We start from the raw sequence: 137161 nt of genomic DNA, 5'->3' as shown, positions 1-137161 counted from the left end.
CACCTTGTAGCCCCCAATTGGGATTTGTTCACTAAAAATGATTTAAACCAACCTAGTGTAGTTCCTATAATCCCCAAAACATGTTTCAGTCTCTGTAATAAAATGTGGATGATCAATCATGTCAGCACTGCAGGACAATATCAATACAAGTCCTTTGACTGAGACAAACCTATTTTACCAGCGCTTCTGTCCTGACTGAAAATCTTTCCTGTGCAAATAACCACAGAGCTGATTTGCAGTAGCATGTTGAAGACATTCAGAGATAAAGGAGAGGTTTAATAGCCTATCTGTAGTTCACTATGTCTGGATCAAGAGGAAGCTTTTAAAGTAGAGCTTTAATTACAGCAACCTTAAAAGCCTACAGTGAGTAGTCCCTTGATAATGATAAACTGAGCAGAATTTAAAAGCGTTAATTATGGATGAAACATCCACAAGCAGACTAGTTTGGACAGGACTTAAAGGGTTTAAAGGACTGGATGGTGATTTAGATTAAGAAATTATTTCATTTCAGAAAATTTACAACAAAATTTCACTACAAAAAAATTAAAGAGCCCAAATAATTCAATTTTGTCTTTGGGTCCACTAGAATACATTTGCATGCTTTTCATAAAAAAATAGAAAAAACAAAGAAAGAAACAAAAGAACGTTCTTTTTCTCATGATCTACATTGCTGCAGCACTTCTTCTCACCCTCTGTCTGAAACGTTCCATTTCAGCTCCTGTCTCTTTAAGGTAACTCCCCTTTAAAGCCCGCTTTACTCTGATTGGTCACCCACCAAAATCAAGGAAATATCGATTTGCAGAGATATGGTTTCAGGAGAAGCTGCTCTAAAGAACAATAATGGCAGAATGCAAGAAACGTGTTCATTCTTTGAGTGTGGAGTCAAATTAGCTGATAACCAGGCATTGTGCAAACATGTTGCACTGTGATGTACATGGATACTGTAAGAAAAGCCCAGACTTCAGGCAGGTAAGGAGCAGTGTTTTCTTTGGTAGAGAATAACTCCTTTTTGTGTGAACTTTCAACTTTAGCTTTCAACTTTGTAGGACCTTTTGCATGCACAAAAAAGTTGTAACACATTTAAAGAAGGGGGAAAGAAAAACAAAAAAAAGCATAGTTGGCTCTTTAAATGCCTCTCTATAAAAAGAGATACGTATTTTTTGTGTGTTTTTAGAGTTGCATTTGTATTTATTCTTATGCACCAATTGGCTAATTTTGGGTAAAGTTTATCAAGCCATAAGTGCAGCTAGATTGCAATGTGCTTTGTTAGGCTGCAGTGTGCTGTTGTGCCTTTTTTTTTGTCATGGTTTATTGTTGCGAAGGCTCACAGAACATTTGTGTAGGGACAACACTGTGAATGTTTTTGAAAAAACAACAGTGGCACGAGTTCACAGAGCATCTGATGTAGAGGACATATTTAAACACAGGATCCAGGGAGCCGTTACAAGTATTTATTTGTTACAGATGATGATGGTTAGGTGAATGGATGGATTTCTTCCTATACTTATCAGTAGCAAATGAGTGAAAACTACATAAATACAGCTGCAGGTCAAATTACAATGTCAGCAGCAGCAAATTGCTTCATTAATAAGTAAAGTAGGCTAACAGTACTTAAACTTACTTCATTCATGCCTCCATGAACTATCTTGGTATTTCCATTTCTTAAAGGTATAAACATAGGAATCTAATCCAATACAAATAGAAGACATCCAAAATGAAATGAAATGAATGAAAATACTTCATTTATTATTATTATTATTATTATTATTATTATATAAAACAAGCACAAGGCACCTTTTATTGTGATAAATTACCCAACTAAAATATCAGAATTAGGTTAGAAAGTCCATTTTTTTAAAAATCTCTGTGGTCTTCTCTGGTCCTCTGTGCAGTGCTTTGCAGAGAAAAGTGCTAAAGGTTGGAGTTATATAACTTCTTGTGTCTAGTAGGATGTCAAGTTGTGCAGTTGGGAGTGGTGATTTCAGGTGAGGTGTTTAATCATGTAGCTTTACCAAAACGACATGTACTTGGTTTTATGCACACAGGCTTTTTAAAAAAATAATTTTAATTTTCCTGACGAAAATATTTTGGATTGATATATATTTTTATAGGGCTGCAGAGTGGCGCAATTGGTAGCACTGTTGCCTCGCAGCAAGAAGGTCGCCGGTTCGCGTCCCGGTGGGGGGATAGACTAGTGACCTGTCCAGGGTGTCCCCTGCCTTCACCCTAAGTCAGCTGGGAAAGGCTCCAGCCCCCCGCGACCCTAGTGAGGATTAAGCGGTGTATAGATAATGCATGGATTGATATATATTTTTATCTTCTGTATTGTTGCAAATGCATTGGATAGCACAGAAAGCACTTGTGCAACGATGTCAATGTGTGTTTTTTAACAACTTTGTTGCCATTGTTGGTTGATAAACTGCTAGAAGATAGTCATATGGGCCTTCTACACTGTAAAAACGAATTTGATTTAAAAAAAAGTGGAAAAGTTGTTGAGCTAAGTCGCAAGAAAAAAATCCATTACAAAATGGTGTAATACTGTCACCTCCAAAAACTGTAAAGTGAAAATAACAGCAAATGTAAATAGTAAAAAAAAATAGTATGAGTTTATGGTTCAACATTATCGATATTTACATTATTTCTAGTCTGCTTTGGGGCTTTTTTGCAGGTAGCATTTAAAATCAAATTGAATTAAATTATCATTTTTTTTCTGATTTTTACGAGTTATTATCTTTAATTTAACAACAAACAAATATTTTTTTTTGCAGTGTACACTGTAATATGTGCCTCTATAATCCAGCCTAATGTACTATTTTTCAAAAGTAAAGTTAAAACCCGGTAATTCTTTTTATCCAAAAACATAATTGTTCATTGACAGCAGACAACTGTTAAAACTGATGGTGTCAAATAAACAAAAAATGTTTACAAATCACTGTATAGAGCAGTGACTTCATTACAGTATATTATTATACTATATCATTGCACAAGAATGTAACCTACCTTATATTTCATCCTTCTTTATTTTTAAGGTGTTTTAGTAGTATATGCATTTTCAAATGTTATACAGAGTTAGTAGAACTCAATTCTTGATCATAAAGATTAAAGACACATTGTTATTTACGATATTTGTAATTTACTACAGATTAAAATACTACAAATTAGAATTTACTTTCTACATTTTACAAGAAGTAAATGTTCTAATTTGCAGGCAAGTACAGTTACAGTTAGTGTTGATTATAATGGCAATACTTTATAAATACATTATTATTTACAATATTAACAGTAAAATTAATATTCTACTGTAATCCGTTATAATTTAATCAATCGTTTTGGTAAATTGCAGGTCAAACGCTGTTGAAATACAGTAAACTACTGGTGACCACTGCTACCTGTACTGTCCTGTATCTTTACAGGAGAATGTATCACAGGATACACGTGTCTGTGTACCTGTAGGCTGTAATGATTACTATTCTGTGTGTTTGTGAACTCCCCATGAACTTTCCTCAGCTTCTCGAATAAGTTTCGCCCACAGGGTCAACTAAAAGGGAGAACACGTTTCTGGAAGAAGCAGCTGCGTGGTCGACAGTTGCTGATCGTGCTGCATCTCGACGACTAGAAGCAGCTCGCAAACCTTCACCGACCTTTTTCTTCGCCACTCTGCATCGCTCCTTCTGTCTACTAAAGCGTGAACGGCCTCCGTGTGCTGCTCTCTCCGTCACCACCACCTCCCCGGGGCTAAAATATATAAATAAATAAATAAATGTAAAAAATAAATCTCTGCTATACTGCCTTGGAATAAAGCTGCGCTCTGATTGGACAGACGCCTCGGCTCGTCTCCACTCGGCGCTCTGACGTCACTACGCCTCACACGTCCTCGCCCCGGCTCGTGACGCAGCCCGGCTCTTCCTCCTGGGCGTCCTCCTCCCCTGGGCTGTTCCGGATGAGACGCCTCCCTCCCTCCGCCCCTCTGATCCTCTTATCAGCGAGTAAGCGGCCAAGATGGATGTTGTAAACCAGGTAAGGCTTTGAGGGGGGGAAATCATCTATTTCATTGCTATTTCTGTAAATAGCTGCTGTTTTTATTTGCAATGACTCATCTAATTTTGTCGTGCGCCTTCATTCGGAGATTGTAATATATATATATATTTATTTATTTTATTTTTTATTTTGCAAAAGAGCCACCGACCTTAGTGGATTTTACGCAGCGCTTTCGAGCGCTTGGAGTCGAAATTGTACTAATTTACGCGTTTATGTAACACATAATAATAATAAAATATGTAGCTTTGTGGAGGCACGACAGAACGCCATGTAATTGGACATTTTTCTATTTTTTTTCCCACTACTGGTGCAGTCGATGTGAGAGCGCGGCCCGCTGGCAGTCCAGAAATGTGTAGGATGTCCACAGATTGCTGCAGCAATGACATTTAGCCAAGCAAAGGAGACGGCGTTAGGCCGCCCATCATCCCCCGGAGATCTAATTGATTCATATCGCTCACGTCTCAATTAGCCCGCTGTTGCTACGATAACAAAAGGGGATTCATTTCTAAGGGGCCTCGGTGTTTGCAGATAGCCGCAGTAAAAAAAAAAAAAAAAAAAGGCCGATCGGAGGACGGTCTCCCTGCATCTCTGTGGCCACGATCGGCTCGTCTCCACACACAGCTCTGTTAGTCACAAAAGCCATGCAAGGATTTTTTTTTTTTTTTTTTTTTTTTTACTCAGGGAAATGAGCGACTGTCAGGGGCAGCTCCGAGCAAGAATTCTGTCAGTACATGCGTCATCTGTTTAATATGGATGTTTGGCGTCCACAGCTGTGGAGAAACAATGAGGATGAGAGTGAAACACCATCGCTGGCGCTGATTCCTGTGCGGCCATTTATTGATGCACGCAGGGACACGCCGCCTTCTTTGCGGTGTCGCATTCACCTGCGCACAAACCTCCTCTTGCCTCGTCAACTCAAGAGAAAATATAAAATGAAATAGTAATCAAATAAAAATAAAAAACAAAAAAATCGCTGGATTCGCTCGTCAATAAATTAATAAAATGAGCGCTGTGGAGTGTGCAGCAGAGAGAGAGAGAGAGAGAGAGAGAGAGAGAGAGAGAGAGAGAGAGAGGGGAAACAATTAATCAGCTTTGTCTAATTGTAATGCTGGAAGGACCTCACACGCACACGCGCACACACACCCCAAAGCATTAGAAGCTAATATATATATATTTAAAAGAAAAGAAAAAAAAATGCTGTTCTGCACCTCCTCCAGCAGCTCATAAGTGCACAGAGACACGAGCTGAGGCAGTTCACTCCCTTTTATTCACTGGCAGATTGTTGCCATATAACAAACACCTGCAGGTGCCAGCAGTAGAGCAGCAGATCAGGCCTGTGGGCTGTGAGGCTGAGGTAATTTGGTTTTATGTTTTTAATCAGCATCATCATATCATCACGCCTGGTCCACTGAGAGCCTGGCTCTGAAGTTCACACAGTGAGAGCCAAAGCCAGTATGAAAATTTTTTTTAAAATGTTAAAAAATGGTATTTCTGATTTGTTGTGTTGACAGCTGGTGGCCCAAGGGCAGTTCACGATAATCAAACAACCTTTGGGATTCATCAAAGTTCTACAGTGGGTAAGTCTTCTGTTTTACACTACTATGGGTGATTTTTATTATTATTATTATTCTGTTTTACTGGAAATTTTAATAAAATGTTATTTTTGCATCTAGAATATGTCACAGCTCACATGGTTATTTGGGTTTTCTATATACATATAAAAAATATATATGTATGTTATCATGTCCCTTATTGTCAGATATGTGACCTTCTATGATGCAGAGGTCATGAAGCTGCATGGTGCTTAATAATGGATGTCAGTGTGCATGGTTAGGAAAAAGAAAGGCTCCCAGTTGAACCCTCTCTTGGGAGGGTTCAATGTCAGACGTCTTTTCAAGTCTTTTCTCTAAAGACACCTCCTGAAGTCTCTAAGTTACTGTGTTTAAATATTGTCAGAGGTTTATGACTGAGGAGCCTCTGTGTCCTGATGGCTGTGAGGACTGAGGCCCAGCAGCCTGAGTAGGAGACACCAGCAGGATGTATTACGTCACTGTGGTAGTAGCACTGTGTCAGTCCACTGAGGAATATAATGACAATTTGTTAAATCCTCCTCAGAGGACATGACCTCTGCATGCTAGTGCAGTTCTATATGTTTTTATTTTTTATTTTAATGAGCAGTCTTGACAAGATGATGGAGGAGGCAAGCGTTTCATTTATTGCACTGTAAAAAAAACAAAAAACAAAACGTGTTTAATTTTATACAATTTTCCTTATTTTTTATAGATTTTTTAAAAAATACATAAAAATATCAATAAAATCACAGTGATACACTTTTAATTTACATGTCTAACGTAAAATAGCATTTTAAAAAATCAATGAAATATGCATGATGTTTATGTAAAGTTACACATCAATGCCCATCATGTTTGATGTGGGCGTTGCAATTTGTGCAAGTACAAAGTATTCACTTCATAGCAGTGGTAGGTGGACATGCTTTTTTTAAAAAAACACTTAAAATCCGTCAGATACATTTGTATGTAAAGCTACATGTAAAAACTCATTACACTTGAAATGGTACAAAATTAACAGTAGATTCTTGCAATCTGAAATCAGATAGCTAGTTTTGCAGCAGTATGTAGATAATTTTTCACAAGAATTGTTACACTAAATGTAAAAAATACAAGCTGAAAAATGATGGCACTTGTGATTATTTGTATTATAACATTATTCAACCACATTTTTAGATACTTTTGTTGTTTATACACTCATAAATATCCTTCATTAAAGATTAAAATTAAAAAAAATAAGAACATGTACAATTAAGACTACAAACAGTGTTCAAATTATGGAGAATTATTATATTTTATTGAAGGGGTTATTTTCCCTTTTCAACATAACATAACATAATCAGAAAACGTATATTTTCACTGCAATATTTTAGAGGGCCACATAGGGTTGTAAATATTCTATATTAGTCAGCAGCTATGGGAACTATTCTCAAAGGTGAAGAAGCAAAAACATATATCAGCATCTCAACTTATGGCTTTTCTTTGTCGTATTCGATTGCAGATTCAATATCAAAACAAGCAACATGATGACTTCATTGAATTGTGATGAGCTTTTTTCCCCCCACTATTGCAGCTGATGCACAATTGAAAGACTGACTGATGAAGCAATGGGTACATTTTTGGATAATCGTGAATCTTTCCAGGAGCAGATTTTAGGAGAATACACATTAAGAAGTAGTCACACAGTCTCTGATATTCTTACACAATGTTTGTCCTCCATCAGCAGCAGGATGCTCATAGTGAAGAGGCTGCAGGGTTAACAGCACTGCTGCTCTATTGCTTTTTTTTTTCTGTTTACAGCTGGGACCTTACAGGGGTGGGAGTGGAGGTACTAATTACCCCTGTAAGCCCTGCAGCTGAATCAGGGCCTTATGTTATGTTATGTTATGTTATGTTATGTTATGCTATGCTATGCTATGTTATGTTATGTTATGTTATGTTATGCTATGTTATGTTATGTTATGTTATGTTATGTTATGTTATCACCTCTCATACATTTCTGTGCAATTCAAAGGGCTTAATAAAGTCCAGATGAGGTTATAATAAGACAGAACAAGTAAATGTAAAATAACACTAAATTAAAATAAATAAATAAATAAGATTTCCAAAGACAAAACAGAAAAAAACAGGTGAAACTGACAAAACATTCTAAACTCATATTCAAATAATATAGCAGAAAAATATAATAAAGTAAAAATTCTGGCAGCCAGTTAGTGTTATTGTCAGCAACCAAAATAATTTCTCGAACTGCAAGTAGTTGATTAACTGAAACAAGCAGTACCGAATCTGATGGGTTTGTTATTTTAGTAATTTTTTCAAGCTAGCATTTTATAGTTTCAGCTCCAAAGATGTGAGGATTTTATGCTTTTCTTTGTCATGCATGACAGTAAACTGAAAGTCGTACTTGAGGAGGTCAGCTTGTAAAATATCATGATGTGTATTTTTTACTATCTTCAACAACTGAAAAATCCGTTTATCAGTAATAAAACTGAGAAACTTTTTACATTTCAGTTAGAGGCCAAGTGATCAGAATCAGTTCTAATGCCAAATGAGTTTCTACTTTAGAGGAATTTGACATGGTGATTTGGTGCATAACAGCAAACACTGACAAGTGACAATCCACTGACAATCAAGGAAATTTTAGGTGATATAAAATAATAGAAATAATTATAATGTGCAGAAATGTGCACAATTTACATAGAATATGGTGAACATTAGCTCTGTGTTGATGATAACTGATCATTAAATATGCATACCATACAGTTCAGTATTTACAATGAAAACAGAGAATTCTGTTGGAAAATCTGTCCAAGTAAGAGTTTAAACAATTAGCTTAATAATCAGTTAGCGACTACTGCAATCATTTTGATAAGTGGATTATCCCTTAAGCAGGTTTTAATTAGCACCGTGTTGCTGATAATCGATCATTAAACATTTGCATGTAGTGATATTGTGTGTACTTTTTGGGAGGGAGCGAACAGATGGAATTGAGCAGAGGGTGCCCCTCCTGTGAGCGCTTCCCATAATTCCCTGCTTCTCAGCCTCACGTAACACAGCCCAGATGAAAACGTGTGTGCCAAAGCAGTGTTGACAGAGTTCCACACTGTAATGGGCTCTGCAGAAATGCTGGGGAACAGTCAGAGGCATGAGTGTACTGCATGACTCTGTAGTCCTTCCCTGGAGCTGTGTGAGTGTGCCAACACCTCATCACTGCCTGCCTGGGTCACTGCAAGCCAACCACCAATCAGCAGCCCCGCTCAGGAGGCCAGGGCCCATGAATCATCTGTCAGAGGGCCTGCGTGCCTCAGCGTCAGGCCAGAGGAGGAGCTGCTGGAGCTGCTGCTCTTTCTGGATTAATATGGGCATGCATTAGCAGCAGCACAGTGTTTTTTAGGAGGGCAGAGAGAGGAGCCAGAACTCAGATGCAGTTTTGCACATTCTAGAGCAGGAGAAGATGCTTCTGTAGAGCAGAATCAAACCTCTTCAATGCTTCTACAGAGCGCATTACACAGAGCGAGCAGTTTGTCGGCCTTCTTCATTCTCACATGTTCGAAACCGAACAGATGAGAGTGATTGGAAACGGACCAGATCAAATATGTGGGCCGAGAATGTGTGATGGTGCACAAGCTTCCGAGCACCATTTTGGTTCCATGTGTGAGATGAAAATCGTGTACTGTATGTGTGACTCATGTAGCTTGGCCCACCTCCCCAACCCCACCCTCCGCCTGTCTCTGGGGAATAGCGCTGACAAAGCCCAGATTTGATGGATGTTTGGAGACATTGAGTTCCCAAATTCAGCTGATGTCGAGCTCAGCCGCACAAACGGCCTCCTGTCTCCGCTGCTACAGGACGCCGCTGCTGTGTTGGATTTAATCTGCATTCAAATTTCTGTTCTGACTCATTTTCAGCGAGCATAAAAAGGCTGTTTGTGAGAACATGAAGTAACAGCCGTATTCACTTTGGCGTAGTCCCTAATGTGTATTAAAGGTTGTTGGTTTTGTTGTAGCTCAGGGGGGTTTTTGTGGTTCCGACACTGAGTGGATATTACTCCAGGGCCTCTGGTGAAGGCTTACACAGCTTGTGTTTATTTCTGCGCTTCTGTGCTTTGGGCTTGTATTTATTTTTATATATAATGGGCCAGTTTCTCATATATTATTCTATATGGCTATTATATAAATAGCACAGCAGCTATAAGAGAGGTGTCACCTTCATCGCAGATACATAAAGCCATCTTTCACGCCTGACAGCACCTTTTGTTTGTTGGCATCCGTAGGATAGCTCCAATATCGATCAGGCTAACTATCGGTATAGTCACTGACTTGTGGATCTTTTTTTATTTTTTTTATTGAGACACAGAGACAGATCGTTCGATTGTGTATGTTCTCAGCACAGAAAGAGCTGACAGCCATCCAGCATACCAGGAGGGGTAGAGACCAGCCTCTGCCTCCTCACTGTGTGATGCTGCCAGTCGTGTTACCATGGCACCTAACACTCAGCGTGCCACCATTTCTCTTCTCAGCCTGGCTGTCCTGCTCCTGTTTCTCCATCTATCGCCATAAAAGTACAGCTCCCAATTGTGCTACGGCACCTCACATTTAGATTCCTGACGCTGATTTTTAGCCAAGCCGGTAGTGCTGCTGTCGGTAAGGCAGTGCCAGTCGGTCCGTTGCTCTGGTCCCGACTGAAATATCTCAAGATATTAATTATGCAATGTTCTCGAGAAAGACGCTTGGAAAACTAGGTCTTTTCCTCCATAAGGTTGATATTTATGATCTTAAAATTCAGCACAGACCTTCATATTTCCCCTGTGATGACTTGCAATAACTTTGTTCGTCCCCTTGCTTTTCATACTTATTCAAGTACTTTGTTTTATAGCAAAAATTAATGACACTCCCACACCCTCTCCTCTGTGTTTAGTTCTATTTAGCCAATGTTAGCGTGCTGATGGACTAAACTAAGGTGCTGAACGTGGCAAACATTACACCTGCTGACATTAGCGTTTAGGTCACAGAGCCTCTGTGCCTAAATGCAGTCTCACAGAGCTACTAGTGAGGCGTACACTCTCAGCTGTGTCTCTTTATGTCCATGTCTTGTCATGTTTGCATACACAGACTGGACGGCACGAATAATGGTGGATTTTGAACTTATTTTGTATCATGTATTTTGTGCTGTGATACACCAATGATGTCCAAAAAGCTACATTCCCATCTGGCAGTTCAACCATTTAAGAATGTCTGCAATATTGTGAATAGTGTTTACCTTTAACTACACTGTGGAATATAAATTAAAAAAGAAAATTGTGATGGTGGTGGTGCCAGAAAAAATACTGTAAAAAAAAAAAAAGGTGGAATATTGTAACATTAAAAAACTGTAAAAACAGTAGGAAAGAGCATGTACCTTTAAAATAATTATATCTTTAGCTGATTTAAATACAGTAAATAAAAAGTGGGCTTCTATGGTGACACATTGTAAAAGATTTGTAAAAATATAAATTCTTGATGTGAAAATTATTCACAGGTTTTGATAGTTTGAGTCAACTTGTAAATGAATACTTTTTCAGGTTTTTACTGTCTGTAAATTAATAAAAACAGGGAAAAAAATCTGTAAAATAACAGTTAAAAAAATATTTACCTCTTTTTAATACTTCTAAACATTGGGGAAAAAACAGCAAATATCTGTAAAATAGTCATATTCTTACTAATATGAATACAGTAAAAAAAAAAAAAAAAGAAGTCATATTTACTATGGGACATCAATAAACAAATTACAATTTTTTTACGTGGCTATTATTTACGTATTTGTGTTTTTTTGGGGGTACATCTGTAATTGAATACTTCTTGTGTGATCTTCCGATTATATTATCTATAATTAAAGAAAAAAATAGGAAAAATCTGTAAAATAACAGCAACTTTTTTTTTTTTTTAAATCATCGTTTAGAAAACATCACATTTTTTTGTAGTCTATGTGTAAGCATAGGAAAGCCATTTTCTCTTTATCATATCAGTATGATTCAATTTTGCACGTCCCACTTGGTAAATTCCATTAAAGCAGTAATGAGGCTTGTTGTAGAGATCTTATCTTACTTACAGAATCCAGACTGAGTTTTGATTTTCTCCAAAATATCTCAGAGGAAGAAGAAGACAAAGAAGAAGACTGTTTGGCCCAGTGTACAGCTGAGACGCCACATGTTGTTGGTCTCCATTTCAGTCTTTCTCGTCTCAGAGGGACAGTGAAAGAATAATACTGGGAGCACTAAAACCTTGAAGAGTCTTAATATTAAAAGCAGTTAGTGCTATAAGACAGTTATACCAAACAGGATGAGCTGGATGGTGTATATTTTTAGAAAAGTATACAGCACACTGCTCACTGTGTGAAGGACTGTGCTTACGCTGCAGTTGCGGCACACGCTGTAGATATTGATTAATTGCACAGCTGCTGCAGCATTTGATTCTGGTATTCTGTGGGTTTGGTGTTAGAACTGCAAACACAACGTAAAGCACTTTTTTTAAATGTAATCTTATCGATCTAAATGTTGACTGGTTACTGGGGACGATGCTCTGCCAAGTGTTAAGACTATCTTGACTGAAAGAACAAAATGCAACCAAATTAGTGCATCCCCAGATATTATTTGAGCTGGATTTGGGCAGTCATAGCTCCAGTTGGATTAAAACACAATCATTTGTGGTAGATTTTTTTTGCTCTAAAGCTCCTCTGCAGATCAGAAGCATTTTTCCTTTTTGTGTAAATCTGTAATAAGTGTTGTTTATCAGTGATCTCAGCTCCCCTTTACCTCATAATGCTGCCTCTTTTGTCACATCTACATTCATTTGCATTGATTTGTAAAACCTGTTAATTAGCCTTTTACAAACAACAGGGAGAGAAGGTGTTTGAGATGCTGGGAGAGGACACTAGAAAATTGAAAAACACCCCTGCAGGAACAAAGGAAGATGAGTAAAGTGACCACAATGAGGCTTGATTTAAGCAGCCGCTGAGTGTAAATCCAACAAACGAGCCTCCTACTCACACTGGCTCAAAGATTACTGTAAATAGTTTAGTGTGTTGATGCCTGCGGCAGGTAGACAGTACTACAGGGTTGCAGCTAAGAAAGAAGTGACGTGTATATATGTGTGTGTGTGTGCCTACGAGCTCACGTGTGTGCGTGTGTGTGTTGTGGCTGTTTTACAGTAGCTTGTAGTTGAGTATTCAGTGACAGATGGTAGAGCACCTCAGTCAGATTAATAGCTGGATTTTCCATCCAATCGGATCTGGCCTGCAGCGCAGGGAGGGTGTGGTAAAAATAGTCTGACTTGTCTAATCTGCTGTGTGTGTGTGGGTGTGTGTGTGTGAGAGAGAGTGTGTGTGTTTATCTCCATACATGTTTGTTCGTGCCTGTGGCTGAATGCATCGGAAGTACTAAACAGGCAATCTCTGAACAATTGCACACGAAAGAAATACAATAAAACAAATACAGGGAAGCAACAAGCGCATAAAAAAATAAAGGAACTTTGAAAAAAAAAATGTGCCGGTTACCATGGCAACAGGTGCAGCCCTTGCTGTGTAACCTGGTGATAGCGCTGCATTGATTTGCACTCTGTGTGAATTTATTAGCAGCTCGCCATGATCGGTGGATCTTGGTCGGTCTGCTTGAGACTGTTGCAGGAGGCAAAGCGCAATCTGCAGTGTTCAGCTTTCGCCTAGAGAGCTTTGTTAACGTGGTTGCACCGTCCAAAATGAGCTGAAGTACAGCCACTATAGATATGATGAGACTATTATGGACCAATGTGTGACATGAACACTTCCATTTGTGCATTTTCTATTTTTCACAGTTTGCCCTGGACGAGTTAAAGGTTGCTTAGATGAGTTCTCATATTCTGTGTGTTCTTCTGCTTTCTCCCACAGATCTTTGCAATCTTTGCCTTCTCAACATGTGGCAGTTACTCTGGCACGTTCAAGATGAAAGTGGAGTGTAAAGACCGGCTGGCTAGTGACCTAAACATTGAAGTAGATTTTGAATATCCATTCAGGTATGTATTATGTCATTGCTGTCTCCAACATCGTTGAAAGGAGAAATCAAATTGTAAAACTATACACAAAGTCAGATTGTACATAATTTAAAATGAATCACTAGGACCCTAGTTTTGTTGCCAAGTAGTACATATACTGGATATATATTTATAGAAGCAAAATCTGATTTGGAATTTTTAAGATTTAGTTTATTCTTAGACTCTGTTATATCCGCACAAGGATGACAGTGATCCTTTTAACATTTGTTATATTTTATCTAATTATAGGGAGTGTGTCCCTGAGTTGTGAAATATACACATTTGGTGAATTAAATTAGCATATTGACATTCCTAATTTAGGCAACCATTAGCTTGATTAACAGACTTTACATGGGATGTACAATAATAAGTTCAACGCTTTGAAAATCGCTTTCTTTTGTAAGCGTTACATGACTGTCAAATCTGTCCATAAATATGAAAACATTTAGCTTGACATATGGACTAGAAACAGCTAGCTTGTCTCTGTTCAAAGGTTTTAAAAAAAAATAACAATGAAGAAGAACCTACTGAAGTGTAAAACTGCAAATTAAAGATAATTACTTTTTTACATGTAGAGTTTTAAGGGTACTGGTAAATTTTTGTTATATCTAGAAAGAGTGGGACTAACTGTTTTTACCGTTTCTAGCTAAACTAATTCTGGAAGTTACTACGTATTTACCCAACAACCACGATTAGAGAATCTTCTTATCTGACATTCAAGAAGACATTTCTCAAAATGTCAAGCCACAGTATTCTTTTAAAATATTGTCCTCATTTTTACAGTCGTAAACAATAAATAAAAACTGAGCCTGAAATCCCCAGACGAATGCACAAATTAGCCTTGAAATTCTCAGTTAATTTTCAATTCTGGAGGGGCGTTATCACAACTTGCACAACTAAATGCCTCTGGTTGCGACCTACATGCAATTAGAATAATGAAGTGTGTGTATAATGTGCAGCATATTAAACCTGCCCCATATAAATGATTGTGAATAGCTCGGGAAGGTCGCTGAGTGGAATCTGTTTGAAGCAGAAGGGAAGACCACATGAAACATGAACTATCAGATTTGGCTGGTTCCCAGCTTTAAAAAGTTTTAATATCTAAAATAAACATAAGAGAAGCTGGCTTCCTCTGTAATGAAGCGAAAGCAGTTTTTTACTCAAAATACCTGTGAAACCTGACAGAGTCGTTTTTCAAAGAAGAATGGGGGGTAAAATTGTAGTTTCCAGATGTGCAAGGTTGATTGCCACCTGTCCACACAGGCTCAATGCTGTCATTGAAGCTATAAGAAAAAATCTACTAAATGTTGCCTTAAAAGAGGGGGGCACTTATGTAATCACTTATTTTACATTTAATATATTTGATTGATTGACATTACTTTGCAGACATCCTTTCACTTTGACATGAAAGATTCAGTGTTAAAAGAGTGATAAAAAAGAAACCTTCCAAGGAGGGTGAATCCTTTTTATAGTCACTGCAGCACTACATACTTTACATTGTTACCCCCTTAATGATAACGCAGCATGTTTCACAAATATAACTGTACTACCATCTGCTATGTTTTCTCAGCTCTTCTTACACTTTTCCATCTCTCTCTCTCTTTCTCTTTCTCTTCTCTTTGTGTTGCTGTTTTCAGGCTGCATCAGGTTTACTTTGATGCCCCCACCTGCAAGGAACAAAACAAAGAACGTCTATTCCTGGTCGGAGACTACTCTTCCTCAGCTGAGTTCTTTGTCACCATTGGTGTCTTTTCCTTCCTCTACTCTATGGCAGCCCTCGCTGTATACTGTTTCGTCCTGGAGAAGTACCGTGAAAACAACAAAGGAGCCCAGACTGTGAGTTTCCCTTGCATTTCCTTGGCACACATAGAACTTCCAGTTGTTGATTATTATTTGGCAGTGATTGTAAATTTGATTATCTTGCGTTGCTGATCCCCAGGACTTTGTTGTGACGGCAGTATTTGCCTTCATGTGGCTGGTGTCTTCATGTGCTTGGGCTAAAGGCTTGTCAGATGTGAAAACAGCCACTGATCCAGAGAGGGTCATCACTCTCATCCAAGCCTGTGACGAACCAGAAAATCGCTGCAGTGAGGAATATGATCCCAAAGTCTCCGGCCTCAACACCTCTGTGGTAGGTCCCAAATGCTTCACTGAGCTAAACTATATGAGGAGTTTATCTGGGTAAGTAACTACAGGGACAAACGTTTATCTCCTTTCTGCTCCACAGGCGTTTGGCTTCATCAACCTGATCCTGTGGATAGGAAACCTGTGGTTCGTCTTCAAGGAGACTGGCTGGATGGCTGCCTTCGCTGGAACATACGTCCCATCGCAGGAGAAGCAGCCCGCCCCTGATTCCTTCGGCCAGGGAGGCTACGCACAGCAGGACCCCTATGCTGGCTCCCAGGGAGGCTACCAGCCCGATTACGGCCAGCAGGGAGGCTACAACGAGGAAGGGGGTTATAGCCAGGGCTACGAGCAGCAGCCCACTTCCTATTCTAATCAAATGTGAGCCTGCCCAGCCAAAACACAGCTGAAGGATGGTGAGTGCTAAGTTTGAAAAGAATGCAAAAGAACGTGGAGGCAATTATCTAATGTGATATTCAATTTTAAGCACAAATTAAGGGTTAAATGTATAATGACAGCAATTGTTATTCAACCTCACTCTAATGTCAAGGTTTGTTCCAGTAGTTTCCCTTAAATCAGCAAGTGTGAGCTGAGGTATAACAGCCACTCAAATGACTCTTCAGTGACATTCAAATTGGTTCAACCTTCCTAAAACTTAACTGCTCAAAATCTAAAGATATCCTGATCAACAGTGGCTTATTGATAAACAAAGAAAATCATTTCACCAGGAGGTAAAACTTTTCATCGTCAAATGATCTTTTAAGTCCATTTTGACAGACAAAGTCAGGTTCCTTCCTGGTTATCGTCGTCATGTGTAATCATAAACAAAGTATATTTTGGATTTTTGTTATTTCGACTAGTGAAGATGTTGCTTTGGAATCTGCAAAGTTGCGACTGGCATGTTTTCATTATCTTTTGACATTTTTATACCCAGAATCAAAAACATAATAGGTAGATTAATAAATAATAAAAAAAATAGTCATTGGCTGCACCCCTACTGCCAGAATCTCTGTCATATCAGCTGCAAATTCTGATGTTGTATTTATGAGGCATAAAATAAATGAGATTCTAAGCACCATAAAAACAGCAGTGTGGGCTGTAATAGTTCCTGCTGTCCAAACAGGATAGGAAGAGATCGAATCTAATGTGATTACAATGTAGGGGAATCTAGAGGACAGAGTCAGATGATTCACCAGTGTGAGTTTGCCAAACGCGTTGGGTGTCTTCCAAAGTTACAGACATTTTGAAACAAAATTCCCTCTTTTGTGTTACAATTCCTGGAATTACTGCACTGAAGTAACAAAAAAAAAAGAAAAGATTTTTGTACTACAAGGACAACTATAGAAGATACTCACTTGACTTCTGTTTGTACCAGCTGGAGCTAAAGCAACTACAATCCATGTTTTTATATCAATAAATGTCTATGACAATATATCCAGTGACGATCTAAAAACAATATGACAGTTTTCCCCCACAGTCATGAACTTTCAAAATCTGTAACTCAACTGAGCTTTACTGAGATGTAGAGCAAAATTCAGAACATTGTTTATTTCACTGGTTCATTGCACTCTCAATTTTCTCATAGTGCAGTTTTCAGCAAAAAACACTAAGAAGCTCCTGTACACTACCTCATCAAACAGCCAGCTAGTGTCTCCCTGGGATCACAGTGAAGCTTTGAGCAGCTAAATAACCAAATATTTCCCTCAACAGTCAGTGGAGATCAAAACAAAGCAAAAAAAAAGAGGAGAGAATATTGGACATGCATTATATTCTGTGGGTGACTACAAAAGAATGATAATGTCTTTTTTTTTTTTTTTTTTGTGGTATCTGCAGGATTTGAAATTCCCAGTTTGCCAAAAAATAAGAGCAGCTTAATTGCTTCATATGTCAATGTGGCAGTTACCTGTCAATCATAAGATGGCCTCACCTTAAAAAATACCTGGTATTACTGTTATTTACTGTAAATGGAACCATAATTTACAAAATTACTGCATTAACAAAGGAAAAGTAGCATCATTTTCTTATAGACTTCCATACAATCAGACTTCTTTCTGAAACCAGAGGAGTTGCCCCCTACTGACTGTTAGAAAGAATGCAGGTTTAGGGCACTTGCACATTGGCGTCACTTTTCAGACACAGAGGCTACAGCTGTCTTTAATCTATAGTCTATGGTTCAGAGGGAACAGGAGGAACAATTACAAGGATGAGTACAGCGTCTACAACAAGCATTAACCCCCTTTGGAAGTTTTGTTTTTGTCAAATAATGTCAATGAATTAGAAATATACAAGGTACAAAGCAGTATGTCGAAGTATTCACCCCCTTTAAGGCAGTATGTAGTGGAAGTGGAATCAGCCTTCCACATCTGAACACTGCAACTTTGGTTGCATTGATCATATGAGAAATGTCCTTTTCAAGTGCAGCTACAAATTCTCAGTTGGATTGAGGTCTGAGCTCTGACTCGGTCACTATAGAACATTGACCTTGTTGTCTTTAAACCATTTTTGTGTATCTTTGGCTGTATGCTTAAGGTCATTGTCTTGCTGGAAAACAAATCTTCTCCCAAGCCCCACTTCTCTTGTGGACTGCATCAGGTTGTCCTTCAGAAATTTGCTTTATACATTTTATCTTCTGCCTCTACAAGCCTTCCAGGGCCTGCTGCTGAGAATCAACATGATGCTGCCACCACCATGCTACAAATGCACACGCAGTGGGATTTGTGCATTTGGGATGATGTGCAGTGTTTGGTGTCCACCAAACAGAATTTAGTCCGATGACCAAAAAGCTAAATTTTGGTCTAATCAGACCAAAGAACCTTCTTTTAGTTGATTTTAGAGCGCCCACATACCTTCTGGCAAACTGTAGTTCAGATTTATTATGAGCTTTTTTCAACAATGACTCTCTCTTTGCCACTCCTAAGCTTTGACTGGTGAAGAACCAGCAACAGTTGTTGCATGTAGTTGTTGTTTCTCAGCCACTAAAGTGTGTATCTCCATCAGAGGAGTCATTGGTGTGTTGGTGGCCTCTGTTACTAGTCTCTTCCTTACACAATCATTTGGTTTTCTAACGACGGCCTGCTCTAAGCAGATTTACACGTGTCATATTCCTTCTACTTCATCATGCTGGGTTTAACTGTACTCCAGGGATAATCAGCAACCATATCATGACTTGGACATTTTTTTGTGTACGTCTTGGACTTGGGCTTTTCAAAACTTCTCACAGAGTTGCTTGGAGAGTTGTTTTGTCTTCATGATATAGTTATAACCAGGAGTACTGACCTTCCAGATACAGGTGTCGTTATACTACAATCACTTGAGGCCCATCTATTGCCTTCAGATGATCTCAATTTCACAGTTTGACTTTTGGCACCAATTGGTTGCACCTTTGTTCAATTAGATGAGTCACTTTAAAGCATTTTGAAGGGGGTGAATACTAATGCAAGCATTTATTTCACACTTTATATTTTCAATGGTGCAATACTAAAAAATAAGTGTACATATGCAATTATTCTTTTATATAGATTGTCCTTTTGAAACCATATTTACATTTCCCTTACAGTCAAGCTCTCATCTGCAGTGATGAGTGTCTTCTGTAAAAATAGTGACAGTGGAGGTTGTTCATCGAAACAACGTATTTATGTGACAAAGATGAAAGGACTATGACGTAGTCGTATGATAAGAAAATAGGGGTAGATGGATAGTGTACATAGCATCTGCCTTGCAAAGCAGTTTATGGCACAGCTCCCCGCTAGCTCTTTGATCTCATCCAGCTACAGTGTTCTGTGTATACTCAACCAGTTCTGTTTGCTCTTTGAGTTCCACTGCGCCCCAGAAGTCTTAAAATTACAACAAAAGAGCTTTTTAATGTAGTGCTGGGAGGCTGTAGAACACTCTACCTGACTGCTAAAACTGCGTTCTTGCAGTCCTGAAAGACTTAGAAACGTCTGTCGAGAGCCCTTAGCATCATACTGTATGTCCAGGTACACTACAGAAGCCACTGCCTTGTACTTTTAATCTGCTCTCTATATGTACTGAATACCTGCAGTTTGCCTGAAAATGCATCAGCTTTTTATTTTGACTGATGGGTTATTATTGGGATGGTGAATGACAGGAAAAATTGGATGTCACAAATCAGGCTTTAGCAACACTGGAATCAATATTTGGTGAAGATAGCTATTTATATGTAAATACCTTATTGGCAGCAATGTATTAAAGCAACCACAATAATGGTACATGCATGTTTGTTTTTAAAGAACAGGCGATCTGTCCACGATTGAAATAATCACAACTTGTCCAGTGTTTTCCTCATTCACACTTAAAGTCGCGCATTATTTAGAAAATCTGTAATATATCAGATCAGGGCTGTGCAGAAACATTCACGGTTAAACATTTTGATGAATAAATCTTAAAGTTTTGTGGAGCTAAAAATATAAGCCCCAGGGCAATTAAATATTACTTGAGTAGTAAAGGGTTTTTGCCTCACCTGATAGTAAGCTTAATTTGAATCACTCAAGTGAAATATTCTAAGACACCTGCAGCATAACGACTGGGATTTTCAACTGTCCCTGTGCAACAAGGTGGTAGGATTGATGGATCTCATAACCAAGACCACACTTGGGGCATTTAATGCTGTAAAAAAAATAACCAAGTTGTAACTGTTACTAATTCAGTCACTAATATTAAATTTTTTATTTATTTTTTGTTATACTGTCTTTACACATATACAATTTGACATTTGGTATAATATTACCTAAGAAATATATAAACATTATTGCATACATTGACATTTTCATTTCTTGGCGTTACCGTGATTAAACCGTTTCTGTATCATCTTTTAATCCCATATTTTAATCCCATGTTTTTAAGCCATAAACCCTTTTCAGATATGAGATGTGTAACATTGCTGCTTCATCAATCTCCTAAAGTGACGGCATTGTGGCATTCAGACATCGGACAATTTTGTGAAGCTAGCAGCTTCATTCACCCATACCCACTACAGCGACAGAGTGATATTTGTCATACGTGCAAGAGTGGACAGTACATCAAGTGATGTGTAATACATAATGTTGCACTTACAAACAAAAGACTAAATCTGATGTAATGGCAGCTTACGAAACTGTTAAAAATAATTATCAGCCTAGTTTATTTGTGATTTTCTAAACACTGAAAATTCTATCCATGTGAGATGATAGTCTAACTACAATTTATCCAACAGTTAAATAAAAATATTTCGAGGACTCAACCTGAGGATGGCCATTATTTAACAAATACTTAAACCGTTGTTTATGAGATGTGACCTAAGCGACAGCTCAACCTGTCCGAGGTGAAGAGAAGTGAAGAGTTTGGCTTGTGTTTGATCCTGACCGATCCTGTGTCCTTGTTAGGGATTGTTTATAATTGATTATTAAAGTTCCTGCTCCTGTTCCATGTGTGCAAATGCACACTGCTCTCTTTCTTTGGAGATGCTCATATGGGCTCTGCTGCTGTTTGATTCTGCATGTATTTAATAAACCCCGAGGAAAGACTCCTACAAACTAAACTTCCGCTTTTGTTCACACTGAAAAATGAGTAGAAGTAAGCACTGTGAGAACGTGAAAACTATTCAAAAGAGGCCCATACCAAATTAGACCACATAGTCTTCTTTAACAAAAGTAAAACATATTTTAACACATTTAACATTCAGGTCGAGGACCATTTAAGTAAAACCATCAGTGAAATAGCAGCAATATCAAATGTAGAGACAAAGGCGTTAATGTTAGACAATCATCGGTTTTTCACATCAGCTAAATTTGTTCATCAGACCATATATGAGAAAAACACTAATATCAGCCGATACCGAAGGCAAAATTCACAATAGTCACTGAAATAACTAGAAACTGAAAAAGTAATAATAAATAAAGATTTGCTAAGTTATAATTTAGTGAAATAAGACATTGCTTTTGAATTGTGGGCGAAAAGAATAATTTTAAAAACAAAACAAAACAAAAAAATTATTAGAGCCCTTTGATAATGAGCAGTGGGCCAAAATCAAAATACCTGTCAACAGGTACAGAAGTCTGACTGAGAGTTACAGAAAACACTTGATTGCAGTGATTGGCTCAAAGGGTTGTTCAACAAAATGTTAGTTTATAGGTCCCATTATGCTTGTTTGCTTGTTTTTTTTATTGTTTATATATATATACTTATATATATTTCTGTTGAACCACAATTTAAAAGCAATGTCATGATTTTCATGAAATTTTTATTCATTATTACTTTTGTCAATTTTAACTTATTTCAGTGACAGCTGTTTTTTTTTTTCTTTTTTTAATGGGATGGTATGAATAAATTTGAGGATGTGTTTGATATTCTTGTTCGTGCTGAAATGTCCAAAAAATTCCTTCCTTGAATCGCTTTCCACAACTCAAAATACGTTCCTTGTGCATGTAAGATTGCCATTGCAACTTTAGGGAAAAGATACCAGGGAGCATATTCAGACGTGAAAGCATTCAGATGCCATCAGACTAACAGAAAGGAGTGCATGTCTAAAAAGGTCTGTAGTCATGTTTATAGAAGCTACATGTGATTCTTCTTCTACATTTACTGTTTTTAACATTTCCCTTCACTCTTTCTCCCACTTCTCTGCCTTTTTCTCCCTCTACCTAGGGAGACCTTGTGATTTTGGAGTGTGGCTCTCGACCACCAACTGCATTTCCACACTCCTCTGTTTGTCTGTTTGTGTATCTGTGAGTTGACAGGCGGCGGGAGGGAGGCATGGAGGGCAGACACTGGTGGGGCTGGGGAGGGGGATCACCACTGGGGGAGGCAGGATGAGGGGTGGGGGAGGGAACGTGGGTCTTTGCTGTAACATGATGTTTATTCTCGTGATGTATTTAACTGTAGAAGACAACAGAGGATTGTCTGTTTGGTTATACGAGAAAAACTTGAACACAAATACCAAAACATTCGTTGATGAACATTTAAGAGAAATCTTGTGATGGAAAAGACTTACATTTATGGAAAAAAAAAATATTGTAGTAATATTTAACTTGGGAGAATGTATTTGTCTGTGCTGTGTAAATATCAACATGCTGATATATATGATTATATGTACACAGTTGAATAATTGTGCACTCCATATTAGTTGTTATACAACAAATGTTGAGCACAGAGTTATTCAATTGCATTTACTTTGGTTCTGTTTAGGAGCTCACATAGTTTAGCCTTTGCCCTTCGGTTCCTTTAAACTATTCATACCACAATCACGTTTTAATTTACTCATTTCAGAATCTCAACATCTTTTTTTTTATTTTATTTTTTTTATATTTGATCAGTATTACTAACAGGATTTAAGTTTTGGGGTGAAGGCTGTTGAGAGTGCGATGGTATATGTTAAAAGGAACACAGAAGAGTATTATCTATATAAAAAAAAGTGAGCAGAGAAAGAGTGATATATAGTCATAGTAGTGGTTGTACGGTGGGTTGTACGTAGGTTGTTTCAACATTATGTTTTTATATGTTTTTTTTCCATCAAATATCACTGTCAAGAGAGGATGAATTCTTGTGATACACTGACGTATTAAAAACAAAAATGCATAGGGATAAGAAAATTAGTGAGCATGGTAGCATCTCATATTTGCTGTGCTGTATCAGAAACTGCTGTAGTGCTATCAGTGTGTGAATCGGGGCAGTGAACAGCCGTTTTAGCAACGTGTGTTTGTTTATTCGTTTGGATTTATGTGATGGCATAAAACTAATTTTGTCGATGAACCTCGTCCTGTTTTCGATCGCCTTTTATGTGGTCCAGAAAGTTGTAAGACAGAGTTATATAGTTTTTTAACTGGTGTTTCTATCACACTGTAATCAGTGACGTGCATACTCACATTAACATGAACTATAAGTAAATAAGAATAAAGTCTATTCAGTTTTACAGACCTTGGTAATACCATGGTAACTACATATTATTGAGGCAGTCTGAACAATATGTCTCCATATATACGTTTCCTGCATCCTCAGACCTTCTTTATCTCTTCTATTTCTGACGGCAAGCCAATTTACTGCATGCATTATACTTCTTATATCCCAAAGCATCCATAAACATATTTGAGAGGCCGAGGCTCAAAGCTGCAGGAAAATCTTAGACTACACAGTAAATATCCTAATATGATTGATCCACCGTAGTGCTTAGTGCACAGCACATACCGAACAGCGGCTCTGCTATATTCTATTCAAAGCACAAAGTAAGTACTGCAATAATTACTTCTTTCCAGATATAAATACCCCTTCCTGACTGCCAATCCTCTCTTTGGATATTCAAGATCATGTCTGCCAAACAGCAAAGAGACGTGTCTTGATGAGTAGTTTTGCTTCCACAATCCTCATCAGAATGAGTTGTTGTCCATCTTCAGTATATCGGTCCATTGTACAGGTTTGGATTCATTCATTTTTTTAAAAATCAGGGTTCTTTGATTCAGGCAGTGTAGAAGCACCTGGCTTTCTCTCCTCCTCTAGTTCCTCCCTCCCTTCCAACTCTGTTTTTTCTCTCTATCTTTCTTTCTCTTTCACTGTAGCTCTTATAAATATGCTGAAATGAAATATACTCTGTTGTTAGTGGTGAATGATGTCTTGTGATACTCTCTACGCCTTTGGATAGTGCTGTGTTTATTGTGTATGATGTATTCATATTAGTATTTATGATAATGATAAGTCAGAGAAAAAAAATATCCAAGACTCTCCAAAATTCTGCTGTATTCTTAATCTATGGGATTCATGTGAAACAAAATGAAATAAACTTGAAATTATTCTGTTGAAGGTTAAAAGGTGTTTTTCTGTTCATAAGAGTTTGTCTTTTAATGTACTTTGTTGAACTGCATTTTTTTGTTTGTTTGTTGTTTTTTGAAGTTTCTGAATGTTGATATCAGTGTTATTAAATAGCTGTATCAGAAAATTAAAAGTAAATGCCTCTATTTTACAGTAAAATGTGCTGAAATCTTAAGGTAGTAGCGCTACAGTAGGGTTGGATAGTGAGTTCTGAAATGCCAGATGTGGTATTTCTGTAACTGGCCTATATTTCCACGAACAGCAGGTAGTCAGTCATTTCAGGAAGGCTGTGAGTCAGTTAGCGGTGTAACCCTGAAATGCACAGAACAACTAAACAGGTTGTGGTTAAATGCAGTGTTTTTGATGATGGCTCTATATTTCCTTTCCCTTCAAATAGTGCTAGAAAGACCATCAGTATGACAAAATGTACTGTAAGAGCAGAATTGGTGAAAACAGATTTTAAGTTTGAGCACACAACAATTTAGAATGATTTTATGCTCCTGAATGTACTTCTCCCATGATTTAACCTGTGCACAGACATCACACCTCTGTTATCTCTGCCGTGGTTTTATCAGCTGACCTGTTACCATGGTTGCCAAAGCAAACATTGTTGTCACTCTTAAGTAGGTTTCCTGCTAAAAACTTCCTGCTGTCTATTGAGACAGTTTGAGAACATACAAGGATAGTTCAAAAGGTTCTCAGCCTCATCAGAAAACCTCACTGGAGAAAGATTGTTCTTGCAGTTTTTTGTTTTTTTTTAACATAGTCTCCTTTAACTTCAGTGCACTTTATCCACCAATCGCTTTCGCTTCATAGAAAAAGGTCACATGTTGAGTCCTCAGATTCTTCAAAACAGCATGGATGACTTCATTTTCACTCTGAAAATGGCAACTGCGCAACTGGGATTTCAGTTTGGGAAAAGTCACACAATGCCAGGTATCGACTGCAATGAAATGTTGTTTGAACATGCTTACAAAATGATCTATGAATAGCAGAAACTTCTTCATTTTTGTTATCACTGGAAATCAGAGTTTCTGTGGCTGTCCAGACGGTGGGAAAGGCGCTGCATAACATTAGTCTGTATAGAAGGGGCCCAAGAAAAAAGAACATTGCTTGCTTTACAGCACAAAACTGCAAGATTAAACTTTGCTAAAGAACTTGCATAGTCCTGACAGTGAAAGACAGAGGTGGGATTGTGATGATATGGTGCTGCATGATTGCAAAAGGTGTTGGGGAGATGACATTTACAGATGATACCATGAAAGCCTGTGAATAAACCAAAATTCTAGCTGATAAGATGACTTCCAGTCTGTCGCAGCTTGGCAGAAGAGGAATATTTGAGCGTGATAATGATCCAAAACACTCTGCCAAAATCACACAAGAGCTTCTAAAGATGGACAAAGTAAAATTTGCGATCTGGACAAGTAAATAGCCTGACTTGAATCCAACAGAAGAGAAAGGTAGAACAGCATAACGCCTCCAAAAATATAGTCTTTGAAGAATGGCAGAAGATTTCATTGGAAATGTGTGCAGCTCTGGTCTCCTTGGTTCTGACTTTTGTTACACTGAGGTCCTAACACAGGGCCTTTATTTTAAAATACCACATGCAAATAGTCAGTTTTTAAATTACCATAAGAGGAAATACGCTTTAACAGAACTTACATGTAATGCAGGCACTGTCAGGTGATCATATTTTGAATAATTTCTGATGATTTTTGATGATGTAAAGAGTAAACACTTCTGTAAACAGCTGGCAAGCAAGATTTTAAAAAGTGTAAATGGGAACCAATTGTTAAAATTTAAGCAGTGGATTTTATAACTGAATTTTCTTTTTATTCATTTTAATTCACTTGTAACTGTGGCTGACACCAACGAGTAGTGGAGGAACTCAAAATATCTCTACTGTAGATTGTGGTGTAGTTTGATTGACTGGCAAACAAAATGAATCACAAGGACTATTTTTTCATCTTTGAATATTAAAAGCTGCATTAATATGGTAATACTTGTATGTGCTTTCAACCATTGTTAATACAATGCTTAACATATTTATGAGACCACCTGTCTAATTTGTTAAGCACTGTATGTATACAGAGACCATCCAGCATCATGAAGTGCTTTAACGCACACTGAGCTCTCCACGGCTTACCATTTTTAACAGGAATGAGGAATTTCAAACTGAATTCACCTTTTTGCACCCAAATCCGGGAAGTCAGAAATTAATTAAGCACAGCATTCAGCCACTAAAACTAACTGTTCTGTTCAGGAATGCAAGTAATTAACTACAATTAGACATCTTAAACAAGAAATAATAATGTGCTTTACTATTTAAGAAAAAAAAATAAAAGTAAAACAGCACATTTAAAATTTCATTGGTAACAATAATAATGTTTTAGCATTTTAAAAAAAAAATGGTTAAAGAGCTTCTACATACAGGTGTATTAATCATTACTATTATTATTAGCCACTACTGAGTCGCTTTAACTCCTGGTTCGGTGAGTCGTGGGTTTTCCGAGGAGCACCTGAAGGCAGCAGAGAGCCCCTCGGCCCAGCGGTACCAACGGCAGCTCCCCCTGAGGAAAGTGAAAGCCAACGCCCCGCTGTCAGCTCCTCCGCTCGTCCCTCCCTCCTCACACAGAGAGCAGGGTTTGTGCAGAGTTGGTCGGTGACGGAGTCCAGTCCGGGTATTTCTCGGTGATTTTTTTTCTCTCGGAGAAGTTGATTCATCCGCCTGCGAGTGGAAAATCTTGTCGCTAGCTTGAGCGGGAGTTGGAGTCGACAAAACTTTCTCAACCAGCTTTACTGTTCGGCAAGTTTTTTGTTTTGTTTTGTTTTGGGTTTTTTTTTTTTTTTGCTCTGCTCGTCGCTTGCTGACGATAAGGCTGTATTAAAAACACATTCTGTCGGTTGTGTAGGTTAGTTTTTTGAAGAATGGCTGATACAACTGCCAGCCCCGCTACCAACTGCCTGGAGAAGCTGAAAAGTTACGTGAAGACCCAGAAAGGCTTCATCCTCGCAACAGAAATAGTAAGTTCACGACCGGGACGGTTAGCTTGGAACTTTTAGCTTCTTAACGGTTAACTGCTTACAAAACTATAATGTGTGGTAGCTAATCAATATTTCATAGCTGATAAAGTGGTTTCATGTTGTACAGGTATTGATTTTTGTCAGTAATGGGCTAGAGGAGTGAGAGATGATATCCTTGTTATTATTATTTTCTGTTTTACTTCTGTTTGTCTGGCCTTTTGAAAGTGGTCCTGTCAGGGAATGAAAAGCATGTGGTCTAGGGGTTGAGGGATCATTAGCAGGGGTTAAGGGTTTCCACCTGTCACTTGTGCCCCCTCTGTTTTCTCATTTGACACCGAAGAGCCAAATGCTGAGGGTTAACGGCAGATAAAAGGTCACCTGGGTTAACTCAGACCAGTGGCTCTGTCAACCAGCTCCTTTTGTACTAAATACCACAGGCTGCATACTATTTGTAGGCAGACTAGTAATAGTCCAAGTATGTTGAGGAGAAAATGCATTGCATATCACATTCCTGCTTGTATAAAAGCTCATAAAGGGATTTTTCCCCCTGCATTATATCTTTGCACATGTGGCTCTAGTTAACGGGAATATGTCCACCCACCAAGGCGGAACTCCTAATAATAAAATGTAAAGTACAATCACATCCTGTCGAGGTAGATTTTTTATTTAAATATGCTGTCCTTGACCACCTTTTTCACTTGAATGCCTTTGTTTGCATTTCACAGCGGTGCGTTCTCTTCACACACAAGTCACTTTAACCTCAAATGCTTTGCATAACTTCTTTATTTTCAGTGGGCCAGAGTAACTAAGTACATTTACTCAAGTAGTGCACTTAAGTACAGTTACTTGAGCGTCTCCATTTACTTGTGCTTTACTATTAACTCTACATTTAACAACTGCAGTCACTTGGTGGTTTACAGACCAAGATTTTAGATACAGAACATACAATTGAGGTGTAGACCAATATGTTGGGTTTTTTTTTTTACTTTTTCTGGGCCGATACCAAATATTAGTAACCTAGAAGACAGAACGATGCTATTTGAAACTGATATATTTGTGGGGGGAAAAAAGTCCTGACACAAACTCCAACACAAAACTTTTGTTTTGTTACACGTTTAATCAATAGAGATTTGTCAACATTTATCTGTCAGTGTTGACAGGCTATTACGTCTCACATTTGGCCAATCAGATAGTGCTGTGTACAGGACCATGAAGTGACTACACATAGGCAAAGTAATGCATGAACTTTATTTTACCAGTAATCTGTTTTACACCAATGTTTAGTAAAGTGCTGAACATCACATCCAGGCCAGTAATCAGTTGACACCTCAATGAATCAGCTCATCTTGTCCTGAATTAACCTTGCCAAAACCTTTTAAAATAGTTAAATATATTGTTTCCATCTTGACCAGTTGTGTCAACAAAATGCTATATGCATATTATTACAACAACAATAATGCAATAATATAATGTTGACAGTGGCACTTGCAGAATACAGGACTTTTACTTTGTCATTTATTTTTATAGTGTGGTATATGCTGCTTTTACCCAAGGTAGTGCCTGAATAGTTTAATGCATGTGTCAGCGTCACATCAGATACATGCATTAAAAAATAATTATCATATATTTACCTATTAAATTCAGTTCCCAGTTTCTCTGATGAAAAGGTTCTGCTCCCATAACTCAACAAGTTCATTATAGAACAGGCTCTCAGATGTCGGTGGTCAGTGGTCCACCCACTGTAAAGTTTTTGGTTTTTTTTTCTTTTGCGAGGTAATGGAAATTCCAGACTAGTGTGAAGTTCAGTCCTGGGAACAAAGAATGCATGAACTGCTTAGCACACATCTCTGGTGTGCCATTCAAGGATAGCTTCATGCTTCACTGGATACCCTCGACAGTTTGTTATTTCCTCTCCCACTCACGATTTTACATGATAATCTCTAAAGGAAGTCATCTGTGAAGGTGGATGTCTGTAATAGTTTATAATACAAGGAGAAGGATGTGGGAGTGAAACAGGAAGAGAAATGTAATTACTGCACATTATGGTTATATTCCAGTTCGATAGGAAATATGGTGTTTAACCCGAGCAGCAGGATTAAAAAATGCTCAAAACTGTAAGCTGGTAAACTGTAAATCTAAAGGAGTAAATGTCCTTACACCAATTTTTAAGAGCAAGGTTCTGTGCCACATCAAATTAAATGCAGAGTTACCTATTTTTTGCTCTTATTATGCCTGTCAGAGGGATGACCATGCTTGGACATGTTTGAAGCTGCAGGGCAATATACATGTCACAGTTACACACCCATGTAGCACACATTTCTGTTTGTCATGTGGCACAGTTAAGCCAGTGGTGATGAGTTGAGATGAGTCATGCACTTACTTGCCGTTAAAATTCTGAATAAGGACTTGTGACATTGTCTTATGACTGGAAATCTTTTTTGTTTGTTTTCGTTTATCTATTTTTTGGAATTTGTTCATCAGAATAAAGGGTGGAAGCAAAGCAGGGTGGAGAATGCACGTTATGTAAGAAGTGAAAATGACTAGATAATGTACAAGAGGAGTGATGAAATAAAACTGAACTTTCCGTTTTGCTTTCAACACACATACTATCCACTTTGGTGAGCCACAGCAAGTGCAAAAAAAAAGAAAAAAAAAACGCCCCAAAATGTAAGCGACTTCCCTAGCAACCATTGCTGTTTGGTGTGTCTCTGTGCCACAGACTAGCTCTTGGCTCTCGTGTTGCTACTGACTATAATTAGCCAAACATTCGCAACAATTTCCCTTCAGTCAATTTAAACGAGCAGCCCATTATACTGATGTGAATAGATCGTAGCTGGGATCTTTTAAAACAGCCCCATGCAAACACATCCACCGCTGTGTTGAAAACATTAAGGTGTCAACATCTCAGAGCCTTTCTTGTTCAGAAGGACTTTAGTGTAGTGGGTGTTTCTCTGTGTGACGGCCTCCTCAGTAGCCGCTGCTCTCAGAGCAGCCGGCTCTGGCCTGAATAGAGCCTCTTTTGTGAAGGACCTTGGCCTCTGCCTAGACCTCCTCACTACTCTACAGAGGCAGGCTGTGCCAGTCTCGAGAACACATGAAGTAGTGATGCATCTGACTTGCTGGCTGGTTGTGTGTTTCATGTGAGGGGAGGGGAGGCTGTGGTGACAGATGTAGGACTGGTGTCGTGTAGGTTAGGTCATGTGTGTATCATATAGACTGCAGTGATTTGACACTGTCTCCTGAGTTGTCTGCGTCTGGGAATAAGACGTTACAATGTGCAGGATGTGCTTTTCTTAGATACACGTCATAGAGTCCAATTTATTTAGTCAGCATTGCATAACAAATTATTTGACTTGAAGAAAGCAGAGCACTGACATGTAGCAGAACACCAACAACTGATGATGAGAGAATGATTATGAAGATCCAAGGTTTTCTTTGTCAGTAAAGCTGCAATGATTGTCCAATTAGTTGTCAACATATAATTAATCCTAGAAAACTATTTTCTGTTTTCTTTACTCCTCTATGACAGTAAACTGAATATCTTTAGGTTGTGGATGAAACCGGCATTTTAAGATGTCATCTTGAACTTTAGGAAACACAGATTGACTTTTTCTATCATTTTCTGACTTTTAATGAACTAAACAACTAATCACTTAATAAGGAAAATAATCAACAGATTAATCAACAATGACAATAATGATTAGTTGCCACCCTGTTTGTCATATGCACAATATGTGTGGTGACATGCAGGGTTTCATACTTAAGGCTTTTCCATAAAGACAAGTGTGCAAAAAAGAATGATAACTATTATAAGAACTGGACAACGGGAAAAAAGGTCAAAAAATAAATTACAAATATATATATATATTCTAAATATTAATATACTTAAGTGTGCAATAGTTAGTTGATACATCGATTAACTGATCGACAGAAAATTATTTTTCAAACCAATATGTCACACATTTAATGGGTCTCGCTTGTCAAATAAGAAAATTTGTTGATTGCCCTTCACAGCCTTTTTTATTTTCCAGGTGTTGTAGGTGGGCTGTGCATGTGCAGAGCGAAAGAATTAACAAATCTATGTTGTACAAACTGTTGTAAAAGAATAGAAGTGATTGTAATGTAGTGTCTTTGAGTAAATGAAGTTGTTAGGCAAGAAAGTTATTAAAACTGTTCATGTAAGTTTCCACTACTTCACAGTTGTCACACAGCTTTTCTGGATTGTGTGAAAGCATCTTCCCACACAGTTTGACAGCAGAGACAATAGCGATATTTGAAAAAACGACTGATAGTGAGCTGTAGGCTGCCTGAGTTTATGGTTTCTCCATATTGGCAGCATTTCAGCGGATTGAGAAGAATGCAGGCTGACTTTTTTCCCTCATATGGAAGAATATGACAGAACAAACACCCACTGTAAATCTAAGATGAAGGCAGCATGTGATTGAGTGCATTATGATCTAGTTGGTTGTCTCACTCTAGTTGTATTTTGTGCAAATACATTTTTTCTTTGCAAAAATGGTTGTTATCACGTGAGTGTTGACTTAGAACAAGTCAAGTGTTTGGAACAAACAACAATGATGGCTTTGTCAGGGTCATTTACTGTCCGACTGACCTCAACAGTTCAATGGACAGATTATGTTCTGTTGCTGTGAGATGACCGACATGCAGCTGATCTACACACTGTTTAAATAATGTCATTCAAAGCGCCGTGTCAAGTCTAACACGGGAGGAATTTAGGCAGCATCTGTTAGTTTTCTAGTATAATCGAGAATCTTTTTCAGAATATTAAACATTATTCTCTCTTTTCCCCCGCCTACCCATTCCTTTTATACCACTTGTAGATCCTCAGTTTCATAATAATAATCTGCTACGCTTCATCGCTGTATGGAGGCTACTCTGCTGTGGCCATCTGTGAGATGGTCTTCGCCCTGATCTTCTTCATCATCTTCATGATGGAGCTGGACAAGCAGTTCCACGTGGTCCACTGGGTCTGGAGTGTGAGTCCTCTACAGCACACCCATACATACACACACTGGCACATGTAAGTTGCACAATGTTTCATCTTCTGCTTCCTTCTTTTTGTGCAGGATTTCATCCGTGCTGCCATTGGTGCTGCCCTTTACCTTATCACTTCTCTGATCTGTGTCATTCAAGGAGCTGGAGACGGACCTCGCATCGCAGGCGGGGTCAGTTAAGCCACCGTGACTCAACTGTATTCTGAAACTGTTTATAATCGTGCAAGTTTTTCGTTTGTTTTGACAACCACAACCCTTATGTATGGTTATTTTCTTCGGTAGCTGTACCTGCCAGTTATAAATATTAAAGTGAAACCTGGGTTTTTTATATTCAGTCGCTGTTTGACAGGAGACACATTGAAACTCTATGAGAAGGCACAATAGCCAGTTGAGTAATATTATCTTGAAATCATATCTGCTTCCTTCCCTCCTTTCCTTCCTATGTTTTACACCGACAGCTGGCTGCAGTACTTTCGCAATATATTGTGAAAGAGCCAATGTTACAAATTTCTGACATCTGACACACAAAACATGCAAATTGACAGAATCTATACGTTTTCCTTATGTTTTGTTTTTTTACTTCATGTCTTCGCCCTGTCGCAACCAATAAAACAATTCAGATTTTATCATAACCAAACAGGATGCACTCAAGGTTGGTGCACCTTGAAGATTATTCTTACACAGGAAAATAACAGCATCTAGTGAGAATGCATGGGTAGCCAGAGGCAGAGAGGGAGATGGCACATTATTTAAGTAGGACACCATATAGCTGCTAATTATATTGTTAGCGCTTTAGGAGTCAATAAACAAACTTAAATTAAAAAAGAACAGTATAGCCTAAGACCACCAACAAACTTTGGGTCAAAACATTGCTCAGTGTCACAAGATTACATCACACCCAAATCTGCAAATCTATGATTCCAAAACACAACTATTTACATTTAAACAAGATCTTCAGGAAGGAAAATGGAAAAAGATAAAACCCTAACTTGCTTTAGATTAGCTATTCAGGGTTTTTCCAGCCTCAGAATGGACCTTTGTTGGGTGACTATGCACGATCATAAGCATGATTGCTCAATGTGCAGTAAAGGCAATGAGTCTTTGTTACCTTATCAGTTATTCCCGACTCTTTGGTGCACATTAATGTGTGTTATTCTTTAGTACATGAAAACATTTTTAAAAAAAATCCCGATTCTTGTCATTTTGGTGATATCTCTTTGGCTAAAACTTCTTTGATGGGCACCAAAAATTCTGCTATGCTGGAAACCCCTGCTATAACCTTAAACACTATGCATCTAAATCTACTTGCAGATTCAAGGTAAGAGCATCCAGACAGTGGGAAAAAAATAGTTGAAACCAGAAGTTTACATACACTGTATAAAAAGACACATAACCTTTTTTTTCTCACTATCTGGCATTAAATCAGACGAAACTTTTCCTGTTTTAGATCAGATCGGATTACCAAAATTATTTCTATTTGTGAAATGCCAGAATAATGAGAGACAGATATTTTTAGATAGTTTTTTATTACTTTCTTCAAAGTCAGACGTTTCCGTACATTTCCTTAGTATTTGGTAGCATTGCCTTTAAACTGTATGATTTGGGGTTAAACGTTTTGGGTTTCCTTCCACGAGCCTCTCACAATAGTTTCATGGAATTCTGGCCCATTCGTCCTGACAGAACCGGTGTAACTGACTCAGGTTTATTAGCCGCCTTGTCCCACACATCTTTTCAGCTCTGCCCACAAATTTTCTACAGGATTGAGATCAAGGCTTTGAGATGGCCAAAACATTGACTTTGTTGTCCTTAAGCCACTTTGTAACTAATTTGGTGGTATGTTTAGTGTCATTGTCCATTTGGAAGACACATTTGTGCCCAAGCTTTAACTTCCTGGCTGATGTCGTAAGATGTTACTTCAATGTTTCCACTTAATGTTCTTTACTCATGATACCATCTATTGTGTGAAGTGCACCGGTCCCTTCTGCAGCAAAACACCTCCACAACATGATGCTGCCACCCCCGTACTTCACAGTTGGGGTGGTGTTCTCAGGCTTGCAAGTTTCCCCCTTTTTCCTCCAAATGTAACGACGGTCATCATGACCAAACAGTTCAATTTTAGTGAGACAGTGAGAAAAAAAGGTTATATGTCTTTTTATACAGTGTATGTAAACTTCTGGTTTCAACTGTATTTAAACTCAGTGTATTTAATAACGAAACATAACTTGTTGGGTTCTTTTCTCTAGCAGCAAATTTGCTAGAGTTTTAGTTAAGAATTTTATAACATATTTTAAAATTACGTCAGGTCAGTGTCGCTGACACTTTGTTTAAAGTCTGCTATTTGCTTTCCAATTGACTTTTCTTTTTACTAGGCACAAGTAAAAATGCATATTTTCTGTTGGACTTTTTTAAATCTCACATTGATAATACAGACAAGGTGATTTATTGCAGTTCAAAACTCTCAGTTTTCCTTGAAACCCTATTTAGTTTATTTTTAGCCTTACAGGTGTGGGGATCTGTAACTGACTGACTTAGAATTTTTTAGAAAATTGCCAAAGTTCACATTTGTCTTTTTTTTTTTTTTTTAATCTTTACTGTGGTCATAAAAGGCACTGAATTTAGTGGGACAGTTGCTAGATTATCAACAGTGCAAATAGTGCATTAAAAATATTTAAAATGTACACAAGCAGTCAGTGCAGAAATTTGAAATGAAGAGATGTTAATGCAGCTGATGTTTTACCAGAATAGTGAGATGAATGCAGTTGCAAAATATCAAAGAGTGACACCTCTAGTTATATCAACCTTGAATGAATGCTCAACAAAAAGCCACAAGCCTCTCCCCTCCCAACTTTCCTGTTAGATGTAGACATGAGATAATTATTTTTCGGTAATTGCCTGAGAATGTTTTTACGTGTTTTTTTATTTATTTATTTTTTTTAAATGAATTTTAAATTCATTATGTTTTCTACAATATTAAGGATGGTTTACAGTGTTTTCATGAATGTCCATTAAGCTTGTTTTGCATATGACCGTTGATGATGATGATTATTATTATTATAGTTGTGATCTGATACTGAGTTGTCATTTCTTAGGTGTTTGGTTTGATCGCTGGTCTGCTATTTGCATATGACACCTACACCGTATACTTGCAACTCAAGAGCTCCAGAAATCACACAGCAGCTTCTACTGGTGAGATATTTATTTTTATGGTACCACTCAAAATGTGCTGTCTATGACAACAGTCTGCTTTGTTTCATGTACACAAGTTTTCTCCAATGTGTGGCTATCTTTTGATTTCTCTTTTAACAGGAGTTTAAACACTCCAAGACCAGCATCTGTCAAGAACGCAGAAGAAGAACAAAAGTTAAGAAAACAGTGGGTCAGAGAGGAGGATGGACAGTAAAATGAACACGTCACAGTTTAATCAATGCCACTGTATGGCGGGAACAGATAAGATTTATTTTAAGGCCGTGTCTGAGAGGACGATGACATAGTCAAAGTGAGTGGTGCTGTACACATTGTATGTCATTATTCCAACCTCACTGTATCACAGATTAGAAAGGGAAAACTGTCAATAATAGGCAATGTAACACTTTGGTTGATGTCATCAAGCAATTTGTCTAATACACTTGGCTACTGTTAATGGACTGCTGTAGTAAATGGTTACTGTGTTATTTGGACTTGTAAAGTAACTGACACAAAGATGGGTGCTTTAGAAATTGTTTAACATCATAAGGTTGTCAAGAATTTGTGTTCTATATTTTCAGTGAGATTTCTCAGCTGGTTAAACATTTCCGCTTCTGTGATTTAATCTTTGCAATTCCTGCATGTCATAGTGCCTGAAAGTCTCATTCAAATTAACCAGTTCCTTCATCTGTTATTCCTAAACGTTAAAATGGCCTACTGTCATTGAACAGCAATCTTCTGGCTGTTTTCGTACTTATAGAGTTTAGCGTTTATCATTAAGATCCGTTCATGGCCATTAACCAACCAACCACATGTTCAATACAAGAAATACAGCGTCATCCTCCAGTTTTGCATACTTTCACCTTTGTTGTTGCTCAGGTTGTTGCATTGTTTGTCTTCTTATATTGTAACACATTTTAAAGGTGCAGACTATTCCCGTTGGTGTTTTATACTGCTCAGTAATACAGTCCAGGTTTTTTTTTAAATAATATGTTCTCTTTTGACAAGAAAGGTAAAAAAGAATTTGTTTTTAAAGACAAACATTGCCTAATTTTTTATGTTTTTTAACATGCTTTACAGGAGTCTGCAGTTTGCAATTTCAAAATTTAAGGCAGCCTTGCTTTGGGAAATAAAAGCCATTGTTACCACAAAGAAAATCTGTTTTTGTAGCTTGCACTGTACACTCTTAAAATATACTCCTGATGTTTGAAAACAGGTTTGATCTTCAAGGACTTCATGTATTTCTGGATTATCTGACTCATACTTGTCTTCTATAATAAGGCCACTAGATGGAGGCAGTCTGCCACACATCTCAAAGTGTAACGTTCACCACAGAAAAAAGTTAACAGTGTGAAATCAAATCAACATCTAATATGAACAAAACTGAGCTGGTGTTGTCACAAGTCTCTAGTAAGACTGTCTGTTTTCAGATATAATGTGAAAAATAATTATTTTACACTGTTTCTGCCAGGACCTTTGTTTACCCAGTGCAGCATCACTGATCTTGAATTTTGTCTGATTCATTGTATTTGGGTTTTTTTTTATTTTATTTTATGCATGCTGATTGTACTCTGCATTCTGAGATTACGTTGAGATTTTTAAAATCCTTTCCTGCTCGATTTTGTGCTGTGGTGTTACTGCCTTTCAATTGCAGTCACCTTTTTATGACCCATGTCGTTTTAAAGACCTGCGGTGGAATGATAATCCTTTGTTTGGGCTCGTACTGGCTGCTATCAAACTATATCCCAGAATGTAATAATAACTGCCCCATACAACTGCGTGCATATTTTCCAGAATATTTATTTTTAAGTTAAACCCACAGAGGTCCACTCCTTCATACTCTGTATGTGCAGATAGACATAGACTAAACATTAGGGCTGCACGATATACTGTTTCAGCATCAACATGACCGTGTGCGCTAATTCAGTAATCTTATGCCAGGACCTGCACTGTGAAGTAGGGCCAATTAACTCAAATTATTGCTGCTCAGTATAAAAAGAAAACTGGAAATTAAAGCAAGCAATTTAAATGTGAAAGTGCTATAAAAGTCTTATAAATTAATGAGTAATTTTGATAAATATGCTAATTGATCTCAATACTGAATGATGTCACACAGAAATTACATCAAGCCCACTTTATTAAGATCGCATGTTTGAAACTGCCAGAGTTGACCAAAGTGTTGCACTAGTTATAAGACAGGCAGCAACAATAATACAATAAAAAACAAGACAGGATAAGACTTGTTTGTACAATTAAATAAAATAGTCTAACATACTAAAACAAGGTATAAAAGGATGGCAGCTTGTAAGTTCAAACTATGAAATACTATAAATGTTAAATGCAAAACTATTAAGGGCAACTAAAAGCCATTGAAGACATGTACATCTTGAGATTAAAAATAAATAAATAAATAAATTTTAAAAAAATAAAAAAAATATATATATAAATGGATGATTGAGAGAGGACCAACCCTGAATGGCAGTAATGGCAAAAAATAATTATTGATTGCTATGCCACTGTTACACCATATAAGAAAGTGTCTAATCTGTTCAACTCAGTGAAAAGTAACTTTGCAGCTTTTTTCTGATAATTATTTTTGACTTTCTGTGTGGAGTCACTCTGACACAAAGACTCCTCAATCACTCTGGAATGATGAGTTATTTTCAATTAATCAAGTCATCTGGTGAAAATTCCTGCTTTTTATATAACAATCTGTCCTACAGAAAACCAAATATCACAGCCTTACTAAACATGTATGAGTCCGAATGTGTAAGTAAGATTTATAAAACTGAAAAAAATAAAATCAAGCAAATCTGAAAAAGTTCCCACCTGACACCCCCAGGAATCAGCTCATTTTTAAGTCCAATAACTTTAATATTGTTAATAAAGCTGTGCACAATTTTAACTATCCAGCTATCCTATATTGTGAAATGACCCTTTAAAGGTTACCCAAAATACACTTTATAAAGGTTTCTCTGAATTATTAGAAAATATATGATGCATTCAGGGTGCTGATGCTTGTTTCGATTACTTATACACATTCAACTGGTGCACTTTTGCTATTAAAACTATGATATCGTGTTGTAGAAGATACTAGCATTAGATTATGACCTATGATGATTCCCGTCATTTTCATACCATTTGGTTACAACGTGCCATATGGACGGGGGCATTATCATCGTGGAGGAGACCACTCTCATCAGGACCGAAATAATTCATCATTGGAGTCACTCCATCACAGTCAACCAAATCTAAAAAAAAAAAAAGTCCCCACATGACCCTCACAATAGCTTTAGTATATCTAATGAAGTCATGCAATATTTTACCTTCATACTATGAATATTTTCCTAGTTATAGGCCTTGAAAACCCTACATATTTATGCTTTTCAATTCTAACTAGAAAACTGTTTTGGCACAGAAGGAATTGTGGCTAGAAGATAAGCCTGGTATCAAAATGTTAAAACTTTCATTTGCTGTACTCTGTATTGACCAACCACCCGTCCTACAAGGTGGTATGACTTTGAAAGTTGACCAAAAACATAGTATTTAAAGTTTTCTCACAGTGAAAAATAGAGCTGAATGTTAAAAATAAAGTTCAGTGTGTAAAGTCCTCAGAAGATAAGTCTCCTACAGCATTATTGCAGTGGGCAGGAATAACTTCATGTAGCGGTTCTTACTGCAGGGGAGTTGAACAAGCCTCCAACTCAAATCAGTCCCAGTGGTAGTAGGTCCTGCTGGGGTGTGAAGTTCTGTCTATTACGTTGCACAGCAAAAAATTGATGCTCAAAGTTGGTTATGGTATAAAATGGTGTCAAACACAAACAAAATTTTGACTTTAGATTGTGACTCCTGGAGTGAATGGGAAATGGATTTGGTTGCAGTTTTTAACAGAGCTCAAATTTTATGTGGCTAACTCACTCTTATGTGGCTCAAAAGTGCTACCCACCTCTATGTACTTCAAGGACCGGTAACTCAGATAACATGTAGTGCATGAAGGTAAAGGTTTAGCATTACCTCAATGAATATACAAACCTTAAAAGGTGCATTTTTGGTAAAATGTCAAGGGTCATAGCACCATGTGGGATAGTCGGTTGGTCAAAATTTTAAACAGCTTTACTAAATATACTAAGAACAATTTATTCTTAAACAAAATGAGGGTGTGAGGCGGGAGGCACTGATTGATTTTTCGTGGCATAACTGTGAAGCACAGGGTCAAACTTTGGGTTAAGTTTGCTGTTCAAGTCTGTTGGACTGGAGAGGTGAAGTTTAGTCAAGTTAGCAAGTAGGAAGCAATGCAGCACTGACACATTCAAAATAAAAGCAGGAAATGTGTCAGTTGAAATTAGAACACTTTGTCAGTAAATATATTGACCTGTTGAATAATTAGTTATTTATAAATAAGCCAATTACTTGTTTTAAATATTGGCTTTTATTTGTCACCTGCTCGAGAAAAACCAAGCATCCGGATTAATGGGATTATACTTGTTTTATTCTGTAAACCCAGTCGGAAGCTAGTCTTGAGTGACGCTAGCTGTACAGTTCAGATGCCAAAGTCGTTAGTTAGCCAAGAGGGACGGGAGAGTCCGGGTTGGTGTGAAAGGGGGCAGAATGTAGTTCCACTCAGACCGTGTTCCCTTCGGTATTTACACCTCACTGTTTCGCCAAACTACTTTGTTCCCCTGGAAGCGGTTTTCAACATCCAGCCGACATCATGTTCCTGCGCGGCTCTAAGAAGCGACGGTCGAACCGCTCGGTAAGTCCTTTCTTTTGGCCAACATTTATCCTTTACGAGTCTGAAAACAGTGTCGAGAACAACCTGTTTTAACACAGAGTCCACTTTGGCAGCATTTTAAACACTGTTTTCAAGCTTATGGAAGCCTTGAAGTGAACTTGTTGGGTCTCCAGCACAGAAAACAGCCGGGCTTGGTCCCACCTCCACCTGGCTTTTGTTTCGGTGATTTTTTTTTTTTTTCCCCAGTGAAAAATGCCACTTGTTTTTCTAAAAATAAACAAGGTTCGGTCATTTTGTTATGCCGTGTGTCATAAAGTCCGACATTCTTTGTTTCTTGAGTCATGTCGGGCGCCTCAGGTACAGTCAGGAGGGGTCAGCTACGTCACATGTGTACCTGAGCAGGTTGGATGTGGAGCTGAAACCTGAACATGTTCCACACCGGGGCCAGGCTTTCAGGATAACAAAAACTGCTCTAAATGATCCTACACTTGGAGTTTCCCCCTAGAAAAAACAACAACTTGTACTCTCAAATTAGCCAGGTTAATCTCCATAATTATTGGTCTCAGCTTCAGTATGTGTTACAGTCAAGTAAAGTAGGATTTTTAATCATTACTATGTGATATACTCAGGAACATAGAAACAGATTACAGCCTTTAACAATGGTTGGATGTAGTTAAAGGACTATTTACGATGGAAAAGATGATTTTCTCTCTAAGAAATAGAACTGATCTTTTCAAAAAAGGGGGGGAAATGGATTGCTTTTACTTCAGTGGAAGAGGATGCTACCTCCCTGAGATTATGCAACTGTGGACAATCAATTTAATTTAATTTCATATAAATACAAGTGTAACCTTGCTATGTTCTGTTTGTTCTATATAATGTCAAAAATGTGTTATTAAAAACAAAGAGTTTAAAAAGAAAAAGAAACAGACAACATCTCCAGTGAAGCAGAGTCTGTTTCTATTTCTCTCATGTCAGTAACATTAAGGTAATGCAGTTATGCAATTACAACTAGAGTTGAATTGGTTGTAGAAAAAGTTTGTGCTGAACAAAAATTAACCTGTTGTGGTTACATTTTTTTCTCTCCCCTCAAAACACAACTCTAAAAAGTACTTCAAGGGACCTATTTCACTTTATTAAATGCATAATCGGAAGATAAAAGCCCTAATTGACTCATAAACCTTTTTCGGTGTAAATATTTTTGATGGTTTGGGTTGATAAAATATTGTTTGTAATTACATCAGTTTATTTTTGTGTATAATTCAAACTCAAATTTGTGCATTAGTTGATTTAAGACTAAATTCAAATGTTCTTCACTTTGAGGTCAGAATTTCAAGTCCCTTTTCCTACATAGGTAACATTGGAGCAACTTGATTTTGAAATATGCCAACTTAAAAACTTGTGTTCATAATCATGATAATGAGGTACATAACACTTAAAAACTTTGGACAATAACAAGGACTAATTTGTATTAGTAATAAACTCATGTGTTTGTTTTGATGCTTACAAGCATTAGGTGAGTGGTAATTTATAATATCTTTAAGATTGTAGTGGAACAGTTAATTCTCCTAACTCAGTGTAGTTTGTTGGTTGAACTTAATTTTATTAGAGGTTGTCATAATTAAAACAGATTGATTCAAGCTGTGTTCATTTATTCATTAGTGTTTTGTTGAGCCACAAAAAAAAAGTTATTTAGAGTGTAGAATGCCGGGTTAGTGACCAAGCTGTGTGATCATAAAACATCTGTTTCTGCCACTCACCTGGACTATGGCCAATGACTATGACTCAAACTACCACTAAACTAGACTACTTAATGTTAAATTGACTTGCAAAGTGCACTCGTCTGATAGCAAATCAGACTATATTAGCTTAGTCAGAACTCTCTTAACTTTGTGCTGCTGTTTAGATATAAAATCGTTTGTATTGAATATATAACGTGTGTAATTGCTTTAACAGCTCTTTAACACTCGGGACACCTGTTCCCACCTCACACATAGAATAACTACACTCAAATATTAATGAATATCATCAATATTTGATGCAACACTCCCATTACATCAGCAATAGTCAAGTGGGATTTGAACCATCTTACAACACTGATGTTCGAAGTGTATCATAAACATTTCTCTGAACTGCATAAATATCGATTGGGATTTAAAATATTTTAAAACTGTTCCTTTTCCCAACAGCAGAATAGCAATAAGTGATCAACTGTATAGATTTAATTGTGGAAGCCAAGTTAAATAAGCAACAAATTCCTTGACATAGCCAAATAGTTGTACTCAAATGATATATATAATTTGTTTTTAGTTATTTACAGATTTCCTAATGTAAATACACAAAATGTGACTAGGCTTTATGTGGTATTTGTTCCACCACAGTACATTTATTACAATAATGAACACTAATTTAATTTATGTAGCAAAAAGTTGCTTTATAAATGAAATTACTATTTATTATTTGAGAATAGAGGCCATGTATGCAATTAGGACCAGGACTCAATATGAAGCTCATGATTTTGTCTCTTTCAAGTCCATGCCTGTTTCACAACCTCTAATGTACAATGGCACTGTTACACAGTAATTGTTGCGCCTCATTAGCTTCATGAGATTCAAATATTCACCATGTGAGCAGTAAATAGATGCACAGGTGTAAAGAATGCAAAAATGAGTTTGGTTCAAGATGCCGAAACTTTACTGATGATAAGGTTTGCTCTCTCTCTTTGGAGATGCTCGTATGGATCCTGCTGCTGTCTGACGCTGCAGGTATTTAATAAACTCAAAGTATAGACTCCTTTAAATAGCTGGAAGCAACAAAGGAAAAGGTGACTGTGCGTGACAGCTCACCTGTCTGATGTCAAGTAAAGTACATCGTGTGACTTGCCGTAGATCTTGCTCCCGGCTCTATCCTGTCTCCATGTCACAGGTAATTTGTAATAACAAGACATTAATGAAGTTACCGGAGCTCTGTCCACGTGTGCAAATGTGTGCGTCTTTCTTGTTTTGGAGACCCTCACGTATGTTCTGCTGCTGTCTGATGCTGCGGGTGTTTATTAAACTCGGATGTAAGACTCTCAATGTGTGTTTTTGGACAAATATTGGTGCTGAAAAGTGGAAAATCCATCTCTTAATTAGTTCACACAACTTGAGTGCCGTTGCTTGTGTGTGCCTGCCCGGTAATGTCACAGTTCATATTTGTGACGTGTTAAAAGTGATATAGAAATGGTACTATGTCTGATGCCGTGAGATTGTCATCGTGCTTTTTTGGAAAAGTGACCAGAATGTGCACTGAGACCTAAGGCGAGCACATTTAGTGTCTCTTAGATTACAAGGAAGTAGTACATGTCTGAAAGGAGCCTTAACTAGTATCCAGTGGTCTATTTCTGGATGAATATTGAGTTTGCCTATGTTTTTCTTGCAGTAAAGGCCTTTCAAATATCTAGCAATGGGCCTTTTTATTTTAAGGCACTTTGAAATGTGACAGTAGAAAAAGGGAACTTATGAGTATTAAAATTCATGAAAGCTGAATTCAGTTTAGCTGCTTTGGTCTCATGCTGGCTAATATTAAATAACAACTGTCATTGTATCTCAGTTTCAGTTTATTTACTTTAACATTAATCAATATTTAATTAAATGTGAATCTACACCAGTTAGCGAAAATGGCAAGCTTTCATCAGCAGTTCCTTTGCCTGATATTGTTTGGTATCTGTGAGAATTTGAACTCATCCTATAGTATTGATGTTACTATTAACAGTTGTGCTTTTTCTGCCATGACAAGTGATCTATGCTGCTGCATATAGTCTCCACTCACGACAGTGAAGGCACAGATGGTATTTTTGTTTGACACTAGTACATGTTGAACTCATCCAGCTGTTAAATATTGTTGCTTGAGTTGATCTTAGTAGCAGGAAGTAGTAATTCATAAACCACAAGAGCAACAAGAAGTGTTGTGCCTTGGGGTTGGGGGTGTGGAGACGGACAATCCTGTTCAATGAAGAAAGGAGAATCTACCTGGCATGCCAAGACACCAAAGGCCTCCACCTCTGACCTTTCATGTTAACGTTTAATCCATCCAACACTGCTGCTTTCAGGACCTAATTCATTCTCTTAAGTGGGTAATGAGCTCTTTAAGAGGGCTTTTCTCCCACCTGAGGAGTCCCACTCTCTTAGCATTTAGTACAGGATTCAAATGCCATAAATTAAGTGTAATAATTACTCTTTCCCCCTGTACTATTCTAAGTTATCCCTGTCTTAGCCAGTATTGTGGCATGCTGATGTCAGATAACAAAGCTGGCAGCGTTTCAGTTTGTCCATTACCTGGTTACACCGTTACTTGGTAGCAAGAAAAAGCTTGAGCAAACCAAGGCAGTGACACGTGATAAAACCTTATACCCACTTAGTGAAAACAAAGGCGCTGATATGAAAAGTCTGATGCTGGTCAGTGTGAGCATGTGAGCTGACTTGAACTCGTGAATGTATTATTTACTTTACCCATACTTTGTTTAGAAGAAACTTCCTTCCACCACTCCCATCACATCCTTCATTCACAACACAAAAGGAAAACGTCATTGTCAGGACACAAACTTGACGCATTATCTTTCGTGGAAAACAAAGTAAACTCATAAGAAATCCTCTAGTCTCTGTGTACATGTGCGACATACAGGACACTGCCATCATGATAAGGAAATGTTGAACTTGCTGGCATTGGCTAATGTTCAAGGCCATATGATTGTCCTTGTTTCTTTTATTAAAACTCTTGGTAAGGAGTAAATTGTATGTTATAAATGCTATAATTTTTTTTCCACCTCATAATCTAGTTTGATTTTGTGATCACATGCAAAGTTAATTAGAACCAAGCTGACGCAGTTAATGCATGTTTGGATATGTTTACAGATAAGGCCATCTGTCAGTTATTAGCCTAATATGCGTATGAAATTGTCAAACTCGTGCTGAATGATGTCATAAACTACCTAGGGTGTTTTTCTGTTGTCTCTTAGCACACGATGGCACTAAATATTTCAAGTAAATTTAAGGCTTTTCTCAGGATTTCTAATCCTCCTTCCATCATTATGTCACAATTGAACCCGTCTTAGCTTTTAATTACCATCTGCCCTCCACTGGTGCTATAATGTTGAACCCCTAATCTCTTTTATGTCACACATTTTCAGAATTAGTCTAAATCATTATGCTGAGATTAATTGTGTGTAGGCAGACCTTCATCTCATCAACCAGGCGAAGCACCAGAGACACAGTTGTCTGACATGCTGCATTAAAGAAATAGTGTCAGTGGAATTCAGGAAATCAGGATGTCCAAAGGCCTACCCCTAGTTTTTGAAAAAAAATTAAAAAATTTGCTGGCCTTGAGAGAGATTACTCTCACCTACTGCAAACCCTTATTCAGTTTCAACCTGAAATGACACTGTAACTTTTGAAAGAAAGGAAAAACATCTCTTACAAATGAAAAGTTGCATTTATAAGCAATAAAATTGATTTTTGCTCACTGCTGGGTTTTTCTGCTGCTTAGTGAGAAGCTTGTTGTGGATTATTGTTAACGTAAGCAACTTTTAGATAGATATTGCTGTGTAACAACATTATTTAGTTCGTTCACTGACTGTGTTTCTTATTTTTCTGTGCTGTGTTGTGCCCATATTGTGCCCACAACAGATGTTGTTCACAAGTTACACAATCACCTGGTTGCATTTATTTAAGATGATTGTGATTATTTTGCATAATTGTAAAAAACATTTTTATTCATCTGTTTAAAACAGCTGAATGAAACCAAAACAAATGTTGTATTTCAGTGATAATTGCCACATTATTTTACACAATTTACACCTTCTTCTTATGCATGGTTTAATGGAGACAGCTGTTTATCTCCAGGCACTTAACATCTAATATTCAACCAAATACATTTCAGTGAATGTCTGTTTACATTAAAATTGCGCATTTAGTTGCAAAACACAGCTTTAGGTACATTTTGATTTTAGACCAAATAAAATAATATTGCTCAATAACTTGAATGAGGTGATTGGTCGGGTTTGCAGCATAAATGTGGCAGTCAAAGGTGGTAATACAGCTTGTTGAAAACCAATACTGGCATAAAATGAACTGAAAAAGGTAATTCAATTGTTAATTGCAATTATTTGGATGGCAGTCATCAACTGAAATGTAACGACCATGACAGACATAAACACAGGCTTGTAGACCACAACTGTAGTTGCCCAAAACTGTGGCATTGCCTCTTCACACCTGTGAATTGTACCTAGTGGGGTTGAGATATTTCAGGGATTGTTGCACTTCCAACAAGCTTTCAGCGTCAGTTGCCATCTCATCTGGCAATAAAAGTGAAAACCAGGGAGCAGAATGAAATTATTGTTTGTCATGTTAAGAAGTTAGAGCTGATCCCACTCCACAAAAATGTCAAGTCAAGCAGTTGTGATCTGCTATTTGAATTTTGTGCACTGCCACACAAACTAAAGTTGTGCTTTACTTCAAAAATCAGGTCAAAAAGTGGAGAAAAGTGACAATGAAAGCATGAACATATTAAGTGTCATTTCACGTCTTTGCTCTATGAATGGAAAGACAGTAACACCCTGTAGTATCCTGAAGTGTAATCAACCGAGGTCGGCTACAGTTTCCAAAAGTGCTACTGTCCTGCAGCTATTAACTTTCATTCTCTGTAACCTTAATAAATGTAAAATGTAGAAGTGTAGCTGTACACTGGTGTTAAATGTACAGACATTCTGTAGTGTGTCCCTCCTGGGCCCAGTCACCATGTCAGTGTGACAACTCAGGAGCTCCTTCCAAAGGAAATTACAACTGAAAGGTCCAGTCACCCAGAAATCATCCGTCCGCTTCATTTAATCCGTCTTGTTACCTTTCATACCTGGCTTTGTTAACGACAACTGAAGTGAAAATCAAAGAGATGATTAATAAGGCAGCCTGGAAACCGACTGGTCCAAGTGTGTGTCTGTGTGCTGTCCGATGTGGCAGACGGTGAGGCGTTTAAAAGAGGCATGTATATTGTTTGTGTTCCTTTAAACGGTCATCAGTGTAAATAACCAAACACATCAACCCTGGAATAAGTTTACGCCTGACAATTTCTCACTGAAAATACACATGTATTTGTGGTTTCTGAGTTTAACAGTAATTCACTTTAAACCCAAACAACAACCCTCAGAGATCAGTGAGATAAGCAAAGCAAACTCAGTGTTGCAGTAATCAGCGTAATGCATATCAGCACTTGAAAATGTTCGTGAAAATCTCAGCTTGGGAAAACAGGCTTGGCATGAATACTTATGGTTTAGTGGTTAGCGTGGTTTGAAAGAGAGAGACAGGTGAACAGGTATGCACAGGTAGCTTGCTGTATCACATATTTGTATTTTATTGCTTTGCTCGTTAAACAGCAACAGTTCAGGGTTATTCTGTGTTTATGTGCAAAGTGCATACACAGTCCTTCTGTTTTTGAAATAGTGAAGTGGAAAACAACCAGAAGGAAAAAATACCAAGATAACATTATGTGGCTGCAGCTCTTCACACAGAGGGTAGCTGAGTTGAGGCGTCAGTGAAAAAGAAAGTAGAGACGGAGCGACTGCATAGAGAGGGAAAAGGGTGCAGCTCTCATCCTGTATCTGCTTCCTTCCTCTCATCTCTAAAAAGAGGCCCGTGTCTGGTGCAGGGCTGCAGGAATAGAAGTGAGATATGAGGTAGTTGGTTTAGTGCTAAGCTGTGGAGTTGCCTTTGGCCAAGTACAGTGCACTGCTCAGCACTTTTGGCAAGAGGAATTTGGTGGTTTTTACTTTCTATATCACGTAAAAACACACAATATAGCATTCCTCAAAGTCGGTGTTGAATTTAAAAGCGTGACTGAACTGACTGGTCTCATACAAACAGGTTTACTTCGAAGATAATCATGTTAAATTCAGGATATCACAGTGATTCCTGGTCATTCTTTGTTGCACTGATTAGTGATCACCTAACAGAGGCTTTAAAAAAACTGTCACGTCATAAGCATGAAAACGCATTTTAGTATTCAGACTAATTATCAGTGCTGTGATTTCATATGCTGCTATTCACAAGCTGTGTCAAATAAAACATATCTACACAAACATGCATGTTATGTCCATCCCTGCCAGTTGAAACTCACATCCAATACAATAGGGGGATATTCATTTGCACGTGACGTCATTAAGTAATACATAGAAAGCCCACACTCCACCACAAATGCTGCTAAACTAAAGGCTGAAGCGATTGAGTCTAAGTGCATTCTGCTTGTGGCTTAAGTGGAAACTCGACTCACTCATTCGATATGATGCTGATGTTTCTCCAACCATGTTTAGCAAGCACTGTATGTGTGAACACTATTGTTTTACACTAAGTGTATGAACAGCACTCCTATCAGAAGGTCTGTGAGTTGAAGTGTCTTTGTGTTGTGTTTCCAGCAGGAGGAAGAGGACCCAGACAGAGGCCAGCCCTGTATGCGCTGTGGAGACCAGTGCCCCGGCTTCCGTGTTCATGGCTGGAGGTATGAGCTACAGGAATCTTAAACGTGGCCAGCGCTGCCTGTGAACTTTGCAGGAAATGTTTGTTTCGTGCTTTGGTGCTTTAGTCAACGGTTTCTCCTGCTGCTTTCTGGATAATGACTTCAAAGCAAGGTCTAAGAGTTTTAAGGTTATCTATAAAAACATCCTGCTGCTTGAGCTAAAAGGCTACTTGACTAAATTTTTTTAAATTGCATGTATTGTGTGTCTAAGGCCAGTTATATCCAGACAGTAGACAAACAGGAGCGACAGTCTGACAAAAACGCTACAGCTTTGTGTGCAGAAGCAAAGTTAGCACAGTCTGCAGCATTTTTGATACCAATGAGTTTTGATTTTATGTCATTGTCAAACAGATTTTTACTGTGCATGCGTGCGTGCGTGCGTGCGTGCGTGTGTGTCATGTTCTACAGGACAGCAACATTTCTACCAATGGAAATCAGCTTAGCTTTGATCTGTGTACATGGTGAGGGCAGATATACATTAGAAGACAACAAACATGACCCAGTCAGGGCACCACATGATACTCACGGAGCAGATCAGTGCCACTGATTCTGGCCATAAAGAATCAGCTGTATAGACTAATGAGTGCCATTAAGCCCTGACATCCACAACAACAGCAGCTGCATTTAGTTTGGCTTGACATTATCTGCATGGTGAAACAGAAGCACAGCAGAGCACCAGGATTACCACTAGTCATCCTGCAACATGTGCTGTATGTCCGAGCTGCAGTGATTTCAGCCTAAGACCACTTTCTCTGCCGTGTTTATCATTTATCGTGCTGAAAATAGAATCATATGGTGTATTTGCTCACCCAGCAGCTTATAAGGTGAAAAATTATTTTCTTTAGTGAAGATCAACTCCGTGGTCATCTGGAACAAGTTTTTTATGGGCACAAGGCAAGGTTTACTCAGCAGAATGTTTTTGTACGATGCCCATGTTGTGTTTGAAAGTTTATGTAACTGTAAGAGTCTCTTTCTTGTAATTCCTGCTTCTTAAATTTAGGTGCTTGCTGCATACCTCTTACGTCTATTTATTCAAGAGTTGTTAAACACTGTCAGAGTCTTTCCTCACTAACATTCTCGTCTGCTAAGCCAGTTTTCGTAAGCTTTTCTTTGAGCCCCCCTTTTCTTTTCCCTCTCTCCTTTAGTCCTCCAGTGTATATCCAGCTGGTTGGGTCTCTTGGTTAGTCTAATCCTGTCAATCACGCTAATAAGATTAGTCTTTACTGCTGTGATAGTAACCCTCTTGACCACTTCATACCCCCCTCTGTCTCCCCCTTTCTGCTTTTCAATGCAGCTTTCCCTTTCAGATGTGACTTTTGGGTTTTGTTAAGTTTAAGTGTAGAAGTTTCACTTCTCTCTCATTGTGTGACTTTCAGTGCGTGTAAACCCTTGAATTGTAGAGGACAGCCACCAGGTTTGACAGAAAGCTAAATGAATCAAGAGAGATAGAAGGAGGATTTATTCCTGGTTTTGAAGGCTGAATTCCCACATGGGCACTGCATGGCTAGAACCAGTTGCAGCTTGGTGATGGAGAGAATAAAACAAAGGGTACAGGAATGCGTAATTCATGTAACCAAAAGACTGTAATTGTATCTTTTAGGGCTTTTTTTTCCAGTTCTCATTCCCTCTATTCAGGTCAACACAAAAGCTTAGAAGTTGGGATGTAATTTAAAACACGTGTGCTGCTCTTTACCTCTGGCCACTGTACACATCGATCTGTTTACAGTATGTTTAATCTGTGTAGCATTAACATAACGCTGCGGTTTCTTGTTTTAGGATTTATGTGGCAATCAGATCAAATGTGACTTTGGCTGAGATGACAAGGGCAAATGTCTTGTTTAGAGGTTTCAAGTCTCTTGGCTGATTCAGGAGAAAGGCGAACATGAAAGTGATTAAATGACTGAGATTTATAGGGGTCAGTTCTTAGGACCTCAGAGTCTGGTGCTAATTGCATCTTCCTTAATAACCAATTTAGCGTCACACCTTCGCTAATGGAGAAGATCATCTAAGTGACCACAGGCTCAGCTGCTGATGCTCGCTGAGAGGGAAGTGATCCATCTTCATCCTGAGCTTTTTCAGACAGAGCTTAAACTAAGGTGGGGGGGCAGATGGTGCTTCCGCTGTCCAGCAGCGATCGAATTGAGTTACTTTTGACCCACAGGTCCCCGCCACGCTTCAAAAGTGTTCAAAGTCGCCATTGCTATTTGTCTGGGTGACCATGCGGCAATTACTCAGTCACTAATTAGTGGCAGAGAGTTATGGGACAAGGCCCATCTGTTTCTCAGAACTAGATCTAAGGGAGGTTCCCTGATCCCCGCTGCAGTTGTCCACAGCTATAGATTATCACACCAACACGTCGATATAAAGCAGAAACTCATCATATGGCTGCTACACTGGAGGCTCCATCAGGTTTAGTCTATATACTGACCTGCAATAAACCTGTAGGCCCAAAGAGTAGTCTAGATTGGCAGCTCAGAAGTTAGTCATATTTACTTTCAAGTTAAAGCTGGATACGGTCGTTATTTATGTTTAAGAATGTGGAATGCATTTTTTGTTTGTCACTTATGCTAAAAAAAAAACAAAAAAAAGAAAAAGAAAAGAGAGGGATAGTTACAGATAGTTACAGTCACAGTAGAAATGGACTTTTTGTTGAACCTCCACATTGCAGCAGTCAGAGCTAAGCAGCACTGGTGACGTTATTGCTGAAGTTGCAAAATTGTTAGTTTTTATCGCTTTTGGGATAAAAGCAAAAGAAAACGAATAAATAGTGATGAAAGAACATGAGTAATGAGGTGTCAGGGCATGCTGGGTCTTTTCCAGTAGACATGTCTTTACTGATATTCCTCCTCGGAGAGTGACCAAAGTCAGATGAGCTGCTATGAATTCAAAGATGTGTCATGACTTCACAAAGACTGAAAGTCATGCTGTCTCTTTGATATTTCAACCAGAGACACTTTGTTGTCACGCACGACCATCTTGATCACATAATATGACAAATGGTGCACAGCTCAGCATTGCTCATAGGCTCAAAATCTGCTCCACTTACTTCTATGATTAATAACTGCATCAAAGCTACGATCGACCATCTGTTGTGAATCAGTTACAGCAGGCTGGTCAGAGAAAGACGCAGTGAGTTTACTCTTCGTGATTGTCACTCGCACTCTGATGTTTCATATCTTCAAAGGCAGCGTGAGTAAATTGTGAGGCCTAATTAAAATGTGTAGAAACACTTATCTTCGTGAGTAAATTTAGAAATTGCATGAGCTTGTGTACTTTGAGATCTGTGCTTGTACTTTGTGTGGTGTGTGGTTGCATACAGTGCAGTGAAGCCTTTTGTTTTAGCCCACTATCGGGGCGGAGGAGGGTGGGAGTCGAGGGTGGCGGGGACATTGAAAAGGGCTGCGCACAGAGAAACTATCACATGGAGAGAAGCTGCCACAGAATATCCTGCTCTTAGTGACAGACAGATTGCTAAGAGGACCCTAGTGGATGCAGACCTTTACAGCTTCGGAGGAACAAGAGTCTGGATGGGATAGCGTCAACAGGCCAACCAATTTGTCATGATTACAACAGGTAACGAAGAAACTATATTTAAGTGGCTGACAGGATTACCGGGACTTCAAACTCAAACAGTAATTAAGTTGGGAGATTTGGGAAGACTGAAGGGATTTTTTTTGTGTGTGTTTTGAAGATGATTGTTCTTGTGTGCCATAACCTGACTTTATACTGTTTTATACATAAAAGAAATATCTGAATGGGCTTTAGTTGCAGAATATGACATTATGTGTCGGTAGCGCTGCTGTTCAACTCTCCTTGAGCATCTTATAATGTATCTTACCATTGTAAGCTATGGTAGCTTAATGAACATCTGTATTCAACAAAATGTTAATGATTTAGGCTGTTGGAAACCAAGTGAGTTTATATCAGATCCATGTAGTGTCAATATTTGGTTTCTATTTACCTTTCCATTTAAAAAAATACTCTTTATCTAAATGTCCTCAGTCAGTCTGCTTTATTATTTCAATTTTGTTTTTATTATTTCGTTACCGTAGCCAGGGGCAAAAGATGCAGCACTGATAACAGTAACAGCACCAGCTGCAGTAGCAGTCTCAGTAACAATGTTTTGACCCAGCAAAGCAAATTTAGAGGCAGATTCCTGCCTAAAGCAGCATCTGCCATGTTCACTTGTAATGAGACACATGGCTGGTGGTGTACTCAGTGCAGCCCAGTTGTCTTGTATTAGAAGCACCCTGACGTCTGATATGCACACAGAAACAGCAATGCAGTATTTAATTCTGTTAGTCTGAGTACTTTTTAAAAAAACGTTTTAACATATGTGTATTGTGGTGCAATGAAGTTTGGGGAAACACAATTTATTCTTTCTTTTAAGTAACCATCCGTTTTAGCTGTTAAGTATACGAGGTCAAAATCACTGTCACCCTTTCCCATGGCTAAAGGACGAGTTTTGTGTCTTCATTATCTGAAGCTGGAATCAGCAATCCCTTGACCTAGAATGACTGAAAGATAACTTAAACGATCAGTCTGTTGTCAGTATAGCTGCAGGTTGGTTTTCTGTCTGTGAATTAAATGATTATGTTATGTTGACAGCAGTTTGGTGAATTATACATTTTGCCATTTACAAAATTAGAAGTATGAACTACAATTACAATTTAAAGTAATTATCTGTTTTCAGGTCGTCACATTTGTTCTTGCTGGGCTCAGTCAACTGCAGTGCTGCGATACTTTTCAAAGATGTTGTGGTTTTAAGTTTAGTGAAATCAAGATTAAACCACCAGCTGCAAAAGAGAAATTAAATGGGTATGATTTGGAAAAGTCTTGTCAGGGACTATACCATAAATTACACCGCAAAGTTAAAATCACCTGTCTAATATTTTGTTGTGCCACCAAAACAGCTCTGACAACTCGAACCAAAGATGCAGAACCTCTATGGTGTCTGAGGGGCGTTGGCAGCAGACTTTGGGTCCTGTAGGTTTGTTAAGTGGAACAACAATGAAACAAGCTTGTTCCCGTGCATCTCGCAAAAGCTTGATCTGGCTGATATCTGGAGAGTGTGGAGGCCAGATTAATACCTTGGGCTCTTTGTCGTGATCCTCAAGCCATACCTGAAGAGATTTTGCAGTGTGGCAGAGCACATTGTCCACATGGTGTGGTGGGGGTGCTTGGTCTGCAATAGTGTTTGCATGGGTGGTATATGTCAAGTAACATCCACATGAATGCTAGGACCCAGGGTTTCTCAGCACAACATTGCATTGTAACAAGATACTCAGTTGGTTGATCTGTGTCAAATCAGATTTCAGGAAATATGTTGCTACACTGTCTCAGATTTTGTTCAGTGTTTACTTTTTTTTTATTTGGAACCCAAAACTAAGTTCTGTCTTCTCTGCTGGTGCCATTTAAACATTTGGATCTGCTGGAAACAATTTTGTCTTTTAAATTTAAGATTTAAATTCCAGGAGAAATTAAACTCTGAAAATAATGAAAAACATATGAAATTCTCAAAATTCTGCCAAAATATTTAACAGACGTTTTGCTTAGTTTTGGGTCCCAAAAAACAAACAGGTAAACTCAAAAACATTGCATTTGAAATGGCACAGACTGACTCTAATGATATTACTTTCACCTGTGTGGTTTTAATGTTGTGGCTCCTCAGTGTATGTACCCCTATACTGGGGTTGCTTCATATAACTTTTGTTGTTGTATATGTAGGGAGTTTGTACTACTTATATAGACGAAGTAGTATTTAAATGTTTTCTCAAGCACACAAGCAGACTTTGGTCAAACTCAGCCCTATTGGCAAGACATCTGCAGATAAATCTGCACTTAGAGAGACATGATTTGAGACTTTGTTGCATTCTTTCAAACCCCAAATTCTTTCAAATTGGCACTTCTCTCATTTACTCTAGACTGCCTGCAAGGGTTGGCACCTGCTGGCAATTAAAGCCCTTACGAATGCTTTCATCATGTGGAGGCTGGTACTGGTGGGGTGATTGGGTAAGACGTGGTGCATCTGCCATCTGTCCCGTCATGCCGAGTCTCTGGCTGTGTCCTCCTACCCACTTGCACAGGCGTCGTGGCCCCCCTCCTCTTTTGTTAACACAGGCACACATACAAATACAGCTGGGACCAGATTTGTGCCAATATGGCTTAACCTAAGCCCACTTGCTGTGTTTACTATTATTTATACTGGTACTACCTGCTTGGCAAGCATGGGCATATAAGGTACCAACTCAAGACAGCTGCATATTAAAAGCATATGTTTTGGTCCTGAGAAAAGAAATCCCATAGTTGTGTTTCTGTTTTGTCAACTCTTCAACAATTGCCTTGTGTTGGGTAAAAAGAGATGAGCACATTCGCACTGACATGCAGTGATTACCGGTTGTCTCATTTCAAAGAAGGACGTATTTTTATGAGGTGATTGATTAGAGGAGTAGTACTCCTGCAGTTCACAAGCAGCTGTGTGTGTTGGTCTGCTAGCTTTTTGGTTGTGTGGGGGTTGGGTGCTGGAATAAAGCAGCTTTGTGCCTTGTGAACTTGAGCCACAAGTGCCAGCTGGCAGACCGTTATGCAATCACAACAGAGATGTACACATGCACTACATGCCGCATATGGACACATTGTCGCATCCACTCAAATACATGACACCCACACCTCACTGACAGCCTGGGGCACTTTGTTCTGACTCCACCAGTCCCACACTCAGGCACACCCACCACCACACTCAATGTGGTGGAGAGTCTGGGAACAAGATGGGTTGTAATTCGAGGCTGAGAGAGATTATTGCTCCCATCTTCACCTCCCTCTCTTAACTGCCCTGGATTGACAGCCAGGCTTATGTCAGTGACCTCATTTCCTGCTTGTTTGGTAGAAAAATAGTTGGGATGTGCTGGTCCTGATGCAGACCCTGTGAGGAGGAGATTGATGAGGGCATGAAGTGGTCTGACATTTATTTTAAAGACTCTTCCCAGTAAAAATCCAGTTTTTACTTTGTTAGCATGTCCATGTGGTGTGTTTTATATACTTAAGGACATATTTTGAGCAAACTAGGCAGTCAGCGCGGAGGCTGAACATTTCCGTTTTAAAATTGCACTGTCTCAAAAGTGTGAATCTAGACTTCATGGTTTCATACGTAGCAAACCTATAGAACCAGTTCTGTTGTCTTGTAGGGTGGGGCTTTCTGTATCATTATTCTTCTTCAGTATCGGCTTTCTGTTCAAGCATGTATGGCTGAAATACTCCATCATTACAACTTTCCATTCTGTAGCATACAATAGTTTTATAGTGTCTGAGCAGAGTTGAAGGTGAACTGGTGTGTTTGAGCTGCCAGGTGGAGAGAATCTGAGTTTTCAGTGTCACAAAGGTTTCTTTTTTAACCTACTAGATCACCATGGCAGAGCTAACCTGGTCCTGTACAGGTTCTGTTCAGAGTTTGGGATTTACTTGATCTGGAAGTTGCGTCACTCTTTTACCAATTATTTTCCTTTTGATCCTCTGTGAGCGATACAGATTTCCCAGCTGAGCTACATGTTATATCTGTAAACCTGGTGAACTACATCTTAGTCATCCCACTGAACCAAACCGTGCAGTTACAGTATCACAAACTGTATGTGTTGTGTTTCTGTGGGAAAATAGATTGGCAATAAAGAAAATGCATATGGATGTTTTTATTTTTGGTCCTGATTTACTGAGTGGCAAAATAAATATATTAACTCTCACAATTAACAGTTTTCTACCAGCATTCCTTTTTTGCATGATTTACAGTAACATCGCTTTTTACCGTAATCATTTTTTTAATGTTCTTTGTAGGTCTCCATTATAACAACCTGTTCTTCTTAACTGAAGTAGGCAGCAAACAATCAGGCCATTTTGTGTTGAGGAACAGTCAAATGGCGCATTAAACACCTCTCTTTATGTGAACGTGCACAGAGCCTGAAGAGGAAAACCTGGTTAACAAAGAGAGCTGATAACCACCTTCATGACACCTGTTTTCTCTGATTAAGATCAAGCCGGATTATACAAAGAAAGCCTGGCTATTTTAAATTTGCTTTATAGTACACCCCCATGAGAGAGGCTTTCAATGAGCCTCCAGATTGTGTTTTTGTGTTGTTCCTTATCAGATCACGTCAATTGTTGTATTTGTAATTATGGACTGCCGGGAGTCTAGTTGAGTCAAGCTCAAGAATGTGTGTGGGCTGGTTTGTTACATCATGTCAACACAAAGTGTGTTCATAAATAATATGTTTACAAGCTGAGGGAGTGCCTGTATCAATGTGGTGAAAACTAGAATGATTACTCACAGTCCTACTGTTTGGGTTTGTTGTTTGTGATGGTCTTACTACATTATATAATAGGAGTCTTAATTGTAAGATCATTTGCAAACAAATTTTCACTTGTAATATATGTTCTGTATATTTCAGCTTTGTCAGGAAAAGAATGATGTATCTCATGCAGTGTATTTTTTTACCTAAGTACCTGAAGCACCAGGAGAGCCTACCTGTGATATTTACTTAAATATGTGAAGTCTTTCAGTTTTGGCGTGTGTTGTAAATCAGTTGTAAAGTCCCCAGGGATGACGCCGTCTCTGTCTTCACAGGAAGATCTGTGTACATTGCAAGTGTGTGCGAGAGGAGCATGCTGTGCGCTCAGTGCCGGGGCAGCTGGAAAAGATGATGACAAAGCTGGTATCAGACTTCCAGAGGCACTCCATCTCCGATGACGACTCAGGCTGCGCCTCCGAGGAGTACGCATGGGTCCCACCTGGGCTCAAGCCCGAACAGGTAAAACCAGGGTGCCGAGCAGACGCAGAGTCAAGACATAAATTACTGCCACACAGGCACACACGATGCTGGCTTTCACGTGGACATGTTCATGCATAGACTCAATGTGATAACTTGCAGGTTGGTGGGAAAATATTTAGTTTTTGATTTATGTCAGCAGTTGAATGAATTACTCTATAATTGGATAAATTGCTGCCTGTATTCTATCATTTATGCCATTATGTCAACATACTTGATCTCATCATACAGGTGTACCAGTATTTTAGCTGCTTACCAGAGGACCGGGTGCCTTATGTGAACAGTCCAGGAGAGAGATACCGAATCAAGCAGCTGCTGCACCAACTTCCGGCCCACGACAGCGAGGTAACATCACTGCCAGCCTGGCTTTGAATGCTTCAGGCTTTAAAACTGATGACATGCCACAACATCCCAACTAGACCCAATACAAGTACCTCAATAAACAATGGCTCAATCAACAGAAAAATAATCAGCATCTATCATGATAACCATCCATCCATCCATTATCTATACACCGCTTAATCCTCACGAGGGTCGCGGGGGGGCTGGAGCCTATCCCAGCTGACTTAGGGCGAAGGCTCATGATAACCAGTTAAGTTTTAAAGTTTTTTTTTGTTTTTTTTTAAACAAAAATGCAAAACCTTCTTGATACTGATGATTTCCTGCTTTACCTTCTATTAAGTTTTGTTTAAAAGTTAATAAAAACCAGAAGATGAGGTAAAAATCTTTGCTACCAGATGGTAACACATAAAATCTGGAACACAGAGGATACTGAAAGCATGTGACAGCGTTTCCTCCCCTACAATTGTGAAATGTGAAGAGATTAATGTTAAATGTCAAACAGATATGGTTGAAAGGATAATGTCAGTACACCATTTAAAGGAATATAGTCTCAGATATCAAACAGATAAGAATAAAAATATATAAATACATTAAAAATACACAAGACATGTTTGTTAATTATAAACTTAATATATTTAGCAGTTTGATGGGCCTTTTTTTATTTTTTTGACATTTTCTAATGATTAGTATAATTGGGATATTAGTTGCTAATGATAATCATCATCCGCTGCAGCCCTGATACCACCCACATGTAGTACTTAGATCTAGTTAGCGGCATGCTGATAAGAATGTCTATGTGTTTCCTGCAGCCCCAGTACTGCAACTCTCTGGACGAGGAGGAGAAAAAGGAACTGCGTCTGTTCAGTCAACAAAGAAAAAGAGAAAACTTGGGCCGAGGCATCGTCAGACTTTTCCCAGTAACCATGACTGGAGCCATCTGCCTGCAGGTGCAGAAGAATTTTTATTTCCAAATTAGAAAATGCAGCAGATTAATTCATGAGGCCAGTATATACCAGTATAAAACAGCAATATCTCTTTACGTAACACTGATGCATGGATGTGAAAGCCTAGTAAAATACACTGGAGTCCTGTATACCGGAGAAAGTTAAGGTGCAAGTAGGTGCAAGCATCGCTCCCGGGCCACAGCACACTGAGATTTAATGATTACAGGACTGTAAAAGTAGATTGCTGTGCATCCTGGAGCATTCACCATTTGATAAAGGATAAACCACCTGACTTCCTTCCCTTTGCACCACACCCCCCACTCAACCACATCTATTTTTCCAGTGCGGCAGACAAATCTGCGGTGGAGATATTGCAGTGTTTGCCAGTCGGGCAGGACACAGCAGCTGTTGGCACCCTCAGTGTTTCCAGTGTGCCTCCTGCAGTGAGCTGCTGGTTGATCTCATCTACTTCTACCAGGACGGGCAGATATATTGTGGCCGGCACCACGCTGAGAGGCTCAAGCCCCGCTGCCAGGCCTGCGATGAGGTACTTATCTAACAAAGATGATGTTTTACTCTCATCAACAACAGTGTTTTTGCAGAAACTCTCTACAAGCAAAGTGTAGTGGAAGTCTGAACTGAAGAAACAGTATCCCACTTTTCACATTTCTCTGCAGCAATTCTATGAAATATCATAAGAACACTATATAAGAACCATTGTAAGTCTCTTTTGTAAGCGGTGATAATAACCTCTATGGAAACATTCTTCACTTAAAGTTTTAATTAATCATCAATGTATTGACTGTGTACTATTTGTAGATTTTTCTGTCAGTCTCTTTTTGATTTGAATGGCCTCTCACTGTGACTTAAGGGATTAGCTGAGATAGTTGACTAATGGATCTGCCAGGACTGACATACAAGAGTTCTTTAGGCCCAGAGGATGGCTAAGCCTGCAGCAGGGCACCGATAGCATCATTTTTCTCTATTTCTGTTAACCCAAATCCTCAGTATTTTCACCACCGTAATTTGTTTACTTCTGTACCCGTGAAATGACCTCTCTTTCACTCTCTCCCTCTTTTACTCTCAATCCTAGATTATTCTAGCAGATGAATGTACAGAGGCAGAAGGAAGATACTGGCACATGAAGCACTTCTGCTGTTTTGAGTGTGAGGCCGCGCTGGGCGGTCAGCGTTACATCATGAGGGAGAGTCGACCGTACTGCTGCTCCTGCTACGAGTCCCTGTACGCAGAGTGCTGCGACACCTGTGGAGAACACATAGGTATTGGATTCACTCTAAACAAACAGATTTTCCTGGGGTTTTAGGAAAGCTGATGGGTCATATAAGAAAGTATACATTACTATTTCTATACAGAATGCAAACAATCAATAAACATACCAATGTGTATATGCAATATTAGCAGTTGTATGGGCTTTTTACGGTTTTTCATGTGCAGTACTTGTCTACATTTAGAGCCTCTTTTGAAAACATATTTTACAATATTACCCCCACAGGAGGACTTAAGCCTCCATTACACACAGGCGCCCACAAACATGTTGTTATTATTACATGAGCACTGATTTCAAATTTCAAAATGCCTTACAAGGTATCAGTGACCTGAAATTGAATTTAGAAGTCATGTTTGAAGAGCTTTCTCCTGCCTGCTCGAGGCATTAATGGTAGTTGTAAAATGTTTTTGAATCAGATTACAGGCTGTTGGGAGGCTTTCCATACCAGTAAGCTACAAGTGAGATTAAACTGCATTCTATCAGGTATTAAAAAGTTTTTGGAAAGTCTTAATTTTAATGTGCAGAACCCATGAATGAACTTCACGAATGTGAACTGTGTGCTGTTATAGATGACTTTATTGTGATTTTGTTTGTAAAAAAGGAAAGAAAAGAAAAGCAATTTAATAACATGTCAGCAGTGCAAATTAGCCCATTTTAAGGTCAGAACACTATGAAAATGACTTTATCATTAATAATATTCCAACCAGCCGCCTTGTATTTTACATTTTCTTTCATGCCAGCTAAAGGGATGAAATTATGAATATCCAACAAAACTCCTCAGATGTAGCCTATAAGTAGATATTCCTCTGATCTCATAGGCAGAATTAATCAAATATATGGTGGGACTGATGAAAACACCGTGAACTGTGAGAATGCAGCAATATGGCATATTCTATGTCTGAAAGAGGTTTTAGAAACAGTACGTATTTCTCACATTAGAAGTTTCAAAAGGCAGCTAAACAGCGTGGTTTTAAGTGACATGTTAATATAACATGTTATACTAATGCACTGACATTTAAAGTAAATAGTAGGAAATCACAGTTATGTGTTACAGAAGTACTCTAGTTCAATTCAGGTTTATTTATATAGCACCAACTGACGACACATATCTTCTTAAGGCACTTCACATAGAAGTGAACCCTTACAAAATTATACATACAAATCTTCAGTTTACTTTGGATTCTGTTTGAGCAAATATGACTGAGCAGCAGAATCATTAATATGTGTACTAGAAAACACATACAGATGATGAAGACAGATGTGCAGCTGACACAAATATGTCTAATGATGAAAATATTTCTTCTCAGGTATTGACCAGGGTCAGATGACATATGAGGGTCAGCACTGGCACGCTGTGGAGTCGTGTTTCTGTTGCGCCCGCTGTCGACTGCCACTGCTGGGGCGTCCCTTCCTCCCTCGCGGGGGGCTCATCTTCTGCTCCAGACCCTGCTCGCTGGGCGAGGACCCCAATAACTCAGACTCTTGCGACTCGGCTCTGCAGAGCAGAACGCCTCACAATAGACGAAGTGGAACAGAGAAACGCCAACAGCTCCAGTGTGGTTCTCCCCTGCAGCCACTAGAGGGCATCAACCCCACTGTAACGACTGCAAAAGACTGCATTCATACTGCAGTGGAGAACAGAGGTGATTATGAGACATTGGTTATTGCAATATGTGGTACTGTGTGGGTCCTAGGGATACTATATGCTCTTATTTTTTCTTTATGAAAACACATCTCTGTTTCTCTCAGGTGTCCACTGTACTGCTCCAGTTCAAAATGGACTTCCTTCACCCAGCGGTCATCCTCATCCAAGAGGCTCCTACTCTCCTCTGCCCCACATTCATCTAGGAAATGGCTTAGGTCCATCCTGGCCCAGTGACATCCCACATTACAGTTTATTGCCGGAGGACTGTGGTGTCAAACCTTCAGTCAGTGGTCTTCAGTTGCAGGGAGAGCTCAATGGAAATACTGGACTAATTGGTCTGAATTTAAGAGGAACTTCTGCTGATAAAGACTGTAGGAATTGGGTGGAAAAGACCAATCAAGTAATGCAAGGTATTAGAAACCACTGATACTCAACACACTTGAAGTAGATACAAAAATTGGTGTCAGTATTATGTAACTCTAGGAATCTCATCTCTCTGGCTCTTAACTACATTGTGTCACCTGATTTTCTCTCTTCAGCGTTTCCTCCTAAGAAAAACTCACACATGAACCAGCTCATTTCCCCCGACTCGCCTCCTCTCCCACCAAACAACCCCTCCACCCTCCCACCTCCTCTGCCCCTAAAGTCTCGTGACGTGATTCCCAGAGATTCACCTCCTCCGAACCCCCCGCAGCCAGAGGACGGACCCGACGATTCTCCACCCCCGCTGACTCGCAGCAGCACAGCCAGAGTCAGCTTCAGAGAACCAATCAGCAGCAGCTACTCTGTTGAGGAGGATGAAGATGAGAATCAGGAGGGGCACCAAGTAGAAAACCAGCAAGATGAAGATGAGGAGGAAGAGGAGGAGGAGGAGGAGGGAGGTTTTGGAAGCAGGTTGCATCTGCAGAAAGGCATCCCACCACAGATGGACCTACTGGGTAAGAAGAGTTCTCAACCAGATAGAGGAGTTGAACATGATATTAATAGTAAACTGTATTTATGTAGCACCTTTCAAAAACAACACACAATAAAAACATCCAATAACAAGGTAAAATAATTTAGATAATAGCAACAATTGCCTTATATTATGAAAATGACTAATAAAGGTGAGTTTTAAGAAGAGATTTTAAAGATGATGCTGAGTTTGCCTGTCTGAGATCCTCTACCAGAGAGTTCTGCAGCTGAGGGGCTCGGACAGAAAAAGGCCAGTCGCCTTTGATGACGAGATGAAAATTAGGAATCGTTAGTAGGGCAGTGCCAGAAGATCTCAAGCAATGATCAGGCTCATAGGGATTTCACAGATCAGAGATACAGACAGGAGCCTGAACATTTAAGGCTTTAAAAACTTGCAATAAAATCTTCAAAACAATTCTAAAACTCTTTGTCTTTGGAAGCTGCACCTGCTGGTACCACAGAACAGTGCAATGCAGTAGTCTGGGAACGTTGAAAGCATGAACGACCTTTTCTAATTCTGCAGAAAAACGGAACAACCTGACCTTGTTTAGCTGCCTCAGTTGTGCAAAGCAGGACTGCACTGCTTTGGTCACCTGAGCACCGAAGGACAGATCAGAGTCAAATATAACTTCTACCCTGGAAAGAAAAATCCCAAACACAAACTGGAAATCTGTCAGCATGGGTGCTAGGAATTTTTTTATGATAAAAAAAATAAAAAATAAAAAATAAATAATAATAATAATTATTATTATTATTATTATTATTATTATTATTATGGTCAGGGGGGGATAAATATAATTTCCTCTGATTTGGAGTTATTTAGTTGAAGACATTTTTGGACATCCAGTTTTTAATCTCAGAAAAGCTGAATGTTTTACATTATACATCTGTGTTGCCAGGATTCATTGAGACACTCAGTAAAGTTAATGGTGTTTTACTCACAGTTTCTTTTTTCTGGTCAGATGGGTCTTCGTATCAGCAGCGCAGTCTGAGGCGGGGGTGGAGTCGCTGCCGCATTCCTTCAGACCCTGCTCTCCATCCGGGTTCAGAGCGGCGCTCTCGACGCTTGAGGCCTGACCGGCCTCACCTGGACACCCTGGACTGGAGATGCGAGAAAGAGAGAGACATCTGGGGCTCTTCCAACAGCTCCTCCTTAACTCTCCAGCCGGGCCACTACAAGCACGAGGACTGTTCTACCTGCTCCTCATCCTCAGACTCTGAGGAGGAGGGCTTCTTCCTTGGAAAGCCCATTCCTGTTCCCCCGCAACTTCGAAAGCAGGAGCCTGGGGAGGGCAAAGACCGGGAGGCAGAAGAGGTGAAGGAGGTGCAGAGGGACAAGGGACTGAGAGGCAGCATAAGACGGAGAAGAGCTCACAGTCTGGGTGCAAAGGACAAAGATAAAAACTGTGTTGTCTCCTAACCCCCAGCAGCTAGCAGCATTAAAACATAGCGTGTTATTTTTTAAATTATGGTGCACGAGAAGAACTAATGACCACCATCAATCTGGTGTTTACCAGGTTTCTGATGCTGACGTAATGTTAGATCTAACACTCACATGCAGACTTTTCCAAAGCTGAACCGCAGCCATTGTTCCTGACACACCACTCAGCAAAGGGAAGGGAAATAAACCTCAAGTGTCTGCCTTGTGTTTAAGGTATTGACTTCTCGTTGTTTGACTTTGAGGTGTTGCAGTATAAAAAATAGTGTACTCGGCGTATGAATCATGTCAGTTGTGATGAATGTGGAGTGAGTATTTGTCACAAAGACTGTTTTTGCAGTCAATTTGAACTGTTGTTACCTGGCAGTAAAATGCTATTATCATCAACTATATGCAAACTTGCAGGAGCACGTATGACCCGGGGCCAATTTCACAGAGGAAGGCTTTCACCATGACTTAAACATAATTCAGACAGTTTGAACTGTTCCACTGTGTACAAAGCTATCAAAGTAGGGGGATTTTCTGTTTAAATTTGGACTTTTTTCCACACTACAAACTGTAGCTGACTAAGCAACCATCTCAAACAGCTCAACTCCCTGCAGAGGTAAAGTTTTAATAGAAACAGAGACATTTAAATGGTAAAAACTCTTCTGTTAATTCCACAGTCGAGTTCAAAGTGAAAATAGTCTCACCATTGCTGTTTATTTCCAACACCTTACTGCACTTTCTAAAAACTTCTCACATTGCATCTCAAAACATGTTAAAAACTGCAAATTATGAGCCACGTTTTCCTTTTTTTTATCATGTGGGAACACTGGTCAGCAGGTGTCTTTAGTTGTTACCATGGAAACATGGGCGACAAATTATAGGGGAAAACCTGAATCCTCCTTACTCTTACAGTGAGGGCTTTCCAGTGGCTCTCATGCTGTGGGGACATTTTGTGGTTGTGTCCCTTGAGAGGAAAGTCACTGCAAAGTTGTTCTGAATGACCAACTTCATCCGATTAGTCATTGCATGAAAAAACAATCAGTGCCTCCCAGTGATCCCTCAGAATCAGCAGATTTTTTTTTTTTTTTTACAATAACTTCAGTGTATTTAACATAACCATGCAGTTTTTCCCTTCATGCTATGAATCTTATCCAAGTTCCAGACCTTGAAGCACATGGGGATGGGCAGTCTTCTTTTTTCAGCAATTTGGAGCCCTCAAAACTTTATAAGTACAGCAGACAACTACTTTAAGTTTTTAGGATTGAAAACCACTTTTGAGCTCCGTTCAGTACTGCAACCAAATCAATTTTACATCCACTCCAGGTGCAACAATCTAAGGCTAAAATCTTATTTTTGTTCAGCCCAATAAGTTGTAATTAACTTTGAGCATTGATATATATATATATATATATATCTTGCAATTTTTAAAAAATGGATATTTCTTTGCATCATAGCCTTTTGCTTCTGTAACACTGCAAATTCCCCAGCTCCCCCTTTTATTTATTACTATTACACATTTTCAACAGGTGAACTACACCAGTTGAATGTCTATGATGTTCAATGTCACCTGGATGTGTTTTGTGTTTTCTGATAATTGGCTGTAGTGAAACATGCATTTTAGATTAACTTTTAAGGATCATGTCATCGTGTGGGATAAGTTGTTGGCCAAAGCAAGTTATAGGTTTTTTTTTTATATATAGATATGAAAGGTTTTTTTTTTAGGCCATGGTTCCTTCTGTGCCAAAGCTGTTTTCTGAAACAATGCGAAATTTCCTTCTAGCCCATAACACTAAAATCACCTGCAACTTATATATAAATATTCATAGTATGAAGGTAACATTTTTGCTTCATCAAATGCAATAATTGTTCTAGAAAATCTGCTGATTCTGAGGAGTCAGATACGTTTTTGGGGTTTTTTTGTTTTTTTTTTCAGATTAGATCATTTTTTAAGTGAATGAACCCTATGATGAAACATGTTTGATTGTAGTTGTCTGGACCATGATGATGATGCCCAAATCCACATGTTGTTATTGAATTTTGGATGAGTTTGAATGATGTGATTGATATACTACGGCCTTTAACAGCACCTACGAGAGATTTTGAACTAACCATCCAAACACCAACATCTTTTGGAGAAATAATATTCATCCCTCCAGCGGAGATTTGGAGCACATGGTGACCTTACACCTCACTAATATACTTTATGTTAATTTTTCCCTTTAATTTCATCTGTAACTTTGAGTCACCCTGCAGGTAGCTACACTAACTTATTAGGTCAGATGTTTGTGGAAATAAATTGCATTAAACTGACTAAAGATGAAGATGTAATCTGACCTAAGACTACAAACCATTAAACCTACAACATCTCTATTAAACCGGCCTCAGCACATTCCTGCATCGTGGTTTGTAAAAATAATAGATTTTATTTCCAGCTCTACTGTAACCACTTTTCTGTGCTATGATGTGCAATCTTTGTTTGGCTGTAACATTTTACAGTTATTGATACTAAATGGCCAAATATTGTGGGAGTATGGAGTGTGATGACACAAAGTATAAGTTGGGTGAGGTTTTGTGTCCAAATGAAATTCTGCAAAGCCTGTACACATTCTTCACGTCTGTAGTCACGCCTGATTTAAAGGTCATCTATTTTTGTATACTTGGTGTAGGTCACTGTTCAGTCGTGTTTTATTTGGGGTAAAAGAAAGAGATTGTAAAGCCTTGTGTTTCTCTGATCACATGATGTACATGAGTAAAATTGTCCAACTGGTTTATCTAAATGTGTGTTGTTTTTCACACTTTACGCACACTCGGCGTGGACCTTTTGAAGAGCAGAAGCTGTGTCAGCGTGTAGTATTGAGGACCTATGATCTCAGCAGCGGTTGAATGAAGCAACGTACACGACAGAAAATTCAACCATTTGTAAACAGGGTGGACCATATTGGATTTTTGCCAGAACCCGAGATGGAAATATTTTCCAACTCATTCTGGCCAATTGCAAATATATGCACACATTTTTTCCAACTAATTGCAGAGAACATCGTCTCTCTCTCCTGTACTGGAATTAACATAATCTAATGCCCACTCTCATCCTGATGAATTACTGGCAGGTGCAGATGCACACATTCACCTGGCAAAAGGAGGAAATTATACCATTTTTATCTGTATGTCACATTTTAAAAGAAAACTGTAAACTTTTAGCCTGACAGATGTAATCTGTTTGTTTTAAGTTGATGAATAATAATTCATAAGAAACCATTTATCACTGATACTGATGTTGATGCCATTTTGCAGTTTGGACAAAAGCAAAAAAAACTTGTAAAGCCGTCACGTTGTGTTATGACGACTTGTGGCAGGCAATTTTCATTATTTTACGGATTTTTACACACCACATATCAATAAATTAAATGAGAAAATAATCACTGCTTGTCTAATTCAGACTCCTGCATTGTTTAAATGAGCTCCATTGCAACCAGCTACAAAAGTAAAAAAACAAAAGAAAGAAATAATTAAATAAAGGAGCATCTTAAATTATTTGCTTCAAATGGCAACATGCAATTGTATTAAGTTTATCTAAATTAAACTATCGCGTAAGATAAATGCCACTGGTTTAAGTTAGATCTACTTAAGCCACTCAATTCCTCTTAAATTAGCATTGGTGCTACTCAAATTTTAAGGCAAGTCAACCTGAAGTTTCTATTTTTTCCATTTGCTTTATCCAAATGTATAATGTAGAACATGTTTTTTCCTTGTATTTGCTCAGTCGTGCTACTCAAAGAAAACACAGCTGGGTTGCAGCACAAAAATGTCAACAATTGTTAAACACAGAATGCTAAACTAGCATAATTGTTTGCCAAAATTAGAAGAAAAAAAAAACAGCTTGAAGAGACAAAGTGTAATTTCAAATTGATAGAATCTACTTAAGTAAAGCACCTTCATCAAAGCAGAGAGATAAGGAAGAATTTTTAAAGCAGTACTTCTACAGCTCATATACATAAAACTCTCACAGCACAGACTGCTTTTCTGATTAGACTTACATACTTTTATTAACATTTTAAATACCTGACTTTCTTTAAATTGATTTTTTAATTTTTTTTTTAGCACTGGAACACCTCTTCCAGGAAACAAAGTGCTTATCATCCAGCCAGCAGGATGAAACAATGGCAGGGTCATGTGACCACAGGAGTCAGTGTGTTTCCTTGTAGGTCACAGATTGGACCAATCGGGAGAAAGTGGGCGGGCCCAGGAGCAGCACACATGAGTTGTCAAACAGGTTTGTCTTGAGCTGTTAAGTGGTTTCCAACACACTCACGCTGACTCTCCTGGGCTGGACAGTGCCTTGTGTTCGCTGGGACGTAACCAGGAAAACCAAGAAGAGGCTCAGGAGCTCAACACCGACTATCAAGGTGAGTGTACTGTAGAAAAACTGAAAGAAAACCTGTTGTGATTAACCTACACCTTCATACAGGCAGACTTGAGCTTGTCAGGGCAGGACTAGAGCGTAGGCCTCGAGTCCAGAGTACATGTGGGTAGTCTTTGTTGTTTACCTGCCCTTTTGAGAGTCTGTGTCACTTCTGTTTGACTTCCTGCTTCGCTCCTTGTTTGTCTCTTACTCTGAGCAGAAGAACATGCCAGCACTTGACTCTCAAACATTAAATTAGTGGCTCTATTTTTGTTTGTGTGGCCCACCTCATTGCATTCCTCTTTGGTTTGTAACACCCTCACCCGCTATCTTAATGACACATTGTGCTGCTGCTTCTAATCAGATCGCTTTGTTTTGGTACACTGGCGCTGAGGCAGGTAAGACCGGCGGAACTGAAAGTTTCACAGCTCTGTCAGCAGGAGTTTGGCCCGGCTCAGACTGGAATGACAAATATGTAGAGAATTTGACTGGCAGATGCAGACTGTTCAAGCAACTCATTTCTGACACACACACAGGATCTGAAGTGTTATGAGTAGTGCAGAAAGACTGTCTGACCTTCACCGTTTGAAGGATTTAACTGTAAAATGTTGAGCCTCTTTATTGTTGTTTTTTGAGGGGGGGTTGGACTTCATTTAACCTACAGTGGCTTGTGGTTCAGGAAGTAGCCTGCACCAAACCCTGGCAACTGGCTGCTTTATTTAAAGATGAGGAGTCATTGTTCCCATAGCAGCTGTTGGTGTGTGTGATCTGCTCTGCATCGCCACCAGACAATAGCTTGTTGACAGCTGTCCTGATGCACCTCCCCATCACCCCTCACACTCGCACACACTCCTGCCTCTCTTTGTAACAATCCTTCTACTGACTGAAAATGAAGTGTCAGTTTTATTGTGCGTTTGTCTGCGGAGAGATGGATGACTGCAAGTGATTGTTCAAATCCGACGGCGCCGGCAGCCAATGAACTTGTGAGATGGAGTAGAACTGTGGAGAGTGATTGGCTGCAGTCATAAATGAATGGGAGGGTTTACGAGTGTGGAGTCATTGTGGAGTTTCAGAGCGTCTGAGAAAGAGATTCCTGTTTGTCTTTTAGGGTAAATGTTTGTATTGACTGCTCTTTATTGCATTTCCTTCAGAAAGCCCAAATGCCAGAGATCCAGCTGAGATGCAGAGGTTACATCTCTTCAAAGATGGCATGGAGATGATCATGAGAAGGCCACACAGAGGTGCAAATAAAGGATAACACTGAGGTACAAAGGGATTTTTGTTCCACGGTGTAAACCGAGAGTGGACAGTCGTTAGTTTACAGAATGCCTGTGGAGATGCTCCAAAGGCCAGTGAGGCAACCGGCGAGGACTGCTGCCGCTGCTTCGCCCCTACGCCTGCGACCCAAAGGGCCAGTGGATCCAGATTTCTACCGGCAGTGCTCACCAGCGACGGTCAGGCCAAAGCAGAGTGCCGTGGAGAGGCTGGAAGCAGACAAGGCTAAATATGTCAAAAGTCAGGTGGCCCTTTCCAAGCAGCAGCCGGTCCGGCCTCCTGAAGTGCGGAAGCCTCTGCTGAACCCTGGAGCTGCTCTGCGGCCCACCAGAAAGACCCCGACCCCAACCAAGGCGAAGCAGGAGGGAGTCCAGCTCAACTTGGAGCACCTCAGTAACCTCATTAGCGATGTGAGTGATGTACCTCAGTCCAGTGCAAGGTCAGAGGACAGTTCACCTCCAGACAGTGCTACCACTGCTGCACACGACTCTCCCTGTCCAGCTCCTCAACAGAAGAAGGAGCGGCCATGCATACCTCCACGTCCTGACTGGTCCACTCCAGCTAAAGTGAGATTAAAAGCATCCGGTCCAGCCAGGGTTGAGAGTCCAGGCTCTCCTGGCTCTCCAGCTGCAGGGACCGTACGCCGGGTTGACGTCATGCCTCAGGCCTCTGCTGTGAGGACGGCCTGCAGACCACCTCAGTTTATCCGGCAGCCTCTTCAGCCCGTCCCTCTACACTCCCAGTTTCTACTCCGCCCGGCTGCTGCTCACCTCTTCCACACCAGGAAACCTCCTGTTCCGACTCCTCTGAAACCAGTTGTTGCACCATCAAAGCCTGACAACTGTCCCTCCTCTCCAGCTGCAGCCCCTGTCCCTGCTCTACCTCCCCCCAGCCTCCCTGTTTTTCCTCCTCCCTCCCCTGCATTTACCCGTTTGTCTTCCTCCAGCTCCAGAAAACGTCCCTCTCTGACCCGGTCCAAGTCGGACATGAGCGACCGGTACTCCCGAGCCGGGACGGAGCTCGAGCGCTTCTTTAACCTGTGTGGTTTGGACCCTGCAGACCTGCAGGACCTGACTGGGTCCAGTTCTGATGTTCTGTCGCTCGCTCGTTTCCGCAGCGTGAGCGCTCCTGGTTCTGAGTGTGCAGGGTCCAACAGACAAGACGAAGATGATGACGAGGAGGAGGACGCTGGCAAAGCTGCGGATCGTGTTCCTTATGGTGTTTCTGTCATTGAGAGGAACGCAAGAGTGATCAAATGGCTCTATGGACTCAGGCAGGCCAAGGAAAATGCAGCCAAGAGCACCAATTTATAGGATGTTGTTAATAGTTTATAAGCTTTAAATTAAAAGTGAAAGCTTTACCTTCACTCTGAGCTATGTGGTTATGATGGATGAAATTTGTTTGCCAGTTAGTTTACTGAGTTTACTTCCATTGTGTCCAATCCCTTTCTTCTGTTTTGTTTTGCAAATTTAGAAAATTGGTGATACTTTCTTTGCTTGTTTTATTTTTCATTTTCAATTGTGGATATCTGTGTTTCCTAATGAGACGTCCATTGAAGTGACTTCAAAACTCAACAAATCAAAATCTGCTGTAAATGGATGGATGAATGGGATTAAAGATGAAATGATGCAAGCATCATGTTTTGGTCCTCTCTGTGATATATTTTAAAGATTCACACCAATAATATACTAGCTTTTTTAATTCATGTCTTATACAAACTTTTTTTTTTTTGCAGAGGCTATTAACTGAAATAGTGCCTACATAAAACTACTACTACATACTTTGACAACACAACAAGAAAAAAATTAGTTTTTTTTTTAATTACTATTTATTCAGCAAAAATATCATAGATATATTATTTTTCTATTTCAACTGATAAGCAAGGATTGCCTCCTTTCGGAAAAATAGCTTCTTGTAGGCGTTTTATAATTTCACAGACATCAGCTTAGTGACATGTTTGGGCACTCTTTTAGGTAGAACTCCTTCAGCTGCAAGATGTTCAAGGGTTTTCTTGCGTGTACAGCCAGTTTTAAATCCGAGGGATTTAAACGGTGTATAGAAAATGGATGGATGGATGGATCTATGGTGGATTTGCTAGTGTGCTTATAGAATCATTATCATGTTGGAAGGACCTCCAGACAGATCGGATGACCTACAAGAACTCCTTTCTATGGTGCAGAATTTGTAGCTAAATCAATGACTGTGAGCTGATCAGTCTCTGAGGCACTGAATCAACCCCAAACTATAACTTTTCCACCACCATTTTCATACCTGGTATGAAGTCCTTCTCCTGAAAAGCTGTTTTTGGTCTGCACCCAACATGTTTGCTGCTGCTGTGACCAAACAACTCTGTCTCTGATTTATGTCCAGAGCACATTATTCCAGAAGTCGTTCTTTTTACCTTCCCATATATTTGCAAAGTGTAGTTTTTCTTTAAAAGTTAAAACAAAAGGTTGACTCCTGGCATATACCCCATGCAATTTGTGCCAACTCTTTCTGGTGGAGACTTTGACACCATCAGCTGCAAGAGTAACCAGCAGATCCTAGGTAATATATATGTATATATATTAGATTTCTTTTTGCATCAAACACTCTGCTCTTGGGCTGAATTTGTTGGAAGGACAAACAGAAGTGCTAGACAAAGTGGCAGTCATTTGAAGTCTACACAGCTTTTACATAGACCTAGAGACATACACAATCCTTTTCCTTTCTTCTCTGAAGGCGTCAGAGAGCTCTTTAGATCTTGGCATGTTGATATTGCACACTTCAGTAACAAAAACTACACCTGAATAAGACAGGTTCAACCCGTCACTCCTGAAATAGAGGTTATCATTGGCACCTAACCTGAAACATCTGATTCTAATTTGGATCTGAAGGTGCGATAAATGTAGAATGTGTATGAATTATGAAACTGATATGTGTCTTTTTTTTTGAGTGCATCTTCTTTATTTTCATTTACTTTAATAAGAACTGTTTCAAAGAGGATCTAATGTTGGCTTGTTATAATTAAAAAAAAGAAAAAAAAAAGGCAACATTGCACATCTGTTTTCACATGACTGTTTAATTCATCTGGCTGCAGTGATATATTTACTCAGTGGAATCAGAGCCTGAGGTCGCACTCTTCATTGTGTTTTTAGGAAATTGTAAGTAAATTTGTGATATTACTTAAAAAAAAAAACAAGAAAAAAAGTTTGCCATTTTGCAAATATTGGCCTGTAGAGAAAGAACATTGTGTTCATGAGGAGGAACAGGATCAACAGGCTTCATCTGATGGAGGAAAAACTTCACCGCTGTTCCACAAGAGGTCAGAGCAGTCTGTGCTGGAACGTTTTGTTCTGTTTGGCAAGAACTGTGTCCTCTTTTCTTGGTTTTACTGAAAAATTACCTGGCAAAGAGAAACAGCTAGTGAGGCAGGAGTCTGTGGAAATGTTGAGCTCTTTAAATCTGAATTCAAATCCTGAATATTTGTTGTGCACATCTGGAAATTTTCTCATGCTTATTTTAATTGCTTTCTAGATCTGCAACTCAATTAAAACAGAGCTGAAGTGACTTTAAATGAGTCTAAAATGAATCACAGTCATTAATGATTTATAAGCTTTGTTGTTGCCCTGAATAAGTCAAACCTCACTTTAAATACAAAAGAGTTGTTCAACCAGATTCCAGACAAGAGGGACTTACGTGAAACCGTGCATGTATGAGGAGCGCTATTGTTGTCTGATCCCCACAGCGGTGCACATGTGGCATTATTCTTTCTCACTTTAGACGATGAATTGTCTTAAGAATTTTACAAACCAGCTCCAGACATTAAAGAATCAGTTACTAAAGCAGCCTGCGGACAGGAACCCATGCAGCAACGGCCAGCAAATGGTAAGAAACTTTTCTATTTTTGCATTTGCATTCCAAATGTTTTGTTGGAATCATTAGTAATTTTTCAGCTAAAATGATTATTTAACGCGTTTCTCTGCAGGTTCAAGTAGACCTTATGTGTTTTGTTTTTAAAAAAAAAAACAAATTTAGCTTGTTTTAGTGCAATGCATGCTGGAGAAGTTTTTTTCTTCTCAAACTCAAACACAAAAAACTCTTCACTTAAGACAGAAGATGTGAAACAACCACTTCTTTCAACTTTCGTATCACAAGTTCAAAGCAGCAGTTATTTAGGAATTATTAATATCCAGATTATAGTCTCTTTCTTGTCATTTGCATGATTTATAGACTTTGAGCTGTGATTATTTTTTGTAAGATTCTTATTTGAGATAAAATGATTATTGATATGATTGAGGTTTTTTGTTGTGTGTTTTTTTTTTTTTTGCAACACTCCGATCGTGGATTTTTCTCAGTTTATATTCTGATGTACTGCAACACAGCTGTTTCACCTCTTTTTTTTTTTTTGCATCTATTTCCTGGATTAACTGTCCTGCAGCGTCCTCTTACATGGGTCATTCCATCGCCAATCATGGGGGGGTCTTCCACACAACCATCTCTGATTTGCTTGAAACTTTTTCCCAACATTCCCAAAGACATTATACAAACTACATGACAGGTCTCCTGCAAACCAAAGAAGTGTAGTCAGAAAAATGAAAAATTATTTCCTTAGTTATATTCCAAAAAACATTTTGTAGCTCCAGAATCCTCCTCCACTTGGATTAGACCATCTAGCAAATGTTTGTTTTTTTTATGGTACAACTATACCTGCTCAATCAGTTCTAAAAGTTTGTCTTTTTGTGATCAAGCATGTCATATAAAAAGCATTCAGTATGTTTTGTTTTGTATAATTGTGGCATGTAATGGTTCGTGATATGGTTCAGAGAGTATCACTGGTTGACTTGCATTATCAGATTTTTTTTTTTTTATTAATGTGTGCTCAAAGATGGGACTTCTCATATTTCAACTAATCTATAATAAGAGATTATATGATCTATTTGTCCAGTGTTTGTCCAATATTGCAGATTTTAAGTCAAATACATGATCAGAGACCACAGTGGAAATGTCAGGCTTTGATTTTTAATAGTTTCCAACATATTGTCGTTCAAACAGCCTCAAATTTCATATGCCAAAACTTAAACTAAAAGTAGGTGGACGGGCATGTGCAAATCAAAAGATTTACAAATATCTTTATAAATATCAGTATTTTATGCTATAAAATTTTCTGGCAAATCAGAGCTGGTCAATTAGAAATTGTTCTAAAAACGTGATGATTTCAGATGGAATGATTTTGTGCTGATCATTGAATCAACAGTTTTGTGCCTCTGCAGGGTTTCACACAGTAAAACACAGATTTCTCTGTTCCATGTGCTTTTAATGTGAAAACAGAATTCAAACCATTACAAGCACAGTTGGAGATTGTGTGCATCAAATAAGTGGAGAAAAACTGTCTAATATCTGAGCTGATGTTTTAGTGGACACCACATTCATCAGAAATGTTCTCCTCTCTGATGCTCACAGGGGTCGGGGGGGATTCCTCTTGCCAGGAAGTTGTGTTATGCTGCAGGTGGGGTTCCTTATCAGATCACCACAGTAGCTATTAGTATCTCCTTGCAGATTTTCCTTCTGGATGTTGTGCAGGTAAAAGTTCAAATTGTCCTTATGAACATGTGCTGCTGCTTTCAGTTTCTAGATAAAGTCTGTCAGCTTCTAATTTACCACAGATGGAGGCCTCCTACGTCTCCATGATTTTATTTGTGAGTCGGGCCTGGGATGCTGTGACGGACCCTCTGCTGGGATACCTGGTGAGCCGCAGTAACTGGACACCCATCGGCAAACTCACTCCATGGTCGGTTGGTGGAGCTACATGTTGAACACACACTGGATGTCCAATTTAGCAACAAATTCATCCATCCGCATTCAGAAGAGCCATCCATGTTTCTCTCACAGGCTGGTTCTTTCCACTCCATTTGGTGTTCTGTCCTATCTGCTGCTGTGGTTTGTGCCACGAGGCTCCACGTCTGAGGCCGTCAGCGTTCTGTGGTTCCTGGTAGCTGCTTGCCTGTTCGAGACCCTCATGAGTGTAAGTCGGTGTAAGTTTACAATGATAGGAAATAATGAACTGCAATTTTCAGGTACATTTCATTTTACGTTACTTTACTCTTCAAGTTTACATCAGAGGGAAATGTTTCAGCTTTTTTCCTGTGTGAAAATTAGGATTTCACATAAAAATGTATGATTAGCACATAAAATACCAAAGAAACCCATTACAAAAAGCAGTAGTGTCCATTTAAGGCCCCTTGTAAGAGACATTTATGTGATCCTACAAAGTATCCCCACTGATGATCATGATGTTGTGGAGCAAAAAATTCAAATTTTAGAAATATATTTCACAAAAAAAACAAAGTATTTGAAGAATCTCACATGTGTGAATCTGAACTTTGTTGTTTCTTTTAGTCTCTAGTTTTTTAACCCAAAACCCCTTAGATCTGTGTTGAAGGGGTCTAATCCTTCCTGTTATAAACCACTGGAATAAAGTGGCTACTATTTAAATTTAATTCAATCAAAATAACTTTATTTGTCCCCTGGGGGTATAATAGTAGTATAAGATAAGACAAAGTACGATAAGATCAACTTTTTTCATCCTGGAGGAAATTGTTCTTCCAGAATACAATACAATAAACAAAGGTTAGTAGTAAGTGTTTGTGTGAAGTGTGTAAAGTGTCTAAGTGGATGCCCCGGAATAGTGTATAAATAGTAAATAAATAAAATGGGGCTGCAAGGTGGATCGGTGGTTAGCACCGTTGCGTCGCAGCAAGAAGGACACTTGGATCTTTCTGCGTAGCGTTTGCATGTTCTCCCCGTGCAGCGTGGGTTCTCTCTGGGTTCTCCGGCTTCTTCCCACACAGTCCAAAAACATGTTGAGGTTAATTGGTGATTATAAATTGTCTGTAGGTGTGAATGTGAGTGTGCTTGGTTGTCTGTCTCTAAGTGTAGCCCTGTGATAGACTGGCGACCTGTCCAGGGTGTCCCCTGCCTTCACCCTAAGTCAGCTGGGATAGGCTCCAGCCCCCCATGACCCTAATGAGGATTAAGTGGTGTATAGATGATGGATGGATGGATAAACAAAATGCTGCTTTCACTGTTATGCAACATCAGTAACAATCTGAAAACGTCAGGTAGAAGAAAAACAAACCAAACACATTTACTTTACATACGTTACTCTTTCTGATAATACTTATGAGTCAAGGAAATTAGGTGCATTTAAGTGTTAAGTCAGGACTTGAAGTCATTGTTCCAACAGTGTTTTGTCATCTCTACCATCTTGTGTTTCAGTCTCCTCCTCCAAGTTTTTTCTCTTCATTTTTCTCATGTCGCCATGGTGACAGGATTTCATACGATTCTCATGTCACTGTTTGTGCTGCCATTTTGCTCTGAGCCACGTCACCATGGCTACCAAGTTTCACACCGCTCATGTGCTGTCACTTGGCGTCATGTTTTCCTCCTGTCATGTGCGAACAGTGCTACAACGTCCCCTACCTCTCTCTGAACATGTTCCTGGGGGGAGATCAGCGAGACAGAGACTCTGCCACCGCCTACAGTAAGAGAAACTACATCCATCGCAGGCGTCAGGCCAAACAAAATGTAGAAAACTCTGCGTTCCTGTCCTGCTTTGACCAGGAATGAGTGTGGAGGTGGTGGCGATGCTGCTGGCGTCGGTGATTCAGGGACAAGTCGTGTCCGTGTACAACTCAGAGAAGCAGGAGGCCTGTCAGCAGCTGGACCAAACACCTCAGAGCACATCTGCACCACAACCTGCTTCACTTCAGGAGACGGTACATACAGATATGCAGTTTAAATAAAAGTGGTCACTGTGACTGAGCTCATATTTCTGCAGCAGCCGAGCAGCACTGCTTTAGCATTGTGCTCACACGGTCCCAGGGATATTAAGTTACCCTGTAATTTACTGTTCTTAGCTTGACATTGTTGTGTTCGCCCATGTGTGCGCTTGTATCACTCATGTTGTGGGGACTTAAACATCTTTCTTCAGCCACATTGTGGACACCAGGCTCCCTTTTGGGGTTCAAATAAAACCCTGATAACATCAATTATTAGACTTTAATTTTAAGATTTAGGTCTCCAGTAAATGAATGTAATCTGCTCTTTTTTCATTTACCTTTACATCTAATTTAAACTTGGTCAAATCTTGGCATATAGTCAAGCTTAAAAACTCCACCATTAAAACACATTAAAGTTTTCTTAATTTGTACTAAACAGTTGCTTGTATGTTTTTGTTCTTACCAACTGTCTATCTCTAGCTCCTCCTTAATATCTTTGTACACAGTTGTATCAATCATCTTGCCGAAAAATGAGTGTTTCTTTCAAACGTGTGTTGAAGTGAAGCCGATAATCAAGCTAAAGTTAATTATAATGCCGCACAACCAAACTTTAAAGTGGAATAACTTCACACAAGTCATACATTTTAAGCAGGCAAGACAGAGCTTGTAGACAACATTGTGTGCTTTATTTATTTGTTAGTTTCATTGTGCATTTCGCCCCCAGGAAAAGGCCTTCCTGACCTCCGCTCTGGTCATGGGTGCCTTGTTTTTCCTCTGCAGTCTGGTTCTCTTCCTGGGAGTGAAGGAGCAGCGGGGTGAGTCATTTAGAGATGACACTATACTTAAGATTCGTCTTTGTTGTTGTTGTTGTTGTTGAAATAGATGTGGGTTGTGATTTATTTGTCAACAATATGAGTGTAAATTAAGAACACAGCATTTGTTTATAAATGGCAGATTGTAGGTTTCACTTTGTTCCTCTTTAGAGACTCTAAAGAATAAAAGCACTTTGTGATTTTATTCTGTGAAAGGTGCTGTATAAATAAAGTTCTTCTTCTTCTTCTTCTTCTCCTCTTTCGGTGGTGTGCTTTAGATTATCATGCTGGAATAGACCTTCTCCTGTCAGCCAATACTTTGCTATTTCTACAGGCATTCATGCTGCCAGGTGTAACTATCATCTCCCAACACCTTTTGCATTCATGCAGCCCCTAATCATCACACCCCCACGTCCATGCTCCACTGTGGTCGTCCTGGCCTTGTTCACAACAAACACTCTGGACCCCATTTGAGCCAAACAAATGAATCTTGGTCTCATCTCGCCAAAGAATGTGCTCCCAGCATTTATCAGATTTTCATGCATGTTCTTTAGCGATGTTTAATTTTGCATTTTTGTGCAGAAGAGTGAGCAAAGGTTGTTTTTCTGGATGCTCATCCATAGCGGTAGATGCTGTGCAATGTCATTCACACTCTCTGAGCCGTCATAGGAGCTGATTTCCCCTGATAGTCATTTCCCAGTTTTTTAATGCAAAATTGTGCAAGTGGTGCATTTTCTCTGGCACCATGTTAGGACGACCACTGTGACTCTGATTAGTGGTACTATGACTAGTTCTATACTTTCTGATTACTGCTGCAGCGGTGTGTCCACAGTTTTTTTTTATAAACTTAGTTACTGATCTTCCTGTATTCCTTTTAGTTTAAGGGATCATAGGTTTTTAAATCTGTTTTAGTGATTACAGGTACTATGTTTACTTTTTGCCTTGAGTTTCTATTTTGAGGGCTGTATTTTCAATAAAACCTACTGTTCAACTTAGAAACAATGTAATTACAATAAACCTGGTACTCTACTCTGTTTCCTATTTAAACCTAATTTTCATTTCATTTTTAGCCCCTCTCTGCTCTGATGACAAACTAAGACCATCCTATCTGACCTCACTAAAGATGCTCATATGCCACGTTCCTTACCAACGCCTGGTGCTCGGCTTTGTGTTCAGTGCATTTGCTTTTCAGGTACAGTTTGATTTGTGCTGCATTCCTCTGCACACTGGTTCTAATGAAAAACAGAGAAATTCATTATCTAAAAATCCCAATCATCAAGATTTTCTATTTGTGTGTGTGTGTGTGTGTGTGTGTGTGTTTGTTTTTTCTCAAAGTCATGTATGCATTTGTTAATGTGTGTTAACTTTTTCTTCTCCCTCTCAGATGTCTTTGGGTAATTTTGCACTTTTTTGCAGTCATGCCGCTGGGCTGGGAGCCCAGTTCCAGCACCTCCTGCTGGTTTTACTGGTAATATGCAACTAACTGACAAAAATCCATTACTATCTGCTTCACAGGACATTTATGAATGCAGGATTTCAGTAGCTTTTAAAGCATTTTAGATGCACTTTGCATTTCATCATCTCCACAGGCTTCTGCCTCAATAGCAGTACCTCTGTGGCAAATAGTTCTTCTGAGAATTGGAAAAAAGACCACAGTTTTCATCGGCTTATCTGTAAGAAATCAGAAATTCCTGTAGTTTCATGAAAAGAGTAGCTTTCCACACTTTGGATTTTCCTCTCACCTGTGCGGCCTTTTTATGCATTTCACAGCTCTTCATCCCAGCAGTGATTGTAGTTGCCTGTGTTCCCAGTAACCTGCCAGTCTTCATGAGTATGTGCATTTTGATGGGGTTCAGCGTGGCAACCATATTCTTGCTGCCCTGGTGAGTCACTTCCCAGCTTGGATACAGAGTTTGCAGTCCTTTCTAAGGCCACTGTCAGATCTAATCAGTGTTAGAAGTGAATGTGGTGCACATGAATCTTTCATCCACTTGACCCTGGCTACTGATGAATATTCAGAAACGATGTGTTCTGTTGACTGCTCAGAAATCTTCATTATAATTGACATGTGGTTTTGACATGTGATAAGTCAGCTTGTGCCGGATCTTCTACAGGTCAATGCTCCCAGATGTGGTGGATGACTTTGCTGTGAGCCATCCGTCCTGTAAAGACCTGGAGCCTCTGTTTTTCTCCTGCTATGCCTTCTGCAGTAAGCTGGCAGGCGGACTGTCTGTTGGACTCTCAACCATGACATTACAGTGAGTCACACTTCCGTACACTCACTGCTTGTGTTTGTTGTGTGCGTGCATCAGTTGGTCCGTCACATTTTGTGTTTTCTTTTCCACAGGTTTGTGGGCTACAAAGCAGGTGCGTGTAACCACGGTGACGGAGTGGTGGCGGCTCTGATTGTGCTGTTCTCACCAGTTCCCATCACACTTCTGCTGATAGGGATGCTGTTTTTTCGCTCCTACCCAATCAATGAGAGAAAGAACTTGCAGCTCCTGGAACAAAAACTCCAGTAAGAGGCTTTTTTGGTGATTTTTTTCCTTTTAACACATCACCAGTAGCTCCAGACGTGTTCATCTTTCAATCAGCTATGACAGACATTTTTTTGTTTAGTTCTTTTGGATAAAAATGCACCAAATTATAAAAAGGAAAAACAATCACACGTTAAGAAAAGGGTTTCTCGTATTGATTAACCAAATGTGAAGCTCCCTGTGGCTTTACAGCAAGTTTCAACAGATTATTCAACTGTAAGGCTTACAAATTTACAGTTTTGGTTCACTTTCACTGTTTTTGTGACAATGTTTTCAGCCACTGCTGTCCAATACAATCTGTACAATCTAAACAGCCAAGACTTTTTGTGCAAGAAGAGACACACATTTTGCTCAAAGACTTGGTAAAGACCAAAAACGCAGCTGAAGAGAGTGTGGGGATAGGTTTGCTAGCTAGTTAGCCAAATAAAAGTTGCTGAGTTAATGATGTCATTGTCATCGCCACAACTTGTTTCAGCTTCTCCCAAGTAGCCAACAAAAATAAAAATCTGTTACAACAAGTTTAAGTTCACAGTCACTGATTTAGCTGTCAAATATTAGCCATATCTGGTTGAGTAAATGATTCCAAAGCTATGAAACATTGTTTTGTTTGAATTTGTTAGCATTGTTACTGCGTTTTAAGTCTGTGGGATATTAAAGAAAAGACTCAACATTTTGCCAAATTTTCTTATTTAATTTCTTGCAGATAGAGTTGAGAAGATTATAACCAATCTTATGTCTGCACAGCAGATATGAAGCTTCAGCCAGGAACCAGTTAGATTAGCTTAGCACAACTTAGCATCAAGACCAGAAATAGAGAAACAGTTAGCCTGGCTCTGTTTAAAGCTCAAAAACATGTCTACCAGCACCTCTAAAGTTCACAAATATCTTATTATAGATATTATATCTCATTTGTTCAGTTCACACACTTGACGCAACATGTTAATTAGCGAGCTATGAATGTGTTGTTTGGCAAATTTGGTGGATTTGCTGGATGGAGCTAGCTGCTCATTTTTACATGCTTCCAGTCTTTAAAATATATTTACTTCCAGTTTTAGTTCCACAGTTAATACAAAGAAGAATGAATATGTGCAAAGGTTCAGTGTGTATTTAGAGATTAAGGAGGGTAGAAGAATTAAAATCAAAGAAAAGCCATGAAAAAAATCAAGGTCTAAGCACTCCACATGGATTCGAAAAGTAAGCTGCCTTTATTTCAGCGGGCTGGAGACACTAAAATTACACTGTAAAGATGTAAACACACATCAGGTGTTCAACGCTGAGTACCTGCATTATTCTCTCTCTGGCCTCTGGAGGCATCACACTACCAATACAGCACAAGAAATAAAATTATAAACAAAACAAACAAACAAACAAAACACAAAAAAACAAGGCCCTCTCACAGACTGGTAAAAAGAAAGAAAGAAAAAAAAAAAAACACTTTCCTAGTTAAAGAATGTGTGGACAAAGGAGGATAAACTCCACAACAGGAACCAAACACTTTGATAACATAAGTCAATAAAGTAAAACCACAAATGCAGATGCACTGAAGAAATAGCAATCAGTGGTATCTTTAGAGAGAAAAATCTGGTTGAACACATTTAAGGAACCTTTAAAAGGAAAAAAGTTTTAGGTTAGGTAATGAATATAAGTCGGGTGAAAAGTCAAACTCCTTGTTGAGCACAGGGTAACTAGCTGCCCTCATGGCACTGATCCAATATGCCTCTCCTTTGTTGAGGTGTTTGATTTCAGGCCAGACCTGCCATCAAAGCTAATGACTTCAATACCAAACATTCTTAGAGTTGAATCACTCCCATTTTGTGCTTCGATGTGGTGTTTGTCTATAGCATAATTCAAATTCCCAGTACAACCAACACCCTGCAGCACAGCTAACTCATAACAACAAACCACTTTTAAAACTGTGAGAAGAATAGCCATGGTAATTATGTTTGTTTTTGTTTGTTTGTTTGTATTCTTCTTCCAGCCAAGAAGCTACATCACCATCATCATCATCATCTGTCCCCAGAGAAAACACAGAGCAGCTAACAATCCTGCAGCAGCCTCATGTCGGAGTGACAACATCACCTTATGAGTCAAACACCAACGCAGTGCACAAGTCTGGTTCCTCACCACACTGCTGCAGTCAGGAAACAAAACGCTCAGTCAAGACATCCATCCGTTCAAATGTATCAAACAGCCGTTTGGAAAAAAGCAGACGGCTTAACTCACATTCCCAGTCAAATGTAAATCCTCAGTGTCATAAACACAGGCCTCACCGGCGCTCAGGAGACGCTACACTGGGCAGACATTTTCCTGCAAATAATTCTGGGTGTAGCGTGTCACATGGGAGATCCAAAGTGTCGTGGGTATAGAGAGGAACCTGATGTTTTGGGTCACTGTTGCTGAGAGATTGATCAGAAAACTGATATCACTCTCATGTCTGTACAGTAAATATGAAGCCACAGCTGCTTATTTGACCGGTGGAGGCTTCCAGAAGTCCCAGCCAAGAAATATCTGCAGAGCATTAACTCCTTGCAACACCACAGCTTGCCATCTTTACATTTCAGTTTGTGCACAGATTAAATACACAAAACACATTATAGCATGTTAATTTGTTAAATGTTGCAGATTTTTCGAAGTTGGTCCAGAGTTAGGCAGTAATAGTTTTGTAGTTTTTATTCCTTCTTTATTTTTATTTCATTTTTTATTTTTGTTTTCATTGTAGTTTTCGTTTAAGTTAGTTTCCAGCTAGTTTATTTTTATTGTTTTGTTTCAGTTTAGCTTCAGTATTAGTTTAAGTTTGTTTTCCTCTTGGGCTGCAAGATGGATCGGTGGTTAGCACTGTTGCCTCGCAGCAAGAAGGTCGCCGGTTTGCATCCAGGTGTGGACACTGGGATCTTTCTGCATGGAGTTTGCATGTTCTCTCCGTGCAGCGTGGGTTCTCTCCGGGTTCTCCAGCTTCCTCCCACACAGTCCAAAAACATGTTGAGGTGAATTGGTGATTCTAAATTGTCTGTAGGTGTGAATGTGAGTGTGCTTGATTGTCTGTCTCTCTAAGTGTAGCCCTGTGATAGACTGGTGACCTGTCCAGAGTGTCCCCTGCCTTCACTCTAAGTCAGCTGGGATAGACTCCAGCCCCCCGCGACCCTAGTGAGGATTAAGCGGTGTATAGATGATGGATGGATGGGTGGATGGACATAACAGCCACCAACTTTCTCATCTAACACTTGTGACATCCTGAGTGAACTCCTGCACACTGCAATACACTCCAGGCCAGTATAACTACCAAGTATCATATTTACACCTCTGTACTATTATTTAACCCTGTGTCAGAGAGATGCTAGTTCAGCTGTTGTTGCAGTAAGCATATGCAACTAAATCAATGCACATGTTTTATTTCCGTGGTATTTCTTGCAGGACGTTTATATTGCATTAGTATTTAATTCTCAGTGTAGCTGAAGGGCAGAGTTTCATGACTCTTTGCATGCACTGAAACTGCCCACGAGTGGGAAAAGCACTTATGACAGAGTAATTTGGTGGCGAAGCACTGAGTCATCTCTCAAAAGCGTTTTTTTTTCTCACTGTTATGACTCTTTCCTACATTTTTGTAAATTCTGGTGGATGGGAAGGAATCTTGCTTTTTGTTACAAATCAGAAACTTCACCCCGGAAAACAGCACTCATATTGCACATAGTGTGGAGTTTATGTGTCGGTTTACCCTAAGAACATATTTGGTATTGATGATTATATCGTGTTAAACGTAATATTTTAACAGATGTGGTGATAAAAATAAAAATTCCTTGTGGCATTTTGACTCTGGGAAGTGCAAGACATAAATCTTGATGTGTCACCTCTATCTGTTCTGTTTGATTTATTGATGTTGCTTGTTTCTACAGTGTGGTGTACGATGGGTGCTGGACCAGTTTTCTGATGTTTTGGAAACAGTTTACAGAGCATAAAAAACAGACCAGTCCACTGATGGACATTGTCTTTGCTTGCCATTCTTTTCAAAAGACTGTTTTTGAGCTAACAGAATCACAAGTGCAGCTACTTGTTCTCCAGGACAGAATGTGACAGGAGCCTATGTACTCTTGTTGCCAATGTTTGCTAGAAAATTGCCCAAAGTGCTCTATTTTTAATGCGCCCTGAGCCTACGTTTATGCTTTTCAGCAAATTTTCCTGCTCCTGTTTTGTGCTCCTTTTTCAGATAAATAGATTTTCTGAGTAGTCATTCATTGGTTCATTTTCAGTCATTAAATTAAAATGTTGTTTAGCTCAATAGATATGTCTGATATATATAACTTGCAAACAGTACAGACATGAGTGCTGTTATTATCTTTCCAAGGAAAGCTGGAAACAAAAATGTTGCTTTGCTCAATCAGATTGTTTGTTTTCACTTGAAGTGGATGATCACTCATATTTGTTCTTATTAGTAGAGTTTTATTAGATGGTGGAGACCAAAAACAGAGCTTAAAAAAAGAGTAAATATTAGAGTTACATTGAACAGGTAGACAGCAACACAACCTAAATGAATTATCTATAAATCACAACTTGTGGTTCCTACGAGATTAAAAAACATTCAGTTTTTGCATATTTAACAAAAGCAGTTATGCTCAAACCTAAAAGTAACATCGTTCATTTTAATAACTGCATCATTGCCAATAATATCAGCATATTATTCTTGTTTTTATTAAATCTTGCAGATGGAGTCAGTCTGTTGTAGCTTTCAGTGTTTTGTTGTCTTCATTATAAAACAAGGTCTATATGAGCACTGTTTTGTGGCTCTGCAACCGCCTACTTATAACACCGCAGCATGATGATATGATGCAGCGCTGATAAGAAGCCAGACAAGGTACGAAATGTGGGCAGTCAAGCCGTCCTTCAGGTTTTGAACAATGTTCGAATGTTTGGTTTTACCACCAGACAAACTGGCTTTCATAACCTGGTTAAACTGTCAGCTTGGATGCCAGCTGTCTGGCAGCCGACGATGCTTCAGCCATTAAATTTTCCTGTAATTATATTTTCGTGTTCCCAGATCTCAGCCAATACACTTGATAGAAACCCAACAGAAGAAATTACTTAAACTACACAAACACATCCTAAGTTATAATAAGTATTTGAGTGTCAGTGATGTCATCAGGCCTTTTTTGATTTTTACAAAAGCAAGACTCTTTCTTTAATGACCATATATCTATGTATCTGTTATTCTGCTCATTCTGCTCAAGCCTTCAGAAATAATATAATATAGTTGATCTTGGACTATTTAAGGTTGGTCACCCAAATTATTATTTAAAAAAAATATATGAAAATGAGTATTTCCAAGACACATCTTAACATATAATCCGAGCTGTGTAAATCATATGAATAAGACTTATTCCAAGGCACAGTGTGTGAACCACTGGTCCAGCTATCCCGCACTCTCTGTGATATCACTGTGTGTACATATATTAATATTAGTATGTGTTAAGAAAATAGGATGATCTTATTTTGCCTTGAGCCCAGTCTTATGTTATATTTTTATTTAACTCTGAAAGAACTTGAAAACGGTACACTTATCAGTTTAAAGTCTGAAGACTGCCTGACTGGGCTAAACTCCCAATGTTTCAAGATCCCAAACACACCTCTACTGTGAACATGGAGTCAATCATTTAAGAGAAGCTTAATTACAAAAAGCCACTGGGAGTCCCCCTGTAGTCATTTTTGGTTCTTTTTATGCATATTTCTCATAAGAAATGTTAACAGTCACTCCAAATATAGACTCTGGCCTTTCCATTAATCCCTCCATGGCAATAACAATAAAGTTGCTTTAAAATTCAATATCAGTCGTTTCGTTTTATGACTGTTTTAAGATCAATGCCCTTTTAATATACCCCTTTTAAAATTAAGAGCTGTGTCAGTTAATGAACTGTATAGTACTTTGACAATATTACCCCATGATTGACTTCAAATGCATTGATTTTCTTTCTTCCTCGGCACACAGGAGAAGAAGCCGAGCTGTCAGTGGTGTTGTTAGGCCTGTGCATTCCAGGCTAAAGGCCTGAATGTTTTATGAATAGGAAAAAAAAATCATTGAAGCTGACCTGTCTTCAATCCAGAACCTATACGTGTCCAGAGTTATTAAATGCTCTGATTCTTATTTGTTAGTTATTTGGGTGTTGTGTTATGGGACTTTATAGGGGAACTTTCCTCCTCAACAGCACCTGCATCTCTTCTCCTGGATTATTTAAAGGGTCTGTAACCCAGTTAAATCAAATTATTATTAGAATGTTTAGTAATTAGTATGCCTCGTGTCTTGTCTTTCTGAAAAACAAATCTTCCTCTAAGTCACAGTTCTCTTGCAGACGACATAGGGCTGTCCTCCAAGATATCCCTATACTAGACTACTACTACTGCATTCATTTTGCTCTCTACCTCTACAAGCCTTACAGGACCTGCTGCGGAGCAACACCCCCACATCATGATGCTGCCACCACCATGCTTCATAGCAGTGTTTGTGATGATGTGAATTATTGGTGCTTTGTTTTGGTCTCATCAGACCAAAGAACTTTCTTCCAGCTGATTTCAGAGTCTCACATGTCTTCTGGTGAACTGTAGTCGAGATTAAATGAGCTTCTGTCAGTGACGGTTTTTATTTGCCGCTCTCCCCTAAAGTTTCACTGGTGAAAAACAGATAACAATGGTCTCTCCCATCTCAGCCATTGAAGTAACTACTTCAGAGGAGTCATAGGTTTCTTGGTGACCTCCCTCACTAGTCTCTTTGTTGCATGGCCTGCTCTCAACAGATTTATACATATGTCACATTCTTTCCATTTCCTAATGCTGGATCAAACTGTACTCCAAGGGATGTTCAGTAACTTGGAAATGTTCTTGTACCCATCCAATGACTTATGCTATTAATAACCTTTTACAGAGTTGCTTGGAGTGTTCATTTGTCATCATGGTGTAGCTGTAGGCAGCAGTACTGATTCACCAGTGACTAGACCTTCCATACAGGTGTCTTAATACTACAGTTACGTGAGGCAAATTTACTGCACTCAGATGATCCCCATTTCACTAATGATGTGACTTTTAGCACCAGTTGGCTACACCTGTGTTAAAATTAGGTGACTCACTTTAAAGGAGGTGAATACTTATGCAATCACTCACTTTACATTTTATAATTTTAATTACTTGACATTACTTTGTAGTAGTTTGTTTTCATAGTGACATGAAAGAATCTTTTAAAATTATTATTGTTGTCATAAAGTGCCAAATTAACTTAACATTATTCAGTGTTTAGAAGATCTAAGAAGGGAAAACTTCCAAGGGGGGGGTGAATAATTTTTATAATCACTGTAGCTGTAAATCAACATAAATCAGATGAATTCCAAGGCACAGCACGAGAGACTTTTACATTTACATTCAGATGTTGCAGTGAAGAAACATCACTTAGATTTCAATTAATGAGCTTCAGATTGATGGTTCTCATACATATATACATTATGTTTGTTTTGACGCTGAACTTTTGGAATAAGGTATTTTTTTTTGTAGGAATATCACTGCATCGGTGGTCACTTGGTGCATTTCTCTCCATCCATGCCCACCCCCTCTCCAGCAGGCCGCCCCTGCCTCCTGCTTCCGCTCGTATTGAAGGGTGGTCGAGAGGACGGATACCACAGAGCGAAAATGGGAGTAGAGATTGAGACAATAACTCCGGGCGACGGTGGGAATACTATGCCTCGTTGAACAGCTCAATGCTCTATTTAATTCACAGAGTGTCTGGTTCATTATTACAGCGAGCTTTCTCTATTTTCTCCTCTTTTCAGGACGGACATTTCCGAAGAAGGGGCAGCGCGTCGTGGTGCACTATGTCGGTGAGTGCGGAGGCTTCTGAATGGAGCTCACTGAAACATGTTTTCCTCTTCTTTTCTTTTCTTCTTTTAAAACTACATGTTTCACGCAAGTTGTTGGCGATTCGGAAGGTTTGTGTGAAATGTGGGACCAAGTGGAAGCGGTTAGTTTGAGCTAAGGCTGCCCGCTGCTGCTGGTTAGCATTGTAGCTAGCGCTCATACGCTGTTTAACAAATTGGTTGTTGTGCCTGTTCGGCTAACATTAACTAATGTTGTGGTGAACGCGGCCACTTGCTTGCTGAGTTTGTCTCATTTTCGCAGTCATTTCAACTGAGCTGCCCTGTCTTTACTAGCAGGGCAGGGGGACGGTTGAGCTAACGGTTCCGTTGCTGCTGTCATCTTCCTAACCGACCCCATGATGCTAGCCGGCTAATGCTAGCTCTTGGCTCCCAGGCTGCCTGGCGCAGAAAAGTGGGACTCCTCATCGATAAGCCGAGCCGATTGTCGAGTGATACATCTCAAGATCGCTAATTAGCTTCCCGTCTCTTCTATTATTATTTTTTTTAAATCATCAGGCACACTGGCAGATGGCAAAGTGTTTGACTCCTCGAGGTCCCGGGGGAGGCCGTTCAAATTCAAAATTGGACACCAGGAGGTTATTCGTGGTTGGGAAGAAGGAGTAGCCCAGGTGAGGAAGAGCTCCTCCACTGAGGATGTCCCCTCTGAAGGGCTTGTCACAGTGCTGTACATCTTTACCAACATTTTGAGTGCACCTAGCTAAAATTACCATTACAACAGTCCTGCAAAAATTATACATTTCATGAAGGCTGTGGTGTTAAGCTGTCTGTGGTGTTGTCTCACTGTGATGGATGTACTCAGAGATGTTTGGTGTTTGTCATATTTTCACATATATCAAAAGACAAAGTAGCAGCAACACCTGTCAGCTACATTAATGGATTCTCTGTTAAATCATTGGCAAACTTCTCATCATTGGTTTAATTGATTTTTTTAAAACTTAAAAACTAGAAATTCTCTGATTCCAGCTTTTTGAATTTGAGTATTTTCTGATTTCTTTACTCTTCTGTCACAGTACACTGAACGTCTTCGGGTTGTGAGCAAAACAAGACCTTTAAAGATGTTATCCTGTCCTTTGGGAAACACTGATGGACTTTTTTCACTGTTTTGTGGCACCTTATAGACTAAAAAAGTAATCGAGATACACATTACATTTGAACAGCACCACAAGAACTGACCTCTACAGCCACCTTTATGACAGTAGGAGTTATTGCTAGACTGTTGTATCTGACTACATTTATTTAAGCCAGGTATATCTAATAATCTGATGGTCTAAATTGGAATATATTACTGCTCGGTGGTGTTTTATTTCAGTAGTAACAGCAATGTAAGTAATGTCTCCATTTCCTCCACAGATGAGTGTAGGTCAGCGGGCAAAGCTTGTTTGCTCACCAGACTTTGCGTACGGCAGCAAAGGTCACCCAGGGATCATCCCACCAAATGCCACTCTCACCTTTGACGTGGAGCTGCTTGGTCTGGAAGCCTGAAACTTGTGCACTCAACTTTGTTTAATTCCACTCAGATTATCAGGGTGAGGCGTTTTTCTATCACATGATGTGTGAGGGATGGCTGTGCTATGATTCATGACTCTGGGCTGTTTTTACATTCATATTTCCGACCTGTACGATCGTTTTGCCACATACCTATAGCGACCATACATTTAGCCTTTGTAATTTACCCGCTGATGTTTAGAGATTAAATGGTGTGGATTTAACAAGCTTTTGGTCTCAGTATCCTGTAATCCCCTCTTCCTTAATCACAGCACTAAGACCCTGTTTTTTCACTGCAGGTTGACTCCTATCTCGGGAACATGGAGGAAAAATGTGTAACAGATGATTCCTGCTCTTGATTCCTGCATAGGACCTATGTCTATAGCTTCACTAGTTCACTTCTCATTTAGATACAAATTGTGTTACGTCACTTGCTTTAAAACTTTATCCTTCATACTATACTTTAGACTCCATACAGTAATAAGTCATAGGCTATCCCATCCCATGTATTTTGTCATATTCTGCTATGTATTTTTATGGTGATTTTTATTTTTTTTTTGTTATTATTTGACTTAAAATTGACTCTATTTGACTTACAAAATGTGTCTGCCATCAGGACCACGTTTTAGATAAGTGTCACTGAATCAATCTCATTCCTGTGGCTCTGTGGCCTTTACAATAAAATTGTATTGATTGCGGGTAATGAATTGTCTTGCATTAAAGTAAGAATAAATTGTTGTTTGACACAATGATATTTCTCTGAATAACCTTTGTGATACTTGCTGTTGGAAAAAATTTAGATAAAGGTATGGAATACATTGAAACCAGGGATTCACAACTCAAGCACAACATTGCCATGAACAGCCTACAGCTCTCTGCAGATGTAAGATTTTTTTTGTCTATACTGCAGCGTCAGTTCGTAATTTATGACCAATATGACTCTTTTTGCTGTAAAGTTTACAACTGGATGATATTTGTCTTCTTGGCCAAAAGACAGTGTGGTGCAGAAAATGTTTGGTCTCTGATAAAGTGTTTGTAGGTTTTTTTGGTCTGTGGCTTATTCTAAATACAGTAAGAGTAATTGTAACAACAGTTTTACTTCCCTTGGGCGATTGTATCACTGCTTAGCCTTAGCATTTCCTATCATCACTGAGTTATGATCAATATTTAATGGTATCACAGCACACTACCAATAAAAGTAAATAAAAAAAGAAAACAGAAGCATCTTTTATTTTTTTAGAAGAGATTTGAAGTGTTCTGTTTCTTATGCGTTTATGGAAATCACTGGTGCATGAAGCAGTTACACGTTTTGTTTTTTTTTACAATGAAATGTTTTGGGGTTTTTTTTCAACCGAACTACTGATTATACAGTTAAACCTAATTGCAAAGATCCTCGAATGCTAAAACATCGTTCTGTTTGTATAGTAAGGCTGAAAACAGCAATTAAACAGCCTGTACTGTACATGGTAATTTGTCATTACAACTGACAACAGTCCCACTTGAAACACGAGCATCTACATGTTAGGAATAACGCTCTGTACAATGTACATTAGTTTTTTTTATTTAACTCTGTACAATGCAATGAAAGCAGTCTGGTCGCACACAAACAGTAACTTCACTTGCAGCTGTGCAGTCATCTTTTTTTTTCATGTAAAATCAGAAAATATATGACTTTTCTCTTCACAAATCCAGTAAACAAAGCTTCTCATCCAACTTGTTGATTTATTCTACAGTATATTGAATATTGAAAGTTCCTCCTTATCTCCTATAACCCTTGTATGAAATGTGTAGATACAGGACCAGACTGAAGCAGTGAAAGTCTGGTACAGTCGTCTGAAATTTATTCATACCCTCCCATTAAAGAAGGAAAAAAACATTCAACAGTTTCCCTGAGGTTTCCACCAAAGGGATCAATAAAGTTCTATTCTATTCTATCTGTCACAGAAATAAGTTGAAATTGACAAAACTAATAATAGAAATGTAATGAAAATCATGACATTGCTTTTGAATTGTGGTTCAACAGAAATATTAAAAACAAAAACAACAACAAGCAAACAAGCATGATGGGTCCTGTAAACTAATATTTTGTTGAACAACCTTTTGAGGCAATCACTGCAATCAAGGGTTTTCTGTAGCTCTGTATTTTGATGTTGGCCCACTGCTCATCAGTAAAGTGCTCTAATTTGTCCGGGACAGTTTTGTTTGTTTGTTTGTTTGCTTTTTAACTATTCTTTTCAAACACAATTCAAAAGCAATGTCGTATTTCACTAAATTATAATTTAGCAAATGTTTTATTTATTATTACTTTTTTTCAGTTTCTAGTTATTTCAGTGACTGTTGTGAATGTTGCCTTTTCTTTAATGGAAGGATATGAATACATTTGAGGACGACTGTACAAACACGCCCACCCTGGTCCAAAACAGCATCAGTACCATCCTGTTAAACAACTATACGCACAGTTCTGTTTTTCATTCTGGCAATTTTAAAATGTTTTAAATGATCTCCATAACATAAATGAAACTCTGTCATAACTCAAGATGTTTATTTTCAAGTCATTGATAAATTGTTGTGTTGGTGTGAAATTGTCCCAATACGATCAAAGAAATACAGCCCGTACAGTTTTCCATGGTTTGTTTAATGGAAAATAAATAAATCAAAAACCAATGATCTGTCTGTTCTGCACCTGAGCACAACATTCGATGCTTTTCTTTTCAGAAAGTCCCTCCAGCTTTAAAACACATTCAGTATATTCATGGGTGACTGAAAAACAAACATGAATGCCTTCTGCTTGTTGGTGCCCACGTCCACTGTGCTCTGTACGATCAATTGCTTCTAAACAAGCCAGGTCAGTGCTGACTGTGATCAGTTTTTCTGATTGTTGATCCCATAAGAAATTTTCATGACTCTCCCATTCTCTAAGAGCATCTTTTAAAATGATGAAAAATAAAAGAGCATTCGACATCAGACAATCATTTTGTGATTTGAACTGTAGATCTTTGCACTGAAGATGGCTCATCAAAATCCATGTCGGGGCTTTTTAATGCAAGCAGGAGAACCCAAACAAACTGCGGGTTACATGCAAATTGCAATAAAGAGAAAACCACTTAAACTGCAGGCAGGAGCAGTAAGGATATCCGAGTAATGGAAGTATTTAATGTACAACTAATCCTTTGTTCTCTAAGGCAAAGCATGATTACAGAGTCACAAGGGCGTTATGTAAAATCTAAAAACCTTATAAGAGGAGATATCCAACGCGCTGCTGTGACAAAAACGTAATAAAGCAAAGTCAGCGTTGTGCCTGCAGAGGTTTGGAGTTGTATTCCTAATTTCAAAGGGGGCTGAAAGTGTCAGATCGGTGTTGCTCCGTTCATGCTGGTAGGCCTGCGGCCCCGGCCTGCACCCTGCCGTCGAAGTGAGTGGAGGGCAACGGCACAGCAGCCTCTCAGCAGAGACCCAATATGATACACGGGCAGAACTTCTTGTGGCGCCCCTCGACACAGCCACGCCATGGTCGGGACCACCGGCACCGCCAAGGCCAGAAGATCTACAAGGAAGTACCGGCTCCAGTGGCACAGCTGAGGAGAATACCCGTCTTCATTTGCTCCCTCAGCCTCATCCTTATCGTCCTCGTCCACCTCCAGTGCTGTGGCCTCTTGCCTCACTGGGAGTGGTGCTATAGGGTGGGGCTGGCAGGTTTGGGGCTGAGTTGGCACCTTTGTCACCTCCTTGGGTTTGTCAGGTGGCAGTGGCTCTGCACTGTAAAGATGCTCAGCAGGGGACAGAGAAGGTAAAGTTGATGGAAATATCTGTGGTTCTGAGTGAGTAACGTCTGCTGCAGCTAAAGAAATAACGCTCAGCTCCTCAGCGGGGCTTTCCTCACACAGCCAGGTCATAGTGGGACTGCAGGCCTGGGAGCGCACTTCTGGTTTCTTCTCCGGTGCAGGGACAGGGACAGGGACAGGGACGGAGACGGGGACGGGGACTTGGATGGGGCTGGGTTCAGTAGCAGGAGTAGCAGCAGCAGTCACTGATGTTGCCGGGGCCTCCTCCTGAGGTAAGTGCAGGAACAAGTGATGATGAGGGAGGTAGGTGTGTCCACTGCACCTGCAGCTGCTACTGAGAGTGTGGCAGGAGTGTGAGACTGGCAGCACAGCTCCCCCAGTGCACAGCCTTTCATAGGTGGAAGAGCGTGGCACAGTTGGGGGGCCTCGGATGTGGCCCTGGGCTGGCAACTGTTCTGACAGGAGTGCTGCCTCCAGGAGCAGGTGGGTTTGTCCCGCTGGGCGAGACGCTCCAGTCGACTCGGGAGCGTTTGAGCTGCGCTCCAGCTGCAGAGCCTCGCTGCTCAGTCGGCTGTAGTTGGTGCCGCGGCTCAAAGTACTGGCTGGAGAACATCCACAGGAGCGAGACCTCCCCCCTGGCCGAGCTCCTTGCAACCCTGAGTATGGTTTGTTGTCGTGGGCGTCCTGTTCACGGACACCCATGTTGGACCTCACTGACTCGACCACCCCCTGGAGGTGCTGGATCTCCTTGCGGGCCTCTTTTAGGGCTAACTGGGCTTCCACACGGTGACATTCCTCTTCTATCCAGTCTTCTTGCATCCTATAGAGTTGAGTTCTCAACTCATCTATTTCACAGTCCCTGAAAATGCATAAAAGATAACTGGGAGACTGGCCTAACTGGCAGAGTCACTTATACAGAGACAAAGTGTTGTAGTTGAATGTCAAAAACAGATAAAATGTTGAACTTGATAGTGTGCAGCATCAGGGAAATGGAAATTCAGTCAATATAAGAAAGATACCCATCCACTGGAAGTTTTCTCCTTTCATTGTCTTTCAGTGTTGAATCATGCCTTCGCCCTAAGTCAGCTGCTATAGGCTCCTGTCTTATGCTTTTCAACAACCTTGTCACACAGTTGGTATGTTCTTTGATCTTCATGGTGTGCTTATATCTAGGAGTACTGATGTACCAGTGACTGGACCTTCCGGGTACAGGTGTCTTTATACTACAGTCACTAGAGACGCATTGATCGTACTGAGATGATCACAGTTTCATTCATTGTGCGACTTTTGACTTCTGAATTAGGTGATTTACTTCAGGGAGGGTAAATACTTGTGTCAATAAATTAACGTTACTACTTTGTTTTCACTTTGACGTGAACAAGCCTTTTTCTTTCTTTCTTTCTTTTTTTAAAATTCTTTTTTAAAAAGTCAAACTATATTGACCATGATTCAGTGTTAAAAAGCAATTAAAGGGTAAAACTTCTAAAGAGGGTGAATACATTTTAGGCAGTGTAGGAAAAAAATATTTAACCTCTTAAGACCCAAAGTCTTGTTTGATGTGCATTTTTTTATGTCCACACATATGGACGCCAGCTATTAAGAGGTTAAGGACTACAGCAAGAACTGACACATCAACAAGCAAGGCAACAGAGGAAGACTCACCTGTGTTGTAGTCTTTCCACGTTTTCCCTCAGCCGGGCTCGCAGATGTCGTATACACACCTCCTTCTGCTGCAGAGGTGTGAGGTACTGCTCCGGGGTCGGAGGCCTGATCCCATGGTTGTCACTGCAGGCTGTGTGCTTTGCCTGACGTCTGAATTAAGACACATGAATCACAAAATCTTTCACATTAAAAGAAAAACACTTTAACAGCCATGAAATAAAGCCTTGGTAAAGCTCATAAAAAAGTCAGCTATTCTTGACATTGTGTCAGCGGTTTGTTAATTCAACTCCACAGCTACTTTGAAGGTTGTTGGTGGTGTTAGCATTAAAATAACACTGCATTATACTGAAAAGTGGTCTAATAATATCTCAATTTGCATAAATAGAGTGAACAAGAGAAGCTGAAAGCTGCTGGAGTCTCAGCTGGTAAAAGTCCTGGAAGACCACACCAGTCCATCACAAGGATCACACACTAGACAGTCAGCTACGTTCATAGATGTTGGCAATTCAGAGTCTCCAGTGAATCCAATTAAACACAAAAAGAGCCAAAGTTGTTCTCTCTTACCTGGGTGTACTGGGATACGTCCGGGCTTGGGGGCTGCCCTCCGGTGCCCGAACCCGACCAGGGTAGGTGTGAGTACTGGATGAGTCACTGTGGCAATATCGCCCACTGCCACCGCTAGTTCCCACTGAGCGCCTTGCAGGGAGATGAAATGACACTCATTTACATCAAGATAGGAAGCAACAAAACTAGATGTGTGAGATAATTGCACCATATTTGAAGACATGAAAAGGTCAAAGAGCACAAAAGATTCACGAGTGCCAGAAAGTGCCCTCAAACGGAAGCACAGGGGTATTTGTGGGTGCTCTTTAAGGATGGATTTTTAAGGGAAAGCATCACAAAATCAGAACATACAGTATTATGAAGAAACTGACTTCATCAAAGGTTGGAATTACATAAAGAAACAGTACCTGCGCTGACCTGAGGAGGGCTTTCGACTCGGAGTGAGAGACATTGATGTGCAAAGGAACGTCCGACCTCCCCGCTGCTGTCTCTAGAGAGGGACACTAGGAGCCCTCACAGCTGCACTGCAATAACCGCCACAGATAGAAAAAAAAAAAACATCAGAGGAAAAACAAGAAAACGAGTGTATAACAATCTAAATCATAAATGACTGAAGCAAAATGAAGGCTGTTAGTAAAGAAAATGTCCAGAATGTCTCCTGTGTGTGGTCATTATGTGCTTCTTCACTGGATTCCAGTGACAAAAGTCTAACCCTAATAAGAAAAAATAGTCTAGGCCTGCAGCAAATAAAGCCTCCATTCTCTGTGGACACAAAGGGGACACAGTGAGTTCACAGTCAGTGCAGCTGCCTCTCTGAGCTCTGTCCTCCCCGTCTGCACAGCTATTTGTCATTACTGTCCATTAACAGAGCAGAGGTGGATTCATGTACGTGTCCTTTCAATAGTGGCTCTCTTAATATGATCCGATAAGACATAAATCATTTAGTTTGAAATACTTGAGTCATGAGTCCAAGTTACTGATATTACTATATTATCTGTTTTCCCAACATGAAGGTGCATGTTATCCCATTCTTTCCAAACTTAACTAAACTGTGTTATTTTTATTTTTATCTATTAAAATCTTTGCTGTATTATCCTCTGGAGTCCAGCTTCATTTGGTAATCTTTTGCTGACTTTAAGATAATCCTTTATTAATCCCACAGTGGGTAACTTTACAGTATTACAGCAGCAAAGGGGCTGAGCAAATATGTAGGAACATCAGTTGGAAAACAAATATAAACAAGCAATATACATAAGTACTGTAGATATATCGCACAGATTCCTTTATATGTAGAAATTCAAGGTATTATAGTAACATAATTCTGTCAATGCAGAAAAAATGATATTATACAAAGTCTTTTAAATTCGCAACATGTTCATATTGCACATGTTTGAACCATTTAAACTCTCTTCACAACACAGTACAATGTCCCTTTTTTTTGGGACAAACTCAGCCATCGGTCTGATTTCCATATTTGTCAGGTCAGTAAAAAAATAAAAATAAAAAAGCTGCCATGAACTGAAAGGACAAGACAAATGATAAACACACCTAAATATGACCACAGTGTCAAAATGTGATTAAAGAACAGCTTTAGCTTGTAGAAACATTTTTACTGCTATATACACACACGTTTCAATATGCATTTTGATGATTTAATGTCCTTGTATGCTTGTAAATCACAGAAATGATCAGTGGTGAGAAGTAACTAAGTACTCTAAGTACTTTCTTTGGGGACAGATTTGAGGTATGGCCACTTTAGGCTCCTTGATTTTTTCCATTTGTCTAACTTTCTACTTCCACTTCACAACATCTCAGAGGCAAATATTGTATATTTTATGCCACTAAATTAGTCGGACAACTTTAGTAAGTTACTTTTCATATTTTTCATACTCCTTTTGATTTTGAATGTTTGTGATAAACTGAGAGATAAAAATGTTCCTGTATGAGTGAAGAACATTCCCCTACTTCTTAAAATGCATAAAGTGTTATAAAATAAATAAATAAAATAAAAAAAAATAAACCCCTCTTTGACTGGCTGGAAAATGCATCATCACATATTTTTCTGAGCTTATAAAAATGGACTTTTTTGTGTGGTTCTGACAGGACAGCAAGACTACAAACACACGATGATGTTACTGTAACTACCCAGCAAAGCCGTTAAAATTAATTTCAATTTAATAATGACCATTTTATTGCACAATTACTACATTTGCTTTTCATACTTTAGGCACAGTTTGCTAGTAATACTCAAATACTTTCACTTAAGTGGGGTTTTGAATACACAATGTTTTGCGTGGTACTCGTACTTTTACTTAAGTGAAGCATCTGAATACTTCATCCACCACTGGACATGATCATTAATTCATAGCTTGAAAAATGTTTTATGGTCTAGAAACATAAATGAGATAGTGTGTGGAAGTCCAACTTCAGAACTTGCATCTGCTTTTCATTTCTTAACTTGATTCTGCATGACATATTTATAGTTTCTGTAAATAAAATATGCTCACTGTGTTCACTGATGAAATGAGCAGTTTGATACATATTGATAATGAAAAGAAAAATGCTGAAAACACTAGTATACTAGTATATTCTCCAGAGCTACACAGGTACCATCATATTCAGACAAATATGAATTCAGCATGTAATACTTTGTTAAATTTGATCTATTCTTTTTAACATCAGGGATTCAGTATTTGTTGTTCCAGCACACAGCATCGCTACAACAGAGCGGACATTATGAAATAACCAAGTAGGACGATATTGGAAATGATAATGGACAGATCTAAGTGGGGTCAGAGACCAGAAACCACAAGTCAGTAAAGTTCTGCACATCGGAAACACATCGAGTTTATGAGGTTGTTGATGCTGCTTGTGGAATGTTGTTGCACTTGGTCTTGGTGAAGTAGGTGGACATTTTAGGAGACGTCCATCCAGAGCATCATGTGGCAGATTGTCTGCTGTACCAGCTTGTCTGAAATGGTTTCTCAGACAACAAATTGTGGAGTTGTGGACATTCAGGTGCCCAACTACAGCACTGACTGACATGTCAGCATCCACCATCAACAGCCCATTTTTGTCGTCTGTGTCATTTGAATAAAGCTGCATTTTAGGGCGGTCTTTTATAGCCACTGGTTAAATGAGTGTCTGGGTACTGGTCACTATCTGATTATTGTCCTTTCAAGTCACAACAAACTACACTGTAAATAAATCTGGCTGTAAGGGTGCCAGAAAAATGATGTTTAAAAAAAACAGTAACATGGGAATGCTGTAAAATTCAACAACTGGAAAAACTGTAAAAATAACAGAAAATATCTGTCATGATGATAATTTTAGCTGATTTAAATACATTTAAACTGTGAAATTTTAAGGTCACGCATTGAAAAAGAATGAATCACTATTTGTTAATGCAGATTTCTGATGTGGACATTGGTTAAAATTTTGGCCTATTTTTCCCGTCAACATGTAAACTAATACGTTTTAAAAATGTAGTTTTCCTGTAATTAATATTAATGCAAAAATCTATAATACAATATTTTTGCGGATTTAAATACAGTAAACAAAGAAAAATCTGTGATTTTATGTTCAAATGTTGTAAAAGAACAAATTAACATTTGTAAAAAGACACATTTTTGACGTTGACCTTATTTACAGTTTTGGCCTGTTTCAACAGTTAACATGAACATTAATACTTTTTTCTGTGAATGTAATTTATAGCTATACTTTTCCGTAATTTCACAAAACAGGGAAAATCTGTAAAATAACAGCTAGTTAGTTGTTGTTGGTTTTTTTCTTTTTTTTCCTACAATGTACTGGTTTAACTCATTGTGTCACCAGCTGAACAGCTCAACCATGACATCACATATCAGATTTTCTAGCTCTTTCTTTGAGTCACAAACGAAGACACTTTGCATGATGCAACAATGCTCAAGTGTGACATCCAACTGTGTGTTTTCATCTTCAACTAGATTATTAAAAGCCCCACATGCACAGAAAGCCACATGACCCCAGTGACCTCAATGATACCTGAAAGTGAAAGTAATCGTGATTTTGAAACGGCTTTCTCTGAATATGAGGCAGTTCTGTTTAGCTCAGGGTTGTCTCGGGACAAAATGTCCTCGTCTATCTTCAGAAGTCCCTGCAGCTCTGTGCAGGAGACCAAACCTGCTGATCCAGGCTGAAAGCTCTTCAATAAATCTTAGCAGACGCAGCAGTAACCTGTAACTGCGCTGATAATGAGGAGCGCGCTGAACGTCTCATCCCGTCCTAAATTTAAATTCTAGGACGACGAGGCAGGAAATCTCACCTCCCTCTCCTCTGTCTGCGCAACAAGTGGCAACGCCGGTGAGAAATACGCAATCATCTTACGTAAGTGTGAGTATCAGTGTTGACTGTGGAGGCGAGCAGCCGACAGTAGGTGGATGAAACTGGGCTGAACTCATAGCTGCAGATGTCCGTGGATGATGCCAGAATGTTTCAGGATAAATATCAGATGGTGCGGGGATCATGATGATGATGATGATGGTGATGATGCGCTCCGTCCTTCAATTGTCTTTATAAACCACATGATTTCCCACATCTGTCGCCTGCCTACAATAAAGCGATGTTAGATAAGCAGAAGAAAAAGTCCCATCACCTCCATCTGACTACACTCTGAACAGGATCCCCAGCAGCCCGGCAGGTACTTTGCCTACAAGAAACCGCTTCTGCTGCAAACAGCTGAGTAACAAATGTGGTCCCAGCTGTGTCCTACATACAACAACCAGGTCCTTGCATCTCAAAACAAACGCTCCTGGCAGCTGCTAACACACACATTACAAAAAAAGACCACATACAACCTGCGTACGGAGCAGTACCATGTCGGCAGGTGGAAGCTGTGCATCGCGGGAAAAGCCTCGGTCCCTGCCTGCCTGGCTGGCTGGTCCCCGGTGGCAGCAGGACGAACAGACGCTGCTGGTGCTGATGAGAGTCCATCCTGCAGCCATGAAGCCCGGAGATGAAATGAGGCAACTGCGACTGCTGCATCGGTGCTTCTTAAAGTGACAGTAGGGAATCAGGACGCCTCGTTTGGTCGGATTCACCTGCACATTTGTGCTTACTGACGGGTTTTTAATGGGACAGACAGCACTGACAGGTGAAGCGTGGTTCAGAAATCCACCTGTTCTGACACACACACACAGGCAGGATGATGAAGCTGCAGCCGGGCTGGTACACCGTGTACAGCGCTTCAGATGATGGATGAATGTGCAGAGAATCACTCCACTGACTACAGCAAAGTTTGTTCTTGAAGAATATGAATACAATAAATTCCATGCATGTATTTATTTGAACACAACCTATGATGACATAACCCAGAACGATTGATTTACAGTTGCACACAAAAGGCTCAAACTCTAAATCCTCAACACTATTTACACACTGAACTCAAATTTCGAAACGGAAAAGGCATTGTCGATGTCTTATAAAGTCCTGTGTTAAAAGAGAAGCACTTCACTGTCCCTCAAATGTTTGCTGCTTGGTCTGCATGGAATGGACGCCATTGAAAATTCAGTCAAGATGTAAATTAAATAAATAAATAGAGCTTTATGAGTGTTTTCACACTGTATAATTTAACATCAGACACCCCAGTTGGTGCCAGCGTTACAGCTCAGCGCTGTACAGAAGTGTTATTGATGACTCAGTTTTCTCAAGCTAAAGGGGAAAAAATATTTAAAATATTGAAAACATTGCCCACTGTATGAATTGCCAGTAACACAAGACAAACCGTTCAAAAAACATTCAAATGTATACAAATAGAGTACACATGAAGTCATATTTGCATTTGGCATAACTGCCAAAACAGAGTGATGTTAAATAGATGTTTCCTTTTTTAAGAATAAAGAACAGATGACCATTAGTTAAGTTCAAAGTCAGTTCTGCCTGTACCTAAAGCAAGGAATTCCCAACATTTGCTTATAATAAATTGCCAACTTTAACTGAACATGCAGGAACGTGCAGTTCTAAAAGACCTTAAGTATGGTTGTATAATCACATGGTACAGACAAAAATTAAATAAAATAAAATAGATACATTCAAAGGATTGTGTAGAGTTCCGTATTCAGAATTGTGAAATATTTACAATACAAAAATAGTCTGATGACAAATTTTAGAATAAACATTCCTTCATTAAAACTGTCAATGAATTCTCACAAAAGAAAAGTGTCATGAACAGGCTTAAAGTCAGCTTAGGAAGCAAAAAACAAACAAACAAAAAGTACAAGGTGAGACAAACAGGTTTTTCTTTTCTAACAGTTGCTACTATTCAGCCCAGAAAGCTACGTGGGTTAAAGTAATTATGCTCAGTAGAACCAGGAAATGCAACTCAAGCTGAGATGATACAAAACAGACTTGTGCTTTACTGAATGTAGAACTTGGGTCCAGGTGTGGCGAAGATGTCCTCATAGGGAGCGCTCTGGTACAGGTGGAGGGCCTGCTGTTTTGTTAGGAAGAGGAAGCAGAGGAAAGTGGCTGCAGCCTGCGAGCGAGAGCTTCCTTCACAGAGTTCCTGCAGACTGAACGTGGAGTCACTGCTGCTTTGGCTCTGCTGCACACAAACACCAGAATTTAATTTCCCAACATCATCCCTAATCCTGCCCTGTCCTCATCTTTAATTCCCTGTCTACTGTGGCTATAGATTATTATCTGACGGTTTGTGTTAAATGGAACAAGGGCGCTGAACAATATGGAGACGACAGTGCTGAAAATGCAGATACGTGAATGTAAGATGGGGTAGTCGGTGCTACTGTGGTTCTGATATTTGAACATTTATTTTTAGAGCCTTACTTTCAGAGCGTTCAGAAGCTTCTGTGCTTGCCTGGTTATCCTCCTCTCTTCAAAGTCCTGGCTGCCCAGCATAGACTGCAGGTTAGAGAAGCAGCACATTTCAGTCAGTAATGCTGGGCACATCGCCAGTGCAGCATGGGATATGAACACCTGCCATCTGTCAAGCGATGATAGATTGGAGCCTACCTACTGTGCCACTGTTATTTTCACAGATAATCATCCATTATTAGTTCACTTTCACTCCAAAGATAAGGTCAGTGAAAAGTGGAGGCTGACAGAGAACACTTTCCTGCCCTGTTTTCTATTTGTAATTGTGTGTGTGTTCACCAGCACCTGAGTGTGGAGGGAAGTTGACTGAGTGTCTCGCTCCAAGCAAGACGGATGGACAAACATGGAGTCTTCTGATGGAAGTTCTGGATGAGTGAACTCTGACCTGCTTGTATCCTGACAGACACACACAATTAAGTAAGAATTAAAAACAGGTTCAAACGTTTTACTAATGAGAGCTTCATATATAAAAAAATAAAAGTGCTTACTTGTGCGAGCTGTGAGTAATTCTCGATGTTGTTGTCATTCATGGGATCAAAGACTGTCAGCTCAGTGTTGTGTGTTATTTCACGATCAGCAGATGAATCTATGACACTGATGTTCTCTGTGGTGAGAGCGCTCAGATCCCTCTGACCTAAGATATAACAGGGTGAAAAGCAGATTAAAGCACTATACATACACACATAAAGGCATCTTTGGGTTCTCTGTTTAAATTTGTAAGGTCTGTACCTTACTAGGTTAAGTGCTGTGAGATGGCATATGTTGTAAACTGCGCTATATAAATAAAATTGAATTGAATTATACAAGCAATACATTACAAATAGTGAGAATATACTTCATGGAAATTCTAATTCACTCAATCCATGAATAAGTTCTTACCTTCTTGTCCTTCCTGGCGCATCTCCTCAACCCCCTCACTCGCACTGTAAGAGTTCACCTGGAAGACACTTCTGGAAAAGAGCTGTAAAAGCAAAATGTGACTTAACAATCGTGAGTAATTTGGATGTAATACTCAACACTGATAGGTTGTAGTTCTCAGTCGACAAAAACATACGGCGGAATAAAAGTGCGGGTTTGTACCTCCTTCATCTGTGGAGCTATTATGGTGGAACATAGCTGTGCAAAGAGTTTGTCAGCACCTCCGCTCTCCTTCCACTGCATGAGCTGAACAGTCGGTGGGGCCATGTCCAAGGTTACAAGCAGATCTGAATAGTCAGAAAGCTGTTCTCTCATAAGTTTGTTGCTCAGCTCTTTGGTGTGGTCAACCACCAACTTGCGTTTCCTTTTCCCCCTCTTGTTCTCCGAGTGTGCTGAAGAGAAACAGCAGTTCATATGAGAGCTAGTTTTTCTGTATCAAGTGTCAAGACTCTTCTGTTTTTGCTCCACTTCTGATTTAGAAACACAGAGGACAGACACTTGGGAGATGAAGGACATAGTTATGCTTACGAGTGACGGCCACAGGTCCAAGGGCAAAAGCCTCCTGCTCATTAGAAAGCAGGGTGGTTTCATTCAGTGAAGAGGTCTCAACCTGCACGGCATCTCTTCTGTCAGCATCTGGAAAATGTATGGAGTCTAATTTGAGTTTAATAATATCTCTGAATGCAAATGTACTCTTTCGATGAACAGCAAATGAAAACATTATCCACTGGCATTGCTGAACCATCAAAACAAAACATCACCATTAAGCAGCTGTTCAAATGAAGGTGAAAACAGGATGTATGTGACTGTAAAATATTGTCAGGATGAATTATCACCTTGTTGATCATTTTGTGTAGAGTTCTCTAGATTTTCATTCTGTGCCTCATCAATGCTGAAGTCTGTTGGCTGACAACGATCACTGGAGTTTGTCAAGAAGTCTGCAGGGTCGATAAAAATAAAGAAGCATGAGTCACTTTTGGTTTTGACAAGAAAAGCAGAAAATCCCACTTAGACAATAAGGGGAAAGACAGATGACAGCTTGAGTATTTGAATGTAACATAACGGAATGATGAATAAGCCTGTGAATGAGTGGATGAATATGTGAGTAAATCCTGTTCTTATGAGAGCCACGCAGGCCAAGCTGTGTCTCAGCCGCTGTTTATTCTTTGTTTTCCAATTCAGAGGCTCGATCTGTGAAAGGATACAGTTCATGAGCACGGGTCATTTCGAGGACTTGCGCACTCAGATAGATTTCTGCTTCTTTCCCATACGAGACAGCTTTCCCTCACAGGGACCAAACCTAATGGTGCGTTTGAGCAATCTCAGTCAACTTATGAAGTCAAATATTTCACAGTTTATGACCAGGACACAGCACTTAGAGTACAGACAGAGTAAAAACACCACTGGGAAACTGGGGCAGGTCCAGGATAGCTTCATCTGAGTTTATAGTATGAGCTGTGACATTTCACTGAAAAGCCTAATAGAGGATTGGAAAATAGCACCAGACTAATGGTAACTAAAGCATCCATTTAACTTTCACTTTAGTGTGTTGCCTTGAGACTCACAATCAATTTAGATTTGTGTCAACAACATAATACTGCACCTGGTTTCTATTATATCTATCATATAGTGACTGCTTCATCTGGATGGATAAAATGACAAATCATCAATTACTAATGAAGAGCTGAATGCAAATATCAGGTAACCTTGAGGGGCTTTTGTCATATTTCTTCAAGTTAAAAATGTATAGATATTACCTTAACACTTATGCCAACTAATTTTAATTAGTGTAGAAATCCTAATTTTGGAGTATCCAGCTTGTGAATTGGAACACAGAAATCAGGTGTGTGAATTTCAATTTTTAAGTTTTTTTAAAGTAAGTGCAAGTATGCAAACCTTACAGTGGCAGATTTTAGCCAGCACCCTACAAACTAATTTCTTTTGTTTAGTTCAAACTCAGAGCAATCAGGTTCTATATATCTTCACAAACTCTCACATTAAAGCAAGTCAGTAATTCATTTTTTTTTAAAGCTGGTCTTCAAGACAAAAATGTTGCAGAAACTGATCCCGATCAATTCACAACGACTACCAAGCAGATCGCATCCTTTATCCTCATCCCCAAATGTGTCTGCCTGTTGAGCCAAGCTCGGGAAGGTCATGTCCAGCAGTGCATTTGGGTTGCTTTGGGACTCATTTCCTACCCATCAGCAGAAAGAAAAGAGGGGGGAAAAAATCATATTGTTAGTATGATATATGTCAGCTCTTTGTTGAAAGCCCTGCTTTAAAACATGGAGCTGATGATAACCTATAAAAGATCCAAACAGACAGAGCTCTATGGTGCAGAGGAATACATTACATCAGGCTTTGGGTACACACAAAATGCTCAAATAGAATTAAGTCGTTGCAGTACAAATGTTTAAACCAGAGATCAATTAATGCTGACGAACAATAATATGTAAAAGGCCCTACACTAACAAAGTAAGTGGCAAAAACTAGCATGAACTCGGAAAGTGCTATAATGTGAAAACAAACTGGTTCTTACCAATATCTACCAGGCTGAGAAAGTCATTTCCAAAGTCTTCTTTCAGAGTGATTTCCTCTGATCGACTCTGGTTCAGCGAAAAGTGGTCCACAACATCTATGTCACTGTTGTCCCAGCATTAAGACAACATAATGTGGACACAAACATAATACATATTCAGTGTAAATAAAAGATGATTATATTGGAACAAAACAGTTAGCCCTGCTTCAAGAATTCAAAACACACAATTATATCCTATTACATCAGTATGTTTACAATATTTGTAATCACAACAGAAAATCAGTCCCGCGTTCACAATTATGAGCATTTGAGTTGTGCAGAATGGTTGATTTTCATCCACCCATCTACTTTTAAATTGCCATGTATGGGCGATATGCCTCAACGGAAACCACAGTATAAATGACAGGTTGGGATTTGTTGAAGCGGAGAACAAAACAGTACCTAGGGTGCCGCAGCTGGGAATCAAAAGCAGTGAAATCTTCAATCAAGGTAATGGCTTTTACTTTGGCCTCGAGCCCATCCACCGGCAAATCTGTCTGACCTGGTGCAAATAATACGTGCATGTAGTGGATTTAGAAGAAGAAAAGATAGGAAGAGCAGTCAACGATTTCAATAAAAAGCTATTTCTTTGGCACATGTTAGAACATTTTTTAATAATCGCAGGTACAGTGATGTTACTTTTGCAGGTACAAAAAAGTCATGATAGGTTGACATCTCAGTAAATGAAGTCTCTGGATCTAATGCATAACCTCAGACATGCTAACTTCTTAACCTGCTTGTTGAGTGTGTGTTAAAGATTTTTTAACTGCAGTAATAAATCCCTGCACTCTCTCTGTCCTGTGGGACTGTTTAGCCTATTGTGATCATGCACTCCACAGAAACCACAAATGCACATAGCATTGCTGCACTGAGCGCCTTGCTTCCCAAAATAACTTGGGTAAATATTTATACCTATATCACCTCCTGATGGCTATCAGTATTAGGTAAAGTGCTTACCAATATTTACAAAACGTTTTCAGTTTTTTAGGTAAAAGTAGCTCAAATGAATCCAGTCTAATACATTAGTTGCATAATAAATACTTCCTCCATGAAGATTCTCATGTTAATTCTTTGTTAAAACTTTTTAGTGAGCTGCTGATTCAACTGTGCTGATTGTTTGTGCTGTACCACGAGCTGCAGTATGCAAAACAAACATACAGTTGAATCCGCTCTTATCAATAGCACTGAACATTATAACATTCATAACGATGGGACTTACTGCAGGACTGTTAAACTGTATTTGTTTTAGCTTAAAGTGTCTGATAAACCAGCAACTAAGTGCACAATATTTTGAATGCATAACAGTGACTCAATTCCTGCACTATTATTCTCTCTTTGTTATCAGATAGTGAAAAAAGCATTTTTTCTGCTGTGTTAAACTGCAATCGTTTATTCAAGAATAGATGTCATAAAATAAATAAAACAGTTCCTCCAAATTAAACTTCCTATTAGGCACTTCATATTTTACAATGTCATCCATTTTTCTTCAATTAATGGATGCAGCTGACATAATTATGCAGTCTCTACCTTAGCAGAGCCATAATGAAAATTCCAGTCAATCCAAAGTAACTACAGCCCTGTCAGAATCTGTGGTTACTTTATGTGTCACTGCTATGTAAATAATTGTTGATAAAATAAACTGGGTGTGTTACCTGGCCTGAATGCCATTTTAATTTTAATCAGGGCATCACTGCAGTCTGCAAGGAGATACTTGGCTTTTTTGGAGTAGATTCTGACCACACCAAGGAGCAGATGCCCAGATGTCCTTAAACCAATTTTCATCTGCAAAGATCACAAGCTCACATCTCAAGCACAATTTAGCTATATGCCGGTGAAGATTCTCAGTCATCAAGGTCATGGTAATCCTGGGAGCCTCAATATAAAGCAAACTGACGCTTTTTTTTTTTGTTTTTTTAGGTTATTAAAGACGTTTCACGTCTCATCCAACATTCAGTTCTTCAGGACTAAAGCTCCTTGAACACCATATACATATACATTTTCATACAACATAATGCTTTAGTGATGCGTTTTGAAAAACTGTACCTTAGGGGAAATTATGTCTCGGATGGTTGTTTCCAAGTTGCATTCATACACATGTACCTTGGTAAGCTTCCTTTCCCAGTGAGCTGCTAGCCAAATTTTAGCTAGCGGTGCCCTTTTGGACGTGAAGAGTTGCGTGTAGAACATCATGTCGGACAGTTAGCTGTCACCTGTGAGCAACACGTGAAAGTTTGTTGAAACATTTTTCAGGTGTCTGCTAAATACAGTGAAGCTAATTTGACTGCCTTTAGAGAGCAGACAGATGTTGAGTTATTGTTTGTTATCGCTAATTGAGTTTCTAGGGTCGTCGTCGGCTAACGTTAGCTAGCTAGCTGTGTTAGCTAAAAGGTAAACACGTACCTACAGTAAGTCAGCGGAACAGCTTTTCAGACGTAAAAATAATGGCTTGGTAAATTTTATTACGAGTCACAATTTATGTAAAAACAAAAGAGCTTATTTGAATTAATTCTACACAGTGTCCTGCAAGTGCGACACCAGCAGCACAGCTTACCTGAACTTTGAACGAGTCGCGGTTTGACATGAGGAAAGCGCGAGGAGTAACCTAGCAACGGTCTCCGCCAAAAGAGTAACCAAGGCGATTAACTGACAGACCTTGTTTCAATTATTTTTGTACGATTTATTGCTGATAAACACCAAGGAAAGCGGTAAAAGTTGACCGTTTTATAAAGTTATAATGATAAATAACTTCCTTAACCAAATTCAAAGTGGCTATACAAGTTTGCCTTGGTCTTTGCCTTTAATTAAGGGAATAATAAATAGTTTGGGTAGCTGTACCGTTTGTTTTTATTTCAGTGGGAAGGCGCCGAGGCAGCGAGAGTACCGCCAGCCGCAGTTTGTGCTTCTTCTGTACTAGTAAACAGTGGGTTCATCCTTTAAAACGCCTGCAGATCGGAACAAGATGGCCGCCTTCACGCTGACCTGGATAGAAAACAACTATCAGCAACTTGAGGGGTTAATTTAAAAAAAAAAAAAAAGAAGAAGACTCAGTGGACATATCGTTTTGCATCCATGTGGTCAGAAGTGACTTTAAGGAATCTGGAAAATATTATCCACACACAGGGTAGGTCTTTTGGGCTTTTTAAACTCAAGACAAGGTTAGCTTTGCGACAGGAGTGTGCAGTAGTGCATGGAGGACAAAAACTTCTTTTGTGTTTTTTGGCGGATTGCAATACCATTTTAAGTGCATCCCACTACCAAGTGTAGCAACGTATGTAGAACATCATCTATTTATTTTTTTTTTAAATTGGGGCTAATATACTGCGTGAGGCAAAATGGGGCAAGTACAACAGCAGGAATTTGTCAGTTGGATGTTGGGCTGCGTAACTGCGCCATCAGCAGGTGCTCAGTGGATGCGACGCGATTTATGGAGGCAGTTCAGGTATTTATTGTATTTTTTTTTTTAAGTTATCATACGCCTCGAGCCTTGTTAAAATTAAGAATAAAAATCTGAACACGCAGAGTCTTTAACTTCAGTGTGATCTCAACGCCCCGATGTCTACCGCAAATACACGTTCACACAACGCTCCCTGTGAGCCCTGGACCTGGCCGGGATTAGCGAACATTTTACGTTTTTTTCAGCATCCAAGCAGTTATAAAGTATATATCAGTACATTCATGGCTTTATAGCAAACACGAGACTGTAATACCGAATTCGGCGCACTTAGTTTCCCAAATTGTCAACCAATAAGCCTAGAAACCCTCACTGAATCGATGGCAACATTAGAATAAACTACTTGGTCCATGTAGAAGTGTTGGTTAACATCCAACAGACTGAAGTAAAAAAAATGATAGAGAAAAAACAAAACAAACCTTAAAACCCTGAATTAGCTGAAAAAGTCAGTCCAATCCAGCAGCACCTCTCCTGCTCACTTGACCTCCACCACATTTCAGAGGCAAATATTGCACTTTTGACTCTACTGCATTTATTTGATGCGTTCAGGATCTTATACACGACGAATTCAGACATGGACTTCTTAACCTCCTTGGTGAGTTTGTGTTAAAGGTTTTTTACTGCACTCATGTCTCCCTGCACCCTGTGTTTGTCCTGTGGGGCTATTGAGTTTAGTGTGATCATGGATACAAGAGAAACCATAAAAGCAAACCTCATTCTTGCACTGAGTGCCTTCCTTCCCAAACTAAGTTGGTTAAATAATTAGATATGAATTACCATAATGATTGTCATCAGTGTTTACCAATACTTACATTCACTCTCCAGTTTATTAGGTAAAAAGAGGGTTTGGCCTCGTATATCAAAGGATGGATGTCAGAAAAGTAACAAAAACCGCTGCGCCGAATAGAATTTACCAACAAGTATTTCATATTACAATTATTGTCTGTTTCCCTTCAATTATTGAATGTGATTGTCATTCAGTCTCTATCTTTGCACAGCCATAATTAATATTTCAGTCAATCCAGTGTAACGACAGTCCTGTCAGACTCTGTCATGTCTTTATGTGTCATCACTATATAAGTACCTGTTGACAAAATAAGCAGGGTAGGTTTCCTGGCCTGAATACATTATTAATTTTAACCAAGGCATCACTGGCTTCTAAACACACCAAGGAGGTTTGTCAGTCAAATATGGCAGCACCTTTTTGATCCAGTTTGAGGCTGACAATAGTATTAAATACTCAATTTTTGGGTACTTGTTCTTGAGTATTTCTATTTTCTGCTACTTTACACTTTCCTCCACTAGACTAACTCTACTTCATTTATTTTCAAAAGATTCATATTAATAATGAAAACTCTAACAAATAAACTAAGTTGTGTTGTTTTTGGAAAGACCTGCAGTGACATATTGTTATAAGAATATGAATAGATCGTGTTGATCCTTAGGGGGACATTTACAAACTACACAGCATAAAGAAAAAGAAAAATATTCGGAGATCAGAATTGATATCCCGATTCCAGCACAGCGAATGAATAGTCGGCTATTTGGGTCCAGCCGTAATCTTTATCCATCAGTAATTATAATCAAGGAATAAACATTATCATGTCATGAATGAATGGCTGTTCTGCATAATGAGTAGCTTAATGTTTGTCAGGCTGCTTTAAGTATAATTTGATGCTAATACTTTTCTAATGTACCGTAAGTAAAAATGTGAAGCAGGACTTTTATCTGAGTATTTCTTCACTGCGCTATCATTAGTCTACAGTACAAGAGCTGAGTTCCTTTCCCACTACTGACCCTGCTTTCAGATCTGATAACGTCATCACAACAGTTGAAGCAAGTGTTAGCAGCATCTTGCTGGATTCATCACTGCTGTTCAAAATACTGCTGGGAAAACGGTGGAGGCCAGTGTGATTTAAAGCTAAACCGTATTCATAGTTATGCAACAGTTTAAAAGAGGGAAGATGTATTTATTTATCCTCTAATCCATTTTTTTATTAATCAAGGTATGTGTTAGAAACCTCAAAAGAAATGATGTTTAACGTAGTTCACCAGCAAAGCTTCTTCAGTGGTTTGATGCATCAGTGGGTTAATTTCTACCAGCTTTACTTCAGCTGGGCAGTTTGCCTCAAATTCGAACATTTTTTTTTCCTCCCAGAGAGTTTTTACTAATTTATAAGCTGTGGGGATAAAAGTAGCAACTGTAGAGTGAATAGTATGGTTCTCTATGCCCCAAGTAAACCCCTTCTTTAATTTTCGGACAGCTGCAGTCTTGCAAAAACGGAAGATTTTTATTTTTTTTGTTGCAAAATATACTGTAATTTTGTGATTGCTACTAGAAAGTATGACACATTTACTTTCACCCGACCAAAAGCAATCAATAATAAATGCATCTTAAATGGTGAGCTCTCGTGTTGGTAGTTTTTTTCCCTCCAGACATGATTTAATTTTAATGACATTTTTGTCATAATGAGCAGTGGAGTTTAGAGGAAAAAGGTTGAGAGAGCAACAGAAGACAGTCATGCTGGGAGGAGGGGAAATCCTGTTAAAGGCAGGACAAGTGACATATGAAGTGGCAAGTATGGTGCTACATATTTATCGTTTGATGATCAAACAGCAACAGGTGGTACAAATTTTGTGGGATTTTGTTTTATCTTTCATACCTTTTATGTTTTGCCAGAGACATCACAGAATTTTGCTATATTTTGTTTTGCCACAGAAAGCGATGTAAAATATGTGTTTATTAGTGTGTAATGTTTACAGCTCTGTTGGTATACATTGTATGCTGTTTCCCACACAGAGCAGTTTATTTAAATAGACTCAAGTCAATCCATTATCTATACACCGCTTAATCCTCACTAGGGTCGTGGGGGGGCTGGAGTCTATCCCAGCTGACTTAGGGTGAAGGCAGGGGACACCCTGGACAGGTCGCCAGTCTATCACAAGGCTACACTTAGAGACAGACAACCAAACACACTCACATTCACACCTACGGATAATTTAGAATCACCAATTAACCTCAACATGTTTTTGGACTTGTGGGAGGAAGCCGGTGAACCTGGAGAGAACCCACACTGCACGGAGAGAACATGCAAACTGCACAGAAAGATCCTGGTGCCCGAACCGGGATGTGAACCGGTGACCTTCTTGCTGCCGATGCTAACCTCCGAGCCACCTTGCAGCCCCTAGGCTCAAGTCGATTCAGATAAACACTAGTGGATTGTTTTGTGAACATTTTATCACTTTGTTTAGTACATTTATCACAGCATCAGACAACAACGTGTCACACTGTGCTCATATTCTGTTTTTAGTTTGATTGCCCTGACCAATACTTACTTATTTTCCTGCATCAGAAGTGTGACCCTTCCAGTGGCTGAGTGCAGGTAAACATTGTTGATTGCTAATGTCCTGTGAGCATTAATAAGCAAACTTAGATGAAAACATACTATGTCGGTGGACTACTGGTGTGTACGGACCCTGCACTCCCACACAGGGAATTTATTTGTTTGCCGTTATTAAACTCCAGTTCAGGACAGTGTGGAACGAGACAGACTATATTTGACTGACATTTCCTCTTTTAGCTTTATTAAACCTTTTAGGATGGATGAAGTTATACTTTTGTCAGCCTTATTTTTGCACTGAGTCTCTAATTTTGACATAAAATAAGATTTAATTGGCCAGACAAACTGAAAATACCTGTGCGGGGATTTTGTTTTTTTTTCTCTCTCTCTCTTTCACAAAACTGTTAAAATGGATTTTTGGGCCAGCATTAAAGATTTTATATCTCTTTTTTTTTGAGTCAGTCTAAATAGCCTGAGGAATAATTGAAGGATGATGTACCACTTGCGTTTCTGTTTGTGAGCACTAGAGGGCATCAAGTCACCAGGAAGAAACAACCTGTGCCATGGAGTGAATCAGTTTCACTTCTTGTCCCAGTTATGAATGTTGTATAGTAAGATGTTATAGGTGGTGGATCGTGAGCATTCAGTCTTAAAATGCAACCACACGTATTAAGTTGCAGTGTTTCAATCTTGCTGACTAGAGACTGAGTAGAAAGGCTGCACCTAACGAACGTTTTTGTTACCGATTCGTCTTCTAAACATTTTTTTATTCTTTTCTTTTACTTGTATGTCATACCACATCCTGTAAGACTTAGATTTTCTGTTGGCTTTTAACGTGGCTTGTGGCAAGTATGTTGTTAAGCTTTGGACTTTAATTTACAGTTATTGTAAATAACATACACTACAATAAATGCATGCTGCATGTATTTGTATTATATGCATGATGTTTATCATATCTATACAAAGCAAGAATGTTGTCTGGTGTTGTCTAATTTTTTGACATTTGATATTCCTCAAAATTTCAGAAAATGGTGAACTAAGACATATATCTTCGAATAGGTTTTTATGTCTGAACAAATGCCTAAAACTAAAATATTTTCTGTGGATGGTTATATAAAGCAGTAAAAAAGCCTTTGGACTTGAGAAGTTGAAGCTAGAAATTATTATTATTTATTTATTTTTCAGCAAGAAAGGAATAGATAAACTAAAATTGACAGATTTAACAGAATAGTTGCTCAGTATTTTGTGTTACTAGGCTGATTAGTTGGATAATTGTTTCAGGCCGACATTATCATAACTTTGAGTTCTTGCAACATACAAAATTACTGATGTAGTATAGTTTTGTAAGTCCAGCTCAGATTTGTCCAGTGTTTGGTAAACAGTTTGACTCAGTGCAGTGTAACAACGATCTATGCTTTGATTTATACAGGAGGGTGACAGCCTGACGTCAAGAGCTGCGTCAAGATGAACCTGCCAGACTGTGACCTTGGACTTCTTAGAACAGAGGTGATGGAACAAAACCTTAGCCCAGCTAAGATCCTTTAATCTCTCTTCTGTCTTATGCTGTCTCTGTCTTTCTCACATACACACATACTTATGGAGAAAAATGATCACCGTTTGAGGCAGTTGTCTTAGCCTGAGAATTAAACGGCAACATAAATTAGTGTTTTGCGTTAACTGGGTGCCTGGGGTAGCATGGCTGCACTAGAACAGTTGGCAAGTCACGGTCTGGATTTCAAGAGAAAGAGAGAGTTTAAGAGGAACTGAGAAGAGAGTTGGAGTACGGAGTATGGGATTGTAAAGAGGAAAATCACAGGAGGATTAGAGTGTGTAAACTCTGCAGTAATTATTTCTGGAGTGACTCTTGAATTGAATCTTTTTTATGTTTGGTTGCTGCGCAGGGTAAACTCCATCTGTGATGACAAAACAGTGTCGTCGGTAAGACTTATAATCATGTTTACCGAAAAGTTCCATCTGTCCCTACAAAAACAGATTAAACTGTTTAAAATCAAGAATCACATCAACATTCGCAGTAGTCAAAAAGGTAAATCATTGTTTTCGGATTCGGTTTATGGGTTGTAGCTGCTATGTGCACCCATGCGGGACTATTTTGCTGCCAGTTCCTCTAAATGTTATGTGGCATATCAGTTTTTTTTCTTTTTTTAATTCCTCCTCTGGCTATATCTCACTGCTTTCCTGTATTGGTTGCCAGTGAAAAGCTTATCCTCCAGACGTTTTTTTTTTTTTTAACTGGGGGAAAAATAAATTACTTTGCATCAAAGTTGATCCTTCATGCATATTTGCTTGTGCTCCCTGCTGGCATGGGAGTTTGCATTTTTTATTTCATCTCAGTTCTGCTCTGATAAGTGGATCACTTCAGCAGATATGCCATATAGATCTTTAGATAGTGTTTTGCATTTCTAAGATTCAGCATCCGATGGGCTCTCCGATGTGTTTATTTTAATAGACACACATGTTATCTTCATGAGGCTGGCCTCCCCCCAGCTGTAGCTTGGCTGTCATTATGATTTTTGGTCAGTGTGCTCGAAGATACTCGCCTGAAAAAGCTTGCTGTGTGGCAAAGAAAGATATAATAAAGCTGCACTGAAATGGAAGTAGTACCGTATGGTAAACTGGAAGCTTTTTAACTCCCCAAATGAGTGTCGTACTAATGTTAACATTTTTCAAACTACAATGTCAAATATATATTTAAACATCTCATTAACTGTTTAGGTGGTTTTTCTTTTAGTAGATAGCCAGGCACTTAGCAAACATACAGATTATCCGTTTATATTGAGAAGTAATTGTGGATGGATTGAGTTTTCTTCCTTTTGGTTTAAAGTAAGACAATTTTCCAGCCATTTGCTTGAACTAAAGTTGCATGAAATTCAGATTTTGTTCAACAAATGTAGTGTGTTGGAGGACAAGCCGAGTATTGTTTATGTTTAGTCTTATGATTTTGTTTCCAGTGTCTTCTCAAACATTCACATCTAACAAGTGAGAGCAGATTGGTTTCAGCCTCAAGAAATTGTGCGTACCAACTGCAGAATTTTAAATGGAATCCAAACCAAAGTGCCTCCTCTAATGTCAGTACACTACTTTGTAGAAAATGAGATTGCCAGCGAATTTGACCCTGCAGTGCTCTCAAGTTAATTAACAATTTCCACACCACGAGTCCCTCACAGGTAATTAAAATATTGGAAAAAAAAATCAAGTCACAAAGTATAAAATATGAGCTTCTTTTCAAAGCAAATAAGAGATAATCCTCAGCCATATTATTACTTCCAGTACCATAATCTGTTGCAGTGTAATTCTATAGTGTCAAGTAATTATTATTTTTTAAAAATAATTTTGCTTATATTTTTTTTGTATTTTTATTTATAGGATTTATTTAAGTCAGTTTGAGCCCTGGTTTTCTGGATGTCTATGCAACTTTCTGTTCCAGGAATAACGAGGACTAAAACATTTATTTAATTTTTTCTATGTCTTTAGTAATTAAGGCTGCACAGAAATTAGTTTTGATATTGATAAATATATACATACAGTATGCTTTTCTTTATATGCACATGAATCCACACAGCACAGTACTGCATCAAAAAGAGAAAATAGGGGCCGACAGATATGTTCTTTTAGAGCCGATATTGATCGTTTGTAATGAAGGAGACCAATAATCGATATTTGGAAACGGTATATATGTTTTCAGTAAAAATTAAAATCCTGTTGTCAGAATTTAGAATAACACAAACTCTAAACACCTTTTCCTGTGGTTTGCTTATGTTTTAAGTGAAAGAAGCTTTTCAACATTTCAGTGTTCATATCCATTACTTGTGACAAGTAACCAATCAGATGTTGACTTCAGATAGAGAGAAGGCAGCTGCATCATTCAACCTCATATATTAAAAAAATAAAAATCTTTTTTCATTATTAATATAAAAAATGAAATGATAATCAAAAAATGCTCAATATTTGACTTTATAATCGGCCAGGACGATAATCAGTCAACCCCTAGAAAGTAGAAGTAAGTATAGCAAAGTGCAGGTTGTGTTTTTAGGGAAAACTAATGTTGGTAATGTGATGCAGGATCAGCCGTGATTGTTACATAACCAAGGAGTCATTTATTTTACTCATGGGTTGTTAAGTGTATATTTGCTGTCAATTTACATTATTTAGCAGAAGAAGAAAAAACATGAAAGCACATATACTATAATCAGATGTTCACGTGAGACCATGGGCACTGATGTGTGAACTTGTGTGAGTCAGTTTATTCTAATCAAAAGCATTCATTAAAAATATTTAAAGCGTCAATAAAAAAATTAGTTCTTTAAAACCAAGGACCTTCTGCTGTTACTATAGTCTACTTTGGAATACATTTTTAAAAAATTTTACATTATTGTTATTATTATTAATACTACTACTACTACTACTACTACTAATAATAATAATAATAATGATAAAGTGTCACTCATGTTAGTAAGAATTCAGTTTTCTTTGAAGAGTGGAATCTCTTTAATATTTATTTACCCAGAATCTAATGAAGCTGAAATCAGTGTTCAAGCAAAGGTCTGGAGAGGAGGGGGGACCACATAACCAAGACGAGGACCCCTCCGAAAGAAAAAATGTGACTTGGATTGGTTTCATAAAATAAAAAATTACATTTCTGTCAAAACAAATGTCGAAGCATTTTATCTGACAGTCTACAGTAGTAGAAAGGCTACAGGTTACATGGCACAGGAGAGCCTCGTCAAGTACGAACCTCTTTACTGAAGTGATACTCCACCTAGATCTGCCTTTTTAGCATAAAATACCCAGCCCCTGCAGGCGTAGAGTAGCTGCTAAAAGTTGGTTGTTTCTCTCCTATCAGACAGCAGCAGCTGTCAGTTTGATTATATGTCTCTGTTACAATGGATCCCAGTGGTGACAAGGACAAAACAGCAATACAGACGTTTGAGCCTGCAGGGGGCGAATACGTGATCATTTTGAGTCGAGTACCATTTTACCTACAACACATGTCCAATAATGTGACAAAACCTAAATAATCACTTCATCTCTTTTGTAGTCTGTGACAGTAATTTTATACCTTTTATGTATAATTTGCTTTATTTGCACTGGTCAAATATTAAACACTGTTTGTCCCCACGCTGCACACAGAGGTACACATTTGCATAATTAACCTTGAAGCCAGCAGGGGTTCTCCTATCTCATTTTCTGCTCTGTCGGAATCCAGGTACATTTCAATAAAACAGGAAACAAGCTGACACAAATACAGACATCAAGACATTACAAGTATAAATATCAGTCACAGATTTTCTCAGATTAAGTCAATTAACAGTGAAAGAGTCATTTAAGTCTTTCAGGAAAGATGCCATCAGAGATGAAACACACACGTTATAACTTGTGCAGGCCCTTCATTATCCCAGCAATGGCTGTCTTTTTTCTTTGTCCTGTCTTGTTTGCTTTATGGAAAGAGGAGGTTGTAGCACTAGAGAAAATCAGCCTGTGGTTTGGCTGAGAGCTGGCTTACTGTCACCTCTGTGTACGTGGATCCAGTCAGGATACAGGCAGTCCTTTGAGGTGCAGTCACATGACACAGCGTCGCATTGTCAGTGCACTGCAGACACAGCCCGTAGCCCTCCTGCTGTCCGTTGGAGAAGCGTGTGGAGATGCTCACTTCTTTGTTGCGCTGTAAGGTGGATCCGAAGCGTTCTTTAGGCTCAGACTGTGGACTGCCCCTGTAGATCATCTGTCGTAACATCGACGTGTCTCTGTATAAACACTCACGAAAGTTGGGCTTGCACAGTAGGTAGACCACTGGGTTGTAGATGGTGGAGGACTTGGCAAACACGGCGGCCAGTGCGAATGCAGCAGCAGGAACACGTGTGGCGTCACCGAAAGCAGCCCACATGGCCAAGGCAGCGTATGGGGTCCAGGCACCCAGGAAGCCTATACATACTGCCACTGACAGCTGTGGAGAAAAAGCATTCACACTTAGACAAGCAGAACATGGCATGCACACGATTAATTGAATTTCATATGAGCAGCAAGCACAAATGGTATAGATACAAATATCTGAAGCACCAATCCCTTATTTATGATCACACCTCCACAGATGGCTACATATGCATGAGAAGATAGTACAAAGATAAGGAAGTAATCAGCAATGCATTTTTATAGCCTTTGAATAATTTATTGTTTCATATCCTGCTCAAATCTTGTCAACTGCAAAACCTGAAGTCAGTGACGCTGAAGCGACACAGTCACATCCTCTGACCTTGACAATGAGAGCATGTGCATTGGTGGTCTTGGTCTGCGGTGACACATGTTGCTGGACGGCCTGACGTGACCCCCGCACCGTCAGCAGAATGAAAGTGTAGGAGAAGAAGATGATGGTGCAGGGCAGCACGTAGCAGAAGATGAAAAGGCAGACAATGTAAGACAGAGCCGAAAGCTCGTGGTTGGGAGCCTGCCAGTCAATGCAGCAGGCTGTGCCGTAAGGTTCTGGACTGTAATGTCCCCACTGTGCCAAAGGCCCCACAGCAAAAACAGATGCGTAACACCACACTCCAGCCACCAGGAGGCGGGCATGTGACGAGGAGAACTTGTTACCTGATTGCAGAGGAGATAGAAATAGTTGCTTTTCAGTCATTATGGTAATTTCCTTCCCTTCCGGATCTCTAACTGTCTGACAAAGTCGGTAGTGTTGACACCATCATGGTTTTTTAATGCCCTCACCATGGTTAGGGATGCAGACTTTAAGGCAGCACACTAAGGAGAGCGCTGTGAGGTTTGTCAAGCTGCATAGACCAAACAGCACTCCACACATAGCATAGAGCTGGCAGGTGATTTCTCCAAACAGCCACCTGCACAAACAGATGAGGAGTAAAGGGGAATGTAATAAAGACTGCAACGAATGACCATTTCAATCCTAGATTAATCTGCTGATTATTTTCTTGATTAATTGGCATTTAGTTGACGATTGCTGTCAGCAGCTGCCAGTTAGTCAATTCATTTTTCAATGTGACATGACTTTGATCATGAGAAACAAAAAGAAAGACAAGAGGCATATAAGATACCTGTGTGAAAAAGCTGACGGTATTGCCAGTGGAAATAAAGAGAGCGTCATCCCAAGGTCACTGATGGAGAGATTGATGATGAAGAACTCTGCTGGTTTCAAGGTTGATCGCTTGTGATATGCAACAAGTAACAGAATGCAGTTTCCTAGGAGGGACAGGATACCTGCGAAAGAAAGAGGATTGAGCTGGGCTAGAGATGCATGAAGTCAGCAAAAGATCAACACAGAGAGACTTGGCTTGTTGTGTGGACTCACAAAAGACACTGTAGAGTGAACCCATGAGGATGTCGTGCTCCTTGGAGATGGTGGAGGCAAAAACAGCAGATGTGTCTGAAGTATTTCCCATCTAAAATGTTAACACAAGGGTCATTCCATTAAAAAATCAATCAGTGCCTCCCACCTGACCCCCTCAGAATCGACTGATTTTTTTATGTGCAATAATTTTAGTGTATTTAATGAAGCCAAGATTTTACCTTCAATTTCTGAACATTTTCAGAGTTACAGACCCTTGAAGTACACAGGGGGGGCTTGAAATTTTACGCTTTTAATTGGCATTATTTTTTTCCAGCGTATTTTAGCCGTCATAACATCATAAATACAGGAGGTAGCCACATGAAGTTTTCAGTGATGTAAAACACTCTGAGCTCCCTTAGAAACTACAACCAAACACATTTTATATTCACTTCAGGAGTCTAAATCTCTTTTTTGTTGAATACAGTTTTTTTCTATAACCATCTTTGATTATAGTTTCAATAACAAATCTGCACCAGTTGAATATATGAAGCATAGAATATTAAAAATGAGCATTAGTACCATGGATGTTTTCTTCATCATCATCAAAATAAAAGAGAATGACTTTCTTCATCAATGTGTTATCTGTTTTCTAATGATTCCCTAGAGAAGACTTTACGAATTATATTTTGGGCAAACCCTCAAGAGTCCTACCACTATGTAGGATAGGTGTTTGGTCAAACATACAACCTACAGTTTGATATCAGGCTCATCTTCTCGTTGTCATTCCTTCTGTGTCAAAACGATTTTCTAATAACAGCAGTTTATAACAAGGGTCAAATGTGTTTTTTAGCAATGAAACTATTGATGTGTCTTTCTCCTGCAATTGTGAAGTTATGAGGGCTCAAATATGCTACAAAGAGTAAGGCAAATAATGCATAATTTTGACCCACCTCTATGTACTTCAAGGGCCTGTAACTGAAAATCAGAATCTATTTATTATATGAAGGTATAACTTTACATGGCTTTATTAAATACAATACAGTTATTGTACATTAAAAATAAAAATATGATTCTGAGGGGAAATTACCGAAAATCAATGCTCCTAGCCTTTTCAGGCTAACAACATCATGAGAAAAGAGAATTCAAATTAAAGCAGCTATAGCTGCAGATGAGTGACAAAATAGCTCTGTCAGCCTGTGGGGGGCTGTTTTGGTGGCAGGGTTTGAGTACACTTGTTCCCTTTGGATTGAGGGTTACTGCAAATCAATACAAACTTGTTCTGAGTCACATTTCTATTTTGATGTTAGTGAGCTCTAACTGAATAGTTTGCTGATCCCAAAAATGATGCTGTGGCCTTCGCAGTCACCAGATGCCCATACGATAGTGACTTCAGTAATGACCTGGCGGCGCGCCCTAAAACATACCCTGCTTTATCAACTATTTTATTGTAAATGGGACCATTATTTACAAAACTGACACTGTGCTGTATTTAAGGAGATGTAAAATAGCAATAAAGACCATAAACTCCTAAGGGAAATTCTTACTGAGGTAGCTAATCAAGGGAGAAGGAGGGTCATTTTGTCATAGACTTCTGTTTAATCAAACTTCTTTTTGCAACCAGAAGAGTTTCCCCCTGCTGGCTGTTAAAAAGAATGCAGGTTTAGGGCATTATCAGTTTGACTTTACTTTCCAGTTGGCTACGTTCAGCTTTTATATAGAGTCTACATGTCTTATATTATGTAACACATTTGTGCCAGAATTTAAGCTTTTATTTCAATGGTTTTACAGTCACAGTCACACTTTTGATTGTATCTCATGTGGTAAAGCTTCATTACCTGTTTTCAATCTATTACATCATGAATGTTGAACTGAAACTCAGCTTTAAAGAACTTATATTGAAAATCATATTCCAGTGTCTGTTAAAAAAAAAAAAAAAAAAATCACAATTAGATATTTTCCCAGAATCGTTTACCCTACTCCACCACTGTCATTAAAACGTGAATTAAGGCAATATACACTGAACAAAAAATATAAACGCCCCATGTCAAATATAAGAGTTTTATGAACATTTGGGTTATGCAATATATAGAGAAACTCAAAATATATTTTCAGTAATTACTGATCTTCATACCGGCATTGATAACATCGTGGTATGGCCATTTGTTGCGGATTGACAGTCCTTTGAACATGATAGGGGTCAGGTTGAGGAATTTGATTTTTCAGTATCTTGTGTGTCCGCCAGCTGCGTCTCTCAGAGCAACACATCTTCTTCGCATGGAGTTGAGCAGATTGTCTATGGTGGCCTGTGGAATGTTATTCCATTCCTCCTGGAGTGCCACACGGAGCTGACCCACATTGCCTGGAACTGGAACACGGTCCTGGACACGCCTATCCAAAACATCCCAAAGATGCTCTATTGAGGACATGTCTGGCGAAAATGCAGGCCAGTCCAGAACTTCATTGTCCTCTTTTTGAAGGAATTCCATGCAGATGCGGGCAACATGAGGTCAGGCATTGTCATGTTGAAAGGTGATGTCATGCTGGCGCACAAATGGCACAACAATTGGGGTGAGAAATTCGTCCCGATATCTTTGCGCATTAAGGTTCCCTTCAATGAAGTGCAGTGGTGTACTATGCCCATATGTGATGCCTGACCACACCATAATGCCACCACCTCCATGGGCAACCCTGGGCATAACATTTGCATCTGCAAACCATTCACCCACGCGTCGCCCGACACACTGTCTTCCGTCTGCACGATATATCTGGAACCTGGATTCATCCGTGAACCTCACTCTTCTCCAGCGTGCCAAGGGCCATCGGACATGTGCGTTCGCCCATGGGAGTCGGTTCCTATGCCGGACAGCAGTGAGATCCAGACCACGGTGAGGGCGCCGAGCATACAAGTTGGCTTCTCGTAGGCAGTTACGGACAGTCTGAGGTGTGATGCGTCTATTGTGCAGACCAATAGTCTCATCAGCTGTGTGTGTCGCTGTTCTTAGCCGATCCCGCAGATGGACGAGCCGGATGTGGCGATCTTGTGCTGGAGTGGTCACACGTGGCCGACGAGGATGAGGTCGATTTGCAGTCTTCCAATCTGTTGGAAACAAACTCTTAAACGGCCTATGGTCCAATAATGGACATTGAGCCATGTAGCTACTGCTCTGGTAGACGTCCCTACATCCAACATGCCAATGGCACGTACCCGCATAACTTGCGACATCTGAGGCATTATGACATGTGACAAAATTTGACATTTTGGAGTGGCCTTTTATTGTCCCCAGCCCAGGGATTGCCCAGCTGTTGCTCATTTTGTCTGATCACCCACTGGACATGTCCCACACACGCACTGAGTAAAAAAACAACTCACTGACAGCAAGTTGGATTAAAAAATATACACAAATCAAGAGAAATATTACTTTTGTACAATAAAATGTCAGCAAATGCTCATTTACAGCTGTTCACTCCACATGGCAACAATATTTGACATGGGGCGTTTATATTTTTGTTCAGTGTATTTTGGAAGGCTTGTGTTTTATCCCTCCAGTAGAGTTCCAGACACTTGTAGAATTAATGCCAAGGTACAGTGAATGAATGTGGTTGCACAACAACTTACTCAGACACTTTATACTGTTTTCTCTTTTGATTATCACCCATCTGTTCACTCTCACTGCTGGACCAACACTTCTCCTGTTTTGTTTCTGATGCATTTACAATGGCACCTATTGTCTGTAGCACAAGACCTGCATTGCTTACTGTCTCTGTTGTGCAATGTCTCCAGCTTAAATGATCAGATGTAAAAAAACAAACAAACAAAAAAGCTCTTTAAAAGAAAATCCCCTGCAAAAGATGAGGACTGTTTATATTATATACAAAGCAGGATTGACAGATGGACATGATCATAAAGACTGTGCCTTTCAGGATTTACAACAGCAGCTTGAGAGCAAAATAATGAGATTAAGTAAAGATGCGTCCAAATTTGCCAGAAAAAAAATTGCGAAATGGCAGTTTTTGTCCCCCAGCAGACACGCAAATGCAATCCAGATGGATGAAGAGATAGAATAGATACCATAAATGAGCAGAGGTACGAGGGTAGTTATCCTGCCATGACAGAGAGCTGACAGGCGCTCAAGCATTTCGGAGAGCTAATAAATTAACCTAATACATTGTTAGAAGAATCTTAATAGTGTCTTCTCAGCATCAGTTGAAGCATGTCGCAGGCACTCATGCTCGTCGTTGTGAGCCAGACTCGTATTCTATTCAGCATGTTCTTGCCTATTTGCAAGCAAGATGATGATTGCTATTCAGAGCGTCGCTTTGCTCTGGTATGGAGAATGAAAAATAAACTGGAAATCTGGGAGGAAAGCTCCGCGCAGGCATGAATGTGGAGCAATACTTGGAGGGCTTTTGGAGATGATGCAGAGGCAACATTGACTCTCAAGGACTTAGGCAATCACACAGGATACAGAATGAGGCTTCATTACTATGCAAGTCGGCACACCAGTCAATGACGAAATGTCCAGTCAGTCTGAGTGGAGGAGACTCAGTACATAGTTATGGCCAGTTTTAGTGCCACTCACTCTGTTCTCAATAAAAAAAGAGGTCATAAAGGATTGATTTGTTAAGAGCTTGATCTGTGAAGGACAAACATCTACCAATATACAGTATGTAGTAATGGCTTCTTTATATTCTTGTATCGTGGTATTTGTATCAGCATCTGATGTCTAGCCCTCTTATTTCTGTCATAGCTATAATTTCATGATTTCAACAGACAACACAGTCTGTAGGTGGATGTTTCTTGTAGGATAACTGTGCTAAACCCAAGAGACAAATATCTGTACGCTCAGATCTGTGGGAAAAAAAAGATGTTTTACCTCTTGCAAGCTCTTGGAGAGAAGCTGTCACGCCTGGAAGATTTAAAGCTCGCATTAATCAAAACGACTCTTGCACAGATTTTTTGTGCAGATGCTGCTCTCTCAGGTGTACTGGTCTTTAAGCTCCAGCACCTCCACCAAGCCTGAGCGAGCAGCATGTCCCTTGATTTTTATAGCCCACGCTGTAGTTAACAAGCATCGGTTTGAATCAGCATTGTTTAATTTCACAAATGAACTTGCTGGAGTGTCTCTCATTAACAAGAACACAGAGACGAAGTATATGTGACACTAATATCAAGTGTGCCTCTAGAGATGAACACTTTCTCTGTGTGTGAATACATATAATCTAACCAGAGGAACAAAAGCAACATGACCCTGAGCCCTGTGAGTGTGAAAGTCAGAGAGAGGCGTCAGAAAGGACCAGCAAAAGCTTAAGCAGTTGAACTCTGCCTTTGGTCTGCTGTGACAGATTGAGTATTTTGAGACTGGCTGAGCTGTGACACCACTGTTATGATGTCTTTGAGCCTGTCTGAATAACTCCTCTGTTCAGCTGGGATTAATTGGACATCTTTGATACAGGGACAGGGACTTTGACCTCTAGATGATGATGTGGGAAGTAGACCATGTATCGCCTGCTGACCTGAGTGATGCACCCCATTATTTCATTTTTGATGCACATTTGCATCCTATCCTTTCCTACCCTGACCCTGCGGAAACATGTCATTTACTGAGGAAAAGATTTACATTCGTCTATCTGCAGTCGACCGCTGTTGTCAGTGTGACAAGTACGCTTTAAGTTTGCGTTAAGTTTTCCTGCTGCATGTCGTCAACACTGTGAGATTTGCAATACCAGCTGAAATGAGGAGTGTCACTCATGGCCATTAAACGTCTGTCATCAGCAGAGATGAGCAGCCATTTAGGGGCTGACGGGCATGTCAGGGAGTCCAAGTGCAACGTCGAGGAGACCACATTTTCACAAGCAGTGACAATGAAGAGAACATGATTTTCTGAGATTGGCAACCAATGTCAAACTTTGTTTAAATCTGACCTTTGAACATAATTCATTATGGTAAAACTCCTGTATCATTTTCCATTTCCATAATAATATTGGCAGCGGTATAGATGACTTCACCTTAGGAAAAACATCCTCCATTGCATTGTCATTCTGATGTTACATTTGCACCCATCTTTCACTGTTTATGCCTTTTGACGTTATGAATCATGAAATATTTGTGTTTGTGAATGTAATGTGTCACGTTGTATCTTGTTCTTTGGCTTGACTGACCTGCTCTGTCCCTTGAGCATTTACATTGATTTCATCTGTGCATTTCAAGGCTGTTTTTAATTATTTATGCTCCAATGTGTTCAAATCATGCTGGCAAATAAATACTAGAAAGAAAAGTTGTCCAGCCACTAATTATAGTGGATGTAAAACACTGTTATGCTGCATTTCCTCAGCCCCTTGTTTGTCTGCTTGCACAGTTTGATACAGATGTCACATTAATGCATTTACTAATTATTGTTTTCATTATTGATTAATATGCCAGTTATTTACACTATTAGTCAGTTCATTGTTTAGTCTGTAAAATGCCAAAAACTGTGAAAAAGGCTTGTTATAATTTCCCAGAGCCAAAAGTGACATTTAATTTCTGTCACAATTGGCAAATATAATCATCAAACCTTAATGTTTACTCAAAACCAACGAACGTGTAGCATTTTTGCTTGAAAATTTATTTAGAAAATAGTTGCCTCATGATCATCTAATCATTGCAGCTCCAGGCAAAACATTTTTTATCCTTTTTTATATCATTAGTAGCTTATTAGGCTTGTGCTTTGCTGCATGGCGCACTATGTTAAAGCTACCCTTTACACAACATGCATGACATGCAGTGTGCTGTGCAGCCCACCCCCAGAGGGCATGTGAAGACCTTCGTGAGGCTAAAGTCCACTGCATTCATCTTCACTGTGTGGAACTGCTTCCTCATCTGAGAGTGACTGGCAGTGACAAGTGAATGCCATCACAGTACAATATTTACTCAGTGTTTTAGCAGCATGACAGAGTGGTTAGAGGCAACTCCTTCAAACATCACAGGGCACATATCTTATATAATGACTGTGGAGAATAATCACATGATGCACCTAACATGATGTGTTTAAGATGGCCACCACTGTAGTAATCTGACCATGAATCCATTGTCAGCTATGTTTAGATTAGTATTTTTGTCATGCACACTACAAAACAGAACTATTGGAGCCTCCTAAATCCTCTCTCATGATGTTCTGTCTTTGGGTTCTTTAACATGAGTTGTTGTAGATTGTTATATGAATTTAATGGAGTAGTTGTCAATAATTTGACAAGTTACACTATTTACTTTAAAGCAGAAATGATGGTTTGAAAACTGTCTGTAATTGCAGATTTATTTTTAAGGCTGAGAGACGGTAGCTAGGAAAATAAGGAAGGGGAGATAGTGAAGGATTTGATCATAGCTTAGTGTTGCCAGAGAACTGATTACAAGAGAGAGTCATTTAGAATCATTTTAAACAATTCATCTCCAAAGGTCTGATGCAAACGATGCAAATATTTGTCATTTGAGATGTCATTAAGCTTAACTGAATCACCTTTCATGCTTAAATGCTCAATAAAAAATGACAGTGCTTTATGTTATATGCTGTTAAATAGCTCTGTTATTCAGGCTTTAAATTTTTTTAAAAACACTGGGAAAAAATACAATTCTGCCACCTGAGTAAGCCTGGCTATCAATCTGCCACAACCGCTTCCCCTGCATGACACAAACATATTACATAACCACAGCCTGATTTGGGAAAGCAAACATTTTTGTGCAAGTGATGGGTCTTGCCCCAAACAGCTGTTTTCATTAGTTATTTGCCTTTGGTCTTCAGTTGGAGGTCATTCACGTTGTTAAACTATGTTGTGTCCCCCAGAAAGACACCATAATCTGTCATCATAGTTGGTCTTTGTCTAAACACATTGATTTTCTGTTGTGAGTGAAACCCCACAAACAAATGAATCGTCAGTCACACAAGTCTGCAGGCAATAATAACAACAACAACAACAAGTCAAGCATGCACGCAAACATGTCCAGAGAAATAATGTCCAGCAAAGCAGCCTGAGATGAAGGCGACAGGCTTTCGTGAAAATGGTCAGCATTGCGACAACTTCAATTTGGATGAAAAGATAAAGAAGAGCACTCGTTTGTTACAGACAGGGATAATCAGAGGATCTCATCACTAATCCTTCTCCGAGATCCCACAAGTCAGCTGTGAGGTCTCTGTGTTCATCTCATCAACATTGCACTGAGCACTATCCATTTTCACTTCCTTGGTATAGTATTTGAAACTTGACTGATTGCCCTTCAGTAAATACCCATTCAATGCCACTAGATGGAATCATGTCGGAGGGAGAATTGCAAATCCAGCAAAACTACTAGACTTTTGCACCGAAAATTAAAGTAGAGAAAGGAACAACAGAATATGTTTTGAGCTTCTATATCTTGCTTCCCACGGAAAACAACAAAAGCAAAATTTGGGACATCGAACAAGTGCGTCATCATCAACTATCCTCCTTTTCGTTATTGTCTAATCTCTTTGTATTGAAACAGACACCCCGCGGCTGCACTGCTTACCTTCCAGGGAGGGATGGCTTGTCCTCAGTTAAACTCATGGAGGCCAGGTGGAGAGCAGGACACAGAGGAGAGGAGCTTGGCCAGCCACCGAGAGGAAGCCAGAGAAAGACGAAGGATGGACGGACAGAGGGACGGGGTGAGAAAGATAGACAGAGAGAGAGAGAGAGAGAGAGAGAGAGAGAGGGAGGGGGGGGGGAGCACTGGACCTGTTTCAGGCTCACAATGAAGAGTCCGGTTAAGGTATCCTCCTCCCCTTCAGTGACACACACTTAGATGCAACTGGCCAGGTGGACACACACTCACTCCATCCTGCAGCATGTCCACACATCATCACTGTGGACATGCACTGAGCGCCACTGATGTAGAACGAAAAGCCCACAGTGACGGCAGGCCAGAGAGAGAGAGAGAGAGAGGAATCAGCATAATACTGGCAAGATCTGAGAGTCACTGATGACTCAAAGTACCACTCCCCACCCCATTTCCTTTATCCACTCTTACTACCAATACTTTCCTGTCGTACTTATCCCTTTGCCCTTTGATTTGTTTTCACGCTTTTCACCTTCACATGGGAATGAATCATGCATGTAAATCATGTGTGTAAGGTGGATTTTTTATTTTATTTTTTTTAGTTTCCACAGTTTCTGCTTGCATGCGGCTGCTCGTTTCTGCACAGTGCAGTATGAGCACCAGCGTGTCAATGTTTATGTATGTGTCGGACGTATCTAGAAAACACTTGATCAACAGTTGTAAGGCTGCCAATCAGAACCAGGAGGAGAGAGAGAGAACGGATTTTAAAGGTGTGAATGCATCAGTCTTGATGTGGATCATGATCCTATTTAACATTTGACGGATTTTGGAAGGATTTTCTCCTTGAATATAAAATAGAGGATAATTTTAAATAGAATATTAATATTTCAGGATGTGCCTGTAAGGTGGTAATTTGGGCAAAAAAATAAATGAGTGTAATTTGTTATTGTGTGACTGGGATATTAGACACCATCATTTTCGTAGTTCAAAGTGAAGAAATGAAGCTGCACCAACATCTTGTGATCAATGCATACCTGTTGCTGCATAGAATTTACTATTAAATGCAAAATTTGTGACTTAAGAAGAGATTTCTTAGGTGACTGTGCTTAATTCAAGGGTCCAAAATGAATGTGACAGCCACTTTAGAAAATAAAGTGTCACCCTCGGTCACACGGTAAATCCAGTCCTGGTGGGAAGCATTTGAACTGCACCTGAAGCGCTGTGTCATCCTACTTTATCATATCCACCCATGCAGTTTGCTCCGAGCAGCGCTGCTCCCAGACTGACAGTCATGGAAAGCTGCTTAAGGGAGCGTGGGCTCACTGGCTGAGCTGTGCCGAGGCTGCAGGGCTGTCAAAGCTGTAAAGAGCAGTGCTGTCATATTAATGCCTCAGCACAGGGTCCTGGTCCTTCTCAGGCCATTCGCTCAGACACGTTTAGATGAACTTAGTGTCGGAGCCAGTGATCTGCCATAGCATGAAGACTCGTCAGGGACTTACTGGAAACGGCAGCAGGCGGGAAATGAGCAAAACAAAAGGAACTTATTGGAGATAATGTTGAACATGATTGCAGGCACTTTTAGTCTTGACATTAAGACAGCATAGATGTTATGTCAGATTGTTTTACGTAACACAGAATATAAAGAGTGGTTTAACTGATGGCAGTGTTGGTTGATTCGCCACTTTTGTAAAGACTGAAATATCAGAAAGATTGAAAAATATTAATAACTCTTGGATAGACTGCCATGAAGTCTTATATACTTGTTTGTGGTGCCTAGAGAATGAGTTCTACTGACTTTAATGATTTTTCATTTGTTTTTTTTGGATTGATGGAGACCAAAAACAGAGCTGTGTTCAACAACATGACTCTAAATGAAGGGTAATGTTGTTCTTAAACTGCTGGATATGCTGGTATCCTTCCACATGCTTCCCACATTACTTTACTGGAATTCTGGCCCATTCCTCCTCACAGAACTGGTGTAACTGAGTCAGGTTCGTTGGCCGCCTTGCTCCACACACCTTTTCAGCTCTGCCCACAAATTTTCTACAGGATTGAGGTCAGAGCTTTGTGATGGCCACTCCAACACATTGACTCTGTTGTCTGAATCCACTTTGGAACTAATTTGGCGGTATGCTTTGTGTCATTGTCCATTTGGAAGATCCATTTGTTTAGATTTGTTTAGACTGTTTAGATTTTGCATGTTGTCACAAAATGAAGCAGTGTTTGAGATGTGCCTTAAAATACCTCCACAAGTGTGTCTTCAGTTAACTCAAATGTTGTCAATGAACCTATCAAAAGCTTCCAAAACCATGACATCATCATCTGGCATTCCCCAAATAGTTTGAAGGCATAGTCATTGTTACGCCCAGTCTAGGGGCACCTGAACGCAACACGAATGTGCCATCCCTCTCCGGTCCCAAGCAGCCACACTACAGCAGTTTTACCGAACAAATAATGATTTATTTACAATAAATGTGGGGTTAAAACAAAAGGAATGATTAACTTAAACTAAGAGTGAGCTCTACTAAAAAAAAAACACCAAAACAAAGTTAAAGTAAGGGAGAACCAACTTGCCTATCAAAAACAAAGTATCGAACATAAACACAATGTCTGGCCTCCCTACCTAACATAAACATGAGAAAACGGTGTAACAAAGAAAGTAGCAGCTCACTCCATTCACAAAATTCACTACACAGAACTGATGACGTGGTGAAGTGCCGGTTGGGATGCCGGTGAGGAAAATGGCTCCGCCCGTCTGACCCTCAGTCTCTGCGCGGATTGGCAAAGTCCTCCCTCCGTATTTAAACCGGAACTTCCGCTGGTTAGCCAATCCCATGGTTGAGACGACGCAGCCCTATTTACATAATGAAATCAGAACAGGTCACACAGATCACAGGACAAAACTTTATTCCATAAACAAATACGACTGCAGTCCTAACAGTAATCTTAGTGTATGTAAACTTTTGACTTTGAAAAAAGTAATAAAAAGTTCTCTAAAAAAATTCTCTCTCTCAATATTCTGGCATTTAGCAAAGAGAATTAATTTTGGCAATCCTAACTGACCTAAAACAGGAAAAGTTTATTCATCCTTGTGTATATAGTCTTCTTTAAAAAAAAAAAACATCTTCTGTATATAATGTTTTTTTTCTCTTGCAATTTTTGCACTGTGTGTTTTCTGTTTTCTGTTTCTGTTTCTTTCCTACAATTTGTACTGGGTGTTCCCAATTATTCTTGCACTGACTGTACACTTTTTTGGAGCTGTTGTAACAGTGAACTTTCCCCACTGTAGGATCAATAAAGTTATCTTTATCTTTATCTTTATTTAATGTCAGACAGTGAGGGAAAAAAGGGTTTATGTCTTTTCATACAGTGTATGTAAACTTCTGATTTCAACTGTAGATATGCCAAAAAGAAACCAAACACCTTACTGGCACTTTCAGGTTTACCAAAATATCGAAGCCATTCTACTCTAAAGAGGGGCTGAACAGGAGCAAGAGGCATTTTCTACTACACATGTTTGTACTAATCAGAATAAGGATAAATACAAGTCAAGTAAAGTGGCTTAAAAAATTAGTTTGTGATGTTTCTGATGACAAAATGTTGAAAAGTGATCTCCCCTGAGAGCCATGGTGTAGTACGCAGTATATAACGTGTAAAGAGGTTCGTTCTTTTCTTAAACAGCCATGACAAGCTGTAAACGTTTATTGTAATTCATTTAACCTCCTTTACAGAGGAGCTCCACAGAACAATAACAGTAAGAGTCATGGGCAATCATACATACAGTATGTTTCTAATTTGTGAAAAACTAGACCTTCACTGGGGATTTACTAGCAACACGATCAAGAATATAATAGAGGTTGATAGAACCTTGTTTGCTGTGATTTATCCTCCTAAGGGATACATCAGTGTTGCCTCAGGATGCCAAGCATTAAGCACATTATATGAAAATGACCTTGGCCACTGAAATTAAATGCATCACTATGGTGTAGAAGAGTGATAATCCACCTGCCACCTCCATGTAGTTCAAAGAAATAGCTTCTGTGTTGACAGAAGAGGTAACCTTGTAACCTGAGCCAGGTAGTAGATATCTATAAATTACTTTTACACTATTGCCTAAAACTTTACCTACCGATCAGCCATTTTTCGCACATTATTTTTAATGGATAGGGACATCAAATTGTCTTCCAGCCTTTCCTTGAGTTAGCAGTGGCAGTAAACCAAGAGCAGAGGCCACGCTTCAGCCCATTGAGACTGGATTATGAAGCTTTGGGTCATAGAATTTATTAGATCAGCAGCTGCAATATGATTAATTGGCACTGCTGGATAATTTGGTCTGACTCCTGCCGGTGAATAATTCGAATGTAGAGCGGTAAACAACTTTCACAGAGCAAAACATTTTGTTTCTATAAGTAGCACCTGTCACTCTAATTGGTGAAGCCTTCATTCTGCCCAAACATGAGGTGGAAAAAGAGAAAATAAAAGAAACAATGAGAACAATTTGTTGTATGTGAAATAAATCTTATTTAGGACAGCTTGCACTGCCTACCCCAAATTTAATTAACTGCGATTGAATGTTGAAAAGTAATAAAAAGGGGAAAACTTCCAAGGAGGGTAAATACTTTTTCTGTACACTGTGTATCTATTACCTGAGGAGCAATATCAGGATCATCACCTTTCAATTATAACAGTTGATTTAGCAATAACATGCAGAGGACCGCTTTGTTAGGTTGCATTGCTGAATATAATAATAAAAAAAAACCCCAGATGTTTCTTATTGATTTGTAGTTGTATCCTGTGTGTATAATTAACAGTGTTGTTATAGTTGGAGTTATAGTTGATTTGCAGTCACGTGTCAGATTTATCAAGAGGATTGAGTTTTGGTTTTGGAGTTGCTCCCAATGGGAGGAGAGATGGCAAGAGAGATAATGCTGAGACTACATTGTCCTGGTCACAGCAGCCTGAGTCACAGGGGTATATTTGATATAGGTGTTTATTTAGGGCTGCAAAACACTAGCAGTATTGATAACAACCTCACAGATATACAGAAAAATAAAATCACTGATCATGTGAAACCTTCTATAGTTGTTACCAGGAAAAGCACAGGCTGATTAATTCTTTGTCTCGTACTTGACGGTGCATGTAAAACTATAAAGCATCTGCTATTTAAATAAGTAAATGGGTATGGCCAACCACTACTTTGTAAACATCAGTGATTGTGGAACTTTGTTGCAACCCTTAAAAATCTCCTGTGCTGCTACCGGAAAAAGATCTTCAGAAGAGCATATTCATTTAAATAAAGTGTTGCTCTCTGACGCTACATGGAAAAGATTAATGCTAAGTGCAAAGTGAACATAACACAGAGACAATGTAATAGGATCATAGATTATTTAATGGCTTTTCTTGTTACCCTACTAATGGTACATTATGTGTCTACTCGGTGAGCCAGTTCAATTTGTCCCACAGCTCTAAATACTTTAAATAGCTGATATTGCCTTTTTTTTTTTTTTGTAGGCATGATTGAGTTTAATGTGTTTCAATGGAGAGAAGAGCATAGTGGTGCTTTTGAGGTAACTAAAACCATGTGGAAATTGGTTGCACTTTGCTTTTTAGCTACCTAAAGAGACTATTACCAATATTTTACTGCAAAAATGGATCAAATACATATGCCAGGGTTTTGTGCTCACTGAAGTAAATTGTCATCCTTTTAATTTTAACATTCTCAGCTGACACTTCACAAACTAGGACTGGAAAGGACCAGATCAAAACGGCCATTACGTGAAAGTACCTGCTTTAATAATTTTAGTTTTAAGGGGACTAAATTGAATTCAGCTGAGAACAGGATTAGGTCTGATGGCAGTTTGAAAAATGTACCATGCCATGCAATTTGGCCTTGTACGATTACAGATAGAGCTAATGATTATTTTCATGATCATTTTTACTATTCACTACTACTCTTTAAAATACCCAGTCAGTGCCATGGCTGAGCATTTCCACCTTGAAAGCACTGTACCTAGGACAGTCAGAAACATGGATCAAGAAAGTCCAATAACCATTATTTGGAACCAGTATATGGAACCCTTTGTCTTCTGATGATCTGTGGCTCCTAGTCTTCATCTTTCACTGTCTTTATTGTCCATGATCTGTCCTTCACAGTCTGTCTCTCACTGTCTGTCTTCAACTAAACCTGTGAAGCTAACCCACCTCTTTACGTCACCGGCTATTGTCGTCCAAGATGGCACCGCCTTTGTAGAGAAGACACTTAACATCTTCTTTTTCCTTTTATATGCTTACGTTTTTCGTGTTTGTTATATACCTTCTAAATAGAGTGGAAATACATGCAGTTTTCTTGATATTTCACCATCACTTTTATTGTCAATTGTTCAAGGTCCATAACTATTAATTATTGTTTTCCACATGCTGGTTAGGGTAAGTTGTGGCTGTGTTCTAACTTAGTTGTCTTAGGCACTGTGAAAGTAGCTAACTTCCTGGTTTGTGGCAACGGCTTGTGTTTCTTGTTCAGTTTTTGCAGTCTCTGCTTCGGAGACATTTCTGAGACCATACCATTTTACAGTATATTTTGATACGTCACCTGCAAAACTCCGTTTTTTTTAGTTGGAGCTTAAGTAGTTTGAAGGAAAAAGCATTAGAAGCCAAAATATTATCTTTATTAAAAGTAAAGTTCAGAGCTAGACACTCACGTGTGAGCACCTTCGTTCAGAATGTGTTTGTAAAGAAAGAGGCAGCAAGAAGTTTACAGTACTAGTGGGTGCCCTTTGTGAACTTCATGCTATTAACACCCATTCACAAGATAAATTATTAAGTCCTGAGATCTATAGTTCTTATGAGGAAGACCTTTGTGCACTTCCTGCTCATAAAATCTTCATGTTTATGGAAGGATCTTCACTCCATAAGCATGAATTGATTTCCATTATACTTTCCTCATTTGTCTTAATAGGGGCCCAGTCTGAGGACTGAGTTAACTCCAAGTGTCCTTGTTGTGTGAGTGCAGACTCACTATCTTGACACAACAAAGTCTTGCTTAGTTCTATATTTTCCATAGTATTCATACATTGTTGATGTTATAAATTCATGATTTTAAACATTCGTGGTGCTATTTTTTTTTTCATGGGGCAATGTTTTTTTTTTGCAACAATGGCATTTTATTGCTGTAACTTTTTACTCATAACTTGTTCAGCATAGAGGACAAAAGCACCAGTTGAGGTCTACACGGTACTGCTTCCTGGAGAAAGTCAAATCCTGAGCTTTTAACAAAAAAGTCCTTGATTTAAGGTAGCCCTCTCCTGGGCTTCCTCATGTCTTAGCCAACTGTAATCAACTCTGTCCGTTGTCTGGCCATCACTGTAATGAGGACAAAAGCTCTTCTTTCACCTTAAGCTTCTACAGAGGACGTTATATAGGATGATTCACATTTTCAACCACTGCGGCCCTCTGTTTACTCAGATATCCTTTGTCCTCTATCTATGTGCCAGCTTTGCCTTT

The 137161-nt window shown here is 39.2% G+C and overlaps 9 protein-coding genes across 11 annotated transcripts; 6 read left to right on the top strand and 3 right to left on the bottom strand.

Annotated features, from left to right (window-relative positions):
* The first annotated feature begins 3962 nt into the window (after positions 1-3962).
* On the top strand, positions 3963-22522 carry sypb (synaptophysin b). Of its 2 annotated transcripts, XM_008278114.1 has the most exons (7): positions 3963-4017; positions 5550-5615; positions 13506-13630; positions 15286-15484; positions 15588-15779; positions 15876-16188; positions 22415-22522. In XM_008278114.1, exons 1-6 carry the CDS (start codon positions 4000-4002, stop codon positions 16155-16157), a joined length of 882 nt encoding a protein of 293 aa, XP_008276336.1. In that variant the 5' UTR covers positions 3963-3999; the 3' UTR covers positions 16158-16188; positions 22415-22522. The 2 variants fall into 2 exon arrangements, with proteins under 2 accessions (XP_008276336.1, XP_008276329.1); XM_008278107.1 differs by lacking the exon at positions 22415-22522 and having other exon boundaries at positions 15876-16342.
* Positions 22523-27201: 4679 nt separating this feature from the next.
* On the top strand, positions 27202-36947 carry plp2b (proteolipid protein 2b). 2 transcript variants are annotated; one of them, XM_008278097.1, is made up of 6 exons: positions 27202-27374; positions 27481-27592; positions 32434-32589; positions 32680-32778; positions 35697-35793; positions 35914-36947. In XM_008278097.1, the coding sequence occupies exons 2-6, from the start codon at positions 27497-27499 to the stop codon at positions 35919-35921; spliced, it is 456 nt and encodes a 151-aa protein (XP_008276319.1). In that variant the 5' UTR covers positions 27202-27374; positions 27481-27496; the 3' UTR covers positions 35922-36947. The 2 variants fall into 2 exon arrangements, with proteins under 2 accessions (XP_008276319.1, XP_008276312.1); XM_008278090.1 differs by having other exon boundaries at positions 27202-27592.
* Positions 36948-40384: 3437 nt separating this feature from the next.
* Positions 40385-65825, top strand: prickle3 (prickle homolog 3). The gene is made up of 11 exons (XM_008278078.1): positions 40385-40543; positions 48963-49045; positions 57675-57858; positions 58108-58221; positions 59028-59165; positions 59506-59709; positions 60256-60442; positions 61758-62093; positions 62200-62505; positions 62635-63033; positions 64012-65825. The coding sequence occupies exons 1-11, from the start codon at positions 40502-40504 to the stop codon at positions 64467-64469; spliced, it is 2451 nt and encodes an 816-aa protein (XP_008276300.1). The 5' UTR covers positions 40385-40501; the 3' UTR covers positions 64470-65825.
* Positions 65826-68777: 2952 nt separating this feature from the next.
* Positions 68778-71784, top strand: fam110a (family with sequence similarity 110 member A). The gene is made up of 2 exons (XM_008278067.1): positions 68778-68878; positions 70026-71784. Exon 2 carries the CDS (start codon positions 70200-70202, stop codon positions 71460-71462), a length of 1263 nt encoding a protein of 420 aa, XP_008276289.1. The 5' UTR covers positions 68778-68878; positions 70026-70199; the 3' UTR covers positions 71463-71784.
* Positions 71785-72623: 839 nt separating this feature from the next.
* On the top strand, positions 72624-81243 carry mfsd2al2 (major facilitator superfamily domain containing 2a-like 2). Its single transcript, XM_008279131.1, has 14 exons — positions 72624-72696; positions 75402-75412; positions 75592-75711; positions 75795-75919; positions 76021-76153; positions 77593-77671; positions 77752-77906; positions 78634-78724; positions 79792-79913; positions 80106-80189; positions 80311-80394; positions 80492-80604; positions 80836-80979; positions 81069-81243. Exons 1-14 carry the CDS (start codon positions 72624-72626, stop codon positions 81241-81243), a joined length of 1509 nt encoding a protein of 502 aa, XP_008277353.1.
* A 7612-nt stretch (positions 81244-88855) lies between these two features.
* On the top strand, positions 88856-91863 carry fkbp1aa (FKBP prolyl isomerase 1Aa). The gene is made up of 5 exons (XM_008278055.1): positions 88856-88954; positions 89058-89105; positions 89658-89770; positions 90513-90688; positions 90947-91863. Exons 1-4 carry the CDS (start codon positions 88918-88920, stop codon positions 90642-90644), a joined length of 330 nt encoding a protein of 109 aa, XP_008276277.1. The 5' UTR covers positions 88856-88917; the 3' UTR covers positions 90645-90688; positions 90947-91863.
* Positions 91864-93994: 2131 nt separating this feature from the next.
* On the bottom strand, positions 93995-101626 carry snpha (syntaphilin a). Its single transcript, XM_008279118.1, is given in 5 exon segments — positions 93995-95288; positions 96092-96241; positions 96656-96787; positions 101509-101555; positions 101558-101626. Coding segments are annotated over 5 exon segments (1692 nt in total).
* A 1420-nt stretch (positions 101627-103046) lies between these two features.
* rad21l1 (RAD21 cohesin complex component like 1) lies at positions 103047-109211 on the bottom strand. Its single transcript, XM_008279105.1, has 13 exons — positions 109065-109211; positions 108674-108803; positions 107424-107523; positions 106983-107086; positions 106530-106637; positions 105277-105378; positions 104969-105094; positions 104603-104832; positions 104402-104483; positions 104011-104156; positions 103808-103918; positions 103475-103549; positions 103047-103235 (listed from the first exon to the last, which is right to left on the bottom strand). Exons 1-13 carry the CDS (start codon positions 109209-109211, stop codon positions 103047-103049), a joined length of 1650 nt encoding a protein of 549 aa, XP_008277327.1.
* Positions 109212-118891: 9680 nt separating this feature from the next.
* Positions 118892-121228, bottom strand: opn7d (opsin 7, group member d). The gene is made up of 5 exons (XM_008278045.1): positions 121138-121228; positions 120884-121046; positions 120543-120670; positions 120082-120416; positions 118892-119775 (listed from the first exon to the last, which is right to left on the bottom strand). The coding sequence occupies exons 1-5, from the start codon at positions 121226-121228 to the stop codon at positions 119293-119295; spliced, it is 1200 nt and encodes a 399-aa protein (XP_008276267.1). The 3' UTR covers positions 118892-119292.
* Between the last annotated feature and the right edge of the window lie 15933 nt (positions 121229-137161).

This window comes from Stegastes partitus, unplaced genomic scaffold, assembly GCF_000690725.1.
Source record: "Stegastes partitus isolate 25-593 unplaced genomic scaffold, Stegastes_partitus-1.0.2 Scaffold4, whole genome shotgun sequence".
Classification (NCBI taxonomy): Eukaryota; Metazoa; Chordata; class Actinopteri; family Pomacentridae; genus Stegastes; species Stegastes partitus.
This window is presented reverse-complemented; position numbering and strand designations above follow the sequence as displayed.

What these genes read in the sequence shown, in the direction of transcription:
- sypb (XM_008278114.1), top strand. An exon ending in GATTTTGAATATCCATTCAG is followed by an intron (nt 13,631 to 15,285) that starts GTATGTATTATG and finishes TGCTGTTTTCAG; the next exon opens with GCTGCATCAGGTTTACTTTG. An exon ending in ACAACAAAGGAGCCCAGACT is followed by an intron (nt 15,485 to 15,587) that starts GTGAGTTTCCCT and finishes GCTGATCCCCAG; the next exon opens with GACTTTGTTGTGACGGCAGT.
- plp2b (XM_008278097.1), top strand. Translation starts at nt 27,497, where the DNA reads ATGGCTGATACAACTGCCAGCCCCGCTACCAACTGCCTGGAGAAGCTG. An exon ending in TCATCCTCGCAACAGAAATA is followed by an intron (nt 27,593 to 32,433) that starts GTAAGTTCACGA and finishes TACCACTTGTAG; the next exon opens with ATCCTCAGTTTCATAATAAT. An exon ending in TGGTCCACTGGGTCTGGAGT is followed by an intron (nt 32,590 to 32,679) that starts GTGAGTCCTCTA and finishes CTTTTTGTGCAG; the next exon opens with GATTTCATCCGTGCTGCCAT.
- prickle3 (XM_008278078.1), top strand. Translation starts at nt 40,502, where the DNA reads ATGTTCCTGCGCGGCTCTAAGAAGCGACGGTCGAACCGCTCG. An exon ending in CTGGAGCCATCTGCCTGCAG is followed by an intron (nt 59,166 to 59,505) that starts GTGCAGAAGAAT and finishes CTATTTTTCCAG; the next exon opens with TGCGGCAGACAAATCTGCGG. An exon ending in GACCAATCAAGTAATGCAAG is followed by an intron (nt 62,506 to 62,634) that starts GTATTAGAAACC and finishes TTCTCTCTTCAG; the next exon opens with CGTTTCCTCCTAAGAAAAAC.
- fam110a (XM_008278067.1), top strand. Translation starts at nt 70,200, where the DNA reads ATGCCTGTGGAGATGCTCCAAAGGCCAGTGAGGCAACCGGCGAGGACT.
- mfsd2al2 (XM_008279131.1), top strand. Translation starts at nt 72,624, where the DNA reads ATGCAATTTGTGCCAACTCTTTCTGGTGGAGACTTTGACACCATCAGC. An exon ending in TGTTCGAGACCCTCATGAGT is followed by an intron (nt 76,154 to 77,592) that starts GTAAGTCGGTGT and finishes ATGTGCGAACAG; the next exon opens with TGCTACAACGTCCCCTACCT. An exon ending in CTGCTTCACTTCAGGAGACG is followed by an intron (nt 77,907 to 78,633) that starts GTACATACAGAT and finishes TTTCGCCCCCAG; the next exon opens with GAAAAGGCCTTCCTGACCTC.
- fkbp1aa (XM_008278055.1), top strand. Translation starts at nt 88,918, where the DNA reads ATGGGAGTAGAGATTGAGACAATAACTCCGGGCGACG. An exon ending in GACAATAACTCCGGGCGACG is followed by an intron (nt 88,955 to 89,057) that starts GTGGGAATACTA and finishes TCCTCTTTTCAG; the next exon opens with GACGGACATTTCCGAAGAAG. An exon ending in GGGAAGAAGGAGTAGCCCAG is followed by an intron (nt 89,771 to 90,512) that starts GTGAGGAAGAGC and finishes TTTCCTCCACAG; the next exon opens with ATGAGTGTAGGTCAGCGGGC.
- rad21l1 (XM_008279105.1), bottom strand. Translation starts at nt 109,211, where the DNA reads ATGATGTTCTACACGCAACTCTTCACGTCCAAAAGGGCACCGCTAGCT. An exon ending in TAAAATGGCATTCAGGCCAG is followed by an intron (nt 107,524 to 108,673) that starts GTAACACACCCA and finishes TATTTGCACCAG; the next exon opens with GTCAGACAGATTTGCCGGTG. An exon ending in CAACTTCCCTCCACACTCAG is followed by an intron (nt 103,550 to 103,807) that starts GTGCTGGTGAAC and finishes TCTAACCTGCAG; the next exon opens with TCTATGCTGGGCAGCCAGGA.
- opn7d (XM_008278045.1), bottom strand. Translation starts at nt 121,228, where the DNA reads ATGGGAAATACTTCAGACACATCTGCTGTTTTTGCCTCCACCATCTCC. An exon ending in TTCACTCTACAGTGTCTTTT is followed by an intron (nt 121,047 to 121,137) that starts GTGAGTCCACAC and finishes TTTCTTTCGCAG; the next exon opens with GTATCCTGTCCCTCCTAGGA. An exon ending in CACATGCTCTCATTGTCAAG is followed by an intron (nt 119,776 to 120,081) that starts GTCAGAGGATGT and finishes TTTTCTCCACAG; the next exon opens with CTGTCAGTGGCAGTATGTAT.